Raw genomic sequence first — 144179 nt, forward strand, 5'->3', positions numbered from 1 at the left:
CATCTAAGAAGTCACACAGGGGAGAAGCCATTTTTGTGCTCAGAATCTGGGAAATGTTTCGCCAAAAAGTTTAATCTTGATAGACATAAGGGAACTCACAAATTAGAGAAACCATCGTAACCTCTCCGTGGCCATCATTAAGGGGCCTTAATCCTCAGCGCTGATTTTTATGCTAGAAACTAGTGTCCCGAAAGGGCCGAAAATGCAGCGGGCATGAGCTGTATATTATCGTTGACCCCCTGCTGCACCAGTCACCATCGGTTTTAGCACCAATCGTGTCCGTTTAGTTCACCAGATTCTGTTGCAATCACCACCGTGATATCTAGATGGTTAACAAAGAAAGAGGCCTTTTCTTTTTAACCCTATCAGGTTCCCACGATTGTGGATCCCAGTGGTTGTAATGGCAACCCAAGGTGGAGTAATGGCCTCTGGGTAAGGTGGCAGTGTGAAACAGGCTGTGTCATTGTAAAACGGACAGGTCTCAAGCACTGCAATTCAGAAGTACTGCAAAGTATTAGACATTTAATTTGAAAAATATTCAAGTCGTGAAGTGGTGCTATTTAGTAATGTAAAAACAAGTTTTAATAACATTTTTAAAAAAATGCAAGAAAGTAAAAGAAAATATTAAACACTTTCACCTCAAATAACACCACTGTTATGTAAAAACATAAACAGAAAGACATAAAAACAATTGGTATCACTACACCTAATTATCAAAATTAGAAAAATTCTTACACTGTTAGATTATCTAACAAACGTCATAAAAAAAATAAAAACTCTCCAAAAATGTAACTTTTTTACTATACCGATGTAGAGAGACACAAAGGAAGATACTAGAAACATGAAATGGGGGGTTGCACAACTTCTGAATAGTTAGTGTCACTCTGATTGGTTCATTCCAACTTCATTTCCAACTTCACTTCCATATATGGTATTCAGTCCAGTGTCCAATGTCCAGTGACTTCTTCACATTCCAAAAATTCCTTCCAGTGTGCTGCTGATCAGGAAATAGACTCCATCTTGCTACACCATATCTGAACTGACTTATATAAGGTTTAATAATTGATTTCATTAGCCATTTTCTCCTTCACACCGACACAAGAAAAAAGAAATAAGAAGCTTTTGTATGTTAAAAGAACATCTGTAAAACGCAGGCTTCCTGTGGCTCTTTAAGCAATAAAATAAAAAGTTACAGTTCTCAGAATATGGAGATTATAGTTTGTAAAATATTGTTTTTCGCGTGCAAAAGTAACAAAGGAGAAAAAAACCTATATGTGTGATATCGGTGTAATCGTACAGACCTGAATAATAAAGCTGTCTTACCACAGTTAGTGCACAATGACCGCCATAAAAAAGATCTGGACTTTGTTTTGATTCCAAAAAATTAAAAATGTAAATATAATATTACGTCCCCCAAAATTTTATGGATAAAAACTAGCGATGAGCGAATATACTCGGTACACGAGATTTATGCTGGCTAACACATGTAAATCATTCAGCTGTGGCACTAAAAACTAATTCTCCGAGTACTTACAAATACTCGGAGGACACCCGAGTGTGCTCGGGAAATCTCGAGTACCGAGTATATTCGATCATCACTAATAAAAACTTCATCTTGTCCTGCAAAAACAAAAACTAAGCCCTTATTCAATTATGTCAGGCAAAAAAAAAGTTACAGCTCTTAGAATAGGGCAACAAAAAAAATATTTTTTTTTACTAAAATTTGGTTTAGTATGCAAAAGTAGCAATACATAAAATAAAACCTTACAGAAATCTGTCATCGCTGTAATGGCGCTGACCTGAAGAGTGAAGCCGTCATCAGTCACTTATACCACACGGTGAATGGAGGTAAATAGTTTTTTCCCAAATATCAGAATAAGGCTCGGTTCACATTCTGAGCACTTACCTTAAAGTTTCTGCCTAAAGCCCCCCAAAATGCAACTCAGATTCATTATAACGAGGCAACAGTGGAGTGACTTTGTCTACTCTCTGTTTAATTGGCGTTCATCAACACGACGGACAAAAGTGTGAGCAACCATAGTGTACATGACTAAGAGGAAGGGAAATCACTGGAACAGAAGACAAACGGGAGTCCAAGTGATTCACTCTTCCCTCATTATAGTGAATGGTTGCATCGGGAGTTTAGTTTAGATCACGTTTTTTGGGGACTTGGAATGAAAACCCCGACATAAGGGCTCAGCATAGAGCACAGGATAAATGTGATTCTAAAGAGATCAAAACATGTTTTACACCCCAAAATAGTATCAGCTCATTCCACAAAAAAACAATCCCTCACTCAGGTGCTTCATCTTTCAAAAGTAAAGAGCGGATTGTATCATAAGACTCTGGAAATGTGGCATGGCTCCCCCCCCAAAAAAAATGCGCTAGTGAATCCAAATGCCCCCATCCTTCTGTAACCCAGTGTGCCAAAACCACAGCTACCTTCCATGTTTGTATTACTGTAGCAGGAAGCACTTTACTAAGGCTAGGTTCACATTGCGTTAACAGCTGCCCGTTCAACACATGTGTTAACTGTCTGCTGTTAACGCAAGTGCCGATATGTTGTCGCGCTAGCAGTGACGGACCCGAAAATGCTGCAGCCCGCGTCCTAGGGTCCGTCACTCAATGACCGCACGCCGAAGCTGAACTTTTTGTTGTTTGTTCCTGAGTGGGTGATTCCCCGCAGCAACACGGACTGTGCCATGCATTATGTTTTTGTTTTCCTGTTAGCCCAGGAAGGCCGTGTTTGTTTTGCTAACGCAGCACTGGTTTATGTAGTACCTTTATTAAACCAGTGGAAGATTTAACCCCTAAGTGACCGAGCAAAAGTTTTTTAAATCTGACCAGTGTCACCGTATGTGGTAATGACTCTGGAACGCTTCAACATATCTCATTGATTTTGAGACTGTTTTTTCATGACTTATTGTACTTTATAATAATGGTAAATTGATGTTAATATTTTCTGCGTTTATTTATAAAAAATATCAGAAATGTTACAAAAATTAAAAAAAAAAATCAGGAACTTCTTTTTCTGGCATGAAGCATCTCATTAACTCATAACTTCAAGGCGGCTTTCTCCAACCCAGGTATCATTTTAACAGCGCCAACCTGACAATGTTGACTCTGACGGGATGATGTGGAATATTAGGGGTAGTAGTCCGGTGACTCTGAAGGGATGATGAGGGATATTAGGGGTAGTAGTCCGGTGACTCTGAAGGGATGATGAGGGATATTAGGGGTAGTAGTCCGGTAGCTCTGGCTGAAGGGATGATGTGGGATATTCTGGGTAGTAGTCCGGTGGCTTTGGCTGATGGAATGATGTGGGATATTAGGGGTAGTAGTCCGGTGGCTCTGGTTGACGGGATGATGTGGGATATTAGAGTGAGTGTGGCTATGTGGCATGGGTGGGGCTATACACTCAGCTTTATATATATATATATATATATATATATATATATATATACTGTATATATAATCTTTATAATTTGTTTTATCTAACCACAGTTAATTTACTATGCCCGGGCAACTCCGGGCTCTTCAGCTAGTAATAAATAATAATAATCCATCATCTGCTGTAAGCACTACAAACTGCTATCTAGAAACTGTTCTAAAATCTACATTCTGGTTCTACCGTTTAACTCATCGCCTGCTCTCCAGTGTATGCTACAGCCTTGGTTCTGTGGCTTCCGGTGTGTTCTACTCTGCATGGTTTATTGACATCCTGCATGACCCGTTGTCCTGGTCGTCATTGATGTGCTGTTGCCCTTGGTCCGTGTGTTTAACCTGGCCGGTGGCTTAGCCCTGTAACGACCAGGGGTATTTCAGTTTTTCCGTTTTCGTATATTGCTCCCCTTCTTGCCAGACCCATAACTTTTTGATTTTTCGGTCAATATGGTCATGTGAGGGCTTGTTTCTTGCAGGACAAGTTATACGTTTGAACAACACCATTGGCTTTAACATATCATGTATTGGAAAACGGGGAAAAAATCAAAGTGTGGTGAAATTGCAAAAAAAGTGCAATTCCACAGTTGTTATTTTTTTACCATGTTCACTAAATGCTAAAGAGTGACCCGCTGTTATGATTCTCCAGGTTATTACTAGTTCATAGACACCAAACATGTCTAGGTTCTTTTTTATCTAAGGCCTCTTTCACACTTGCGTCATTTGGCATCCGTAGCAATCCATCGTTTTGGGAAAAAAAAACGATCCTGCAAATGTGCTCACAGGATGCGTTTTTTTCCCATAGACTTGTATTAGCGACGGATGGACGGCCACACGTCGCGTCCGTCGTGCAACGGATCTGTCGTGTTTTGGCGGACCGTCGGCACAAAAAAAAGTTCAAGTGAATGTTTTTTTGTCCGTCGCGTCTGCCATTATCTACCGCTCTTGTGCGGCCGAAACTCCGCCCCCTCCTCCCCGGACTTCAGAATGGGCAGCGGATGCGTTGAAAAACTGCATCCGCTGCCCACGTCGTGCACAAATTTCACAACGTGCATCAGTACGTCGGCCCAACGCATAGCGACAGACCCGTACCGACACAAGTGTGAAAGTAGCCTAAATGGTGAAAACAATTTCAAAGTTTGTTAAAAAAAATAAAAATTGCGCTATTTTTGATACCTGTAGCGTCTCCATTTTTCGTGATATTGTGATCAGATCGCCTGTATGTAGCAGAGTTCCCACTTGGTATGAGCGCCGACCACCGGGCGGCACTCATAACAATCCGGTAGTGACAACCATGGAGGTCTACTGGAGACCTCTGCTTGTCATGCCAATCCATCAACAACCCACAGTCATATGACACGGGCACCGATGGAAGGGATTTCCGGTGCACTTGCCAGAAAACCCATGTTAAATACTTTTGTCAGTGCTTGACTGCAGCATTTAACTAGTTAACAGCTGTGGGTGGATTGCGATTCTACTCACGGCTGTTAGAGGCATATGTCAGCTGTTCAAAACAGCTGACATGTGCCAGAAAAGATGTGGGCCCTGCTCCGGAGCCCACATCAACAGGAGGGATTCTGACGTGGACGTACTATTACGTCCGATGTCGGTAAGGGGATAATGACAAATGTCATGGATCTGCCATCAATGTCTATAGTTGGAAGAAAATCATAGCTGTGTAATATTCATACAGATCAGTATATACATTAATTTATAAGGCGTATACTGCATATAGAGAGCAAGAAACCTGCGAATTACAGCTGGGCACAAGCTTAGGTCAAATACATGAAAGTAATATAACACTATAATACTGCACCCCTGTATATACCCCCCGGTGTTCCTCACCTCCTATACTAAATATTCTGTGATTATACATAATAGACTCAGATACGCCGCTGAGACCCACGGCTCAGATACATGGCTGTGATACACGGGTCAGACATACGACACAAATACATAGCTGCTAGATATTAATTGAATTCTTTATTGGCTTCATACAAGATATCACATGTAGACATTCCCACCATGATGATGATGATGATGATGGGTCCTGGACTCACAGAGAGTCGTCCGTCAATGCTCAGGAGAGGAAAAACCCCCAGTGGAGGAAACCTCTAGGGAACCATGCATGACGTGCCCTTCCCTAGGGCGGTGCTGGATCATAGACTCTACATGCCGTTTATAGACATGGAGTCACTTCTGGGCCTTTTTGGGAAATCCGCTGATCCTGCCGTTCTGCAGGCAGGATATTAGATGAGTCCTCATCTTCTGATGCTGGAACTCAGCTGTGGGTTCACCACCATCTGCCATAAGTTCGTAGGCAAATGCTATAGCATATAAGCCACAGTCGTAGCTGTTCTTCTGCTGAGCCACATTGATAAACCTCAGATTTTCAAGGGGATTGTTGACCACTGCACTGTACATGTTGATAATCTGCTGACTGATGGATGGAGACAGATTCCTGGACTTCGAGCTGTCGGCCACAAAGATTTGGCCATTTTTATAGCAGGTTGTCAGCCAGTGCTCCCTCTCCTGATCATAGTGGATTTGTACAGCATTCTGCAGTATGCCGTACCCTGGTACCATAAGAGCGCAGGGGGGCTGCAGGCCATCAAAACCCACAAACTGACTCTGCAGCAGGTCCTGGGCCATGATGATGATATCGTCACTCAGGTAGCCTTTCTTCCCTTTGCTCTGCAGGATGGTTAAGAGCTGTGGAGACAGGTTGTTCATCTCTGGGGTTACTTCTCTAAGTTAATCAATAAATCCAAGAAATGTGATGTCACTAGTAGTGCTACAGAATTCAGCTGGGATCTTAGTAATCGACAGGGATCTTCTTGTCAAGACTTCAGCTCTGTAGTCGTTTATCAACCCTAAAATGAGCAATAGATCGGTCAGATTTTATTCTTTTATTTTTAGGCAGGAAATGTTTGTTATAACCTCAGAATACTTACAGTAATATCTGGTGAATTCCCGATGGAAATGAGATTTCTAATCCAAACAAACTTTATACTTGAAGTTTTCAACGCTCCACAAGTAAAACTTTGAGAACCTTCCAGCAGCAGAGAATTATTCCACCTGTAATATAAGGAACAGATGAGTTTTACCATTTTATTTCTCAGTTCTGTGTGTAGAGCCCGGGTCGGACTGGCCATGGGCGTGGGGAGCAGTGAATATTCATTTCTCTTTAGCCGCAGCAGTTGGCTCCGTCCTCCTGTCACCTGCTGCTCCACCTCTGCTGCCACCCAGCGTGCACCGCTTTCAACTGTATCGGCATCATAGGTGCAATAATAGAGGAGAGGGCGTCAGTTGACGCTCCCTGCCTCATCATTCCCCTCTGCCTCTGACACAGCCGGAGCGCGATGACATCACTTCGTACTGTGTGCCGGGCAGATGGCAGTGCAGCTGCTGAGACTGGAGCAGAGTCTGGAACTGCGGGGGAATGAGGAGGAGAGGTGAAGATTATATATATATATACTAGACTGTGGCCCAATTCTAATGCATCGGGTATTCTAGAATATGCATTTCCCCGTAGTATATGGACAATGATGATTCCAGAATTCGCGGCAGACTGTGCCCGTCGCTGATTGGTCGAGGCAACCTTTATGACATAATCGTCGCCATGGCAACCATTATGACATCTACGTTGATAGGGGGGCTTCATTATACCCTATGAGGGGACTGCATTAAACCCTACAAAGGGGGCTACATTACATTCTAAGGGGACTGCATTATACTCCGAGGGGGCTACATTATACTTTACGCGGAGGCTACATTATATTCTATGCAGGGGCTGCATTATATTATATGAGGGGGCTACATTATATTCTATGGGAGTTTGCATTATACACTGTGAGGGGGCTGCAGTATATTCTATGGGGGGCTGCATTATAGTATTTGAGGGGGCTACATTATATTCTATGAGGGGACTGCATTATCCCCTATGAAGGGGCTGCATTATACTCTATGAGGGGCTGCATTATACTATATGAGGGCTGAATTATATTCTATGAGGGGGCTACATTATATTATATGAGGGGGCTACATTATACTCTATGAGAGGGATGTATTATACTCTATGAGGGAGCTGCATTATATTCTATGAGGGGGCTGCATTATATTCTATGAGAGGGCTACCCCAACCCCTGCTATATCATTAACACATCTACCTTATATTATACCCTGATACAAGTGTGTTCTTGTATTTATTTCTATGTAGTGACATAGTGGGCCCCAAGAATGATTTTCTGTTCTGGGCTCAAGGTGCTCCAGTCCGACGCTGTGTGCAGCGATCGTCCATTCGGTCACCACAAACCTATTAATTCACACAAGTTTTATTTCAGATCTAAACCAAATAATTTTCAGCTTTAGGCCACGTTCACATGCTCAGTATTTGGTCAGTATTTTCCAGCAGTAAGAAATGCTTTAATGGCCATCAGACACCCGACAATCAGCCAACAAGTAGCCGAATGATAGTGGTTAAATTCGGGAGGTTGTCAGGTGCAATTCTGGCCTAACTCAGTGGTCAGTGCCGACAGCCGTGGTCCGGCCTCCTCCACTTATCTAATTAGTGTAAGAAGATGGACCCTGGAGGTGGCAGCTCCTCTGCCATTATACTCACTCTACAGATGTCCGGCTCTGCGGGGTCCTGTGCACGCTGATGTTCTCTTCTCAGCTTATGTAGGTGGTGACTGACGTCCCCTCTGTGGTCCTGGACCAGACAGCCAGGAGCTGACGTCCCCTCTGTGGTCCTGGACCAGACAGCCAGGAGCTGACGTCCCCTCTGTGGTCCTGGACCAGACAGCCAGGAGCTGACGTCCCCTCTGTGGTCCTGGACCAGACAGCCAGGAGCTGACGTCCCCTCTGTGGTCCTGGACCAGACAGAGTCAGGAGGGAGATCTGAAAGGGAGGAGAAAACATTGGAGCCATATTACACAGTGCTATAATCCCTGGTGCAGCCCCCCTGCCCCATACAGGTAGAGCGCTGGCTGCCATTATTATTACTACTATTTATTAATAAAGGAAATCTCCCCTCGTCCCCCTGTAAATTGCTGGACACTGATATTTGCTCCCTGGTTTTCTCGCGGCGATTCCTACTCTTATATCCGGCCACTGAGGACTGGATTTGTTTCATGAATTGTAAATAAAAATATTCACGAAAATGTTTTTTCTGTTGTATTGTGCCGTGATTTGTGCCGGACGAGTTACTCATCAAAACATCGCATGTTCCCCATCATGGTATCAGTAAAAACGACAGCTCAGGGTGCAAAAAATAATCCTTCACCCAACCCCAAATCACGAAAAAAGAAACCGCTACGGGTGCCAGAAAATGGCAACAAACGCAAAAAGTGTTTTCATACAAAATTCAAGAATACATGAAAAAATAATAATAAGAAAGCTTCTAGTTAGAACCTGAAGACCCACCTCTTCCGACAAGCCTACAACCTGCAGTAACCACCGATCGACCAAACCGCTGCATGACCAGCTCTATCCTCACCTACTGTATCCTCACCCATCCCTTGTAGATTGTGAGCCCTCGCGGGCAGGGTCCTCTCTCCTCCTGTACCAGTTGTGACTTGTATTGTTCAAGACTATTGCACTTGTTTTTATTATGTATACCCCTCCTCACATGTAAAACGCCATGGAAAAAATGGCGCTATAACAATAAATAATAATAGTTTCATAAATAACAACACAAAATAGACTTACCTCCAGATGTAGAAGTCCTCAGTCAGTAATCTTCAGGAAAATCCAGAAGTATCCTCTAATACAGTTTCGCTATTCCACAAGTAAATCGCTAATCTCACAAGGAGAAGATCTAGGTACAGTGTTGTCAGGAGACAGACATATACCAAGTCTGAGCCAGTGAGATGGAACCGAGGGTTTTTAAGGTTCCGCTCTATTGTGACATCATCACTCACCTGTGTGACATCACTGCCCGCTTCCATATAAGGTAAGAGATGATGTCACAATGCAGCGGAATAACCAATACTTTTTCTCTCACTATCGGCCTCTTATAAAGCAGCTGATAATGATGGAGGCACAAATAGGGATGAATGAAATAACATCCTGGTGGTTTCCAGGTGTTCGATTACAGCCGGTGGTTACAGAGGTTTGGCTGAGCGTTTCCCATTTCCAGTTCTCATCATATGACATTATAACATATTTACTCTTTTCTGACAGTTTCTTTTATCTTCTCATTCTCTCTATAAAGATACATTGAACTATATAATCTGATGCTCAGGATAAAGTCTTCAAGCATTTGGTGTCATTATTGGATTTTCTCACATTTCCACTGATAGGGGGCAGTGTTCTGGGAATTGTCATCATGTGATTCCAGGCCAACCATCACCAGGACCTCATGTCCTCATACAGTCTATTGGATGGATGATAACATTAGTCAAAGGGGCATTTCCATGATAGAAGTGATGACAGGACATGTGCTAATATGTTTGTAAAACGATCGACAAACACAAATTCGGCACAAATGTGGCACATTCGGATTTGTGATCGGTAATAATTGTGTTGCCACTAAAGTATTTTAAAGTAGATGATAAATAGATAGATAGATAAAAAGCCGGCAATTCATGTGCTGCATACAGTAAAATCACAGAGTGACAGGTTAGAATAGATATACAGTATACACATAGATATATAGATGTCAGTGACACACACAGATATATGTATAAATATTATATAGATAAAAGAAAAGCCGGTAATTCAGCAGCCACGTACTCTAAAATGACACCGGGACCCGACAGTCTAGAAGAGATGGATTACACACATAGATACAGATATATGGGTTATACACACAGCGCGGTGGCGCAGTGGATAGCACAGCAGCCTTGCAGCGCTGGAGTCCTGGGTTCAAGCCCCACTAAGGACAACATCTGCAAAGAGTTTGTATGTTCTCTCCGTGTTTGCATGGGTTTCCTCCGGGTACTCCAGTTTCCTCCCACATTCCAAAGACATACTGATAAGGAATTTAGATTGTAACAGGGACAGTGACGATAATGTGTGCAAACCTGTAAAGCGCTGCGGAATATGTTAGCGCTATATAAAGATATAAAAATATATTTATAAAAAATAAAGATTATTTATTACACAGAATAGATAGATATATAGATGTCAGTGACATATACAATTAGTACAGTGTGTGTGCAGCTTTCTGTACATGTTGTGAGGGGTTGACACACTCCGCTGCTTTCCCAGGTAGACAGAGGAAACGTTCTGGTAGATGATCACCTGCTGGTTTATTGTGGATAGCATAAACCTTGGCGGGTTCAGCAAAATAAACCGAGCCTTGCTGGCATAAAGGTAAAACAAAGAAAACAGCCCATATGAGTCCTTTCCCTGCAGGATTCCCCTGCAGTTGACCCGCACAGTTGGAGTTCCTGCTTCTCCTAAGAGACACTGCCTGATTCTCGTTACCAGGTATATAACATCCCATGTGAGTTCGTCCATGCGGGACATTGGGTACGCGTCAACACTGGACACCTCATTGAGCCTGCAGTAGTCATTACAAAATCGCTACTCGCCATTGGGCTTCGATACGAGGACGATGGGACTTGACCAGCTACTTCTTGATTCCTCTATCACCCCGAGGTCCAGCATTCTCTTCACCTCCTTGCAGATTATCTCCTGGTGTGGTTCGGGGATTCTGTAGGGTTTGAGGTTTACCCTTACATGTGGGTTTACCATTACATTACTGTAATAATTGTATATGTCACTGACATCTCCGGTACCGTTTTTTTCAGGTACCGGAAATATTAGGACTAGTGATGAGCGAGCAGAAAATGCTCGGGTGCTTGTTGCTCGTGTCGAGCAGATTGGAATGCTTGGGTGCTCAACATGAGCAACGAGCCCAATATAAGCCTAGAAAACCTGAGTTTTTTTGCCGTGACACCCCCCCTCCCCCCGGAGGTCTTTTCCAGGAATCAGAAATCTATGGGAACAGTTCTCAAATTACACGGGAACATAATGGGGAAGACCTCTAGAAGCATTTCTGACTCCCAGGTCACTGTTGTGAACAATGTTGTCAGAGTCTTACGCCACTTTTACAGGCGCACATTAAAACATACAAAAATGAAACCAAAATGGATTTTCCTGGGAAATATGTTGAGGTACATCCTTTCCAGGGTAACGACTTGTATATTAGGCAAAATAAATAACCCAAAACAAAAATGTTCCTCCACCACTTGAGCTATGTTCACACGCAGCGTTTTTGATGATTTTTTCATTTTTGCATTCACTGGGAAATGTTATTGTCTCCATAGACAATATGGAGAGGAGTCTGTTGTGAATTCCGCTCTTGGGCTCCCTCTGGTGGCTGTAAGTGGCACTTTTGTGAGTTCTGCTCTTGGGCTCCCTCCGGTGGTTTTGAGTGGAACTGCTGCTCCTTGGATTTAGCAGTCAGCAGCTGCTTCCACTGATCGTCTTTCTGGCTCGGCTATTTATCCTGGCTCTATCCTTCAGCCTGGGCCAGTTGTCAATGGTTCCTGGTTAGATCCACATCTCTGCTTGGATTTCCCTGATATTCTTACCAGTTCAGCAAAGATAAGTCCTTGCTTGTTCTTTTGCTGTCCACATATTGTGGACTTAATCATTCAGCTCTTTCTATGTTTTTTCTTGTCCAGCTTGTCAGTATGGATTTATTCAGTTAAGCTGGAAGCTCTGGAAAGCAGATTTACCCTCCACACCTTTAGTCAGGTGTGGAGATTTTTGTAAACTCTGTGGTGGATTTTATTTCGGATCTTCCTGTTTCCCAGAAGATGTCTGTTATCTGGGTGGGCCAGTTGTACAACCACCGGAGGGAGCCCAAGAGCAGAACTCACAAAAGTGCCACTTACAACCACCGGAGGGAGCCCAAGAGCGGAATTCACAACAGGAGTCTTCTGCTCACTGAGCAGACGCTCAATGGGATAGATGAGGTGGGAATGGTAGGATGGAGCTGCAGGACAGTGAAGTAGCAAGCTGGGTGACAGGAAGCGGGGTAGAGGGAAGAGTGTCAGGGAGGCTAGTCCTGATCTGGCACACCCCAATAAGTTTGCTAAGTTGGCAGATGAGGGGGGTGCCAGTACAGTGGTAGCACTGCTGCAGCCAGGCATGTCATCTGAAAGCCGGAGGAGTGACTGCTCCAGTAAGGGGGGAAATAGGAGAGCAGGGCAGGCCAGACAGGTACTGGTAGTGGGGGACTCAATTATTAGGGGAACAGATAGGGCAATCTGTCACAAAGACAGGGATCGTTGGACGGTATGCTGCCTACCTGGCGCTCGAGTCCGACACATCGCTGATCGGGTGGACAGATTACTGGGAGAGGCTGGTGAGGACCCAGCGGTCATGGTGCACATTGGCACAAATGACAAAGTTAGAGGTAAGTGGAAGGTCATTAAAGACGATTTCAGGGAATTAGGCTGCAAGCTTAAAGCACGGACCTCCAGCGTGGTATTTTCCAAAGTACTGCCTGTACCACGTGCCACGCCAGAGAGGCAACGGGAGATTAGGGAGGTTAATAAGTGGCTCAAGGATTGGTGTAGGAAGGGGGGGTTTGGGTTCCTACAGAACTGGGCCGACTTCTCAGTTGGCTACAGGCTCTACGCTAGGGACGGGCTGCACCTCACTGGGGAAGGTGCAGCTGTGCTGGGGGAGAAAATGGCTAGAAGGTTGGAGGAGTATTTAAACTAGGGATTGGGGGAGGGTGTTCATTTTATAGGAGGGGAAGATAGTGCAGATAGAGACCTGGGCACAAATAAGGAAGTTGGGGGTGGCATGGAAGGTGGGGTTAGAACAGTTAATAATTTAAGAAAGAATAGAGGTACAGAGAGGAACATCAAGTGCATGTATACTAATGCCAGAAGCTTTGCCAACAACATGGAGAAAGTAGAACTAATGTTGTTGGAGCATAATTATGACATGGTGGGGATATCTGAGACGTGGCTGGATGAGAGCCATGACTGGGCTGTTAAGTTGCAGGGCTATAGTCTGTTCAGAAATGACCGTACATATAAGCGATGGGGTGGGGTGTGTCTGTATGTAAAATTGTCCTTAAAACCCATCCGGCGTGATAATATAGGTGAATCTAATGAAAATGTAGAGTCTCAGTGGGTGGAGATAAGGGGAGGGGGAAAAAATAATAAATTACTGATAGGGGTTTGTTATAAATCTCCAAAAATAATGGAAGCAATGGAGAATATCCTCGTAAAGCAAATAGATGAAGCTGCGACTCAAGGAGAAGTCATTATTATGGGGGACTTCAACTACCCTGAAATAGATTGGGGAACAGAAACCTGCAGTTCCAGTAAAGGTGATCGGGGTCTGACAACTATGAGAGACAATTACCTTTCACAACTGGTTCAGGACCCAACAAGAAGGGGGGCACTGCTAGACCTAATATTAACCAACAGGCCAGACCGCATATCAAATATAAGGGTTGGGGGTCACTTGGGGAATAGTGATCACAAAATAATAAGTTTTCATGTATCCTTTAATAAGATTGGTAGTAGGGGGGTGACAAGGACACTAAACTTCAGGAGGGCAAATTTCCAACGGATAAGAGAGGATCTTGGTGCAATTAACTGTGATGATATCCTGAGTAGTGTTGAGCATTCCGATACCGCAAGTATCGAGTATCGGCCGATATTTGCTGTATCGGAATTCCGATACCGAGATACGATACTTTTGTGGTATTGGGAATCGGAAGTTCCCAGTGTATGGTTCCTAGGGTCTGAAGGAGAGGAAACTCTCCTTCAGGCCCTGGGATCCATATCCATGTAAAAAATAAAGAATTAAAATAAAAAATAGGGATATACTCACCCTCTGACGCGCCCTGGTAGTAACCGGCAGGCTGCTTTGCTTAAAATGAGCGCGTTCAGCACCTTCCATGACGTCACGGCTTGTGATTGGTCGCCTGGCGGTCACATGAGCGGCACGCGACCAATCAGAAGCCGTGACGTCATGGAAGGTGCTGAACGCGCTCATTTTAAGCAAAGAAGGCTGCCGGTTACCAGCGGTGATGTCCAGGGGCCTCCGGACAGGTGAGTATATCAATATTTTTTATTTTAATTCTTTATTTTACACAGTAATATGGATCCCAGGGCCTGAAGGAGAGTTTCCTCTCCTTCAGACCCTGGGAACCATCAGGATACTGTCCGATACTTGGTGTCCCATTGACTTGCATGGGTATCGGAATCGGCGAGATCCGATACTTTGCCGGTATCGGCCGATACTTTCCGATACCGATACTTTCAAGTATCGGACGGTATCGCTCAACACTAATCCTGAGACATAAAAATACACAAAGAAAATGGGAGACGTTTATTAGCATCCTGGATAGGACCTGTGCACAGTATATACCGTATGGGAATAAACATACTAGAAATAGGAGGAAACCAATATGGCTAAATAGAGCTGTAAGGGGCGCAATAAGGGACAAAAAGAAAGCATTTAGAGAATTAAAGGAAGTAGGTAGTGAGGAGGCATTAAATAAATACAGAAAATTAAATAAATTCTGTAAAAAGCAAATCAAGGCAGCAAAGATTGAGACAGAGAGACTCATTGCCAGAGAGAGTAAAAATAATCCCAAAATATTCTTTAACTACATAAATAGTAAGAAACTAAAAAATGAAAGTGTTGGCCCCCTTAAAAATAGTCTGGGGGAAATGGTGGATGAGGATGAGGAAAAAGCCAATATGCTAAATGACTTTTTTCATCAGTATTAACACAAGAAAATCCCATGGCGACAATATGATCAGTGATAACAAAAATTCCCCATTAAATGTCACCTGCTTAACCCAGCAGGAAGTACGGCGGCGTCTAAAAATCACTAAAATGGACAAATCTCCGGGCCCAGATGGGATCCACCCCTGAGTACTGCAGGAACTAAGTACTCTCATTGATAGACCATTATTTTTAATCTTTAAAGACTCCACAATAACAGGGTCTGTACCACAGGACTGGCGTATAGCAAATGTGGTGCCAATATTCAAAAAGGGGACAAAAACTGAACTCGGAAATTATAGGCCAGTAAGCTTCACCTCTACTGTGGGTAAAATCCTGGAGGGCATTCTAAGGCTATGTGCACACTTTGCGGTGTGCTCTGCGGGTTCTCCCACAGCGGAATCGATAAATCTGCAGGGCAAACCCGCTGCGGTTATCCCTGCAGATTTATCGCGGTTTGTTCCGCGGTTTCCGCTGCGGGTTTCCGCCTATACTATTGATGCTGCATGTGCAGCAATATGCAGCATCAATAGTATAATGTTAAAATAAAAAAATTGGCTATACTCACCCTCTCTGACGTCCCGATCTCCTCGGCGCTGCACTCGGCGGTCCGCTTCCAAAGATGCTGTGCCGAGAAGGACCCTTCGTGACGTCACGGTCATGTGACCGCGGCGTCATCACGGTCATGTGACCGCGACGTCACCGCAGGTCCTGTTCGCACATCAACCCAGACCGGACGCCGCGGGCAGCGCTGAGAGGTGAGTATAGCATTATTTTTTATTTTAATTCTTTTTTTTACACCCAAATATGGTTCCCAGGGCCTGGAGGAGAGTCTCCTCTCCTCCACCCTGGGTACCACCCGCACATTATCCGCTTACTTCCTGCAACGTGGGCACAGCCCCATGCGGGAAGTAAGCGGTTCAATGCTTTCCTATGGGTGCAGAATCGCAGCGATTCTGCACAAAGAAGTGACATGCTGCGGGTTGTAAACCGCTGCGTTTCTGCGCGGTTTTTCCCGCAGCATGTGCACTGCGGTTTGCGGTTTCCATAGGGTTTACATGTTAATGTAAACGCTATGGAAACTGCTGCGGACCCGCAGCATCAAAATCGCGGCGGTTCCGTGGTAAAAACCGCAAAGTGTGAACATGGCCTAAGGGATGCTATACTGGAGTATCTGAAGAGGAATAGCCTCATGACCCAGTATCAGCACGGGTTTACTAGGGACCGTTCCTGTCAGACTAATCTGATCAGCTTCTATGAAGAGGTAAGTTCCGGACTGGACCAAGGGAACCCAGTAGATGTAGTGTATATGGACTTTTCAAAAGCTTTTAAAACGGTGCCACACAAAAGGTTGATACATAAAATGAGAATAATGGGGATAGGGGAAAATATGTGTAAGTGGGTTGAGAGCTGGCTCAGGGATAGGAAACAAAGGGTGGTTATTAATGGAGCACACTCGGACTGGGTCGCGGTTAGCAGTGGGGTACCAAAGGGGTCAGTATTGGGCCCTCTTCTTTTTAACATATTTATTAATGACCTTGTAGGGGGCATTCAGAGTAGAATTTCAATATTCGCAGATGACACTAAACTCTGCAGGGTAATCAATACAGGGGAGGACAATTTTATATTACAGGATGATTTATGTAAACTAGAAGCTTGGGATGATAAATGGCAAATGAGCTTTAATGGGGATAAATGTAAGGTCATGCACTTGGGTAGAAGTAATAAGATGTATAACTATGTGCTTAATTCTAAAACTCTGGGCAAAACCGTCAATGAAAAAGACCTGGGTGGATGGGTGGATGACAAACTCATATTCAGTGGCCAGTGTCAGGCAGCTGCTACAAAGGCAAATAAAATAATGGGATGCATTAAAAGAGGCATAGATGCTCATGAGGAGAACATAATTTTACCTCTATACAAGTCACTAGTTCGACCACACTTAGAATACTGTGCACAGTTCTGGTCTCCGGTGTATAAGAAATGCATAGCTGAACTAGAGCGGGTGCAGAGAAGAGCAACCAAGGTTATTAGAGGACTGGGGGGTCTGCAATACCAAGATAGGTTATTACACTTGGGGCTGTTTAGTTTGGAAAAACGAAGACTAAGGGGTGATCTTATGTTAATGTATAAATATATGAGGGGACAGTACAGAGACCTTTCTGATGATCTTTTTAATCATAGACCTGAGACAGGGACAAGGGGGCATCCTCTACGTCTGGAGGAAAGAAGGTTTAAGCATAATAACAGACGCGGATTCTTCCTCTGGATCAACATGTTAGAGCATGTTAGGTTAGGCTATGGGTTGGACTAGATGGACTTAAAGGGAACCTATCACCCCGTTTTTTCGGCATGAGATAAAAATACTGTTAAATAGGGCCTGAGCTGTGCATTACAATAGTGTAGTTTGTGGACCCCGATTCCCCACCTATGCTGCCGAAATACGTTACCAAAGTAGTCGTTTTCGCCTGTCAATCAGGCTGGTCAGGTCGGATGGGCGTGGTGTCTTCCCCCAGATATTGCGTAGTTTTCTGTTGGTGGCGTAGTGGTGTGCGCATGTCCAAGGTCCTGAATCCTGCACAGGGGTGTGAAAATAGCAGCGATGTCCGTTATTCCATTGGTGGTCGGTGGGCGCGGCCATCTTCCTTTGGCCGCGCGTGCGCAGAAGCGGCGCTCTGCTGGCCGCGGCTTCAGGAAAATGGCCACCGCGATATCCATCTGTGCACGCACGGCTTCAGGAAAATGGCCGCGGGATGCCGCGCGTGCGCAGATGGATATCGCGGCGGCCATTTTCCTGAAGCCGCGGCCAGTAGAGCGCCGCGGCCAGCAGAGCGCCGCTTCTGCGCACGTGCGGCCAAAGGAAGATGGCCGCGCCCACCGACCACCAATGGAATAACGGACATCGCTGCTATTTTCACACCCCTGTGCAGGATTCGGGACCTTGGACATGCGCACACCACTACGCCACCAACGGAAAACTACGCAATATCTGGGGGAAGACACCACGCCCATCCGACCTGACCAGCCTGATTGACAGGCGAAAACGACTACTTTGGTAACGTATTTCGGCAGCATAGGTGGGGAATCGGGGTCCACAAACTACACTATTGTAATGCACAGCTCAGGCCCTATTTAACAGTATTTTTATCTCATACCGAAAAAACGGGGTGATAGGTGCCCTTTAAAGTCTTCATTCAACCTTAATAACTATGTAACTATGTAACCTTAGCTGGCCATGTGGTGTGTGACACATCATCAGACACATCCCGTTTCAGTTATGAAGGAGGGACTGTTAAAGGAGGAGGGCCATTAGGCGGACTTTAATCTTCTTAAAGGGACAGCAGTTTGTCCTCCCTATTCTTAGAGAGCCATCAGCTGGCTGGGCTTGGTTGTTCCCATTATTAAACAGTGTGTCTCCTGTACTATTATTGACTGTGCATTGAATGCAAGGCATGACTCAAATTTAGGCGCACCTCAATAGCCCATTGAACAGACGTCCTGGATGGCCAAATGAAACCAAAGTTCCCATTCTTATTTATTTGGTACTGCCATACTGCTTGCCCATGCATTGAATGCAAGGCCTGGTCTGCCCCAAAGTTTATCGCACCCCAAAAACAGTTTGAAGAGACATGGTGGATGGCCACATGAAACCAAAGTTCCCATTATTAGATTTTTTTTACTTTCCTACAGTTTGCCCATGAATTGAATGCAAGGCCTGCTCCAAATTGGGACGCACCCCAGTATCCCAAAAAACAGACGTCCTGGAAGGCCCCATGAAACCAACGTTCCCATTATTAGAAAGTTGGTACTCTCATGCTGTTTGCCTATGCAGTGAATTGCAGTGTTGAGCCTGAAGAACCTGCATTGGAGAATGTCAGTGTAGAGGCTGAAGAACTGGCAGTGGAGAATTGCATTGTTGAAGCTGACAACCAACAAAGTTCACATTATTAGGAAGTGGGTCTCCCATTCTGTTTGCCAATGCATTTAATCCAAGGTCTGGCCTGCACCAAAGTTACAGGAACCACCAAAACAATTTGAAGAGACGTGGTGCATGGCCACATGAAACCAAAGTTCCCATTATTATGATTTCTCTAGTCCCGTACAATTTGCCCATGAAGTGAATGCAAAGCCTGCTCCAAATTTGGATGCACCCCAATAACCCAAAAAACTGACGTCCTGGAAGGCCACATGAAACCAAAGTTCCCATTTTTCTTAATTTGCTACTCCCATAATGTTAGCCTATGCATTGAATGCAAGGCCTGCCCTGCCCCAAAGTTACATGCACCCCAATAACCCTTTGAACCGACGCAGTGGATGGCCACATGACACCAAAGTTCCCATTATTAGGAAGCTGGTACTCCCATACTGTTTGACTATGCAGTGAATTGCAGTGTTAAGCCTGAAGAACCTGCATTGGAGAATTGCAGAGTTGAGGATGAAGACCCAAAAGTGGAGAATTGCATTGTTGAAGCAGCGTAACAAACCCCTGCAGTTCCCATTATTAGGAACTGGGTCTCTCATACTGTTTGGCTATGCAGTGAATGCCAGACCTGCTCCAAATTTGCATGCACCCCAATCCCCCTAGGATGAAACGTGGAGGAGGGCTTCATAAAAAATAATGTGCCCCTGGGGGGTACACATCAACATGCTGTGTAAATATATTTGTTACGGGCATCATAAACACCCTTTAACACAATGTCCAATGAGAAAAAGTATCGTGCCCACACTGCTGCCTTATGCGATCATCTTACGGTGTGCCTTGTAAAGCTGCTCCAGTATAACTACCCACTCATCCATGCAAGGGCACTCCGGGTGCACAGCCAAAAAAGTACATAACAATCCAATGAAAAAAGAAAAGAAAAACTGTGTAAACATTTTTTTTATGGGCATCAAAAACACCCTTTAACACAATAACGTGGCTGTTCCATGACAGACTACGATCACCATGGTGATATAGTGGTGGTGGGTAGGGTTGAGCGAAATGGGTCAGGCATTTTCTGAAGTCGCCGAATTTTGGCAAAGTCGGGTTTCATGAAACCCGACCCGACCCCTGTGTGGGGTCAGCCATGAGGTCGGCGATCTTCTGAATCTGGTATCGGAACTCCGATACCGAGTTCCGATATGTTTGCGATATCGGAAATCGGTATCGGAATCCACATTTAAGTGTAAAATAAAGAATTAAAATAAAAAATATTGATATACTCACCTCTCCGACGCAGCCTGGACCTTACAGCTGGTAACCGGCAGCCTTCTTTGCTTAAAATGAGCGCGTTCAGGGCCTTAGATGACGTCACGGCTTGTGATTGGTCGCTTGGCGTTTACATGGGCGGCCGCGACCAATCACAAGCCGTGACGTCATCTAAGGCCCTGAACGCGCTCATTTTAAACAAAGAAGGCTGCCGGTTACCAGTGGTAAGGTCCAGGCTGCGTCGGAGAGGTGAGTATATCAATATTTTTTATTTTAATTCTTTATTTTACACATTAATATGGATCCCAGGGCCTGAAGGAGAGTTTCCTCTCCTTCAGACTCTGGGAACCATAGTATCCCATTGCACTGCATTGGGTTTCGTGTTTCGGCTGACCCCAACATTTTTATAGGATCGGCCGATTTCACTCGACCCGACTTTTGAGAAAGTCGGGTTTCGTGAAACCCGACCCGATCCTATAAAAATAAAAGTCGCTCAACCCTAGTGGTGGGTGATGAGGATGAAGAGAAGGAGAATGACAACAGAAAAAAAGTTGAAATCACGAAGTGTACTGTATACCCATGTTTGGGTGTAAAGAGGTGCATGGTAATAGCGTTAACAAAAAAAGACACTGTATTGGAGGTTATGTTTGGCTGATATCGCTCAGTGGTGTACAGAAGTCTGGCACAATCCATCCCTTGTTCATTTTTATAAGAGCCTGTCAGCATTTTCAGTTGACAGGTGGACGCGCTTATCAGTTATAATTCCCCCAGCGGCACTTAATACCCACTCTGACAAAATGCTAGCGGCAGGGCAGGCCAGGACCTCCAAGGCATTCAGAGCCAGTTCATGCCACGTGTCCAGCCTGGATACCCAATAATTATAAGGCATGGAGGTATCACGGAGGACTTTGGTTTGGCCAGCAAGGTACTCCCTCAGCATCTTCCAAAACTTTGCACTTCTTGTGAGAGTACCCCGTGCCTCAGGGCCTATACGATGTGGGGTCTGAGAAAACTCCCAGAGCTTGAGCTGGATTGGAGTTGTCTCTTTCGCCTGTCGTCCTTGGTTGTGCAACGAACTGTGATGTCTGCTGCCAGCGTTTTCAGATGGGAATTTTTTAAATAATTCCGCAACAAGAGCCCTCTGGTCCTGCACCATTTTAGTACAGCTGTCTGACTCTGGAATATGAGATAGAAAGTTTTCTTTGTAGTGTGGGTCTAGAAGTGTCACCAACCAGTAATGACTGTCACCCAAACTTTTGAGAAAGCAAGGGTCACGTGAATGGCAACGTAACATAAACTCAGCCATGTGTGCAAGACTGCTAACAGGCAAGACTTCCGTGTCCTCACCAAGAGGATGACTGAAAATTCTGTCCTCCTCCTTCCTGTCCTCAGGCCATCCATGCTGAACAGACGGTATGACAGCTGTGCTAGTAGTACTATCTATTGCATGAAAGTAGCTCCTGTTCTTCCTCCGCCTCCTCCTCTTCCTCATTGTCACCCTATCCACGTTGAGATGAGATGTGGGTGGGCTGTGTGTATTCACCATGTATGGTTCCTTGCTCCATCTCATCAATCTCCGACTGCAACGCATCTTCTTTGATAGTGAGCAGAGAGCATTTCAGAGCAGAGAGAAGTGGGATGGTGATGCTAATTATTGTATCATCGCCACTCACCATCTTGGTGGAGTCCTCAAAGTTTTGGAGGATGGTACATATGTCTGACATCCATGTCCACTCCTGAGGTCTTATGTGTGGAGTCAAACAAACTGTCAGGTCCATTTCTTACTATTAGCCCGTATAAAAATTTAAAACTTGGGGCTGAAACAACATTTTAGTGGTAAAAATGTAATTAGTCTTTCTTCACTGCCCAAAGTTATTTTAATTCTGTGAGGCACATGTGGTGTCAATATGATCACTGCACCCCTAGATGCATTCATCAAGTGTGTAGTTTGGAAACTTAAATGACTTCATTGGGGTTTCTGCTGTTCTGGCACCTCAGGGGCTCTGCCAATGTGACATGGCACCTGCAAACCATTCTAGTAAGATCTAAACTCCAATATGGCGCTTCTTCCCTTCAGAACTTTGCATTGTGCCGGAAAAGTAGTTTTTGACCACATATGGGGTATCGGCGTACTCAGGACGAGTAACACAACAAATTCCACCATTCATTTTCTCCTATTATTCCTTTTGAAAATTAAAAACTTGTACCAAAAGAAAATTTTAGTGGAAAAAATGTTAACTTTCCATTTACTCAGCCTAATGTTATTCAATTCTGTGAATCAACTGAAGGATAAAAATGCTCACTACACCCCTAGATGAATTCCTCAAGAGTGTTAGTTTCCAAAATGGAGTCACTTGTGGGGTTTCTGCTGTTTTAACCTGTCAGGGGCTCGTCAAATGTGACATGGCAACCGCAATCTATTCCAGCCTAAATTGAGCTCCAGAATTCAGTTGGTGCTCCTTCCTTCCGAGACCTGGCGTGCGCCCAAACAGTAGTTTTCCAACACATACTGGGTATCAGTGTGCTCAGAATAAACTGCACCACAAATTGTATGGTCCATCTTATCCTGTTACCTTTGTGAAAATGAACAATTTGGGGCAAAACCAACACTTTTATGGCATAAGTTAATTTTTTTTCAATTTCGAGCCTCAACATTAGAAAATTCTATGAAGCCCCTCTGGGTTCAAGGTGCTCACACCTCTAAATATGTTCCTTGAGGGGTATAGTTTACAAAATAAGCTGACTTATCGGGAGTTTCCACAGTTTATGCACATAAGGGGCTCTGCAAACACTCTTGATTCCAGCCAATTTTCTGTTCAAAACGTTAAACGGTGCTCCTTCCGTTCCAACCTTTGCCGTGCACCCAAACAGCAGTTTTCCACTACATATGGGGTATTGGCGTACTCAGGAGAAATGATACAGCAAATTCTGGGGTCCATTTTCTCCTGTTGCCCTTGTATAAAAGTAATTTGGGTCAAAACCAACAATTTTATAAAGAAGAATAAAATGTTAATTTTTTTCCTTCTACATTGCTTTAATTCCTGTAAAGCACCTACAGGGTTAATAAACTTCTTGAACGTGATTTTGAGCACTTTGAGTGGTGCAGTTATTAGAACGGTGTCACTTTTGGGCATTTTCTGTCACATAGGCCCCTCAAATTCAATTAAAAATGTGAGGTGGTCCAAGAAAAAGGGCTTTTGTACATTTTGATGGAAAAATGAGAAATCGCTGATCAACCCCTTCTAACTTCCCAACAAAAAAATATGTTTCATAAATGATGCAGATGTAAAATAGACATGTGGGAAATGTTAGTTATTAACTATTTTGTGTGACATATCTCTATGGCTTAAGGGAATAAAACTTGAAAATTGCGAAAAGCTTAGAAACAAATAAAACCTTATACTTTCGCAAAAAAACGTATGCTAAACCTAAACAAAATATAGGCAACGGCCATGGCAGGGAGATAGAAAAAATAACAATATCTGGCAGTGCTGTTAGAAACCTTCAGTATTACCAAACACTAGTCACATTTGGCCTCTTTTACAAATTCTGGCAGTCAGGTTAGCGAGGAGAACGTGAAGGATGTTATGGCGTATGTGTGCTATTGCTCATCTTAAGCACAGCAGGATAATGTAGCCTCTGACAGCGACATCATCAGCTGGAGTCAGCGTTTCTGCCGGGTTTACCTCCTCAGCCATCACATCGTTTAATGTTGTGCAGAGCAAAATGTCCAATCTGTTAATGATACCTGTTTCTTTTCTGTCCCAAAGTCCCCTAGCCAACAGCACCCTGGAGGTTGAGGAACATAATACACCAAAAAAATGTTCTTCTAGTTGAGATTTTGGAAGACATGATCAGTCAGCCTTTATTAGCAAATAGATCAATGGCTGCACTCAACTGTACTTAAGCAAGGAAATGTGCGATACATGAAATGTGAATAGCTTAATGGCTTGTGAAATCTATGAAAAAACACATGAGATGCTTAGCACAAGATTTGGCCAAAAAATGTGAGCCCATCCACCAAACATCAAGGTAATCTCAGATCGGATGGGTACCTGACCTGACTGCCTAGTGTGAACACTTACCTATGGCTAATTACATGGTAAAGCCTGCATTTATAGGAAGGTCAGAACCAACTGTGTTTGGATGTAGTTAAAATCACAGCATGGTGAATGCCCCGCCATAGGTAAGTGTTCACACTAGGCAGTCAAGTCAGGTACCCATCCGATCTGAGATTACCTTGATGTTTGGTGGATGGGCTCACATTTTTTGGCCAAATCTTGTGCTAAGCATCTCATGTGTTTTTCATAGATTTCACAAGCCATTAAGCTATTCACATTTCATGTATCGCACATTTCCTTGCTTAAGTACAGTTGAGTGCAGCCATTGATCTATTTGCTATGTAAGACTTTTTTGGTTATGCACCAGTTCAGACTAGATTGCTGTTCAGTCAGTCAGCCTTTATTGTCAGAAAATGATATGGAGGAGATGGGCATGACAATTTTAATGCCAATCTGTGTTGAAGTGGTAGGGACACTGTCAGTGGTAGTCACACATGGACTCAGGGAGCACCTCCTAGTAGGAACGAGTTGGGAGGGGGGGCGCTGGCCATTTCACACACACATATTCTTCCTCTCCTCTTGATCATCTTTCTCGTAACCAGTCTGCTCCACACACTCCTTCCTCTATCACCAGTGCATTGTCAGTTCTCATTTTATGTGCCCAAGAAACATGCGCTCAATCGTTCAGTTACATGGAAATGGTACTCCCATATGTCCAAGTTCACTACAGTTGGTGCCAGGCCTCCTCTTGAGAAAGAATTGTGTGAACTCAGGCTCTATGGAAGATACATACCCGCCATCATTTATTGATTCCGAGCTTTCATTCACCCCCCACATTCGATCACTGGCTCGCTCTTCTTATTTGCATCTCAAAAACATTTCTAGAATTCGCCCTTTTCTTACTTTCGACTCTGCAAAAACTCTTACTGTTTCTCTTATTCACTCCCGTCTGGACTATTGTAACTCTCTACTAATCGGCCTCCCTCTTACCAAACTCTCCCCGCTCCAATCTGTCCTGAATGCTGCTGCCAGGATCATATTCCTCACCAACCGTTACACCGATGCCTCTACCTTGTGCCAGTCATTACACTGGCTACCCATCCACTCCAGAATCCAGTACAAAACTACTACCCTCATCCACAAAGCACTCCATGGCTCAGCACCACCCTACATCTCCTCTCTTGTCTCAGTCTATCACCCTACCCGTGCCCTCCGCTCCACTAATGACCTCCGGTTAGCATCCTCAATAATCAGAACCTCCCACTCCCGTCTCCAAGACTTTACACGTGCTGCGCCGATTCTTTGGAATGCACTACCTAGGTTAATACGATTAATCCCCAATCCCCACAGTTTTAAGCGTGCCCTAAAAACGCATTTGTTCAGACTAGCCTACCGCCTCAACGCATTAACCTAACTATCCCTGTGTTGCCTATTAAAAATAGAAAAAAAAACAAAACACATAATCAGGTTCCTTGCATCGTGTTCTCATACACTTTATGCAGTTAATAGCCCTCTGTGTCTGTACTGCTACATACTTAGGCAGTTAACTGGTTCATGCAGCTTTACATGAACACCCGAGCCTTACACTATGGCTGGTCCAAATAACTAAAGCAATTGTTACCATCCACCTCTCGTGTCTCCCCTTTTTCCTCATAGTTTGTAAGCTTGCGAGCAGCAGGGCCCTCATTCCTCCTGGTATCTGTTTTGAACTGTGATTTCTGTTATGCTGTAATGTCTATTGTCTGTACAAGTCCCCTCTATAAGTTGTAAAGCGCTGCGGAATATGTTGGCGCTATATAAATAAAAATTATTATTATTATTATATTGTACCAAAAAGCCTTCCCCACCAGGTTTGAGCACAAACAATTTTTTAGCCCAAATTTATTGTATTTTGTGGAGATAATGTTTTGATACAGCAAACTCATATTTAACCCCTTCCTGACATCAGACGTACTATCCCGTCGAGGTGGGGTGGGCCCCCATGACCGCCGACGGGATAGAACGTCATACGCGATCGGCCGCGCTCCCCCCGTGACCCGGGGGGAGCGCGGCCGATCGCGGCCGGGTGTCAGCTGCATATCGCAGCTGACATCCGGCACTATGTGCCAGGAGCGGTCACGGACCGCCCCCGGCACATTAACCCCCGGCACACCGCGATCAAACATGATCGCGATGTGCCGGCGGTGCAGGGAAGCATCGCGCAGGGAGGGGGCTCCCTGCGGGCTTCCCTGAGACCCCCGGAGCAACGCGATGTGATCGCGTTGCTGCGAGGGTCTTACCTCCCTCCCTGCCTGCTCCAGACCCGGATCCAAGATGGCCGCGGATCCGGGTCCTGCAGGGAGGGAGGTGGCTTCACAGAAGCCTGCTCAGAGCAGGCACTGTGAAGCAGCCTGCACTTCTCGCAGATCGGTGATCTGTCAGAGTGCTATGCAAACTGGCAGATCACCGATCTGTATTGTCCCCCCCTGGGGCAAACTAAAAAAGTAAAAAAAAAAAATTTCCAAATGTGTAAAAAAAAATAAAAAAAAATATTCCAAAATAATGAAAAAAAATATATATATATTTTTCCCATAAATACATTTCTTTATCTAAATATATAAAAAAAAACAATAAAAGTACACATATTTAGTATCGCCGCGTCCGTAACGACCCGACCTATAAAACTGGCCCACTAGTTAACCCCTTCAGTAAACACCATAAGAAAAAAAAAAAAAAACGAGGCAAAAAACAACGCTTTATTATCATACCGCCGAACAAAAAGTGGAATAACACGCGATCAAAAAGACTGATATAAATAACCATGGTACCGCTGAAAGCGTCATCTTGTCCCGCAAATAACGAGTCGCCATACAGCATGATCAGCAAAAAAATAAAAAAGTTATAGTCCTGAGAATAAAGCGATGCAAAAATAATTATTTTTTCAATAAAATAGTTTTTATCGTATAAAAGCGCCAAAACATAAAAAAAGAGATAAATGCGGTATCGCTGTAACGTACTGACCCTAAGAATAAAACTGCTTTATCAATTTTACCAAACGCGGAACGGTATAAACGCCTCCCCCAAAAGAAATTCATGAATAGCTGGTTTTTGGTCATTCTGCCTCACAAAAATCGGAATAAAAAGCGATCAAAAAATGTGACGTGCCCAAAAATGTTACCAATAAAAACGTCAACTCGTCCCGCAAAAAACAAGACCTCACATGACTGTGGACCAAAATATGGAAAATTTATAGCTCTCAAAATGTGGTAACGCAAAAAATATTTTTTGCAATAAAAAGCGTCTTTCAGTGTGTGACGGCTGCCAATCATAAAAATCCGCTAAAAAACCCGCTATAAAAGTAAATCAAACACCCCTTCATCACCCCCTTAGTTAGGGAAAAATAAAAAAAAAAGTATTTATTTCCATTTTCCCATTAGGGCTAGGGTTGGGGCAAGGGTTGGGGCTAGGGTTAAGGCTACAGTTAGGGTTAAGGCTACAGTTAGGGTTGGGGCTAAAGTTAGGGTTAGGGTTTGGATTACATTTACGGTTGGGAATAGGGTTGGGATTAGGGTTAGGGGTGTGTCAGGGTTAGAGGTGTGGTTAGGGTTACTGTTGGGATTAGGGTTAGGGGTGTGTTTGGATTAGGGTTTCAGTTATAATTGGGGGGGTTTCCACTGTTTCGGCACATCAGGGGCTCTCCAAACGCAACATGGCGTCCGATCTCAATTCCAGCCAATTCTGCGTTGAAAAAGTAAAACAGTGCTCCTTCCCTTCCGAGCTCTCCCGTGTGCCCAAACAGGGGTTTACCCCAACATATGGGGTATCAGCGTACTCAGGACAAATAGGACAACAACCTTTGGGGTCCAATTTCTCCTGTTACCCCTGGGAAAGTACAAAACTGGGGGCTAAAAAATAATTTTTGTGGGAAAAACAAAGATTTTTTATTTTCACGGCTCTGCGTTATAAACTGTAGTGAAACACTTGGGGGTTCAAAGTTCTTACAACACATCTAGATAAGTTCCTTGGGGGGTCTAGTTTCCAAAATGGGGTCACTTGTGTGGGGCTTCTACTGTTTAAGTACATTAGGGGCTCTGCAAACGCAATGTGACGCCTGCAGACCATTCCATCTAAGTCTGCATTCCAAATGGCGCTCCTTCCCTTCCGAGCCCTCCCATGCATCCAAACGGTGGTTCCCCCCACATATGGGGTATCAGCGCACTCAGGACAAATTGGACAACAACTTTTGGGGTCCAATTTCTCCTGTTACCCTTGGGAAAATACAAAACCGGGGGCTGAAAAATATTTTATGTGGGAAAAATTTTTAGTTTTATTTTTACGGCTCTGCATTATAAACTTCTGTGAAGCCCTTGGTGGGTCAAAGCGCTCACCAAACATCTAGATAAGTTCCTTAGGCGGTCTACCTTCCAACATGGTGTCACTTGTGGGGGGTTTCTACTGTTTAGATACATTAGGGGCTCTGCAAACGCAATGTGACGCCTGCAGACCATTCCATCTAAGTCTGCATTCCAAATGGCGCTCCTTCACTTCCGAGCCCTTCCATGCGTCCAAACGGTGGTTCCCCCCCCACATATGGGGTATCAGCGCACTCAGGACAAATTGGACAACAACATTTGGGGTCCAATTTCTCCTGTTACCCTCGGGAAAATACGAAACTGGGGGCTAAAAAATAATTTTTGTGGGAAAAAAATTTTGTTTTATTTTTATGGCTCTGCATTATAAACTTCTGTGAAGCCCTTGGTGGGTCAAAGTTCTCACCACACATCTAGATAAGTTCCTTAGGGGGTCTACTTTCCAACATGGTGTCACTTGTGGGGGGTTTCTACTGTTTAGGTACATTAGGGGCTCTGCAAACGCAATGTGACGCCTGCAGACCATTCCATCTAAGTCTGCATTCCAAATGGCGCTCCTTCCTTTCCGAGCCCTTCCATGCGCCCAAACAGTGGTTCTCCCCACATATGGTGTATCATCGCACTCAGGACAACTTGGACAACAAATTTTGGGGTCCAATTTCTCCTGCTACCCTCGGGAAAATACAAAACTGGGGGCTAAAAAAATAATTTTTGTGGGAAAAAATTTGTTTTATTTTTACGGCTCTGCATTATTAACTTCTGTGAAGCCCTTGGTGGGTCAAAGCGCTCAAAACACATCTAGATAAGTTCCTTAGGGGGTCTACTTTCCAAAATGGTGTCACTTGTGGGGGGTTTCAATGTTTAGGCACATCAGTGGCTCTCCAAACGCAACATGGCGTCCCATCTCAATTCCTGTCAATTTTGCATTGAAAAGTCAAACGGTGCTACTTCCTTTCCGAGCTCTCCCATGCGCCAAAACAGTGGTTTATCCCCACATATGGGGTATCAGCGTACTCAGGACAAATTGTACAACAACTTTTGGGGTCCAATTTCTCCTGCTACCCTTGGAAAAATACAAAACTGGGGGCCAAAAAATAAGTTTTGTGGGAAAAAAAGGATTTTTTATTTTCACGGCTCTGCGTTGTAAACTGTAGTGAAACACTTGGGGGTTTAAAGTTCTCACAACACATCTAGATAAGTTCCTTGGGGGGTCTAGTTTCCGATATGGGGTCACTTGTGGGGGGTTTGTACTATTTGGGTACATCAGGGGCTCTGCAAATGCAACGTGACGCCTGCAGACCAATCCATTTAAGTCTGCATTCCAAATGGCGCTCCTTCCCTTCCGAGCTCTGTCATGCGCCCAAACAGTGGTTCCCCCCCACATATGGGGTATCAGCATACTCAGGACAAATTGGACAACAACTTTTGGGGTCCAATTTATCCTGATACCCTTGTAAAAATACAAAACTGGGGGCTAAAAAATCATTTTTGTGAAAAAAAAAAAGAATTTTTATTTTCACGGCTCTGCGTTATAAACTGTAGTGAAACACTTGGGGGTTCAAAGTTCTCACAACACATCTAGATAAGTTCCTTGGGGGGTCTAGTTTCCAATATGGGGTCACTTGTGGGGGGTTTGTACTGTTTGGGTACATCAGGGGCTCTGCAAATGCAACGTGACGCCTGCAGACCAATCCATTTAAGTCTGCATTCCAAATGGCGCTCCTTCCCTTCTGAGCTCTGTCATGCGCCCAAACAGTGGTTCCCCCCCACATATGGGGTATCAGCATACTCAGGACAAATTGGACAACAACTTTTGAGTTCCAATTTATCCTGATACCCTTGTGAAAATACAAAACTGGGGGCTAAAAAATCATTGTTGTGAAAAAAAAGAATTTTTATTTTTACGGCTCTGCATTATAAACTTCTGTGAAGCACTTGTTGGGTCAAAGTGCTCACCACACATCTAGATAAGTTCCTTAGGGGGTCTACTTTCCAAAATGGTGTCACTTGTGGGGGGTTTCAATGTTTCGGCACATCAGGGGCTCTGCAAACGCAACATGGCATCCCATCTTAATTCCAGTCAATTTTGCATTGAAAAGTCAAATGGCGCTCCTTCCCTTCCGAGCTCTGCCCTGCGCCCAAACAATGGTTTACACCCACATATGGGGTATCAGCGTACTCAGGACAAATTGCACAACAATTTTTGAGGTCCAATTTCTTCTCTTACCCTTGGGAAAATAAAAAATTGGGGGCGAAAAGATCATTTTTGTGAAAAAATATGATTTTTTATTTTTACCGCTCTGCATTATAAACTTCTGTGAAGCACTTGTTGGGTCAAAGTGCTCACCACACATCTAGATAAGTTCCTTAGGGGGTCTACTTTCCAAAATGGTGTCACTTGTGGGGGGTTTCAATGTTTAGGCACATCAGGGGCTCTCCAAATGCAACTTGGCGTCCCATCTCAATTCCAGTCAATTTTGCATTGAAAAGTCAAATGGCGCTCCTTTCCTTCCGAGCTCTGCCATGCGCCCAAACAGTGGATTACCCCCACATATGGGGTATCAGCGTACTCAGGACAAATTGTACAACAAATTTTGGGGTCTATTTTCTCCTGTTACCCTTGGTAAAATAAAACAAATTGGATCTGAAATAAATTTTGTGTGAAAAAAAGTTAAATGTTCATTTTTATTTAAACATTCCAAAAATTCCTGTGAAACACCTGAAGGGTTAATAAACTTCTTGAAAGTGGTTTTGATTACCTTGAGGGGTGCAGTTTTTAGAATGGTGTCACACTTGGGTATTTTCTATCATATAGACCCCTCAAAATGACTTCAAATGAGATGTGGTCCCTAAAAAAAAATGGTGTTGTAAAAATGAGAAATTGCTGGTCAACTTTTAACCCTTATAACTCCGTCACAAAAAAAAATTTTGGTTCCAAAATTGTGCTGATGTAAAGTAGACATGTGGGAAATGTTACTTATTAAGTATTTTGCATGACATATGTCTGTGATTTAAGGGCATAAAAATTAAAAGTTGGAAAATTGCAAAATTTTCAAAATTTTCGCCAAATATTCGTTTTTTTCACAAATAAACTCAAGTTATATCGAAGAAATTTTACCACTATCATGAAATACAATATGTCACGAGAAAACAATGTCAGAATCGCCAAGATCCGTTGAAGCGTTCCAGAGTTATAACCTCATAAAGGGACAGTGGTCAGAATTGTAAAAATTGGCCCGGTCATTAACGTGCAAACCACCCTTGGGGGTGAAGGGGTTAAAAAAAACCATTGGGGTGAAATTAAATGTTATGGTGACTGCGTCTGAGTTGAATTTTCATGCCACTTGGTGTGACCTCACACTGTTGGACTTGGAGTTCTCCTCTAATCTCTTTCAAAGTTCTGGGTTTTGTGGTTCCCCTTTGTATTATCCATCTCTTCAATTTGTGACCTTATTCCTCGTGTGGCTGCCTCCAGGGAAGACGGCTACAGCCCCAGAGACTTCACACTTCTGGATATGTGCAGCTGTAGTAACAGGAACATCCGGCTGTAGGAGACATCATATAGCCTTCACCTGAGACTTGTTTGTCTATAATGTTTTCCTAATCTCCTGAGACCACTCTCTTCTTAGCTTTCTTTGCCCCATGTTCTGTGTGGTAAACGCCATGACAACAAACAGCACAGTGACTACTTTTTACCCTGTAAATAGGCGACTGACTGATTACAAGTCTGCAGACACTTGTGATAACTACAGGACGCTGTGTAGTTTCACTTCTCCACATGGTCAAATTAATTTCAATCTTTTCTAGAGGAACCATCATTTTATTCCAGGTCATTTTTAATAGTTTTGTTTTCTTGAAAAGAGGCCTTTCATCAGTTTTTTATGTTGAATTGGACAAGCCATGTAATATGCGGAGCATATTTCTTTATAATTTTTATTTCGTCTCTCTGTTGTGAAGATACCAGCTATGAAATATTTGGCACCTAATGAGTTAACTTTAGTTAAATCCAAGTGAGTGTTATCAGACAGTTTTCACTAGGCGCAGTTACTTCTTCTCCCTGTGTAACGCTGACCAATCATATGCAGTTAGTAACATAGAACTGCAGGACGCGTGATGATGCCTGCATACGATTGATCAGTGTCATACTAGGAAAAGAAGTAAACGCACCACTGAAAACTATCTGAAAAAAAAAATTTGGTTTAACAGCGTGGTTGTTGAATCCTGGATCCCAACTCAAGCAGGTTTCTCCCAGCAGGTCATTTCCACCATGATCAGTGCTCGCAAGATGTCTTCCGCTCGCATCTTCCACAGCACCTGGAAAGCCTTCTTCTCTTGGTGCAGACTCCGCGGTCGTTCCCCTCTCGTTTTCTCCATTCCCTTCATTCTGGAATTTCTCCAGTCCGGCTTGGATTCCGGCCTGGCCCTCAGTTCCCTCAAGGGCCAGATTTCAGCGCTGTCGGTGTTGTTCCAGCATAAGATTGCTACTAACTCGCAAGTCAGGACCTTCATTCAAGGGGTCTCCCACGTGGTTCCCCCCTACAGAATGCCACTAGAGACCTGCGATCTCAACTTGGTCCTAAGCGTCCTTCAGGAACCTCCGTTTGAACCTCTGCAAGACGTCCCACTATCTCTTGGAAGGTGGCCTTCCTTGTGGCGATAACGTCTATCAGGTGCGTCTCGGAGTTGGCCGCACTTTCCTGCCGGGCGCCCTTCCTTTCCTTCCACCAGGACAAAGTAGTCTTACGCTCATCTCCCGCTTTTCTCCCTAAAGTGGTGTCATCTTTTCACCTCAATGAAGATATTATTCTTCCCTCCTTTTGCCCACAGCCAAAACATAGGGTCGAAAAGGCCCTTCACACTTTGGACGTGGTACGGGCTCTCAGGAGGTACGTCTCTACGACTGCCTCTTTCCGTAAATCGGATTCCCTCTTTATCCTCCATGAGGGTCACAGGAAGGGTTCAGCCACGTCTAAGGCTACGATAGCCAGATGGATCCGATCGGCTATCCAAAGAAGCTTATCGGGTCAGGGGCAGGCCCATCCCGGCGGGGGTTAGAGCTCACTCTACTCGGTCAGTTGGTGCTTCCTGGGCCATTCGGCACCAGGCGTCGGCGGAGCAGGTTTGCAAGGCCGCAACATGGTCTAGCCTGCATACTTTCACAAAGCACTACAACGTCCACACTCATTCTTCCGCGGATGCGGCCCTTGGCAGACGTATTCTGCAGGCGGCCGTTGTGCATTTATAGGTCAGATGGTACACAGTTATTTGGTTGTATTGTTACCCACCCAGGGACTGCTTTAGGACGTCCCATGGTCCTGTGTCCCCCAATGTGGCGAAGGAGAAATAGGGATTTTTGTGTGTACTCGCCGTAAAATCCTTTTCTCCGAGCCACTCATTGGGGGACACAGCACCCACCCCGTTAGCCTTACGGCTCGTTACCTTTTTGGTTCTTGAATTTTTCTCACATGTTATACTCTAATGTTATGTAGTATATTGATATTAATCTCCTCCTGCTTTTGCACTGAACTGGGTCTCTGGAAGCCAGAGGGTGTATATTGCAGGGGAGGAGCTAACCTTTTTTGTCTCAACTTAGTGTCAGCCTCCTAGTGACAGCAGCATAACACCCATGGTCCTGTGTCCCCCAATGAGTGGCTCGGAGAAAAGGATTTTACGGTGAGTACACAAAAATCCCTATTTTTTTATTGATAGATCGGGCGACTCTGAATGTGGCGACACCAAATGTGTGTAGATTTGATTTATTTTTTTTTAATTGATGTATTTTGAATGGGGCGAAAGGGGGCGATTTAATATATATATATATATATATATATATATATATATATATATATATGTATATATTTTTATTTTTTTCATATATTTTTTTAACTTTCTTTTTACTTTTGCCATGCTTCAATAGCCTCCATGGGAGGCTAGAAGCAGGCACAGCGCGATCGCCTCTGCTACATAGCAGCGATCTGCTGTTCGCTGCGATGTAGCAGAAAATCAGGTATGCTGTGAGCGCCGACCACAGGGTGGTGCTCACAGCTGCTGGGGATCAGTAACCATAGAGGTCTCAAGGACCTCTGGTTACCATTCTGCAGCATTGCCGACCTCCGATCATGTGACGGGGGTCGGCGATGCCATCATTTCCGGCCGCCCGGCCGGATGTGGTAGTTAAATGCCGCTGTCTGCGTTTGACAGCGGCATTTAACTAGTTAATAGGTGCGGGCAGATCGCAATTCTGCCCGCGCCTATTACGGGCACATGTCAGCTGTTCAAAACAGCTGACATGTCCCGGCTTTGATGCGGGCTAACCGCTGGTGCCCGCATCAAAGCGGGGCTTCTGACCTCGGACGTACTATCCCGCCGAGGTCAGAAAGGGGTTAAAAACGTCAGCTCGGCACACAAAAAATAAGCCTTCAGCCAACCTGAGATAACGAAAAATGGAGACGCTACGGGTATCGGAAAATGGCGCAATTTTTTATTTTTTTATTAAAGTTTTGAATTTTTTTTTACACCACTTAGATAAAAAATAACCTAGACATGTTAGGTGTCTATGAACTCGTAATGACCTGGAGAATCATAATAGCAGGTTAGTTTTAGCATTTAGTGTAGCTAGCAAAAAAGCCAATCAAAAAACCAAGTGTAAGATTGCACTTTTTTTTGCAATTTCACCGCACTTGGAATTTTTTTTCCCGTCTTCTAGTACAAGACATGGTAAAACCAATAGTGTCGTTCAAAAGTACAACTCGTCCCGCAAAAAAATAAGCCCTCACATGACCATATTGATGGAAAAATAAAAGTTGGCTCTGGGAAGGAGGGGAGCGAAAAACGAAAAAGGGCCGCGGCGGGAAGGGGTTAATCTTCAGGTCGGTCCTGGCCTTTTAATGCCATCCCAATGTTGTCAGATGTGGGTGTACGGAGCGGCCTCAGTAGCTGCGCCTGCTCCATACCCGGCAGATGCTGGTTATACAGCGGGGACTGGAGTCGGATCTGATCGCTGTTTAACACCGTACATGCTGCAGACAATCGCTGACCAGCATTTGAGCTGCACGTTCCTGACTGGGGGCGTCCAGGTGCAGAGCGGCCCCTCCGTGACACGGCTGCAGGGAGGCACTAGACGCCGTGTCCGCACCTCTGGGCTTTATAGGGGGCCGTGACGTTTGCTCTATACGGCAATACTGACAAGTTCTGGTCTCCGATGAAGAATATTAAGCAAAAAGCCACAATAGAAATCTACATTAAAAAAACATAAAATCTCTAACCTTCTGATCTGACCGCCTTTCCCGTCATTAACGATGAACACTAAAAAAATCCTATTTGTTATCGCCACATCCAGGAAAGTCCGATCTGTGAAAATCTAAAGTGATTAATTTCCTGCGTTAAAGTCTGTAAAGCAAAAAGAAGAAAAATCCAGAATTAATTGTCGTCTGTTCCCCAAAATGATAAACCCTCAGTCACATCTTCCAGTGGTTCCCACATCCCCTCGCCCACTGCTGGGATCACACACGTCCTCCACCTGCAGAGCTGACAGCGCCTGTTCTCTCCCCCCAGACTCCTGAAGATCATGGACATGAAGCAGATAGGACGCAACTACTACAACCCGAGCGACGCCACCGAAGTCCGAGCCCACCGGTAACCAGCAGAGCAGGGTTTACATGGGACTGACCATGCTGTACCCATGGGAGCATGTAATGTATGTACACAGTGACTGCACCAGCAGAATAGTGAGTGCAGCTCTGGGGTATAATACAGGATGTAACTCAGGATCAGTGATGTAATGTATGTACACAGTGACTACAGCAGAATAGTGAGGGCAGCTCTGGTGTATGTATGTACACAGTGACTGCACCAGCAGAATAGTGAGTGCAGCTCTGGGGTATAATACAGGAGGTAACTCAGGATCAGTAATGTAATGTATGTACACAGTGACTGCACCAGCAGAATAGTGAGTGTAGCTCTGGGGTATAATACAGGATGTAACTCGGGATCAGTAATGTAATGTATGTACACGGTGACTGCACCAGCAGAATAGTGAGTGCAGCTCTGGAGGATACGTAATGTATGTAGGCACAGAATCCTCCTGCTCTTTGCTGGCTCCCTGCTGTTGCCTGTAGGTGTCTGTACACACTGATGCTGTTACTTTTCTCCTCCATCTTCACCCTCCGTCCTGTCTCCTCTCCCATCAGACTCTCCATCTGGCCGGGGTTTTCCACCTCCATCCTCCAGTATGAGTCCAGCATCATGTTGAGCATTGATGTCAGCCATAAAGTCCTCAGGAACGAGACTGTGCACGACATCATGAGCAGCCTGTACTCCTCGTGTGGCCCTCAGAGGTTCCAGGACGCCTGCTGCAAGGAGCTGATCGGACAGATCGTCCTCACCAAGTAAGGCCTCTTTCACACTTCCGTCTTTTCTCTCCCGTCGAAATCCGTTGATTTTTGAAAAAATACAGGATCCAGCAAATTTTTCTACTGGATCCTGTTTTTTCCCATAGATTTGTATTAGCGACGAATTGTGATGGATGGCCATCCGTTTCATCCGTCGTGCACTCGATCCGTCGGTAAATCGTTGTCCGTTGAGCGGAGAAAACATTCAGAGGAACGTTTTTTCTGCACGTCGTAATATCAGGTCCTGCACTGTCCGGCGTTGGCTATAATGGAAGCCTATGGGTGCAGGATCCGTCACTGACTGTGAAAAGCAGGAATCCAGCGACGGTGCCGTCTTTTGAAACTGAGCATGCGCGGAAGAATTTCCAGTCAGGGAAATTCTCTCTCTCTCTCTCTCGTTCGCTCTCTTTCTTTTTATTATTGATGCTGCCTATGCAGAGGTCATTGCACGCAAGGCATTATTGGGAACGCCAGCTGCCGGGAGCATCGCAAGCATCCTTAACGCTGCGTGGGATGCCGGAAGGTGAGAATATTACGATTTTTTTTTTCCCCCAATTTATTTTTAATTATTTTTAACCTAGGTTTTGTTTATGCGTTTTTTGCAGCGGAAAACCGCTGCGAAGACGCATACACAACAAGTGCGCATAGCCTCGACTGGTCCGTCAGGAAAAACAGGCCCAGTGCACCCGTTATATACAATCTGCACAGGATCCGTCATTTCAACATATTGACGGATCCTGTGCAGATTGCAAAAACGGAAGCATGAAAGAAGCCTAAGAGCCGCCATGTGCCTCGTACTCGGCCGCTCAGTTGGCACCGGCGCCTCTAGAAGGAAATGGATCACCTGGGTACATTCTATTCCTTCACTTTTGGAACCAAATTTATGTAATTGACTCTTAATGATCAGCAGTTTTCATTTGTGTTTAATTTTTCTTCTCAAAGATCCATAACTTTTTATTTTTTTATTTTTTTTACTTTCACTATCGCCATATTACATCTTGTTGTTTTGCGGGACGAGTTGTAGTTTTTAATTACACCATTAATTTTACACTATAATATGCTGAAAAACAAAGTGTCATGACTTTAAAAAAAAAAAAATTCTGCGTTTTTTTTTTTCTTATTGATGGTGTTCGTCGTATTAAAAAAATGACCCAATAACATTCTCCTTATTTGTACAGCTACAGCAATGCTAAACTTGTCTTTTTTAAGTAGGTAAAAAAAATATTTGAACTTTGTTTAAAAAAATAAAATTAAATTGACCATTTTCTGAGTCCTTTAATTTTTTTTTTCTTCTATCCATGGAGCGGTGTGAGTCTTTGATTTTTGTGTGGCGAGCTGTAGTTTTTGTCGATGCCACTTTGAGGTACATACAATGGTTTCTTCACATATTGTATTTTTAGGAAACTTGGATCTACTAAAAATCAGCAGTTCTGCCATTATTTTCTTTTACTTTACAGCGTTAAATCATTTTATTTTTTTTATTCCTTCTTTTGTTACTGGTGATGATACTGAATATGATCTTATTTTATTTTTTAAAATTCTGTATTTTTGACCTAAGAAAACGTGATCATATTAGATTTTTTTTTTTAAGAATATTTTTAATATATATATATATATATATTATTTTTAATTTCTGCTAAAGAGCGTGAAATTGCGATTTGTTTGATGACTTATTCTTTACTGAATTCTTAATTTCACTGATCAACGCTGCTTTTTGTGCAGGTACAACAATAAAACCTACCGTATAGACGAGATCGCCTGGAACATGACTCCAGCGTCCACCTTCAAGAAGGCAGACGGAAGCGAGATCAGCTTTGTGGACTACTATAAGAACGTAAGACCTGCTGGGAATAATGAGAACTGGGAGCCTTGAGTGCGAAACCTCAGGAAACCTGTTTTGGTTTTTTTTCTTTTTTAATTTCGTTGTTAAATATAATTGAGAAAAAAATTCTTTAAAAAAACCCTTGGATTGTCCACCACTCGTATTGCTGATTTATCCTTGGAGTTGGTGGACACCTGACACCAACAACGATTTGCTGTTTTCAGCTCCTGTTGCGACTGTGTACAAAGAAAGATTTTGGATACTTGTCGTAAAATCTGTTTCTTGGAACCTTCTTTTGGGGACACAGGAAACCATGAGTGTAAGCTGCTGACACTGTGCAGAATAAAGCTTACTCCTCCCCAGCAGTATATACCCACCATCTGGGAGAGAACCAACCAGTTTGGGAGAAAACTGGGGAAAGGGGTTAAAGTAGATTACCCTAAATGTAACCCACAATGGCTCAAACAGGGAGCGGGTGTCGTGTCCCCCAATGAAGGCTCAGAGAAAAAGATTTTACGGAAAGTACCCAAAATCTTCTTTTCTCTATTGCGTCATTGGGGGACACTGTAAACCATAGGATATCATAAAGCAGTCCTTAGTGTGGGAAGAGAGACAGGTACTCAAAAATGTAAGGTTGGTCCACTGCTGCAGGAGGGACGTCCCTAATCCAGATTGGTGATCGCTAAAGAATAGACGAGAACCGTGTAGCACTAGGAGAAGGTGTGGACTGAAGACGAAGAAGCGATCTAACAGCCCGTGAAACTCCCACTGTTGTGATCCTAAGTGGAATAGGTCTTTACCTCACTCTGTTCCTGGCAAGATCCTGATTGAAAATAGACGATGGGAGGAAAAAAGTATGAAATGCCTAGAGAAGGAAGGGAGGTAACGGCTTTACAAGGAAGGAGTGCAACCAGGCTCAGGACCCTTTGCAACCAGACATATAATAATAATTTTATTTTAATATAGCGCTAACATATTCCGCAGCGCTTTACAGTTTACACACCGTTTCATCGCTGTCCCCGATGGGGCTCACAATCTAAATTCCCTATCAGTATGTCTTTGGAATGTGGGAGGAAACCAGAGAACCCGGAGGAAACCCACGCAAACAGGGAGAGAACATACAAACTCCTTGCAGATGTTGTCCTTGGTGGGATTGAATCCAGAACCCCAGTGCTGCAAGGCTGCAGTGCTAACCACTGACCCACCGTGCTGCTCTGGCGGGAAAACGGTGGACGCCTTGCTATGATTTAGTTAAACACCCTGGTTGGAGAGACCCAGCGGCCTTATAGTCTGCTGCCTCTGTGTCCTGATGCAAACTAAGGGGCTGAGAAATCTGGAGGATGAAGAAGGGCCCATGAGATGAGCAGGACTGAGAAAAGGAACATTGAGTTCAGTTGAAAGAACACCAGATTGTCTTGTTTAGTGTTCCGCTCTGGATATAAGTCACGGCTCATGCGGATAAGGTGGACCCTGAACTTCGAAGGGTTGGTCGAAGGGAAGATTCTTGGTCTTTAAAAGTGTCCCTGGGCTGTAAGCTCCTCGTATACAGCTCTGCAAGCTGAGTAAAAGTATCCATGGACACAGCCTACCACCAATAGGCAAAGTGATTGGCTCCTCCCGGTCAGATTTGCTTCACCCAAGGGAGTAGAAAGTAAGGTACGATCTGGGGACGGCCCATCGTGTTCCTTACAATGAAAGGCAAGAGTTGTTTCAATGTCAACTGAATTTGGTGAACACGCTGAAGAAGAGGGGAAGAGGCAGGGAGATGGACACCGAAGAGGCAATATCACTAGAAGGACCGAAGACTCTTCTCCATGGGCGCCAAGGTCTTTCCATGGTAAAATTCCACACACAGGTGAAATAGGCGTGATAACGTCTACAAGGGAGCAGTAACGACCGCTCATCTGAAGGGAAGGCTCTGAAGAGAAGATCCTTCCCTGTCTCTGGAGATGGAAACTACTGGTCACGTTGTAAGCAGAAAAGAACCAGCTTAAGGACGAGCTCTCACGTCCTGATAGGCAAAGTTCTCTCACCGAATGAGATTCATCAAGAGACACAGCCTTAATGAGGTCCTTGCCTAGTATGGTGGGCCCAGGCTGCGGCATCAGATGCTTCATCTTGAAGCATATGGAAACAGTCGGTCCGTCACAGTACGAGATAGGTGACGGCCCTGGAAGGATGGAAAAAGGCGAATACCTGAATGCAGGAATGTGAAACCAGAGATACAGTTGTGCTCAGAAGTTTACACACCCAGCAGAATTTTTGATTTATTAGCCTTTTTACAGAGAATATGAATGATAACACCACAACATTTCCTCCACTCATGGCTCGTGGTTGGTGAAGCCATTTATTGTCAGACTACTGTGTTTTCTCTTTTTAAATCATAATGACAACACAAAACATCCACATGACCCTGATCAAAAGTTCACATACCCCATTTCTTATTACTGTGTGTTGTCCCCTCTAACATCAATGACAGCTTGAAGTCTTTTGTGGTAGTTGTGGATGAGGTTCTTTATTTTCTCAGATGGTAAAGCTGCTCACTCTTCTTGGCAAAAAGCCTCCAGTTCCTGTAAATGGATGATGAGGGAGCAGAGGGGATCCAGACGTGGAGCTGGATTGTGCTCGCTTCCTGGACCTATGTGAGGTCTGTCATGACTGCTTGCTTCTGAAACATGTAGGGAAATGATCAGAGCTGCAGGGACGGAGGATTAATCAGTCAGATGTGTGGAGACCTCTGCCAACGACTAAGATGCCTTGGTCAGGTCTCTACTACGAGAGATCGGGAGGAAACCTACTTGGAGGAGGGGGTACGCTTTTATCCCTGGCAGTGGGGGGTTCCTGAGAGACTTTCATGTTTGGGTTCCTGCAGTCAATGCAAGGACCAATTCCATAAAGACACTAATAGGCCGGCGTCACACTAGCGAGTTTTACAGACGTATGAGAGGTGCAGAAAATACGGATTGCATACGGTACAATGATTCTCTATGGCCCAGCTCCTATCTGCCGTATTTTACTGATCCGTATTATACGGTCTTGTACGGCCGTAGAAAATCGCAGCATGCTGCGTTTGTCACCGTATTGCGCGAAAAAATCGCCAATGAAAATCTATGGGGGCGAGAAAATTACTGATTACACACGGACCATGCATGTGACTTGCGAGAAATACGCAGCGATGTTCTATAGAAAAGCCGGTAATTCAGTGCAGTGTACAGTACAATCACACTGACAGAATAGAATAGGTAGAATAAATGTGTACACATAGAATAGGTGTGTGTGTGTGTGTGTGTGTATATGTATATGTGTATATATATATATATATATATATATTAGATTGTGGCCCGATTCTAACGCATCGGGTATTCTAGAATATGCATGTCCCCTTAGTATATGGACAATGATGATTCCAGAATTCGCGGCAGACTGTGCCCGTCGCTGATTGGTCGAGGAAACCTTTGACATCGTCGCCATGGCAACCATTATGACATCTACGTCAATACTGTGCCCGTCGCTGATTGGTCGAGGCAAATTCGCGGCAGACTGTGCCCCTTGCTGATTGGTCGAGGCAACCTTTATGACATCATCGTCGCCATGCTGTGCCCGTCGCTGATTGGTCGAGGCCTGGCTAATCAGAGACGCGGGATTTCCAGGACAGACGGAAAAACCCTTAGACAAAAAAAAAATATATATAAAAATATATTATAATATATATATATATATATATATATATATATATATATATATATATATATATATATTTTTATATATATATTTTTTTTTTTACTTCAGCGCTAGATAGCATAAAAGCCGGTAATTCAATTGTCGGCTTTTGCTATCTCCTTCCCAAACCCGACAGGATATGAGACGTGGTTTACATACAGTATACCATCTCATATCCCTTATTTTATTACATATTCCTCATTAGCAATGTTCCAAGTGTCCGTGTGTACAATTTGGTGTGTCTAGCTATTAAATTAGAGTGTTAAATCGTGGAAAAAATTGGAATAGGCTCCCGCGCAATTTTCTCCGCCAGAGTGGTAAAGCCAGTGACTGAGGGCAGATATTAATAGCCTAGAGAAAGTCCATGGTTATTGCCCCCCCCGGCTACAAACATCTGCCCCCAGCCACCCCAGAAAAGGCACATCTGGAAGATGCTCCTATTCTGGCACTTGGCCTCTCTTCCCACTCCCCTGTAGCGATGGGATATGGGGTAATGAAGGGTTAATGTCACCTTGCTATTAAGACAGATTAATATTGGAGAGGCGTCAATTATGACACCTATCCTTTATTAATCCAATAGTATGAAATGGTTAATAAAACACACACATTATTACCAAGTCCTTTAATGAAATAAAGACACAGGGTGTTGTAATATTTTATTAGACTCTTAATCCACCTGAAGACCCTCGTTCTGTAACCCTGTCACTGGCTTTACCACTCTGGCGGAGAAAATTGCGCGGGAGCCCACGCCAATGTTTTCCGTGATTTAACCCTTTATTTTACCAGCTACAGCGCCCAAATTTTGCACATACACACTACTAACAGTAGTAGTGTGGAATATCCCCCAAAAAAGGATATGAGATGGTTTACTGTATGTAAACCATCTCTCATATCATGTCGGGTTTGTGAAGGAGAAAGGAAAAGCCGGCAATTGTGTGTGCGTGCGTGCACACACACACACACACACACACACACACACACACACACACACATATACACATATATATTGCCCAGTGACGTAGTATACAGCACAGAGCCGCGTAGTATATTGCCCAGCTACGTAGTATATTGCCCAGCCACGTATGTCACAGGTTAACAAATAAACATATACTCACCTTCCGATCCGAGGGCCCCTTGTAGTTCTAACATACTCACCATACTTGCAGTTCTGTCGTCTGTGCGCGGTACAGGCGGCAGCTTCCGGTCCCAGAGTGTGAAGACGTCGCGGACACATGTCCGTGACGTCATGGCAGGTCCTTCTGGCATACGATCCCTGCTACCGGAACCTGCCGCTTGCACACAGCGGTTACCGGAGGGTGGCGAGGAACGGGAAAGGCGGCGGAAGGGGAGTATACAATGATTTTTTTTTTTTATTTTATTTTTTTTTAATTTTTAACATTAGATCCTTTTATTATTGACGCTGCATAGGCTGCGTCAATAGTAAAAACGTGGTCACACAGGGTTTATAGCGGCAGTAACGGAGGGAGTTACCTGCGGCATAACGCGGTCCGTTACCGCTGGCATTAACCCTGTGTGAGCCGCGACTGCGGGGAGTATGGAGCGGGCGCCGGGCACTGACTGCAGGGGAGTAGGGAGGGACTAATTGGACTGTGCCCGTCGCTGATTGGTCGCGGCAGCCATGACAGGCAGCTGGCGAGACCAATCAGCTAATGAATAACCGTGACGGAAGTTGAGGACAGACAGACAGAAGTACCCCTTAGACAATTATATATATATATATATATATATATATATATATATATATATATATATATATATATATATATATATATATATATATATATAGTACAGACCAAAAGTTTGGACACACCTTCTCATTTAAAGATTTTTCTATATTTTCATGACTGAAAATTGTACATTCACACTGAAGGCATCAAAACTATGAATTATCACATGTGGAATTATATACTTAACAAAAAGTGTGAAACAACTGAAATTGTCTTATATTCTAGGTTCTTCAAAGTAGCCACCTTTTGCTTTGATGACTGCTTTGCACACTCTTGGCATTCTCTTGATGAGCTTCAAGAGGTAGTCACCAGGAATGGTTTTCACATCACAGGTGTGCTCTGTCAGGTTTAATAAGTGGGATTTCTTGCCTCATAAATGGGGTTGGGACCATCAGTTGTGTTGTGCAGAAGTCTGGTGGATACACAGCTGATAGTCCTACTGAATAGACTGTTAGAATTTGGCAAGAAAAAAGCAGCTAAGTAAAGAAAAACGAGTGGCCATCATTACTTTAAGAAATGAAGGTCAGTCAGTCTGAAAAATTGGGAAAACTTTGAACGTGTCCCCAAGTGCAGTGGCAAAAACCATCAAGCGCTACAAAGAAACTGGCTCACATGAGGACCGCCCCAGGAAAGGAAGACCGAGAGTCACCTCTGCTTCTGAGGATAAGTTTATCCGAGTCACCAGCCTCAGAAATCGCAGGTTAACAACAGCTCAGATTAGAGACCAGGTCAATGCCACACAGAGTTCTAGCAGCAAACACATATCTACAACAACTGTTAAGAGGAGACTTTGTGCAGCAGGCCTTCATGGTAAAATAGCTGCTAGGAAACCACTGGTAGGGACAGGCAACAAGCAGAAGAGACTTGTTTGGGCTAAAGAACACAAGGAATGGACATTAGACCAGTGGAAATCTGTGCTTTGGTCTGATGAGTCCAAATTTGAGATCTTTGGTTCCAACCACCGTGTCTTTGTGTGATGCAGAAAAGGTGAACGGATGGACTCTACATGCCTGGTTCCCACCGTGAAGCATGGAGGAGGAGGTGTGATGGTGTGGGGGGGCTTTGCTGGTGACACTGTTGGGGATTTATTCAAAATTGAAGGCATACTGAACCAGCATGGCTACCACAGCATCTTGCAGCGGCATGCTATTCCATCCGGTTTGCGTTTAGTTGGACCATCATTTATTTTTCAACAGGACAATGACCCAAAACACACCTCCAGGATGTGTAAGGGCTATTTGACCAAGAAGGAGAGTGGTGGGGTGCTACGCCAGATGACCTGGCCTTCAGTCGCCAGACCTGAACCCAATGGTTTGGGGTCAGCTGGACCACAGAGTGAAGGCAAAAGGGCCAACAAGTGCTAAGCATCTCTGGGAACTCCTTCAAGATTGTTGGAAGACCATTTCCGGTGACAACCTCCTTAAGCTCATCAAGAGAATGCCAAAAGTGTGCAAATCAGTCATCAAAGCAAAAGGTGGCTACTTTGAAGAACCTAGAATTTAAGACACATTTTCAGTTGTTTCACACTTTAATTCCACACGTGTTAACTCATAGTTTTGATGCCTTCAATGTGAATTTACAATTTTCATAGTCATGAAAATACAGAAAAATCTTTAAGTGAGAAGATGTGTCCAAACTTTTGGTCTGTAATGTATGTGTGTGTGTATATATGTATATATATGTATATATATATATCTATATGTGTATGTATATGTATGTATGTTTTAATGAACATTTGAGCCCATAAATCCATTAGATGTCGGTTTTGCAAGCCTGCAAGAAAATATCGCAGTACGGATGCCATACGGATTACATACGGAGGATGCCATGCGCAAAATACACTGCCACACCCTGCCTACGGATGACATACGGATCACTATTTTTGGAACATTTCTGCGTATTACGGCCTTAAAAAACGGACCGTATCTTCATACGCTGAGTGTGACGCTGGCCATAGTCTTAGTGTGAGGGGAGACATAAACTTAACCCATAAACTCCCTGGGGAGACATGTCCTGTAGTCTCTATGGTATGGGAATGATATGTCCATTAACTCTATGGTGTTGGAAAGAGATGTTTTGTGGCCATTGTCGTGAGTCCGCGCTGGAGAGACAGTGAAAACTTCCGTGATTAGCTGGAAAAAAAAAGACACGAGGAAGTTTCCGCCACTCTGGCTAACGTGTGTGCCCTAATCGTAGAATGGAACTAGTCTGAAGCTGGGGCCTAAATGTGGAAATTGCTTTGTCGGACAAAAATAAACGGGGCGCTATCTTGAAGGGAAAAAAAAAGGCCGAGAAGGGACGGTAATAAACTGGGGCGCTATCCAGCAGTAGGGCACCTGTGCCACATCTTTTATCAACATTTTCCTTTGATCCTGTGGAGCCCTCGCCGCCATGAAGTGACTGGAAGGGAGAGGTAACTGGTTCCAGATGTGGTCCCGACTCCTACTTCATAGTTTTGAAGACTGCATCAGGAATTCCTGGGTGAGGGGGTCGCTGGAATGGGTACGTCTTCCCTCCCACACAGTCATGGTCCCAGAAGGTGCCAACCATGGATGATGGGAGGGACGCTAGGGGGGGACACTGGGGCCGAAAGGCAGGACACTCCACCACGAGCCGCCCCGAGACACTTGTGAAGTGTTACAGGGAATAGGGTCTCGCCTCTCAGACTAGAGCGGGGACGATGTGGATGCCGCCACACTGTTCTATCTGTCCCTTAGTTGGGAAAACTGTGAGAATTTACACACTGTTACAAGGTGTATCTGAAAGAAAAAGGGAAACTGTTAGTAAAACAAAAGATGGTAGAGACTGGTCTGAACATGGACCCGTGTCTGACTTCCTTGGACACTAACCAAAACTGGTTAGTTCTCTGGGTGGGTGTAGCCTGATGGGGAGGAGTTGGCCTTTTTTCTGCCTAGTGGCAGCAGCATACACCCATGCTTTCCTGTGTCTCCCAATAAAGGAGTCACGACCCAACATTTTATCTTAATTAACCAGACCTTTATTTCTCCTTCACCTCATTGGGGGACACAGACCATGGGTGTTATGCTGCTGCCACTATGAGGACACTAAGTTGAAACAAAGAGTTCTCTCCTCCCCTGCAGTATACACCCTCCTGCTGGCTCCCAGAGAACCAGTTCTTGCTTAGTGTCTGTAGGAGGCACTTGGGTCTGGTTCAGACCCCAACGTTCTTATTTAATTTTTACTTTTCTGTAACCTTTTATTTTTGAATTAACGGAGTGAAGGGGGTAACGGTTCCTTTCAAGGCTCCGATCTCCCCCGAATCAACAGGCGAGAATGCGGAGAGTTCCTCCCCGTACCCTCTCCTGCGACGTGGGGTGCCTGAGCTCACTGCAGAGGTGACGGTTCCTTCACGGTCCTGATCTCCCCACACAAGCAAAAGGCTAGCACATAGTGTCGCCTCTATCTATCCTCTCCTGGAGCCAGGCCTAATGCCGGACATTCTGCCCTGTTCCATGGACAACAGAGGGCCCACTATGGCATCCGTGCAGCCCCCACTGCATCACCACTGATTGAAAGCGGATGATGCAAGGAGGCAGAAAGTCCCTCTCCACCCCCCTGACTATGGGGGGTGGGGGGGGGATCCAAAGACCAGCCACAATGCAACAGGTCTGCACCAGCTCTGCTACATCACCTCAAAATGTGAGAATGACTGCGGCTGGCACCATCTGGTCGCAGAGACGGGGTCCTGGTCCCTGGGGGAGCGGTGTCACGGCGTCCAGCGGCGTTTTACACCACTTTATTCATCTGTTTGCGCCGTGGGCAGCGTTCATTTCTGGCAGGCTTCACAAATTTAGTCCCCAGCTTCTAGTTGGCCTAGGCCGTGTTTTTCATGGCTCCGCCCACCGCAGCCGGCGCTACCCACACTTCTGACGCTTCTCGTCCTAAACGTGAGGCGCCCCTCCTGCTCTCGGCGGCCATCTTTCTACACCTCAGGAACGGAGCCGGCCTTCTGACAGCGGTGACAGTAACAGCAGAGCTGACAGAAGCGCTGCGAGCCGTGAGGACACCGACACCTTCCCTGGGGACACAAGAGCAGGTCCCGGGTAAGCTGAATCCTCCGGAACTGACAGCTTAACACCTGAGGTAACGCGCCGTCGCAAAAATTTAGTCCCCGGCTTCGTCCGAGGTGTAAGTCCCTCTCTACCTCCCTATTAAAAGGATGGTGGATTGAGGGTGACCCCTTTCTCCCTGTACCATGGTCCTAGACCAGCAGCGGCACTGGACAGGCGGTCTGCGGCGACGCTGGCAGGGGGGGGGGGCTTACTCTGGCAGCGAGGACGCATTTCTGGGGCCGACTGACAGGGGCGACAGTTTGGCGTCCGTGAGGTCTGTTTCTCGCTCTCCCTCACTAGTGATTTGCAGAACAAGACTCTGAGTTTGAGTTGGATGTTTTCCCGGATCTGCACTCACCAGAGTTCCAGAAAATGAGGGACTCTCTTATTGAGCCCGTCAATCAGACTCTAAAGGTTGACGAGGATTGCGGTTCTGTCCCAGAACACACAATGCCCTTCAAGAGGACTAATCGCTCTCATAACAGCGTTTACCATTCACCCGGAGGTCTGGGTTATACTTAACCAGCGCTGAGAGCAACGTGTTAAACATCTGAAGGGTCAGCACCCTCTTGAGGCGTGGTACGCCCCTGTTTTGATCTGTGGAAAGATTGAGCTGAATCTCCTGCGGTGAACCCACTAGTATTCGTTTCGGTATTCAGAATCCTATCCTGGCCGGATGGATCATCACCCACAGACTGTCAGAGACTGACTCGCTCCGTCTTTAAGACCTCTGGTTCAGCACTATCCATCGTATGCCGCGGCAGGGGTAGCTAAAGCCATGGTATCCTGGTCGCCTTTTTGGAGGCAGTGCAGCGCAGCTAGCCATCAGCGGCGGATGCCATCACGTTCAGAAGGTGTTTCTTTTTTTATGGCTCATTGAATAGAAAACGGACTCTGTGTGCAAAAAAAAATCCTTTTTCGGACACCATAGATTTACGAGGGGCTCAAGGTGTTCTACTCTAATCTGTTTGACGTTCACTCAGTACTTTGGCTGCATGGGGTCCTGGGATCAAAATCCCACCTTAGTTTATCGGACCTGCAGCACCATTGGGCAACAGCCCTGGGTAAGTGCTCTAACCCTGAGGCACGGTTTTTTTTTTTCCTGCAAAGGATTCATGAGATTAACAGGTCATGAGGTATTCTGTCTTACAGCCTCATTTTACTGAGGCTGGGATCTAGACTACACTATACCTCCCCCTCCCCCAGTGTGGTCTTTGTCGCTGACGCAGCCCATGGCATCACTGACCAGCGATACAGTCCCTTCATTATCCTTCCTCTATCAGTCAGGGTCTTCACCAGCCTGACTGGGATAATTCATCCATCTCTAATGCAGCACGTTGTTTCAGTGGTTAGTACTACAGCCTTGCAATCTGGAGTCTTGGCATCAGATCCTACCAAAGGATCATGGTCACTCGTCGATAAGAGGGACGCTTCTAACATCCATCGACAACGGGATGTTTTTTTCTACATATTCGAATTTCCCCTCTCTAAACAATCCTGTGCTTTGCCATCCCCTAACAGCATTTTCAGTTCACATCGTGCTCTCGAAGGTCATGACGGCTGTCATGTCCATCTTGCACTCTCGAGGCGTGATCTTTCTGCCCTACTCAGACGACCTTCTCATCAGGGGTCTTTGCATCTCTGGCGATACTCTTCCTCCCCTGAGCTCGTGGATAAATGTATACAGGCTCCCCTCGTTCCAGCCCAATGGATATCCTTTTAAGGAATGACCCTGGATGCCTCCGAGGGTTAGTGATTCCCCCTCAACACAAGGTCCGAGTCTTTTCTAACACGGAGCCCACGCACTTAACCACTCACTCGATCATTCTATCTGGTTTGCTGTGACGGCACTGGGGCAAAATGGTGACCGCAATCGAAATGATCGTTCTTTTTCATTCAGCTGACTCTGTCCCCTGCAGCATGAACCCGTTTTCTTCCTTGATCGCCGATGCTGCATGCTCCGGCGGATCAGGCAGCCTCTCAGGTGATGAACATTGAGGCCTTCTCTCTTCCAGTGGAAATATTTTCTCCCGGTTTAATGGCTAGTAGTGTCTACCGATGTCAGTCTCCTTGACTGGGGAGTAGTCTTGGGCACCTCATGGCTCAGGGGCGCTGATCAACTCGGGAGTCGAGCCTTCCGATTAATGTCTGGGAAATCTGAGCAATCAGGATAGCCCTGCAACAGTTCCATTATCTCCTGCCGAGTCACCCCATCAGAATTCTATCGGATAAAGCCACAGCTGTTGCATGTATCAATCATTAAAGGGGGTAACCACAGCAGGGTGGCCATGCATGAGGTAGCCCATATTGCCCAATGGGCAGATAGGAACCACTCAGTATTTTCAGCAGTCCATATCCCAGGCGGCAGTTTTTTTGTAGCCGTCAAGGTCTCGCCTTGGGACAATGGAAGGCCTTTCGACAGAAATGTATTCATCTAAGGACTCCGGGCGTGGATCGGATGGCTTCAAGATTGAGCGCCAAGGTATTCCACTTCAGAGCTCGGTCTTGGGATCTATAGACCATCAAGGAGCATACACGAGTCTCTCCGCGGCTTCATCTTCAGCACCTGCTTTTTTTCCCCGCTTAATTTACTTCCGAGAGTCTTCAGGTAGACCTGAGCAGAGGGGATTCCAGTAATCCTTATCGCCCAGGTTAGGACACACTTGGTGTGATATGCAGATTGAGTGCAGATAGTCGTCGATGTCCTATGGCGACTGCCGGATCATCCAAATCTGCTCTGCCAGCGTCCGTTTTTTTGTCAGGACGTCCTCATGTCTTCTCTGTTCCCTCCAATTTGGGAAATTCTCCAAACTGGTCTGGAATCAGATTTGGCGCTCAGCTTTTCTTTTTTTTCTTTTTTTTTTTTTTTTCTCTCTCTCTCTCCCTCTCTCAAATTCCAGATCTTGGCCTTATCTGTTTTATTCCAGCTCAGAAGTACTTCCATTCCTTAAGTGAGCATTTTCTTTCAGGGGGTCTCCCATGTGGTATCCTCCTATATCTTGCATTCAGAGCCCTGCAACCTTTATATGGTCCCGGGTGCGCTTTAAAGGGAACCTGTCATCCCCCCCCCCCCCCCAGGCGTTATAAACTAAAAGAGCCACCTTGTGCAGCAGTAATGCTGCATTCTGACAAGGTGGCTCTTTTAGTTCTGGGTGCTGTAACTACCGAATAATCAGTTTTATTGTCCGAAATGCCTGCTCCTCAGTCAAGTGGGTCGGTGTTTCCCCCCTGCTTCAGACAGCACACAGCTGTCACTCACATCTTCTTGGCGCCGGGCGCTGCCTACTCCTCACCGCTGTTTTCAAAAGTACCCGGCGCCTGCGCTCTTATCCCCTGCCTGGTGCAGGCGCAGTGAGTGCTGGCCGTCTTTCCTCATATGCAGCCCAGCTGACTGCGCATGCGCCGCCTCCCTTCTTGGGAATCCCAGCCCCGCAATGTGAATAAATCATAAGTCACTGCGGGGCTGGGATTCACAAGCAGGGCGGCGGCGCATGCGCAGTCAGCTGGGCTGCATATGAGGAAAGACAGCCAGCACTCACTGCGCCTGCACCAGGCAGGGGATAAAAGCGCAGGCGCCGGGTACTTTTGAAAACAGCGGTGAGGGGGAGGCGGCGCCCGGCGCCAAGAAAATGTGAGTGACAGCTGTGTGCTGTCTGAAGCAGGGGGGAAATGCCGGCCCACTTGACTAAGGAGCAGGTATTTCGGACAAATAATAAAACTGATTATTTCGGAAGTTACAGCACCCATAACTAAAAGAGCCACCTTGTCAGAATGCAGCATTACTGCTGCACAAGGTGGCTCTTTTAGTTTATAACGCCTGGGGGGGTGACAGGTTCCCTTTAACAGATGCCTTTCGAACCGTTGCAGGATGTCTCTGAAGTCGTCTGTTTCTTCTCGCTGCGCTATCAACCAAGTTTCAGAGCTACCACTCTTTTTGGTCGAGTTCCGTTCCTTTCCTGATTTTCCCCCAGGACAAGGCTGTCATCGAATCATCTATGGTCTCCGTTTTTTCCCAAGGTGGTTTTTCCCTTTCCACCTTAACAAGGACTTTGTCCTTCTCTCTTTTCTTGTCCAGCTCCAGTACATCCGGTGGAATGAGCCTTTCACACCTGGACATAATAAAGGCTTTCCGAAGGTGCATCTAGAAGACGGCGCCCTTCAGTAGGTCGGACGACCTATCTGTGCTTCCTGAGGGTCTCGGGCACCGTTTAGCCATTTCAGGGCTACGATACCAAATGGTCTCACTTGTCTTTTCAGATGTCTTACTGTGTCAGGAAACAAGCCTATCCCAATGGGGATTACGGCACACTCTACTCAGTCGGTAGACATTCTTTTTTGTGCCTTTTGGCATCAGGTGTCGGCACAAGAGGTCTGCAAGGCTGTAACTTGATACAGCTTACGCTCTCAGACTTCTGCACAAACGGTCCCTCGCAGATGTATTTTGCAAGCGGCGGTAGCGCAACTGTAGTCAGTTGGTACATGGGGTTAGATCTGTGATGTGACTCCCCACCCAAGGACTGCTTTGGGACGTCCCATGGTCTGTGTCCCCCAATGAGGCGTAGGGGAAATAGGGATTTTTGTGTACTAACTGTAAAATCCTTTTCTCTAAGCCAATCATTGGGGGACACAGCACCCACCCTGTTAATTTTTTGGCTTGCGCTTGGTTTATGTTTATGGTTTATGATCTCCTACTGCTTTTGCACCGAACTGGTTCTCTGGGAGCCAGCAGGAGGGTGTATACTGCAGAGGAGGAGCTAACTTTTTGTTTCAACTTGGTGTCCTCCTAGTGGCAGCAGCATAACACCCATGGTCTGTGTCCCCCAATGATTGGCTCGGAGAAAAGGATTTTACGGTGAGTACACAAAAATCCCTATTTTCAGTTAGCCAGGAGTCACTAACTGTTATCTACATGTTGACTTTTGAATTTTTCTTTTTGGTTCGTCAAGAAAACAGACTTTTGGTAACATTATCCTGTAATACTGACTTGTAAGTTGAAATTTGATGTAACGCATTGTGCTGTTATCCTGGGCAACTAGAGGCGCATAATTGAACAATGTTTGCTGAAATGTTGATTACACATTGTCCAGGCCAGCTGGCTTGTTGACTTGCAAAACAGGAGGAAAAACTATGCAAATAAATACAATAATTAAACAATGTGAGTTGACCTTGTCACCATTCTTCCGCTTTACCTCTGGATGTTTGAAGGACAGTTGTTAACTATAAAAAGAGGACATAAGCGCCTCTATAACCTATACCTTCGTAAACCGATATACATCCAGACAGCCAAGAGATCCGAAGAACCAGAAACTCTACAGGACAGCAGCCAGGACATCATGGCTCCATCACGAGGGACACAGATTTGACATTCTTCAGGATGTCAGCTTAGAGGACCACAGCCCTGGCTTAAAGAATGCAGATCTCCATTCACTATCGCTGAACCATGGATACGTTTGGGATAGTCAGGATTTGGACCCACCGGTCACCTGAGCTCCATGGATACGTTTATGAAAGCAAGTAATGGGACCCACCAGTCACCTGGCTCCATGGAGTTTTTCGGAGAAGCCAGGTTGTGACCCTCTGGTCAACTGGCCTTCTGCCTCAATGGACTGACATCTTCCTAAGCTTGTCAGTACCTCCTTTCTGTGCGTGCCACAGGTGGGGGTAGTCTGTCCTGGAAGCTGGAAGTCCCAGCTGCTTTAATCTTAATCCCGGTGAATTGGCAGAAAGGTGAGACTCTGTCATTTGCACCATCTTGGGTATTCATGTGTTTTGGTTAGCGCATCAGGGTGTCGGGGTCGTAACGACAATATACCCTCATTCACCAGTCATTTCAAATTAAACTATAAGCATGTGGTACCGGGTAAGAATGAGTCAGACAGGTAGCTGGTTCAATCTCAGTGCATGCTCATGTGACTATGTGTCAGCCACAGTCATACCAACTGAACTTTATTTTCCAAATACACGGTACTAAAAAGGAATGCAATAGGCGGGGTTTAAGCAGTATACGTCTAGTGCTCAGTCCTTCTGATTCGTCGGATGTCTCCTGGTGGATTCCTCCTCTTCTTTCTATTTCCAAGTTTCGATTTCAGAAGAAATGAAACTTTAACCTTTCAGATTCTAAACTGAAGTGAAGAATGAACACTGGCAGCCATCTTTAATACAGTTACATTTGCATTAGCAAGGGAAAACTTATTGTTTCACAGTATAAAATATATAAAAGTACAAAAGGTATATAAGAAAATATATTTTCACCTTGACAATCCCCCCTAAACACTAAGTTTTTCCCTTACAGAAAGATCCTTTGAGACTGTCCATGTGATGGGAAAAGGGGAGGTGGATTTCTTCATCCAGACACCTCAGAAACTCTCCCCTAGCGAGAGGCCTCCAGGCAGCTGAACCCTTCACTAACCTCACATGGAGTTCTCCCACTGTCCCTAAACTAAATCTCTTAGCATCATCTGAGAATGGGGGGTTTTGTCTATTCTCTTGAGAGGAATGTACTTAGGGATCTCCCCTGACTCAGTACCATCGTACTCTGGTGGATCTATTTCTTGATTGAGGAAGGTGCCAGTCGGAGTTGCCTTGGCAATAACCTTTTTATACAAGGGAATAACACAACAGAGGATTACACTGGTCAACAGCATTTTTGGTGCCAAAGATATTTCATCGAATTTAGGGTATTTTTGGGCTGCTGATTCTGAATATGTCATCAGTTTTGCCAGATTGGCTCAAGTTTTTGAGATTTTTGGTATCTTATTTATAGCACTTGTTGGTAAATGCGACGCATCATCTCATTAATTTCTTTGGATTAGTACTTGAACTGAGCAGTTCTCAATATAGTTTTGTGTTAATTAGTGTTCTAAAAGTTTGTTCATAGCTTGATTTTTGCACTAACTTTATGTTGTCTGTTTTCCAGTGAAAAGCATGAACTCATCAAGAAGAAGTTGTCTTAACGATCCAGACTCATTCTGTTACATTTGTGGTGAATACACACTGCCAAAACATAGAAGAAACATAAACAGACTTCGTAAAAAAAGTGTATTTTGCCTATTTTGGGGTTATGCTTGGGGACCAAGACAAGTTTTGGGCACCACACATAGTGTGCAAAGCATGTATCGAATTATTACGAAAATGGAGCAAAGGACAAAGAAAAAGCTTCAAATTTGGTGTTCCAATGGTGTGGAGAGAGCCAAAAAATCATCACGATGACTGTTATTTATGGTAAACACAGGTACAGGCACATCTTCACAATGAGGGACAGACCCTCTTGCAGATTCCATGTTACTCCCATTTTCGTTTCTTATGCTTATTGAATCCTTGCACTTGCACTGCACAGAAATAACAGTCATCATGATGATTTTTTGGCTCTCTCCACACCATTGGAACACCAAATTTGAAGCTTTTTCTTTGTCCTTTGCTCCATTTTCGTAATAATTCGATACATGCTTTGCACACTGTGTGGTGCCCAAAACTTGTCTTGGTCCCCAAGCATAACCCCAAAATAGGCAAAATACACTTTTTTTACGAAGTCTGTTATGTTTCTTCTATGTTTTGGCAGTGTGTATTCACCACAAATGTAACAGAATGAGTCTGGATCGTTAAGACAACTTCTTCTTGATGAGTTCACGCTTTTCACTGGAAAACAGACAACAACATAAAGTTAGTGCAAAAATCAAGCTATAAACAAACTTTTAGAACACTAATTAACACAAAACTATATTGAGAACTGCTCAGTTCAAGTACTAATCCAAAGAAATTAATGAGATGATGCGTCGCATTTACCAACAAGTGCTATAAATAAGATACCAAAAATGTCAAAAACTTGAGCCAATCTGGCAAAACTGATGACATATTCAGAATCAGCACCCCAAAAATACCCCAAATTCATTAAAATATTTTGGACACCAGAAAAAAAAATTTTTTTTGTTGACCTGTGTTATCGATCCAACTATAAGGAGGGCAATTAGTACCAAACAAACTTATTGAAGGAATCCCTTGATCCCACCTAACCAACTGGAGAAGAAAGATATATCTGCTCCAGCATACATGACACATCATCTTATTGTCCTAATTTGTTCAACTTCTTTTTGCAACCTTCAGGTCTTTCGGATCTACATTTCGCCATTCAGGTCTGGCTGTCTATATTTCGTCTCGTAAGTCTTTGGTCATACCGTCAATGAATGTATTTACCTATACTCTAACATAAAGTGGATTTATGGGGCTGTACTCCATGCCTTCCCATTTCAGCTGTAACCGTCCAAAGTATAGCTCTACACTCTCCTTTTGTCACATTTGTAGAAAATCTTAATTGTGTCCTAGCAAGTCACCTGCTTTTGTGCTCACTAACTACCTAGGCCTGCCTAGGTGCACTTATACGTCCAACATATGGTCATTATTTGTCTGTAGAATGAGAAAGGTTGGTTCTCAGGGTCAGCCAATTGCTTTTGCGTAGCTAGCTAGTCAGAGGGCCTCCAGGGATAATACTCCTGTATCTGTCTTACCCTACCTGATATGGTTGGTTCTCTGGTGGTGGGGAGTGACATGACATGCTGGTCTACAGCTCCTTCCCAAAAGGATTACTGTCAGCCTACTCCTAAAAGTTAATGTCCCCACTATCCACCAACCACATCCTGTGTCAGCTTCTTATATCACTACATGTGATCTTGTCTGGACAGGATTCAGTGTAATTCTTTTAGGTCGGGTTGCAGCACGGGTCATACAAGCGTTAGGGCCCAAGTCCTCAACTATATCCTGAAAGGCATCACAGCTATGATTAACGAATCTTTGTTCTCTGTAATATACCGTATATACTCGAGTATAAGCCGAGATTTTCAGCCCAAATTTTTGGGCTGAAAGTGCCCCTCTCGGCTTATACTCGAGTCATGATCGGTGGTGGGGTCGGCGGGTGAGCACTGTCATATACTTACCTGCTTCCGGCGTTCCTGTCGCTCCCCCTGCCCGTCCCACTGTCTCCGGGTGCCGCAGCCTCTTCCCCTGAGCGGTCACGTGGGACCGCTCATTAGAGAAATGAATAGGCTGCTCCACCTCCCATAGGGGCGGAGCCGCCTATTCATTTCTCTAATGAAGCTGTGCCGGTGACCGCTGATAGAGGAAGAGGCTGCGGCACCGAAGACCAGCTGTCCGGGGGAAGGAGCGGGATGCCGGGAGCAGGTAAGTATCGCATATTCACCTGTCCTCGTTCCACACGTCGGGCGTCGCGCCATCTTCCCGGCGTCTCTCCTCACTGACTGTGCAGGCAGAGGGCGCAATGACGCATATAGTGTGCGCGCCGCCCTCTGCCTGATCAGTCAGTGCGGAGAGACGCCGGGAAGATGGCGCCGAGGAGCTGCAAGCAAGACAGGTGAGTATGTGTGTTTTTTTTTTTTTTTTTAATTGCAGCAGCAGCACAGATTTATGTGGAGCATCTATGGGGCAATGGTGCTATGGCAGAGCCATGGGGCAACAGTGCAGAGCACTATATGGCACAGCTATGGGGCAACGGTGCAGAGCACTATATGGCAGAGCTATGGGGCAACGGTGCAGAGCACTATATGGCACAGCTATGGGGCAACGGTGCAGAGCACTATATGGCACAGCTATGGGGCAACAGTGCAGAGCACTATATGGCACAGCTATGGGGCAACGGTGCAGAGCACTATATGGCACAGCTATGGGGCAACGGTGCAGAGCACTATATGGCACAGCTATGGGGCAACGGTGCAGAGCACTATATGGCACAGCTATGGGGCAACGGTGCAGAGCACTATATGGCACAGCTATGGGGCAACAGTGCAGAGCACTATATGGCACAGCTATGGGGCAACAGTGCAGAGCACTATATGGCACAGCTATGGGGCAACGGTGCAGAGCATTATATATATGGCACAGCTGTCTATGGGGCAACGGTGCAGAGCATTGTATATATGGCACAGCTTTATGTGGAGTATCTATGGGGCAACGGTGCAGAGCATTGTATATATGGCACAGCTTTATGTGGAGCATCTATGGGGCCATAATGAATGGTGCAGAGCATTATATATGGCACAGCTTTATGTGGAGCATCTATGGGGCCATAATGAATGGTATGGAGTATCTATTTCTAATTTTGAAATTCACCGGTACCTGCTGCATTTTTCACCCTAGGCTTATACTCGAGTCAATAAGTTTTCCCAGTTTTTTGTGGCAAAATTAGGGGGGTCGGCTTATACTCGGGTCGGCTTATACTCGAGTATATACGGTATATATATATTTGATCCATTCAACATTTTTATTAATCTGCACCTGTGGGATTATAGAAGCAATGTCGGCATAAATCTGGTTCTGGGCTTTAAACTGGTCAGGCACCCCCCTTGGCACTCCAATGGCATTAATATATATCAGTGGATCTTCTTCATAACTCATGTGGAGCTGATTGAGACTTCTCCTCTTTCTGGTAGGTTCGTCAGGTGTCTTTGGATCCCAAGGTAAAATCTTGAACTGCATGGCTAGTTTAACAAGGGTGCATTGGCCTATCCAGGCATTAGGCAACCTAGGACGGAGCTTGCCATTTCCACATAACCAATAAATATCGTACATATATTGTGTATAAGAGAAAAGGAGTAAAACGGAGAAAGCAAATACTGCAAATAATTTATTAAGTCATACAGAAGTTAATACATACAAGTATAATAGCACAGTGAAAAAGGGGATGGTAAGAATAGGGTGAGTCCCCACCGGTATAAGCCAGCACCCAAGTAAAGATATACCTAATCTACTAGTAGTATAGAGGCAGCCGCCCATGGGCATAAAGTGAGCCCTATGGAGACACAAAATCACGCCCCACACTAGAAATAATGGCAACCAGACAGGCGCTTACCGACAGGGTGCGGAGATGGAGTGTACCGGGTGGGATTCAGTCCAGCAGGACCCCCGACGCGCGTTTCGCTAGCGCGAATGCTTGAGCTTTATCCCCTTGACTGTGCTATTATACTTGTATGTATTAACTTCTGTATGACTTAATAAATTATTTGCAGTATTTGCTTTCTCCGTTTTACTCCTTTTCTCTTATGCTTCTTATGGAGTTGCTCTGTCCTTGGGACTCTGGGTTTTTCTGGCACGATTCTGTGCTCTAAATTTCCCAGATAACATGTTGCCTAGTTTTGTTCTAATATATTGTGTATGTTTGATTAGCAAGTCAGTATCTAGAGGACTGTTCTCTTTGCAGAAACCTATCTCGGAGATCTCTACTGGTGTACCTGTGGTGTCGTGGGAATTATAGCAGGTGTAATTGTCAGCTAATACGGTTACTTCTCCTGGGACCTTTAGTCTGGGTTCCTTATGAATTAGTGGGACGTAATCTGGGCAATCAGTGGGCTTCAAACCTTTCAACAGATTCATGACACAGGCAGTGGTGTTGTCATCAGGGAAAAGCAATGCATGTGTGTATAGGTGTGTATTCGCAGCAGCACAAGCAATACATCCTACAGAGATATTCTGGACTCTTACATTGTATCTCACCCATTCTAACCATAGGTTTTTCCTTGGGGCTGTTTGTGTTTCTATGGAGAAAACCTCTTGCCAACTGAGACCTGGAATGGGGATCACTTCATTAACTACATTTTGCAAACGCTCACCTGGGCCTGTTTTAGGTGTACTGGTAACAGGGGCCTTGGTTGGTCTAGAGCTAATATCCTGGAGCTGTATATGGCCTAAATACCCATAGGGTCCAGCACTAAATATATAATTATAATGCCTTCCCAGTACGAACGTCTGCAGATCAGCAGATTGGGGGCTTTCAAGATTTAGGAGGAGGGGGTGACAACTTTTACCCCATTTACAGCCTCTAGGTGGTTGCAGAAGGGCTGTTAGATGCATTCTCTCACAAAGACTCCTACCCGTCCCATCCTTGGGGAACATGGCTTCGCTAGGTTTATATCCCCAATCATCCCCTGTATTCCAGGCAGCATCTGTCCAATAATGGCAATTATTGTTGTATTGTCTGGTAACACACATATAAAACTGGATGATCCCCTCTACCACCCGTTCAGTCTCAAGGCCCTTGACTACATCACAGAAATCAAATCGCCAGATATTCACCAGGGCTGTCAGATTTACCCAGAGAATAGTGGGACCTTAGTATTTTCATTTACATTAGGGGCCGAAGAGGTAGGGGCGAGGATGGCCCCTAGTCCCAAGGTCAAAAACAACAGCAACATTTCCCTTCAGTCACTACTGTGACTAAACACTGGTTCGGTCTCTTTTACAATATGAGGCGTGGATCCAGGTGCTCTTTCCTTCAAGTTTTACTGCAGTGGGGGGTGACCAGGATCACCGTGTGGGGTCCTTCAAATCTTGTCTGGAGACAATCTCTGCGCACAAACTTTTTCACATACACCAGGTCTCCTGGCACAAAGGGATGGTGTCCAAGAACCTTGTCTGGGTCTGGAAGAGAACTGAAGACAGTTAAATGCACTTTGGCAAGGTGTCCATGTAAGGCCTGCACATAGCTAGTCAAGTCCTGGTACTTGAGTTGCAACTGTTGTGGAAAGAAACATCCAAGATTGGGGCCCCTGCCAAACAGAATCTCATACGGTGACAGTCCTGTCTTCCTGTTTGGGGTATATCTTACTGAAAACAAAGCTAGAGGAAGGCATTCTGTCCATGGTTTACCAGTCTCTGTCATTGCCTTCTGGATTTTAAGCTTAAGAGTTCCATTTAGTCTCTCCACTTTTCCACTGTTCTGCGGATGGAGTATGCAATGCTTGACTTACCCCCAGTGCTGCCATTACCTCTGACATGATCTCTCCAGTAAAATGGGAACTCCGATCGCTTTCAATGACTTCAGGAACTCCATACCTGCATATGATCTCAGCCATCAGTTTCTTCGCCGTTGTCTTAGCCGTAGCTTTGGCAACTGGGTAGGCTTGTGGCCAACCTGAAAATAAATCAATGCAGACCAACACATACTCATACGTCCCTACCCTGGGTAACTGAATATAATCATTCTGCAGTCTCTGGAATTGGTTAAAGGGCTGGGGAGTGTGATTGGATTGGGTTTTCACTGTCCTACCCTGATTATGTGTGGCACATATCATGCAGCTCTGTACCTGCCCTTCTGCGCAGGTGGAAAACCCCGGGGGCAATTCATTGTTTCTGTAGGGTGTCACACATGGCCGTCTTCGAGTGGTGCACATTCCTGTGCAGAACCTGTGCCATCATTGGGTACAGTACCTGTGGTAGGCAGACCTTTTCACCCCTCCCCCATAGTCCAGTGACGGTATCAGAGCAAGCCCCTATCTTTTGCCACCTATTTTTCTCCTCCTTACTTGCCTGTTCTTGTAACCGGGCTAAGATGTCTTTCAACACAAGTGGAGATGGTGGGGTGTCCAGGTGATGTACTTGAGAGGCTACAGGAGTGCTTGCTGCTTTCTTTGCAGCCTGGTCTGCCAGTGCGTTACCCTTTGTCCGTCCATCAGTGCCTTTGGTATGTGCCTTTACCTTTATGATGCCTGCTTGGGTGGGAAACTGTAGTGCATTCATATGTTGCTGGACTGCCTCAGCATGTTTAAAGGGGTGGCCATTTGCTGTCAGGAAAGCTCTGGCTCTCCAGATAGGCCCATAATCGTGTGCAATGCCAAAAGCATACCTGGAATCAGTGTAGATATTTACAGTCTTACCTTCTGCTAGTTTGCACGCTTCTGTAAGCGCCTTGAGCTCTGCTTCTTGTGCAGACATATGAGCTGGCATTGACTCTGCCTTGATTACCTCATGTTCTGAGACCACAGCATATCTGGTACAGTAGCGTTCTTGGTCATCTTGGTGACGGGATCCATCTACAAAAAGCTCAAAATCAGCATTAGAATAGGCACACTAGAGACCAGCCGTTTCCTGAGACATTAATTCTAGACAATCATGTGGTTTGGAAACCTAATCTTGTTCCTCTGGATCCATTCTAGAAAGAAAAAGAGTGTCCTTGCTCATGTCACCTACTCCTCCCCCCTTTGGATCCAGGGGAACTAGGAGAAGAGTAGCGGGGTTCAGGACAGTGCACCTTTTCAAAGTAACATTAGTAGGCATGAGAATAGCACACCAAAGTCGCAGCTGTCCAGCCATGGACATGTGGCTAGGTTGTACCTGGTTAAGGATACTATATACATCGTGTGGGGTGTGGACCATCAGTGGGTAATACAACACAGTCCAAACACAGGAGGAACTTCCTCTTGCCACCGTATCCAGGCGGCCACTGTAATAAGCAACAGGTCTCTGTTTGTCTCCATAAAACTGAATCAGCACACCTGTAGCATGTCCTGCATAGGTGAGCTCTGTCTGCAAGGCAGTCTGCAATACTGTACGGCAGTGCTCGGGTGTCTTGTAATCATATACGGGGCCTGCAGTGTGTAACACTATATCACAGGGCAAATTCCCTCTTTGGGTGGACATAGCGTCTCCTGGATGCAAGGGGCCATAAACGACAAGGTAGGCCTGACACTCTTGGGCTATGGCTGGGCTTCCCTTTTCTAGCTATCTGTTGGGCCAAACAACCTCTATGTGACAGGGTAGAGTTAGCTGGGTTCACTATGGCTCCTACCTGGTGGGTAATTATGTCCCCATACCCTACTGAGAAAAGAACCTGGGATTCCTGAGGTGTGATGTAGTAGCGTGAATGACAGGGGAACCAAACTTCAGATTCCTGGAAAGTCTGGCCTTGTAAGTGTGAAGGTTTCACGGGAAGAGGAGATGTAGGGGCCTTTCCGGGCTGGGGGGTCTGCCATTTACACCGATTAAAACAAACTCTTAATCTGAAAATTGACATAACGAAGCTAGGGAGGGACCATATTATCCAACAGGGAGCCCCCCTGTTGATCTTCAATTTGCTATATATAAGCAGGTAAATCTTTTACCAATCTTTCAATTACTTACAAGTTTTTCTCTAAGACTAAGCACAGGTCTATTTCACTTCCAATTTCATACAGTACTTATTGCTTTAAACATAAATCTCTCAGCGTGTACTAAACCAAGGACAGAGAAAACTTAGAATGCAATACATGGCCCTCCTTCCCTCTAGCCCACAGCACCGAGGGGAGAAATTTCAAGCAGGTCGCGCAGGGATTCACTCACCCCCTCCCATCTAGTAACACGGAGATAAGAAAAATCACTGCATTCCACAGCGCACAAGGGAGAATACAAAAGCCCAGCTCTTTGCCCCCCTTTCTCTAAGTTCGTAGCACAGATGAGGAAAGAGGAGAAATCTCACAGCGGTCCGCTCCCTCCTCCCCTCTCCTACACAGCACTGATACAAGGCTCCGTATCTTCTACACAGTCACAAATTGCAGCAGTTTTCAGACTTAATTTCTACAAAACTTTCCTATGATCCTCCGTGGTCTGGGCGGAGCCCCAAGGACGGCCCGTACACGCACACGCGGCAGGTCTCCACCCAGGTTGGATTCTGCACAACACAAACGGGACACACCTACGCTTCTGGAGAACTCGTCCCGTCGCCATCACAGGGCGGTGGCTGGGACTGCATTTTCATCACCAGTGGCACGGCGGCCATTTTACAATCTGTGGGATCACAGTTCAAAGGCATTTTATAACCAAACACGGGTTCTACATTCTCTGATCCTCCCTCTCCATCAACCACTTTTTATCCTTTGTTCTTTAAGCCTCGCGCAACTCGCAGATAAGCTTCTTGACTGCCTCTTGCCCTCCCGTGACTCTACTATTGTCTTGACTTCAACAGCATCCTCATCTAACTTGTGGGGCACTGACTTCTGCTTTAAGATACGCAACATGACTCACAGAATACTATGGTTTTCTGCAGTAAACCACTAGCAGCGATATCAACACTGTGTTCTATATATATATATAGTACGGAGCCTCACGTTCGACGTACTAGGAAAAGAGCCTCACGCTTAATGTTTCCTGTCTGTCCCTAACCTGAACAACAGTGATTACAGACTATCCTGCCACGATATTCTAAACAGTCGGGAGGCGGTCTCCTAGTGAGAGCCCTCCACAAAAAATATAGGTGGTCCCCTCACGGAACGCCTTAGTTACCTGTCAGCACAGGTGGTCCCCTCTCGGAACGTCTTAGTTACCTGTTGTGTATCCGCTTTTTGGGCTCCCCTGGTGGTTGCTGGTGGTACTGGTGACTTGTTTGCACTTTGCTGCTTCTTTTCACCTGCTTCCATCAGCGTTTGGGAGTTTCCTATTTAGCCTTGCTCTCCAGTCATTTCCTTGCCGGTCATCATTGTAACCAGAGCCTTCGGTTGCATGTTCCTGCTACTAGTCTGCTGATCAGCTAAGTGGACTTTGTCCTTTTGTTTTGTACCTTTTGTCCAGTTTGCAGTTTTTGTAATTCTCTGTAGCTGGAAGCTCTTGCGGGCTGAAATTGCCACTCCTGTGTCATGAGTTGACACAGGAGTCTTAAAGTAATTTCAGGATGGTTTTTGAAAGGGTTTTCAGTTGACCGTGAAGTCCTCTTTTGTATCCTTCTGCTATGTAGTAAGTGGACCTCTCTTTGCTAAATCTACTTTCATACTGTGTATGTCTTTTCCTCTTAATTCACCGTTATTACATGTGGGGGGCTGCTATCATCTTTTGGGGTATTTCCCTAGAGGTAAGCCAGGTCTGTTTCTTCCTCTACCAGGCGTAGTTAGTCCTCCGGCTGGCGCGTGGCATATAGGAAGCCGTAGGTATGCTCCCTGGCTACTGTTAGTTGTGTGGTAGATTTAGCTCACGGTCAACTCGAGTTTCCATCACCCGAGAGCTCGTTCGTTATTTATATGTTTCTTACGTTCCCTTGCCATTGGGAACCATGACAGTTACCTATCTGGACAGGTGGTCCCCTCTCGGAACGCCTTAGTTACCTGTCAGCACAATATCACAGAGGCTGCGTCTCCTATCCCTTTCTCTAAGCTGCCCCACAATCTACAACTAGCTCAATTTATCACTCCACTTCACTACTAGACAATAGTCACGGGTAGGGTGGTTGAACGGAGTACAATGACCGGTGGAGGAGGTGTGGTGTACATGAGGACGCGCCGGATGCGACGTCTCTCAGTTGCTGGTTCAGAGCGTGGCACAGGATCGCATTCGATCTCACCACTCGACCGGTCACTCCCCAGACCCAAGGAGACCACAGACAAACCAATAACGGCTGAAACACTAGCAAGTGTGACACATACAGTGTATATGATCGCCACTTACCGTGTTCAGAGGGTGATCAGTCCTCGACGTCAGCCACTACGGGTATCATCCACAGACATCCAGGCATGGGTCCAGAGGGTCTCGGATCGCTGGCCACGCCCCACGTTGGTCGCGCCAAATTGTCAGGGTCGTAACGACAATATACCGTCATTCACCAGTCATTCCAAATTAAACTATAAGCATGTGGTACCGGGTAAGAATGAGTCAGACAGGTAGCTGGTTCAGTCTCAGTGCATGCTCATGTGACTATATGTGTCAGCCACAGTCATACCAACTGACCTTTATTTTCCAAATACACGGTACTAAAAAGGAATGCAATAGGCGGGGTGTTGTGAATTCGGTGTTTGTGGGCTCCCCCGGTGGTCTGTTGTGGTAGTGCCTCTTATGTGCCTTCCTCCATCTCTGATTACTTGTCGCCACCCTTTAGGGGAGTTTCCTATTTAAGGCTGCTTGGCTGTTAGTCATATGCCGGCCAACAATGTATCAGTAGCATTCTGTTGCATTCTCCTGCCTCAAGTTCCAGTTCAGCTAAGTTGAATTTCGTTTCTCGTTTATGCTATTTTTGTCCAGCTATCTGCAATGTGACTCTTCAGTGCTGGAAGCTCTTGTGGACGGAAATCACCACTCCAGTGGCATGAGTTGTCACTGGAGTTTAAAGTGATTTCTGGATGGTGTTTTTTGAGTAGTGTTTTTTTTAAGTTGACCGTGAAGTAACTCTTTCCTGTCCTTCTGCTATCTAGTAAGCGGACCTCACTGTGCTAAATCTGCTGTTCATCCTACGTATGTCATTTCCTCTGAACTCACCGTCAATATCTGTGGGGGGCTACTATCACCTTTTGGGGTTCATCACTGGAGGTAAGGCAGGCCTGTGTATTCCTCTTATAGGGGTAGTTAGATCTCCGGCTGGCGCGTGGTGTCTAGGGCATCGTAGGTACATCCCCTGGCTACTTCCAGTGTTGTGTCAGGTTCAGGTCACGGTCAACTTTAGTTTCCATCACCCGAGAGCTAGTCCGTTTGTTATTTTTTCCCCCTGCCATTGGGGTATCATAACAGATTGGCCGGCCGGTAAAAAATCTATGTGTAAAATATGCACTAAAGCAGGAAGGAGGAGAAAAGGTTTTTTTTTTTTCTGTGTTTGAAAGTGCACCCTGGTTGCTCATTGTATTCCTTGCTTAAACTGCAGTCTTCAGCCTTTTTTTTTTCTCCTCTCCTCTTAACCTCTGAATGGCTTGGGTTACACCCATTTGAATCATGGATCCACAGAGTTTAGTTGCAGGTTTGAATAGCCTTGCGACAAAGGTACAGAACTTACAAGATTTTGTTATACGTGCTCCAATATCTGAACCGAAGATTCCTCTGCCTGAATACTTTACCGGAGACAGATCCCGGTTTTTGAGTTTCAGAGAAAATTGTAAATTGTTTTTGTCTCTGAGATCTCACTCTGCTGGTGATCATATACAACAAGTTAAAATTGTTATTTCTCTACTGCGCGGTGACCCACAAAGTTGGGCTTTTGCATTATCGCCAGGGGATCCTGCGTTGTTAAATGTAGATGCGTTTTTCCAGGCTTTGGGGTTGCTTTATGAAGAACCTAATTTGGAGAGTTTGGCTGAGAAAGCCTTGATGGCTCTTTCCCAAGGGCAAGATGAAGCTGAGATATACTGCCAGAAATTCCGTAAATGGTCGGTGCTTACTAGATGGAATGAGTGCGCTTTGGCAGCTAATTTCAGAGAGGGTCTCTCTGATGCCGTGAAGGATGTCATGGTGGGGTTCCCTGTGCCTACAGGTCTGAATGATGCCATGAAATTGGCTATCCAGATTGATCGGCGTTTACGGGAGCGCAAATCTGTGCACCATATGGCGGTGTCTTCTGAGGAAAAATCGGTGCACCATATGGCGGTGTCTTCTGAGGAAAAATCGGTGCACCATATGGCGGTATCTTCTGAGCAAAAACCTGTGCACCATATGGCGGTGTCTTCTGAGAAAAAACCTGTGCACCATTTGGCGGTGACCGCTGAAAAGGCACTAGAGCATATGCAATGCGATCGTGTTTTGTCTAGAGGCGAACGTCAGAATTACAGGCGCAAAAATGGGTTGTGCTTCTACTGTGGAGATCCAGCTCATGTTATATCAGCATGCTCTAAACGTATAAATAAGGTTGATAAAAAGGTTGATAAATCTTTTTCTACAGGTACCTTGCAGTCAAAATTTCTTTTGTCCGTGACATTGATTTGTACCTTATCATCTGTTACTGTGAATGCTTATGTGGATTCTGGCGCCGCTCTGAGTCTCATGGATTGGTCCTTTGCCAAGCGTTGTGGGTTTGATTTGGAGCCGTTGGAAGTTTCTATTCCCCTGAAGGGTATTGATTCTACACCTTTGGCTAGCAATAAACCACAATATTGGACACAAGTGACTATGCGTCTTACCCCAGACCATCAGGAGATTATTCGTTTCCTTGTGTTATACAACCTACATGATGTCTTAGTGCTTGGATTACCATGGTTACAGATTCATAATCCCGTCTTGGACTGGAAATCTATGTCTGTGTTGAGCTGGGGATGTCGGGGTATTCATGGGGATACACCTTTGGTTCCCATTTCTTCATCTACTCCCTCTGAGATCCCAGCATTTCTGTCAGATTTTCATGATGTCTTTCAAGAGCCTAAAATTGATTCTCTCCCTCCTCACAGAGAGTGTGACTGCGCTATTGAATTGATCCCCGGTAGTAAATTTCCTAAGGGTCGCTTGTTTAATTTGTCTGTACCTGAACATACTGCTATGCGGGAGTATATTAGAGAATCTTTGGAAAAGGGTCATATTCGCCCCTCGTTGTCTCCACTAGGGGCAGGATTTTTCTTTGTAGGTAAAAAGGATGGTTCATTGAGACCTTGTATCGACTATCGACTTTTGAATAAGATTACAGTTAAATACCAGTACCCGTTACCTTTACTGACTGATCTGTTTGCTCGCATAAAGGGGGCTAAGTGGTTCACTAAGATCGATCTACGTGGTGCGTATAATTTGGTGCGGATTAAGCAGGGGGATGAGTGGAAGACCGCATTTAATACGCCTGAAGGCCATTTCGAGTATTTGGTAATGCCTTTCGGTCTCGCGAATGCTCCTTCCGTTTTTCAGTCCTTTATGCACGATATTTTCCGTGAATATCTGGATAAGTTTATGATTGTGTATTTGGATGATATTCTTGTTTTTTCGAAGGACTGGGAATCTCATGTTCAACAAGTCAGGAGAGTTTTTCAGGTTTTGCGAGCTAATTCTCTTTTTGTAAAGGGCTCAAAGTGTAGTTTTGGAGTTCAGAGAATTTCCTTTCTGGGATATATTTTTTCCCCTTCATCTATGGAGATGGACCCTGTCAAGGTTCAGGCTATTTGTGATTGGATACAACCTACTTCTTTGAAGAGTCTGCAGAAGTTCTTGGGTTTTGCTAATTTCTATCGCCGATTTATAGCGGGTTTTTCTGCCATTGCTAAACCTTTGACTGACTTGACCAAAAAGGGTGCTGATGTTGCTAATTGGTCCTCTGCGGCTGTGGAGGCCTTTCAGGAGCTTAAGCGCCGCTTTTCTTCCGCTCCTGTGTTGCGCCAGCCTGATGTGTTGCTTCCGTTCCAGGTTGAAGTAGATGCTTCGGAGATCGGAGCAGGTGCAGTTTTGTCGCAGAAAGATCCTGACTGCTCAGTGATGAGACCATGTGCGTTTTTCTCCCGAAAGTTTTCGCCCGCTGAGCGAAATTATGATGTGGGAAATCGGGAACTTCTGGCCATGAAGTGGGCGTTTGAGGAGTGGCGTCATTGGCTTGAGGGTGCTAGACACCAGGTGGTGGTCCTCACTGACCACAAGAATCTAATTTATCTTGAGTCGGCCAGGCGTCTGAATCCTAGACAGGCGCGCTGGTCGTTGTTTTTCTCCCGATTTAACTTTGTGGTATCATATCTGCCTGGGTCTAAGAATGTGAAGGCGGATGCCCTCTCTAGGAGTTTTGAGCCTGACTCGCCGGGTGATTCCGAAACTACCGGCATCCTGAAGGATGGGGTGATATTGTCAGCTGTCTCCCCAGACCTGCGGCGTTCTTTGCAGGAGTTTCAGGTGGATAGGCCTGATCGCTGTCCGCCTGGTAGACTGTTTGTCCCTGATGATTGGACCAGTAGAGTTATCTCGGAGGTTCATTCTTCCGCGTTGACAGGTCATCCTGGAATTTTTGGCACCAGGGATTTGGTGTCTAGGTCCTTCTGGTGGCCTTCTTTGTCTCGAGATGTGCGCATGTTTGTGCAGTCTTGTGATGTTTGTGCTCGGGCCAAGCCCTGCTGTTCTAGGGCTAGTGGGTTGTTGTTGCCCTTGCCTATTCCTAAGAGGCCTTGGACGCACATCTCTATGGACTTTATTTCTGACCTTCCGGTTTCTCGTAGGATGTCTGTCATCTGGGTGATTTGTGACCGTTTTTCCAAAATGGTTCATTTGGTACCTTTGCCCAAATTGCCCTCCTCCTCTGAGTTGGTTCCTCTATTTTTTCAGAATGTGGTGCGTTTGCATGGTATTCCTGAGAATATAGTGTCTGACAGGGGTACTCAGTTTGTGTCTAGATTTTGGCGGACGTTCTGTGCCAGGATGGGCATCGACTTGTCTTTTTCGTCTGCATTCCATCCTCAGACTAATGGCCAGACTGAGCGTACTAATCAGACCTTGGAGACTTACTTGAGGTGTTTTGTGTCCGCTGATCAGGATGATTGGCTTGACTTTTTGCCATTGGCAGAGTTTGCCCTTAACAATCGGGCCAGTTCTGCCACTTTGGTTTCTCCATTTTTTTGTAATTCAGGGTTTCACCCTCGGTTTTCGTCCGGTCAATTGGAGTCTTCGGATTGTCCTGGAGTGGATGCTGTGGTTGATAGGATGCATCGGATTTGGGGACAGGTTGTGGACAATCTGAAGTTGTCCCAGGAGAAGACTCAACAGTTCACTAATCGTCATCGGCGTATTGGTCCTCGTCTCTGTGTTGGGGACCTGGTGTGGCTGTCTTCTCGATTTATTCCTATGAAGGTCTCGTCTCCTAAGTTTAAGCCTCGGTTTATCGGCCCTTATAGGATTCTGGAGGTTCTTAATCCTGTGTCCTTTCGTTTGGACCTCCCAGCATCTTTTACTATCCATAATGTTTTCCATCGGTCATTATTGCGGAGGTATGAGGTACCGGTTGTTCCTTCTGCTGATCCACCTGCTCCTGTGTTGGTTGAGGGTGAATTGGAGTATGTGGTGGAAAAGATCTTGGACTCCCGTGTTTCCAGACGGAAACTTCAGTATCTGGTTAAGTGGAAAGGTTATGGCCAGGAGGATAATTCTTGGGTGACAGCATCCGATGTTCATGCTCCCGATTTGGTTCGTGCATTTCATAGTGCTCATCCAGATCGCCCTGGTGGTTCTGGTGAGGGTTCGGTGCCCCCTCCTTAAGGAGGGGGTACTGTTGTGAATTCGGTGTTTGTGGGCTCCCCCGGTGGTCTGTTGTGGTAGTGCCTCTTATGTGCCTTCCTCCATCTCTGATTACTTGTTGCCACCCTTTAGGGGAGTTTCCTATTTAAGGCTGCTTGGCTGTTAGTCATATGCCGGCCAACAATGTATCAGTAGCATTCTGTTGCATTCTCCTGCCTCAAGTTCCAGTTCAGCTAAGTTGAATTTCGTTTCTTGTTTATGCTATTTTTGTCCAGCTATCTGCAATGTGACTCTTCAGTGCTGGAAGCTCTTGTGGACGGAAATCACCACTCCAGTGGCATGAGTTGTCACTGGAGTTTAAAGTGATTTCTGGATGGTGTTTTTTGAGTAGTGTTTTTTTAAGTTGACCGTGAAGTAACTCTTTCCTGTCCTTCTGCTATCTAGTAAGCGGACCTCACTGTGCTAAATCTGCTGTTCATCCTACGTATGTCATTTCCTCTGAACTCACCGTCAATATCTGTGGGGGGCTACTATCACCTTTTGGGGTTCATCACTGGAGGTAAGGCAGGCCTGTGTATTCCTCTTATAGGGGTAGTTAGATCTCCGGCTGGCGCGTGGTGTCTAGGGCATCGTAGGTACATCCCCTGGCTACTTCCAGTGTTGTGTCAGGTTCAGGTCACGGTCAACTTTAGTTTCCATCACCCGAGAGCTAGTCCGTTTGTTATTTTTTCCCCCTGCCATTGGGGTATCATAACAGCGGGGTTTAAGCAGTATACGTCTAGTGCTCAGTCCTTCTGATTCGTCGGACGTCTCCTGGTGGATTCCTCCTCTTGTTTCGATTTCAGAAGAAATGAAACTTTAACCTTTCAGATTCTAAACTGAAGTGAAGAATGAACACTGGCAGCCATCTTTAATACAGTTACATTTGCATTAGCAAGGGAAAACTTATTGTTTCACAGTATAAAATATATAAAAGTACAAAAGGTATATAAGAAAATATATTTTCACCTTGACAAGGGCACCTGCTGACCTCCCATTCCCACCCCTCCTCCCCCTGTCTCCACAGAAGGCTCAGAAATATTTTCCGGTAAACGCCCAAAATCATCTTCTCTTTGATTCGGCTCAAATATCCCCACTACATCTTGCAAGGAGCTGTGCTGTCCTGGCTGGGTGCACAGTTGCAACAGGAGCTGAAAATGAAGCGATAGAGCGAGTTTTTTAATTTTTTTTTTTTTTTTTTAAAGAATTTTGCTTATGGGTGATCTCCTTTTATTATTTGCTGGTAACTTGGACAAAGCTCTGATAACTGAGACGTTCATCATCCTGCTGTTTATTTTGCATCGCCCTCAGCAATACAATGAACAAGTGGAGGACATGAGCCAGCCGCTAATCGTGAACATCCCCCGGAGGCCCAAGCCGGGAGCCGAAAACGGAGCCATCGTACTGGTGCCAGAGTTATGTAACCTAACAGGTGAGCGCAGTCCCCGGCGGGTTACTAGCAGAGCTCGCTGACTACGCCACAGTTATCTCTGTGATTGTAAATGGTGGCTAAATAGCTATAGGGCTGGATTTGTGTCCAACATTCTTGGTCCAAGTGCTGACTGTTCTGTCTGCACTGGCCGTGGGCTTCCGGTCTTGGCCTCAGCTGAACGTAGACACATATAAGGTCTGGACATCGCAGGGTGTGCACCGACCAATAGTGTCATAGGTGTGAGAACAGCCTAAAGTAAAGCTCAAGAAGGTGATGGGAACGGTCGCAAATGCAATATTAATGCCTTCCCACAAATAGACGTCCTGGGAAGGGTCTTCACATGAGGAGGCAATGAGGAGCTGTGCTAGATTATATAGCCAGCATCTGTCTCTGACAGTCGTGGCCGTCCTGTTTGAGTTCCTGTTGTTGCTGTTAACCATTTAAATGCTGCTGTCAATCTCCGATAGCAGCATTAAACGGTGCGCATGCTCGTCCTCGATCCCTTTAGGTTCCTGCCGTGGAATTTTCACAATATGCTGCAGTACTGTGGTGTAGCACAAATGATTGGATGTTGAAGTCCCCGAATAAACTTCAAAATAATGTAGAAAATTAAAGGAAATAATAGAAATATATAAAGAATAAAAAATATTTTACCGTTTAAAAAAAAAAAAAAATTGATCTGCCCTGTCTGCTGTATGGCTGGTGTCTTGCAGATCGCTAGGGATCCCCTTCTGAAATGCGCCGGTCCCAGTAATGCCCCCCATGGCTCCTCACCAGGAGGCAGCTGCTCGTATTCTCATCTCTTACCGTTTCATCTTTATAACACAGGTCTGACCGACAGAATGAGAAACGACTTCAACGTCATGAAAGACCTGGCCGTTCACACTCGCTTACCACCAGACCAGAGGGAGCGACAAGTTGGGAAGTTCCTGAATTACATACACAAGTAAGTAGCCACGGTGGCTGGTAAGGGCCGTCTGCCTCTGACATGGGCCTTCTTTTGGGCAAGGTGAGTTTGGTTAGAAGCCATGTCTTGAGTTTGCTGTGATTTCAAAACTGGTTCCCCATCGAGGCTGTGAGTGCCTCAGTCATACCGAACAGTACGGAGGCTCCTGATAGCGGCCTCAGCTGTCAGTATGATTGGCGCATGACCGAACAGCTCACATAAGCTGGAATTTCTGAGATGTTGACCCTTCAGCCTGATTACAGCAGTAGATCGGAGACATTCCTCTATTGCTTTGCTCGCTACTTGACTACAAACACGAGGGATACCTTGCGTGATGAGATAAAAATAAGACCGCATAACAAGAGATGTCTGACCTCAGTTTGATGCTTACGTAACCCAATACACGTTTCGCCGTTGCTTCTTCCGGGGAACCACACCTCCAGAAGAAGCAGCGGCGAAACACATTCTGAGATGGTAAAGCCGTATACTGAGGTAAGGCAGCTCTTGTGGTCCCTATAGCTGCTGGATAGTCTCATCTGGATCCAATAGACGTAATGGCCACTTCTCCATTCCTGACAGTGGGGTCCTGTTCTAAAGATAGACACAGTGCCAATAGAGCACCAGCAAGACATTTATTGGGCTCCTTCCTTTCACCACCCAGTAGTGATGAATCCGGGGATTGTATATTTTTCTCCTGTCTTTAGGGACGAGAGCGTTCAGAAAGAGCTACGTGACTGGGGGCTGAATTTCGATACCGAACTCCTACAGTTCGAAGGGAGAATCGCACCTCCGGAAAAAATCCTGCAAAAAGACAGATCTGTGAGTATTTAGGTTGAGAGTGAACGCACCACAACACCTTCACATTCCCCCTAAACTATTTATTTATTTACCATATATTTTTTTTATTTTATTTTCATTTTCATAGGAGGGCTTGTATTTTGCAGGATGAGATGTAGTTTTGAAGGATAAAAATTAAATTACACTGAACGTGAATACAAGGAAAAAGGGTATAATTTCTACAGTGTCCGCAGTGTTATACAATGGCCTGGAAACAATTCTGCAGGTCCGTTCTTGTAAGGAAAATATAACACTAAGTGGTTTGGGGTTTGTTTGTTTTTTTAGACTTTTTCACCTTTTCTATTTTGTCTTTTATATTGATCCGAGTGATGACTTGATTTTTTTTTTTGCCCAATTAGCTGTGATATAAAATGCACGTTACATTTCAGGAGGCCTTTGTTTGAAATATTCAGTAGTTTTTTTGGGGGGTTTGGATAATATTCCAGGGCCCAATAGTGCTTTGTGGGGTCTTCTTGAGCTGCAGCCTGGATTCTTTCCTTCTTTTGACTCATTTTGCTCCTCTTTCAGAGGCTGTTTGGGAGTCCGACACAGACTGCCCCTGGCCATGCCTTCCCCACCAGCTTTCTTGTCTCAAAGCCAGGTTGACTCTTGGTTGCCCACTACTTTGCACAGACCTGGCATGTAACTCAGGCTGCTGAGAATCCGGGTGACAACATCCCGGAGATCCTGCACTGAGATGTAATTTGTGATTTCGGATTATTTGCAGGCAGAATATAATCCACAGTTTGCTGACTGGTCGCGAGAGTTGAGGGGTGCCGTCCTGATCAGCCCCCGAGATCTGAATAATTGGCTGCTCTTTTACACCCGGAGAAATTACGATGCGGCGAACGCTCTTCTGCAGAACTTGTTCAAGATCACACAGCAAATGCGCATCAAGATGAACCGGGCGGTTCTGTGAGGCTCGGGGGGGCTCTGCCGGGGGGGGGCTCAGCCGAGGGGCTCGCACAGTGCGGGTCTTACACCATACGTTTTGTTTGTCTTTTCTAAAGGGTTGAAGTCGAGGACACGGTGGGAGGATATTTACAGGCCTTCCAGCAGAACATTACAGACCACACCGAGATGGTGGGTAGCTATTGGACTGGGTGGAAACGTGACCAGCAAGAATGTCTGAAATGTCGCCATGATCTGTCTCTGCTCTCCAGGTGGTCTGTATCCTGTCCAGCATTAATAAGATGAAGTACGACGCCATCAAGAAGCACCTGTGCGTGGACTTCCCCATCCCCAGCCAGTGCGTCGTTGCCAGGACCTTGAGCAAACCCCAGACTGTCCTCTCCGTCTGCACCAAAATCGCCTGTTGTGAATTTGGATTCTGGGCTCCCCCGGTGGCTACTGGTGGAATTGAACTTGTGTCATCATCTGCTCTGTTCACCTGTTCCCATCATGATGTGGGAGTCGCTATATAACCATGCTTCTCTGTTAGTCTGATGCCGGTCAACAATGTTATCAGAAGCCTTCTGTGCATGTTCTTGCTCCTAGACAACTCCTAGATAAGTTGGACTTTCGTCCATGTTTGTTTTTGTATTTTTGGTTCCAGTTCACAGCTGTAGTTTCGTTACTGTGTCTGGAAAGCTCTTGTGATACAGAAATTGCCACTCTGGTGTTATGAGTTAATGCCAGAGTCTTAAAGGAATTTCTGGATGGTATTTTGATAGGGTTTTTCAGCTGACCATGAAAGTGTCCCTTCTGTCCTTCAACTATCTAGTAAGCGGACCTCAAATTTGCTAAACCTATTTTCATGCTACGTTTGTTGTTTCATCTTGATTCACCGCCAATATATGTGGGGGTCTTCTGTCTGCCTGTCGGGGAATTTCTCTAGAGGTGAGCAAGGACTGTATTTTCCTCTGCTTAGACTATTTAGTTCTCCGGCTGGCGCTGGGCATCTAGCGATCAACGTAGGCATGCTACCTGGCCACTTCTAGTTGTGTGATAGGTTTAGTTCATGGTCAGTTTAGTTCCCATCATCCAAGAGCTAGTTCTGATATATGCTGGGCTATGTCTCTTGCCATTGAGACCATGACAGTTTGACCGGCCCACTAAAGGGTTAAATCCTTGGCTGAGAAAGGAGAGAAAAGAGAAGCTGCTGAAATTTTTTTTTTTTTTTTTTTTCCTCTAGCTCTGAGTGTGCTCATAATTGAACCACCTGCCAGTCTGTCTATACTACAGCTTTCCTTTCTTTCTCTCCTTCTAAACCTTGAATGGCTCTGTGTTCATTTGTGTAAAATGGATCTTCAGGGTGTAGCTGCAGGTTTGAGTAATCTCGCCACGAAGGTACAAAATTTGCAAGATTTTGTTATTCATGCACCTATGTCTGAGCCGAGAGTTCCTTTGCCGGAATTTTTCTCGGGAAATAGATCTGGTTTTCAGAATTTTAGAAATAATTGCAAATTGTTTTTGTCCCTGAAGTCTCGCTCTGCCGGAGACCCTGCTCAGCAGGTCAGGATTGTTATTTCCTTGCTCCGGGGCGACCCTCAAGATTGGGCTTTTTCATTGAAGCCAGGGGATCCTGCGTTGCTCAATGTGGATGCGTTTTTTCTGGCCTTGGGGTTGCTTTATGAGGAACCTCATTTGGAGCTTCAGGCAGAAAAAACTTTGATGTCCCTGTTTCAGGGGCAAGATGAAGCAGAAATATACTGCCAAAGATTCCGTAAATGGTCTGTGCTTACTCAGTGGAATGAGTGCGCCCTGGCGGCGACTTTCAGAGAGGGCCTCTCTGATGCCATTAAGGATGTTATGGTGGGGTTCCCTGTGCCTGCGGGTCTGAATGAGTCCATGACAATGGCTATTCAGATCGATAGGCGTCTACGGGAGCGCAAACCTGTGCACCATTTGGCGGTGTCCACTGAGAAGACGTCAGAAAGTATGCAGTGTGATAGAATTCTGTCCAGAAGCGAGCGGCAGAATTTTAGACGGAAAAATGGGTTGTGTTTCTATTGTGGTGATTCTACTCATGTTATATCAGCATGCTCTAAGCGCACTAAGAAGCTTGACAAGTCTGTTTCCATTGGCACTTTACAGTCTAAGTTCATTCTATCTGTGACCCTGATTTGCTCTTTGTCATCCATGACAGCGGACGCCTATGTCGACTCTGGCGCCGCTTTGAGTCTTATGGATTGGTCCTTTGCCAAACGCTGTGGGTATGATTTAGAGCCTTTGGAAACTCCTATTCCTCTGAAGGGGATTGACTCCACCCCATTGGCTAGTAATAAACCACAATACTGGACACAAGTAACTATGCGGATTAATCCGGATCATCAGGAGATTATTCGCTTTCTGGTGCTGTATAATCTACATGATGTTTTGGTGCTGGGATTGCCATGGCTGCAATCTCATAACCCAGTCCTCGACTGGAGAGCTATGTCTGTAAAAAGCTGGGGATGTAAGGGGACTCATGGGGACGCACCTTTGGTTTCCATTTCATCATCTATTCCCTCTGAAATTCCTGAGTTCTTGTCTGACTATCCTGACGTCTTTGAAGAACCCAAGCTGGGTTCATTACCTCCGCACCGCGAGTGCGATTGTGCTATAGATTTAATCCCGGGTAGTAAATACCCTAAGGGTCGGTTATTTAATCTGTCTGTGCCTGAACATGCTGCTATGCGAGAATATATAAAGGAGTCCTTGGAAAAGGGACATATTCGTCCGTCGTCATCTCCCTTGGGAGCCGGGTTTTTCTTTGTGTCTAAAAAAGATGGTTCTTTGAGGCCATGTATTGATTATCGGCTTTTGAATAAAATCACGGTCAAATATCAATACCCGTTGCCGCTGCTGACTGATTTGTTTGCTCGCATAAAGGGGGCCAAGTGGTTCTCTAAGATTGATCTCCGTGGGGCGTATAATTTGGTGCGAATTAAGCAGGGGGATGAGTGGAAAACCGCATTTAATACGCCCGAGGGCCACTTTGAGTATTTGGTGATGCCTTTTGGTCTTTCTAATGCCCCTTCAGTCTTCCAATCCTTTATGCATGACATTTTCCGCAATTATTTGGATAAATTTATGATTGTGTATCTGGATGATATTCTGATTTTTTCGGATGACTGGGACTCTCATGTCCAGCAGGTCAGGAGGGTTTTTCAGGTTTTGCGGTCTAATTCTTTGTGTGTGAAGGGTTCTAAGTGCCTTTTTGGGGTTCAAAAGATTTCCTTCTTGGGATATATTTTTTCCCCCTCTTCCATTGAGATGGATCCTGTCAAGGTTCAGGCTATTTGTGATTGGACGCAGCCCTCTTCTCTTAAGAGTCTTCAGAAATTTTTGGGCTTTGCTAACTTTTATCGCCGATTTATTGCTGGTTTTTCGGATGTTGTTAAGCCATTGACCGATTTGACTAAGAAGGGTGCTGATGTTGCTGATTGGTCCCCTGATGCTGTGGAGGCCTTTCAGGAGCTTAAGCGCCGTTTTTCTTCTGCCCCTGTGTTGCGTCAGCCTGATGTTGCTCTGCCTTTTCAGGTTGAGGTTGACGCTTCTGAGATCGGAGCTGGGGCAGTGTTGTCGCAGAAAAGTTCCGACTGCTCCGTGATGAGGCCTTGTGCTTTTTTCTCCCGTAAATTTTCGCCCGCTGAGCGGAATTATGATGTTGGTAATCGGGAGCTTTTGGCCATGAAGTGGGCTTTTGAAGAGTGGCGCCACTGGCTTGAGGGGGCTAGACATCAAGTGGTGGTATTGACTGACCACAAAAATCTAATTTATCTTGAATCCGCCAGGCGCCTGAATCCTAGACAGGCGCGCTGGTCGTTGTTTTTCTCTCGGTTTGATTTTGTGGTGTCATACCTACCGGGCTCTAAGAATGTTAAAGCGGATGCCCTTTCTAGGAGTTTTGAGCCTGACTCGCCTGGTGACTCTGAGCCCACAGGTATCCTTAAAGATGGAGTGATTTTGTCAGCCGTTTCTCCAGACCTGCGGCGGGCCTTGCAGGAGTTTCAGGCGGATAGACCGGATCGTTGCCCACCTGGTAGACTGTTTGTTCCTGATGATTGGACCAGCAGAGTCATCTCTGAGGTTCATTCTTCTGCGTTGGCAGGTCATCCTGGAATCTTTGGTACCAGGGATTTGGTGGCAAGGTCCTTCTGGTGGCCTTCCCTGTCACGAGATGTGCGAGGCTTTGTGCAGTCTTGTGACGTTTGTGCTCGGGCCAAGCCTTGTTGTTCTCGGGCTAGTGGTTTGTTATTGCCCTTGCCTATTCCTAAGAGGCCTTGGACGCACATCTCGATGGATTTTATCTCGGATCTGCCTGTTTCTCAGAAGATGTCTGTCATCTGGGTAGTGTGTGACCGTTTCTCTAAGATGGTCCATTTGGTTCCCTTGCCCAAGTTGCCTTCTTCTTCCGAGTTGGTTCCTCTGTTTTTTCAAAATGTTGTTCGTTTACATGGTATTCCTGAGAATATCGTTTCTGACAGAGGAACCCAATTTGTGTCTAGATTTTGGCGGGCATTCTGTGCTAGGATGGGCATAGATTTGTCTTTTTCGTCTGCTTTCCATCCTCAGACTAATGGCCAGACCGAGCGGACTAATCAGACCCTGGAGACATATCTGAGATGTTTTGTGTCTGCGGATCAGGATGATTGGGTTGCTTTTTTGCCTTTGGCGGAGTTCGCCCTCAATAATCGGGCCAGCTCTGCCACTTTGGTGTCCCCGTTTTTCTGCAATTCGGGGTTTCATCCGCGATTTTCCTCCGGTCAGGTGGAATCTTCGGATTGTCCTGGTGTGGATGCTGTGGTGGAGAGATTGCATCAGATTTGGGGGCAGGTGATGGACAATTTGAAGTTGTCCCAGGAGAAGACTCAGCTTTTTGCCAACCGCCGTCGTCGTGTTGGTCCTCGGCTTGGTGTTGGGGATTTGGTGTGGTTGTCTTCTCGTTTTGTCCCTATGAGGGTCTCTTCTCCTAAGTTTAAGCCTCGGTTTATCGGCCCGTACAAGATATTGGAGATTCTTAACCCTGTGTCCTTCCGTTTGGACCTCCCTGCATCTTTTTCTATTCATAATGTTTTTCATCGGTCATTATTGCGCAGGTATGAGGTACCTATTGTGCCTTCCGTTGAGCCTCCTGCTCCGGTGTTGGTTGAGGGTGAGTTGGAGTACGTTGTGGAAAAAATCTTGGACTCCCGTGTTTCCAGACGGAGACTCCAGTATCTGGTCAAGTGGAAGGGATACGGCCAGGAGGATAATTCTTGGGTGACTGCCTCTGATGTTCATGCCTCTGATCTTGTTCGTGCCTTTCATAGGGCTCATCCTGATCGCCCTGGTGGGTCTGGTGAGGGTTCGGTGCCCCCTCCTTGAGGGGGGGGTACTGTTGTGAATTTGGATTCTGGGCTCCCCCGGTGGCTACTGGTGGAATTGAACTTGTGTCATCATCTGCTCTGTTCACCTGTTCCCATCATGATGTGGGAGTCGCTATATAACCATGCTTCTCTGTTAGTCTGATGCCGGTCAACAATGTTATCAGAAGCCTTCTGTGCATGTTCCTGCTCCTAGACAACTCCTAGATAAGTTGGACTTTCGTCCATGTTTGTTTTTGTATTTTTGGTTCCAGTTCACAGCTGTAGTTTCGTTACTGTGTCTGGAAAGCTCTTGTGATACAGAAATTGCCACTCTGGTGTTATGAGTTAATGCCAGAGTCTTAAAGGAATTTCTGGATGGTATTTTGATAGGGTTTTTCAGCTGACCATGAAAGTGTCCCTTCTGTCCTTCAACTATCTAGTAAGCGGACCTCAAATTTGCTAAACCTATTTTCATGCTACGTTTGTTGTTTCATCTTGATTCACCGCCAATATATGTGGGGGTCTTCTGTCTGCCTGTCGGGGAATTTCTCTAGAGGTGAGCAAGGACTGTATTTTCCTCTGCTTAGACTATTTAGTTCTCCGGCTGGCGCTGGGCATCTAGCGATCAATGTAGGCATGCTACCTGGCCACTTCTAGTTGTGTGATAGGTTTAGTTCATGGTCAGTTTAGTTCCCATCATCCAAGAGCTAGTTCTGATATATGCTGGGCTATGTCTCTTGCCATTGAGACCATGACAATCGCCTTACAGATGAACTGCAAGTTAGGAGGAGAGCTGTGGACAGTGGAGATGCCGGTACGTGTGTCCTTACACCTATACATGGCGAGAGGCTCGTCTCTCCCCCATGTGGCGAGGAGCAGTGAAACTTGACCCCTCCATGTGGCAATACCCATAATCCATGCACAGTAAAATCCAGTTGTCACCTATCCCTTCTCCGTGGTGTTGTTGAGGGAGGATCTGGAGTGACCCTTCATGGTTGACTCAGTGATTTTCAAATTGATCCACAGGGTGTTGCCGGCAACTGAGAATGACCAGATGGAGACATGTCTCTGTTTGGGGGGATCAATGTCAAATCCCAAGTTATACTTCAACCAATCAACATAAGAACACGCTCACAGTTTTCTTAACCTATAACGCTTCTTTCACACTAGCGTCGGTACTGGTCTGTCGCTAAGCGTCGGCGCGACGTACCGACGCACATTGTGAAAATTTGTCACGACGTGGGCAGCGGATGCAGTTTTTCAACGCATCCGCTGCCTATTCTAAAGTCTGGGGAGGAGGGGGCGGAGTTCCGGCTGCGCATGCGCGGTAGGAAATGGCGGATCCGACGTAAGAAAAAATGTTACATTGAACATTTTTTTCGTGCCGACGATCCGCCAAAACACGACGCATCCAGTGTGCGACGGATGGCCAGCCGTCGGCAATACAAGTCTATGGGCAAAAAATGCATCCTGCGGGCACATTTGCAGGATCCGTTTTTTCCCCAAAACGACGCATTGCGAAGGACGTCACACAACGCAAGCGTGAAAGTAGCCTAAGAATGCAGGAACAGCCTGTACGTCAAGGTCTCGTAGAAGAATACACCTTCACTCTCGTGCTCTTGTTCAAACTAGAACAATCAAGGTCTCATAACAACTATGAACTTTAGCCTAGTAACAGAATTTATCTCAAAACAGCAAAATGGAGTCGAAAAGCACAAAATGAAGCCTGCTTTAATTTTGATCTTGGTTTAACCCTTCACATTCCCCCCCCCCCCCTAGATAAATTTTGTTAACTAATATGCAGCATCAGAGGTACTATCCCAACCTATAAGCTTGAGGGGTACGGTCTTCACATGACCGGTGCCATGTTACCAGCCATGGCTGTTGCGGCGCACCCGTCCCCCCTGTATGCTACAATTTACGGATAACAATTTTTGATGACGGTGGAGGAGGTCTTTTGAAGATAGCCATACGCTTGGCTTCAGCATCTTCATCAGGTAACTTTGTGAAATTGGTGTAGAGAAGAGCAGGGGTGGCAACGCTTTTGGTATCATTAGTTGTTCTAGTGCAGAATTTCCTAATACATACAGAAATACACCAAAGAACAAAGCTTAGTATTACATACATAACAAGGATAAAGGCAGCGGTGTGTAACAAACTTTGCAAGATTCCAGCTATCCAGCCCCTAAGTCCCTTAAACCAATTGGCTGGATTAAGAAAGGAGAAGGTGTCTGCCCACCAACTGTCCTTATTACGGTCATTGTCTTTATCATATTGATCTCTGAGTCTTTGAATGTCTTCTAACTTTAACTTCATAGTGCTATTGGGATCTGTATGATGACCGCAAGCGGGTCCAATAACCAGACACATACCACCCTGTGCTGCTGTTAAGTAATCCAGTACTACAGTATGTTGATTAGTGACTATGATGAGTTGGTTTTGGACAGCAACAGTAGTATTAAGTATTATGCCCTTTATCTGCCACTAGTCTGTTTGACCAGCTTGCAGTGCGATGCATGGATCCACGTCGGTCTCCCTTCCAGCTTTACTGACATAGGAGTAATGAGGAGGACTTGGTAGGGACCGTCATACAAGGGTTCCAGTCCGTGTTTTCTGACATGCCTTTTCACGACCACAAAATCACCAGGCTTCAAGTTATAACAAATATCGGTTTCTGCTGAATCTGGAAGGGAAGAAGAAACTAGAGCATGGGTGTTAGCAAGATTTTTACTAAGCTGAATAACATATTGAACAGTACGGTCAGTTTCTTCTGATAACTGCTGAGACTGGAAATTTGCAACAGAGGACCTAGCACCAAACAGTATCTCATATGGGGACAGGCCATGTTTTGCCTTAGGGGTAGTACGAATGTGGTACAGTACAATGGGTTGGAGCTCTGGCCATGGAGCCGTAGTCTCCTGCATCATTTTGGTCAATTGTCCCTCCAGTGTGCCGTTCAGCCTCTCAACTTTCCCACTGGATTGTGGATGGTGCGGAGTATGGAGGGCTTCAGTGGATCCAAGCATTGTCAGAACCTCCTGATACACATGAGAAGAAAAGGCCGGGCCTTGGTCACTTTCAACGACTTCTTGAACACTATATCTGTATATAACTTCCATCACCAGTTTCTTTGCTGTAGTTTTTGCAGTCATGTTGGTAACGGAATGCTTCCGGCCAACTGGAGAACATGTAGACAACCACCAGACAATATTCATACCTTCCAGACTTAGACAACGTGATGTGGTCCACCTGGAGCCTTTGGAAAGGATAGTCGGGCTTAGCAAGATGCTTCGGGGGTACACGTTGAAGTTGACCAGGATTGCAGGTCTCACAGATATTACATACACGGTTGAGTGCTGTCAGGACTGTAGAAATACAGTTGTGGCCAAAAGTATTGACACCCCTGCAATTCTGTCAGATAATACTCAATTTATTCCTGAAAATGATTGCAATCACAAATTCTTTGGTATTATTATCTTCCTCTAATTTGTCTTAAATGAAAAAACACAAAAGAGAATGAAGCAAAAAGCAAAACATTGATCATTTCACACAAAACTCCAAAAATGGGCCAGACAAAAGTATTGGCACCCTCAGCCTAATACTTGGTTGCACAACCTTTAGCCAAAATAACTGCAACCAACCGCTTCCGGTAACTATCAATGAGTTTCTTACAATGCTCTGCTGGAATTTTAGACCGTTCTTCTTTGGCAAACTGCTCCAGGTCCCTGATATTTGAAGGGCGCCTTCTCCAAACTGCCATTTTTAGATCTCTCCACAGGTGTCCTATGGTATTCAGGTCTGGACTCATTGCTGGCCACCTTAGAAGTCTCCAGTGCTTTCTCTCAAACCATTTTCTAGTGCTTTTTGAAGTGTGTTTTGGGTCATTGTCCTGCTGGAAGACCCATGACCTCTGAGGATACCCAGCTTTCTCACACTGGGCCCTACATTATGCTGCAAAATTTGTTGGTAGTCTTCAGACTTCATAATGCCATGCACACGGTCAAGCAGTCCAGAGGCAGCAAAGCAACCCCAAAACATCAGGGAACCTCTGCCATGTTTGACTGTAGGGACCGTGTTCTTTTCTTTGAATGCCTCTTTTTCTCCTGTAAACTCTCCTGTAAAAAGCTCTACTTTTGTCTCATCTGACCAGAGAACATTCTTCCAAAACGTTTTAGGCTTTTTCAGGTAAGTTTTGGCCAACTCCAGCCTGGCTTTTTTATGTCTCGGGGTAAGAAGTGGGGTCTTCCTGGGTCTCCTACCATACAGTCCTTTTCATTCAGACGCCGACGGATAGTACGGGTTGACACTGTTGTACCCTCGGACTGCAGGGCAGCTTGAACTTGTTTGGATGTTAGTCGAGGTTCTTTATCCAACATCCGCACAATCTTGCGTTGAAATCTCTTGTCAATTTTTCTTTTCTGTCCACGTCTAGGGAGGTTAGCCACAGTGCCATGGGCTTTAAACTTCTTGATGACACTGCGCACGGTAGACACAGGAACATTCAGGTCTTTGGAGATGGACTTGTAGCCTTGAGATTGCTCATGTTTCCTCACAATTTGGTTTCTCAAGTCCTCAGACAGTTCTTTGGTCTTTCTTTTCTCCATGCTCAATGTGGTGCACACAAGGACACAGGACAGAGGTTGAGTCAACTTTAATCCATGTCAACTGGCTGCAAGTGTGATTTAGTTATTGCCAACACCTGTTAGGTGCCACAGGTAATTTACAGGTGCTGTTAATTACACTAATTAGAGAAGCATCACATGATTTTTGGAACAGTGCCAATACTTTTGTCCACCCCCTTTTTATGTTTGGTGTGGAATTATATCCAATTTGGCTTTAGGACAATTCTTGGTGTTTTTTCATTTAAGACAAATTAAATGAAGATAATAACAAAGAATTTGTGTTTGCAATCATTTTCAGGAAGAAACTGAGTATTATCTGACAGAACTGCAGGGGTGTCAGTATTTTTGGCCACAACTGTACCAGGGCTAGGGCCTGGTTTTTTCCTCAATGTGTGGGCCCATGTGCCCACGTGGCAATAGCAGGATACATCCGCTTAGTGGGACACACAAGTTGGTCCTTTTTCCAGAGACCATGTCCATACATGCTCCATCAGCCTTCCACTGCTTCACTTCTTCCTTTGGGGACATTCTCTGCATCGTCATTAAGCGGTCTTGTGGGGTCCGACAGAAAACCTCCATCTGTCATCGATCATCAGGTTCCTGTAGAGTCAGTGTTTCTTGTAACTGTTTACGCTGAGAGCATGTGGTCACCATAGTTGGTATGGTCGGTTCAACGGGTAGGAGAGCAGCAGCTTTTGCTTGCATATCCGCAAAGGCGTTGCCAACAGTCTGTGGACTGTTCCTAGGACCGTGCGCCTTAACTTTGATAATGGCTACCTGGGTAGGTAATTTGAATGAGTACATGAGGGTTTTAACAGCTTCAGCATTCTTCACTGGAGTCCTGGCGGTGGTAATAAACCCACGATTGGCCCATAGAGCTCCGAAATCATGAGCAATACCAAATACATACTGTGAGTCCGTGTATATATTAGCCCGCCTGTCTTTGGCCAGAACACATGCAGTAGACAGAGCCTGAAGTTCTGCTTCTTGTGCTGACTGTGAGGGAGGGAGTGCAGCTCCGTGCGCTACAGTGTCTTCCGTAGTAACAGCGTATCCGGTGTGGAATCTGCCAAACTCTTCAGCATATCTTGAACCATCCGTTTATAACACCAGATCAGGATTTGGAAGTGGATTTTGGAAGCTATCTCTTCAGTCAGGAGTTGGGAACAGTCATGTTGGAGGTAATCCTCATCACTGCCATCCTTCTTGGGGACCGGCAGTAAAGTAGCGGGGTTGATTGTAGTCAGGCAAAAGGAGTGAACACTGCAGCCGCAAGTGTCGTCGTACAGTCAAATGTTTTGGCTGTTGGAGTGTCAGTATTGCCGCAATATCATGTGGGGCAAAAATGTGCGTCTCATGTCCAAGAATTATGTCTGCAGTCTTGTCAAGCAACGAGTGAGTGGCGTGAACTGCCCTCATGCAACTTGGTGATGCACGGGCCACGGGGTCGAGGCGGGCTGAATAATAGCCCACAGGCCGTTGTCTATTGCCATGCGACTGTGTGAGTACCCCTGCTGCGTGTCCTTCATTCTCAGACACATACAAATGGAACGGTCGAGTATAGTCCGGGATGCCCAAGGCAGGGGCGGAAGCAATAAGCCGCTTTAATTCAGAGAAGGCACGATAAAGGCTTTCCATACAAACCGTTGATCTTTCCTTATAGTTCATATACCGTCTTTCAGGGCATTGTAGAAAGGTTGCATTATGCGGGATGCGTCCGGTATCCACTGACGACAATAAGTACATAGTCCAAGAAAATGCTGGAGTTCAGTCTCATCTTTTGGAAAAAGGAAGGGAGCTGACGGCTATTTTTCTTTCTTTTGTGAGGTGTCTGACACCCTGAAGGAGACAGTTACCCAAAAATATCACATGACCAAGGCAGAACTGAAGTTTCGAGGCCGAAACCCGACAGTTCAGATCTGCCAGATACTTGAGGAGGGGAACAGTGGCAGCAATGGCTTCCTGCTCTGTTCGTGCACACAACAAAACCTCATCCACATACTGGAGCAGCGTGACATAGCGATGGTCTAACTGCCAGGGTAAAAAACACTCGCCCATATTTTTTGCAAACTGATTGGGACTGTTTTGGGCCCCTTGTGGCATAACTGTCCACGTCAATTGTCGTCCCTGATAAGTGAATGCAAACAAACTGGCAGTCTGGGTGTAATGGAATGCTGAAGAAGGCATTGGCAAGGTCGATGACTGTGAACCAAGCAGCATTCTGAGGTATCTGGGACACAAGAGTATGTGGATTAGGCACCACCGGTGTTTACAGAACAGTAGCTGCATTAACTGCCCGTAGATCTTGTACCAGCCGGTACACATGGGGTTGGCCGGGTGGGGTCTTTTTCTTAACGGGAAACAAGGGTGTGTTACATGGGGAAACACAGGGTATCAGGGCACCATTATCGAGTAATGTTTGTATTTGCCCCTTGAGGCCCCGCTCCTGGTCATGTTTCAAAGGGTATTGATGGACTTTCGGAAAAGGGGCACCAGGTTTGAGAAACCCTTTTACTGTTTCTACAGACATTATTGGGGGTGATCTGGGCCTATCAGGGCCATCATTACCATGGGAAGGGCATGTAGGATACAGATCTCATTGTGTTCATCTGCATAAGGGTTATGTAACGTAAGAACCATCTGACCATCATCTTGGAATTGTATTCTGGAGCGGAACTGTGATAATAAATCTGCCCCCAGTAAATTTACCAGACATGTGGGAGAGATTATGAACTGGGCCGTGACCTCAGGGAAAGGTCCCACAGGGATGGGTTTTGTAATAGTATGTTTATTGGGTCTGCCATCTCTTCAGTATGGTCGATTATCAGGATTTTGAGGCTATCTGATTCTGAGTATCCCCCAGAGTTCCCAGTATTCAGGTTACGGGTGGAAGGGGGAACCTGAAGGTAGCAACTGTCAGCATGGGTATGACAATCTCTCTGAAAGTGACCAGGCCGGCCACAGCGCCAGGACTTCAAGCGAAAATTGGCACGGCGGGGCTGGGGAGTGAGATTCCCAGACATAGGGTTAAAAGGGAAATTGGAGTAGGGAACTGAATTTGTGTAGGGGAGGAGGGCAGGAGCTGGAGTCTGTTGTGTGGGCCACTGATAAGGAACAGCTGCGTCCTTGTAGCTGGGGTGGGGGCTGAGGTTGGAGCAGGAATCGCTGTGGCTACTGGTTTAACCTTTGATTTCCCTGCTGATGCAGAGCGGGCTAAATTCTTCTGAAAACTTTTTACTATTTTCAATGCATCATCCGGAGTGGAAGGCTCGATACCAGGTCTGACTGACATTATTGCCTCTTTCAATTCAGATTTGAGGCCGGACATTAAAGCTGCCACAAAAAGGTGTGAATGGGCTTTATTATACAGTGAGAATCCCAAATCTTTAAACACTACCATAAGACGCCCATAAAACTTCTCGGCAGTCTCCTCCTTGTCCTGTGTGACATCTGTGAGGGAGGTAGCTTGGTCCGCTAATCTATCTTGTGCCCAAACTTTTAAAGCATTGCAGATATCAACACCACTCATATGTTCCCCGTCTAAATTCACATTATAGAATTATTAGGCAAGTTGTATTTTAGAGGATTATTTTTATTATTGATCAACACCTATGTTCTCAATCAGCCCAAAAGACTCGAATATCAAAGCTTAATATTTTTGGAAGTTGGAGTGGGGCTTTTATAGTTTTAGCTATCTTAGGAGGATATCTGTTTGTGCAGGTAACTATTACTGTGCAGAATTATTAGGCAACTTAATAAAAACCAAATATATCCCCATCTCACTTGTTTATTTTCACCAGAAAAAACAATATCACTGCACAAAATTTAGAAATAAACATTTCTAACATGCAAAAACAAAACCTCTAAAAATGAGTGACCAATATAGCCCCCTTTCTTTATGATGACACTCAGCAGCCTTCCATCCATAGATTCTGTCAGTTGCTTGATCTGTTTACGACCAACATTGCGTGCAGCAGCCACCACAGCCTCCAGACACTGCTCTGAGAGGTGGACTGTTTTACCTCCCTGTAGATCTCACATTTTATGAGGGACCACAGGTTCTCTATGGGGTTCAGATCAGGTGAACAAGGGGGCCATGTCATTGTTTTTTCTTCTTTGAGACCTTTACTGGCCAGCTACGCTGTGGAGTAGTTGGAGGCATGTGATGGAGCATTGTCCTGCATGAAAATCATGTTTTTATTGAACGATACCAACTTCTTCCTGTACCACTGCTTGAAGAAGTTGTCTTCCAGAAACTGGCAGTAGGTCTGCGAGTTGAGCTTCACTCCATCCTCAACCTGAAAAGATCCCACAAGTTCATCTTTGATGATACCAGCCCATACCAGTACCCCACCTCCACCTTGCTGGCGTCTGAGTAAGGAATGGAGCTCTCTGCTCTTTACTGATCCAGCCTCTGGCCCATCAAGAGTCACTCTCATTTCATCAGTCCATAAAACCTTTGAAAAGTCGGTCTTAAGATATTTCTTGGCCCAGTCTTGACATTTCTTTTTTCTTGTTCAAAGGTGGTCGTTTTTCAGCCTTCCTTACCTTGGCCATGTCCCTGACTATTGCACACCTTGTACTTTTTGTTACTCCAGTAACGTTGCAGCTCTGAAATATGGCAAAACTGGTGGCAAATGGCATCTTGGCAGCTTCAAGCTTGATTTTCCTCAATTCATGGGCAGTTGTTTTGCACCTTTTTTGCCCAGCACGCTTCTTGCGACGCTGTTGGCTATTTGCCATGAAACGCTTGATTGTTCAGTGATCACGCTTCAAAAGTTTGGCAATTTCAAGACCGCTGCATACCTCTACAAGACATCTCACAATTTCGGACTTTTCAGAGCCCGTCAAATCTCTCTTCTGACCCATTTTGCCAAATAATTAAGCACACCTTATATAGGGTTTTGATGTCATTAGACAACACCCCTCCTCATTACAGAGATGCACGTCACCTGATTTACTTAATTTGTAGTTGGCTCTCAAGCCTGAACAGCTTGGAGTAGGACAACATGTATAAAAAGTATCATGTGATCAAAATACAACTTGCCTAATAGTTCTGCACCCAGTGTATATATTCCTGAGGTACGTATCCTACCCAATCTTCCATCACCTCACCACACCTGATTCTAAGGGTACTGTCACACAGTGGCACTTTTGTCGCTACGACGGTACGATCCGTGACGTTCCAGCGATATCCATACGATATCGCTGTGTCTGACACGCAGCAGCGATCAGGGACCCTGCTGAGAATCGTACGTCGTAGCAGATCGTTTGGAACTTTCTTTCGCCACTGGATCTCCCGCTGTCATCGCTGGATCGTTGTGTGTGACACCGATCCAACGATGCATTCGCTTGTAACCAGGGTAAACATCGGGCTACTAAGCGCAGGGCCGCGCTTAGTAACCCGATGTTTACCCTGGTTGCCATCGTAAAAGTAAAAAAAAAACAAACCGTACATACTCACATACCGGTGTCCTTCAGGTCCCTTGCAGTCTGCTTCCCGCTCTGACTGACTGCCGGCCGGAATGTAAGAGCAGAGCACAGCGGTGACGTCACCACTGTGCTGTGCTTTCACTTTACGGCGGCACTCAGTCAGAGCGGGAAGCAGACGGCAAGGGACCTGACGGACATTGGTATGTGAGTATGTACGTTTTTTTTTTTTTTACTTTTACGATGGTAACCAGGGTAAACATCGGGTTACTAAGCGTGGCCCTGCGCTTAGTAACCCTATGTTTACCCTGGTTACCCGGGGCCTTCGACATCGTTGGTCGCTGGAGAGCGGTCTGTGTGACAGCTCTCCAGCGACCACACAACGACTTTCCAACGATCACGGCCAGGTCGTATCGCTGGTCGTGATCGTTGGAAAGTTGCAGAGTGTGACAGTACCCTAACAGTGATCAAGATTTCAGGATATTTTGACTAAAAATAGAGTTACGATCACTGGTCAATCCGGAGTGTCCGTCCCTTATGAGGTACGGTTCGAACACTGGGCCCCCAACGGAACTACACCTCTATATGATTCCACCCAAGAATCACCCCACCATCGGGGACAACCTCACATCCTCTTTGCAGCAACAAACACAGGAAAACCACACCAGATGGTCAGTCTGAACAGTGTAACTGCCAACTTACCGTGGTTGTTGTGGGGGATGATCAGTCCCAATTTTCCAGTGCCTGTGTCTGGTCCGAGGGTCCTTTGTCTTATTCTCCTCCGGGGGGCAGAGGCGTCCCTGTTTGGGGACCCCACTTTTGGGCGCCAAGCTGTTGAGGGAGGATCTGGAGTTACCCTTCATGGTTGAGTCAGTGATTTTCAAATTGTCAAGGTCTCATAACAACAATGAACTTTAGCCTAGTAACAGAATTTATCTCAAAACAGCAAAATGGAGTCAAAAAGCACAAAATGAAGCCTGCTTTAATTTTTCTTAGTTTAACCCTTCACAGTGTAACTAATTTGTCACGTGCCCGCTCTCAGCACGTGACTTGGGCTGTGCCTGCAAGGGTTAATCTGTCTCCCCACTCTCAGTCCAGCATTCAACCTCTGTCCTATGCTCTAATGGGAGCATAAATCACACACAGACCCAGGCCACACACCCGCTCATACACGCTGCCACCACTCATCGAGCACACGGGCGATGAGTCTCGGAAATATTAATACTACCACTCATAAGGCTCACACACCTTAGGCTATGGATTCTTTTAGAACATTCAAGGTTCAACTTGTTAAAGTTTTATACTTTAATACAAAAAAGGTTCAGTGCTTACAGTAAGAAAAGGTATAAAAATATGATAATAAAGACATACAACTTATGCTAAACAGTATAAAAATAAACAGGAGAAAACTTACAGAAATCATCTAACTGGTAGTTTGCTTTGTGCTCCCTGAGGAAGGGGGGGGTGAATGGAGTTGGTGGAACACATGAGCGTCTCAGGCTGCCCTCACATGTGAACACGTTTTTTAGGTATACAGGTCTAATTTATAGCTTTGGTCTGGAGGTCAGGTTTCTAGACCAGCCCCTCAGGTTAATATAATAATTGCTTGTATTTTGATTGGTCCACGGCCGCGCCCCCCCAATCAATATATTCTTTTCTCTTGAGATCCTTTGTGTAACAGCGGTCACAGAGATACTATCAGGCCGTAATTAACATCTCTCTTTCAAGAGCTAGGAGATGTCAAATGTTACCTTTCTGCTTGGCTTCCAGCAGGACCCCCTGGTGAGGTTAGAGACAGAAGTCTACTTGTCTCAGGAAAATACACATTAACACCTGGGTGCGACCTGCAACTTTTCAAGACAGTTACATTAACTAATGTTACATTATTGCCATTATATAATGTATCTAGATGTGTGTGTGTGTGTGTATGTATATATATATACACAGCAGCACATGTACAAGAATCATGTACATGTGCTGCTGTGATTTTTTTATCTATATGATGCAGTTTGCAGCTTCACTCTCTCTCTCTCTCTCTCTCTCTCTCTCGAGAGAGAGAGAGAGAGAGAGAGAGATACACACACTAGATGGTGGCCCGATTCAAACGCATTGGGTATTCTAGAATATGTATGTAGTTTATTTATGAAGTTTTCAGAATAATGCAATTTATACACAGGATTCGGCCAGGCGCGACCAATTAGCGAAGCGTGGTACAAATTCCGCCCCAATTCGCGGGCGGCCGGGCGTGACCAATCAGTGAAGCCAGGGCCGGCTCCAGGTTTTTGAGAGCCCCGGGCGAAAGAGTCTGTGGGCCCCCCTCTTTAACACATACCACGATTCATGATGCACAAATACAGCAGAGAAATACACCACAGCCAAGTAGTATATAGCAATGTGGGCACCACATCCCTGTTTAAAAAAAAAAAAAAAAAGAATTAAAATAAAAAATAGTTATATACTCACCTTCCGGCGGCCCCCGGATCCAGGCCAGGCGTTTAGCGATGCTCCTCGCGACCCTCCAGTCCCAAGAATGCATTGTGGTCTCGCGAGATGATGACGTAGCGGTCTCACGAGACGGCTACGTCATCATCTCGCGAGAGCGCAGTGCATGGCCCGGAGCGTCGTGAGGAGCGGCAAAGGCGCCAGAAGGTGAGTATATAATTTTTTTTATTATTTTCAAGATTAGATCTTTTTACTATTGAAGCTGCATAGGCACACAGGGTTAATAGCAGTGTTAATGGACTGCGTTACACAGCGGCATAACACGGTGTAATGCAGCCATTAACCCTGTGTGAGCGCTGACTGGAGGGGAGTATGGAGGGGCGAATTCACGGCCGGACTGTGCCCGTCGCTGACCAATCAGCTGGTCGCTGACCAATATATTTTCAAAATAAAAGTTCAATTTCTTCAATGTAAATGTGGAAGGTTTAATCAACCCACTGTTCTGGGCGACGTTTCGGCTCCATCTGAGCCTTTCTCAAGATTATATATATATATATATATATATATATATATATATATATATAATATATATTACACATATTTCACCACACCAGTGAATGTGGCTTTTTTTTTTTTTTTCTCAGCTGGATAAAGCAATAATTATTGGGATTGATTGCTACCACGACACCCTGCAGGGGAGGAGATCTATTGCTGGCTTTGTCGCGAGCACGAACAAGCAAATGACTCGGTAATGTATCTGCCACGTCCGGGTTCCTCATAGATTGCTGGCTCTTCACTCCGGCTAATGCAGAGAACTGGAGCAAGGACCCTGAGCGCCCCCTCCAGATACAGCCCCCATTGTACTGCAGCCCCAAGAAAAAACTAATTGCCCCTACGGTCTACAGCCACCATTGTACGCAGCCCCCAGAATAAACTGACTGCCCCTCCGGATACAGCCACCAGAACAAACTGATTGCCCCTCTGGATACAGCCACCATTGTACCACAGCCCCCAGAATAAACTAAATGCCCCTCCGGATACAGCCACCATTGTACGCAGCCCCCAGAATAAACTGATTGCCCCCACGGTCTACAGCCTCCGCGCCCCTCAGCCCCGCACCCCAGAGTGGGCCGGCACTGATGCCATTGTGCCCCTGATGTCTTGTAGGCCCATAGCAGCCTATGAGATTGCGGCCTTATTCTGAATGAGCCCTAAGTAACCTCTGACCTTTCTATTTTAGCTGGTTTTCCCGATGCGTCGTCCAGGATCAGAGACAAGAGATTGTCGATGGCCTAAAAGTTTGTATGCAAGGTAAAAAATATAATAAAAAGTTCCAAATGTGCAGAACAAACATCTGGATGGATTTTCACTGTATAGAAGGGGAGTCTGGTGTAGGAGACCTCGGCGTAGATTTGTGCTACAATTTCTGCCATGTTTTAGTAAATCTGCCTGCTCCCCCAGCTTCTCCGAGAAGTGCCATGGCTGATAAAATAGTGGGGGACAAATCTCCCCTTTGTTTATAGCCGACACCAGGTAACTGTGCTGAGATTTGTGTGTCATAGACTGGTGCAGGTTCTGTTCGCAGCTGTATCCGTACACCATGTAGTGGCCATTCTTGGTACTGCAGCTGTATGAAATGTGATCGGAGCTGCAGTACTGAGAGCGGCCACTACACGGTGTACGGCGCTGCACACATCTGATGCAGGGGTGTCTGATCCCCACCGATCCGATGTCTGTGGCCTATAGCAGAATTTCAGTGCGCCTGTGGGCGGCCTTATTTACTGGTGTCACGATGTCATGATGACTTTTTTCTGTCTTTTCTTTATGTCCTTTCTCTTTCTCTAGCGGCGCTGCACGCATGGACCAAGACTAACGAAGGAAACCTGCCGCAGCGCATCATCATCTACAGAGACGGAGTAGGCGACGGGCAGCTCAAGACCTTAGTGAACTACGAGATCCCACAGTTCATTGATTGCATCAAGTCTGCTAAACAGAATTACAGGTGCGGCAGAGGTGGCCCCAAACCCTTATGGTTCCTGACACAATTTTAATTTTTGTACTTTTAGTATTAAAAAAACAAACAAAACCCTTTTTTTAATTTCTCCATCAATATATCCGTACGAGGACTTGTTCATTGCGGGATGAGTTGTAGTGTTGAATGACGCCATTCATTTTACCATAAAATGTACTGATGAATCGGAAAATAATTCCTAGTGGGGGGGGAAATGGTGGGAAAAAAAAAATTCTGCCATAGTTTTGTAGGTTTCATTTTTTGTTTGTTTGTTTGTTTTACAAAGTACCGTGTGCAGTCAAATGGCCTGACAATAAGATTCTCCGGACGATTACAGCGGCACCAAATTTCCCTACTGTTTTTTTTTGTTTGTTTTTTTTTTAAAAAGGAAGGAGAGCGTTGTTCCATCATCCTTCTATAGTCTAAATAATCAGAAGGAAGAGAAACTTCAAACTCCAGATGTTAAAAGATGTATAGTTAGAAGATATCTAAAGAAAAAACAGAGGAAAAAAAACCCAATCAAAAAGTCCACAGTAGTTAATATAAAATCATGAAAATTTTATTAAGTAATAATACATCAGATTTATAACCTGTATAGAGCAAATGCAATAGAAAATAATATTTAAAATGTATAAAGGGCGCACCTAACCATTAGAAATTCTATATTTAGTAGTTGCCACATATAACGTGCAAAAGACGTGGTAAAAAATTGTAAAAAAAAATATAAATGCATAAAAAATGTGATAACCACTAATGGGCACCGCTGACACAGTGATCTCATGCGGAAAATGCTAGTGTGCAAACAGTGTGCAAGCCAAAGTACATATGCAAGAGAGTTGAAATAGTAATTAGGCTGAACTGTACAAAAATACCACTAGGTGTCGCTGTTGATAACAGCAAGTGTTGGCACACGGGAAAAGAGATTGATAGTAATAAGAAAACATAATGCGGTCATGATAGACATGTACTTACTATGCTCTTAAGATCCCGGTTTCCTGGATGGCGCCTGACGAAGGCAGCGTGCCGAAACGCGCGTTGGGGAGGGCGCCATCCAGGAAACCGGGCTCTTAAGAGCATAGTAAGTACTAGGGTTGAGCGAAACGGGTCGGCCATTTTCAGAAGTCGCCGACTTTTGGCAAAGTCGGGTTTCATGAAACCCGACCCGACCCCTGTGTGGGGTCGGCCATGAGGTCGGCGATCTTCTGAATCTGGTATCAGAATTCCGATACCGAGTTCCGATATGTTTGCGATATCGGAAATCAGTATCGGAATCCACATTTATGTGTAAAATAAAGAATTAAAATAAAAAATATTGATATACTCACCTCTCCGACGCAGCCTGGACCTTACCGCTGGTAACCGGCAGCCTTCTTTGCTTAAAATGAGCGCATGAATGGCCTTAGATGACGTCACGGCTTCTGATTGGTCGCGGCCGCCCATGTGACCGCCACGCGACCAATCACAAGCCGTGACGTAATTCTCAGGTCCTAAATTCCTACCAATCACAAGCCGTGACGTAATTCTCAGGTCCTAAATTCCTAGAATTAGGAATTTAGGACCTGAGAATTACGTCACGGCTTGTGATTGGTCGCGTGGCGGTCACATGGGCGGCCGTGACCAATCAGAAGCCGTGACGTCATCTAAGGCCATTCACGCGCGCATTTTAAGCAAAGAAGGCTGCTGGTTCCCTCGGTAAGGTGCAGGCTGCGTCGGAGAGGTGAGTATATCAATATTTTTTATTTTAATTCTTTATTTTACACATTAATATGGATCCCAGGGCCTGAAGGAGAGTTTCCTCTCCTTCAGACCCTGGGAACCATAGTATCCCATTGCACTGCATTGGGTTTCGTGTTTCGGGCCGACCCCGACTTTTTTATATGATCGGCTGATTTCACTCGTCGGGTTTCGTGAAACCCGACCCGATCCTATAAAAATAAAAGTCGCTCAACCCTAGTAAGTACATGTCTATCATGACCGCATTATGTTTTCTTATCGATCTCTTTTCCCGTGTGCCAACACTTTCTGTTATCAACAGCGACACCTAGTGGTATTTTTGTACAGTTCAGCCTAATTACTATTTCAACTCTCTTGCATATGCACTTTGGCTTGCACACTGTTTGCACACTGGGGTCTAAGGGGTAACGTTTCTCCTTATGGAGAGTGACATACCAGCTGGCTTGTCAAGGTAAGGAGGCTTATTCGCCGTGCAATGCTCCTCTGGGAATTTATATATGCAAATTGCCTCTGCTGAAAAAAAGAGGACGAGGGCCAACAGCCCGAAACACCGTGTCTGCGAATTGAGATACTGATTTGGCTTTTATCCTAAGTCATATTGCACGACTCGTTAAAGGGTTGATTGTGACTTGTAGGATCGCTACGTCCAATAGGTGGCGCTATAGAGTTAAGTCGTGTTTTTTTCAGCAGAGGCAATTTGCATGTTTGCACACTAGCATTTTCTGCATGAGATCACTGTCAGCGGTGCCCATTAGTGGTTATTAAATTATTTTTTATGCATTTATATTTTTTTTACTATTTTTTACCACGTCTTTTGCACTTTATATGTGGCAACTACTAAATATAGAATTTCTAATGGTTAGGTGCGCCCTTTATACATTTTAAATATTATTTTCTATTGCATTTGCTCTATTCATGTTATAAATGTGATGTATTATTACTTAATAAAATTTTCATGATTTTATATTAACTACTCTGGTTTTTTTCTTTGTTTTTTTCTTTGGCTAATTTTCCCAATTAATAGTGAAGGGCAGTCTTGCTCCCTTAACAGATACTATCACACTACATAGCGGTACTACTAGTATTATTATTATTATCATCACCACTATTACTATCATATTCCATGCTATGTAGCCGTATTTGTTAGTTCTATATGAAAAATTATTTTCTCGATCTAGGGTGGCACCCTCGTTCTGGTATTTTTTAGAAGATAACTGTCTGTTACAGAGGCCTGGAGGAAAGACCGTTCCTTGTGTCCTTACAGGGACCCAGGAAGGGGCTTAAAGTGCCGCTGGTGATGGAATCCGTCTTGTGGTTGTTGTGGAATCTTCATTTTCAGTTTTGAGTGAATGATCTGCTCGTGCCCAGGGGTGGTCTGTGGGGGCTTCATGTGGTGCTCTGATTAGGTATTCATAATGCAGACTGCTGACAGATCACTGATCCCTCAAAAAAAAATCCATTTTGAAATGGCACCTGCGCAGTAGCATCTATTTGTGTCTGTAGAGGAGATCCGATAGCTGCCACTGCACATGCACAGATGGCACCATCTTGGAGGAGGATTTTTTTTTTTTCTCGGGCTAGCAGGGGCAGCACACAATCTAGAAATGTACAAGCGTCTAGGAAATTGATCCGCAGTACGTCTCGCGTACACTCACGTGCCATGGCGTCTCTGAGCTCCATTTCTCGTTCTCCCTCAACAGATGTTGGTAGTGAACTCTATTCTGAGTATGAATTGGACGTCTCCTTAGATCCCGTTTCGCCAGACTTTCAGAGGACTGTTGATTCTCTGAGGCCGTCAACCAAAATCTGGAGGTTGATGAAGACTCCAGCTCTGTGCCGGATCACGCTGTGTGCTTCAAATAAGCTAAGCGTCCTCATAGACCATTAACCATTCACCCGGAGTTTCGGGATATAGTTAATCTACACAGGGAGGGACCGGATAAGTGCTTTACAAGACAAAAACCGCTTGAGGCGAAGTACCCTTTCTCAGCAGATCTCAGAAAGGATTGGGCCGAGTCCCCTGCAGTAGACCTGCCAGTCTCTCACCTGGCATCCAAAACCCTTCTATCCCTGCCGGACGGATCATCTATTAAAAATCCCACAGACTACCAGGTAGAAAATTTGGCTCGATCTGTCTTCGATGTCTCAGGTGCGGCTCTATATCCTTCCTTCGCTGCCGTGTGGGTAGGTAAAGCAATGGTTTCTTTGTCGGAGACCTTGGCTAATTCTATTCAGAGCAGTAATCTTCCTCCAGGAGCAGCGCAGCTGGCTAGCCATATTTCTCAGGCAGGAAATTACATGGTACACGCTTCTTTGGATGTGGCCAACTGTGCGACTCTATCGGCGGCAAATGCCATCATGATCAGAATATCTTTATGGCTCAGAGAATGGAAGGCAGATTCTGCATCAAAAAAGTCTGACATCTCTTCCTTACTAGTGTGGGTGTTTGTTTGGAAAGAAACTGGATCAGCTTATCTCTGATGGTACCGGAGGAAAGAGCAAATTTCTTCCCCAGCAGAGGCTTAGGCGTCCTTTTCGGCGTCAACAACAAATCCTTTTCCGATCCTTTCTTGCCAATCCAGATTGGTCCAATCCCACTACCTCTTCAGGATCAGGACGCTCTCCTCACACAGAGGACCCCAGGCATCCAATCAGCAATGGAAGGGCCAGACCAAACAGTCTGGATTTAAGGGAACTAGGTCCCACAGATTTTCCTCCCAATGACTCATGGGTTTATCCAGTCGACACCAGCAAGGTAAGCGGTCACCTACTTCTGTTTCACCAGGTTTGGCTCTGTCGTTCACGACGAATGGGTCACAGACCTGGTGTGTTCCGGATACAAAATAGATTTTTCTTCGAATCCCCCGACTCGTTTCTTTCCTTCCCAACTTCCAGCAACAAGGGCAAAGACTCTTTCCCGAGCCATAGACTCTTTGCGCCGCAATGGCGTCATTGTTCCGGTGCCGGAAAACAAAAGGTTTGAGGGATTCTACTCCAACCTATTACCGTATATACTCAAGTATAAGCCGACCCGAGTATGAGCCGACCCCCCTAATTTTGCCACAAAAAAATGGGAAAACTTATTGACTCGAGTATAAGCCTAGGGTGGAAAATACAGCAGCTACCGGTGAATTTCAAAAATAAAAATAGATGCTCCATACCGTTCATTATTGCCCCAAAGGAGGTTCCATATAAAGCTGTGCCATATATAATGCTCCATACCGTTGATTATTGCCCCATAGATGCTCCATATATAGCTGTGCCATATAGAATGCTCTGCACTGTTCATTATGGCCCCATAGATGCTCCATATAAAGCTGTGCCATATGCAATGCTCTGCACCATTCATTATGGCCCCATAGATGCTCCATATAAAGCTGTGCCATATACAATGCTCTGCACTGTTCATTATGGCCCCATAGATGTTCCTTATAAAGCTGTGCCATATATGCTCTATAGCGTTCATTATGGCCCCATAGATGCTCCTTATAAAGCTGTGCCTTATATGCTCTGCACTGTTCATTATTGCCCCATAGATGCTCCTTATAAAGCTGTGCCTTATATGCTCTGCACTGTTCATTATTGCCCCATAGATGCTCCTTATAAAGCTGTGCCATATATGCTCTGCACTGTTCATTATTGCCCCATAGATGCTCCTTATTAGGCTGTGCCCTATATGCTCTGCACTGTTCATTATTGCCCCATAGATGCTCCTTATAAAGCTGTGCCATATATAATGCTCTGCACTGTTCATTATGGCCCCACAGATGCACCTAATAAAGCTGTGCCTTATATGCTCTGCACTGTTCATTATTGCCCCATAGATGCTCATTATAAAGCTGTGCCATATATGCTCTGCACTGTTCATTGTTGCCCCATAGATGTGCCATATAAATCTGTGCCATATATAACGCTGCTGCTGCAATAAAAAAAAAAAAAAACACATACTCACCTCTCTTGCTTGCAGCTCCTCAGCGTCCCGTCCCGGCGTCTCTCTGCACTGACTGTTCAGGCAGAGGGCGGCGCACACACTATATGCGTCATCGCGCCCTCTGACCTGAACAGTCAGAGCCAGAGGACGGGAAGACAGAGCGGCGCCCGGCGGTTGGAACGTGGACAGGTGAATATAAAATACTCACCTAGTCCCGGCGCTCCTGACGCTGTCCCTGCCTGTCACACTGTCTTCGGGTGCCGCAGCCTCTTCCTCTGTCAGCGGTCACTGGCACCGCTGATTAGAGAAATGAATATGCGGCTCCAACCCTATGGGAGTGGAGTCCATATTCATAACTTTAATGAGCGGTCCCACGTGACTGCTGAACAGGGGAAGAGCTGCGGCACCCGACGACAGTGTGACACGCAGGGACAGCGTCAGGAGCACCGGGACTAGGTGAGTATGCGACAATCCTCTCTCCCCCTCACCCGCTGACCGTGACTCGAGTATAAGCCGAGAGGGGCACTTTCAGCCCAAAAATTTGGGCTGAAAATCTCGGCTTATACTCGAGTATATACGGTAGTTGTCCCAAGAAAGGACGGAAAAGTGAGACCCATAGTAGACCTCAAACTTCTAAACAAGTTTGTCAAGGTCCATCATTTCCACATGGAGTCTCTTCGTTCGGTCATAACCTCAAGTGAAAAAGGGGAGTTTCTAGCATCCATCAATTATTCGATATGCTTATCTGGACATCCCGATTCCCCCACCCCCAAAAGTTCCTGCGTTTCACCATTCGCGAACTGCATTTTCAATTCACAGCCTTGCCCTTCGGCCTCGCTACTACTCCCAGGGTTTTCACAGGGCGGCTGTCATGTCCATTCTGCACTCTCGGGGCCTGGTCGTCCTGCCCTGTCTGGACGAACTCTTGGTCAAGGGTCCGTCTTTCCACGACTGCACGGAGTCCGTTCGTATCACTTGAGATACTCTTTCTCGTCTAGGTTGGCTGATAAACTTAGCCAAGTCTTCCCCCGTTCCAGCTCAGCAGATATCCCCTTTTTAGGCATGATCCTGGACACCTCGCGAGGGTTGGTGATTCTCCCTCAAGACAAGGTCCTAGCCCTTCAGCAAGGAGCCCCCACACTTTTTCAGTTATCCCCTCTGTCATGATCTCTGCGGCCAGAGAACATGGCAAGCCTATAGAGGGACGAGCTCTTGGAAGATGGAACTATACTGACCATGAACTAAACCTACCGCACAACTAGAAATAGCCAGGTAGCATTTCCTATTTATCGCTAGATGCCCAGCTCTGGCCTAAGACCTAAATAGCTAGCAGAGGGAAATATAAGACCTGGCTCACCTCTAGAGGAATATTCAAAAGGAGATAGTAGCCCCCACATATAATGACGGTGATTTCAGATGAAACAACAAACGCAGCAGGAAAATAGTTTTAGCAAATTTGAGGTCCGCTTACTAGATAGCAGAAGACAGATAGAATACTTTCATGGTCAGCAGAAAACCCTAACAAAACACCATCCAGAGATTACCTTAAACTCTGGCATTAACTCATAACGCCAGAGTAGTAATCCCTGATCACAAGAGCTATCCAGACACAGTAACAAAACTGCAGCTGTGAACTGGAACAAATAGGCAAAAACAAAACATGGACAAAAGTCCAACTTATCTAGTAGTTGTCTAGAAGCAGGAACAAGCACTGAGAGGCATCAGATAACATTGTTGACCGGCAAGGAACTACAGAGAAGTGAGCTTAAATAGCGACACCCACAACTAATGGAAACAGGTGAACAGGAAAGAGGATGACAAGTCCAATTCCACAAGTAGCCACCGGGGGAGCCCAGAATCCAAATTCACAACAGTACCCCCCCCTCAAGGAGGGGGCACCGAACCCTCACCAGAACCACCAGGGCGATCAGGATGAGCCCTATGAAAGGCACGAACAAGATCGGAAGCATGAACATCAGATGCATTGACCCAAGAATTATCCTCCTGGCCGTAACCCTTCCAGTTGACCAGATACTGGAGTCTCCGTCTGGAAACACGAGAGTCCAAAATTTTCTCCACAACGTACTCTAACTCACCCTCAACCAACACCGGAGCAGGAGGCTCAACAGAAGGCACAACAGGTACCTCATACCTGCGCAATAACGACCGATGAAAAACGTTATGAATGGAAAAGGATGCAGGGAGGTCCAAACGGAAAGAAACAGGGTTAAGAATCTCCAATATTTTATAAGGGCCGATGAACCGAGGCTTAAACTTAGGAGAAGAGACCCTCATAGGGACAAAACGAGAAGACAACCACACCAAATCTCCAACACAAAGCCGAGAACCAACACGACGGTGACGGTTGGCAAAAAGCTGAGTCTTATCTTGGGACAACTTCAAATTGTCCATAACCTGCCCCCAAATATGATGCAATCTCTCCACCACTGCATCCACTCCAGGACAATCCGAGGATTCCACCTGACCGGAGGAAAATCGAGGGTGAAACCCCGAATTACAGAAAAACGGGGACACCAAGGTGGCAGAACTGGCCCGATTATTGAGGGCGAACTCCGCCAATGGCAAAAAAGCAACCCAATCATCCTGATCAGCAGAGACAAAGCACCTCAAATATGTCTCCAGAGTCTGATTAGTCCGCTCGGTCTGGCCATTAGTCTGAGGGTGGAAAGCAGATGAAAAAGACAAATCTATGCCCATCCTAGCACAGAATGCCCGCCAAAATCTAGACACAAATTGGGTACCTCTGTCAGAAACGATATTCTCAGGAATACCGTGCAAACGGACAACATTCTGAAAAAACAGAGGAACCAACTCAGAAGAAGAAGGCAATTTGGGCAGGGGAACCAAATGGACCATTTTAGAGAAACGGTCACACACCACCCAGATGACAGACATCTTCTGGGAAACAGGCAGATCTGAAATAAAATCCATCGAGATGTGTGTCCAAGGCCTCTTAGGAATAGGCAAGGGCAACAGCAGTCCACTAGCCCGAGAACTACAAGACTTGGCCCGAGCACAAATATCACAAGACTGCACAAAGACTCGCACATCTCGTGACAGGGAAGGCCACCAGAAGGATCTTGCCACCAAATCCCTGGTACCAAAAATTCCAGGATGACCTGCCAATGCAGAAGAATGTACCTCAGAGATGACTCTACTGGTCCAATCATCAGGAACAAACAGTCTATCAGGCGGACAACGATCTGGTCTATCCGCCTGAAACTCTTGCAAGGACAGCCGCAGATCAGGGGAAACGGCCGACAAAATCACTCCATCCCTAAGGATACCTGTGGGTTCAGAATTGCCAGGAGAGTCCGGCTCAAAACTCCTAGAAAGGGCATCTGCCTTAACATTCTTAGAACCCGGTAGGTATGACACCACAAAATTAAAGCGAGAAAAAAATAATGACCAGCGCGCCTGTCTAGGATTCAGGCGCCTGGCGGTCTCAAGATAAATCAAATTTTTATGGTCAGTCAATACCACCACCTGATGCCTAGCCCCCTCGAGCCAATGGCGCCACTCCTCAAACGCCCACTTCATGGCCAAAAGCTCCCGATTCCCAACATCATAATTACGCTCCGCGGGCGAAAATTTGCGAGAAAAAAAAGCACAAGGCCTCATGACGGAGCAGTCGGAGCTTTTCTGCGACAACACTGCCCCAGCTCCAATCTCAGAAGCGTCAACCTCAACCTGAAAAGGAAGATTCACATCAGGCTGACGCAACACAGGAGCAGAAGCAAAACGGTGCTTAAGCTCCTGAAAGGCCTCCACAGCATGAGGGGACCAATTAGCAACATCAGCACCTTGTCTGGTCAAATCAGTCAATGGTTTAACGACATCCGAAAAACCAGCAATAAATCGACGGTAAAAGTTGGCAAAGCCCAAAAATCTCTGAAGACCCCTAAGAGAAGAGGGCTGCGTCCAGTCACAAATAGCTTGCACCTTGACAGGATCCATCTCAATGGAAGAGGGAGAAAAAATATATCCCAAAAAGGAAATTTTCTGGACCCCAAAAACGCACTTAGACCCCTTCACACACAGAGAATTAGACCGCAAAACCTGAAAAACCCTCCTGACATGCTGGACATGAGAGTCCCAGTCATCAGAAAAAATCAGAATATCATCCAGATATACTATCATAAATTTATCCAAAAAATCGCGGAAAATATCATGCATAAAGGACTGGAAAACTGAAGGGGCATTAGAAAGACCAAAAGGCATCACCAAATACTCAAAGTGGCCCTCGGGCGTATTAAATGCGGTTTTCCACTCATCCCCCTGCCTAATCCGCACCAAATTATACGCCCCACGAAGATCAATCTTTGAGAACCACTTGGCCCCCTCTATACGAGCAAACAAGTCAGTAAGCAATGGCAATGGGTATTGATATTTAACAGTGATTTTATTCAGAAGCCGATAATCAATACATGGTCTCAAAGAGCCGTCTTTTTTTGAGACAAAGAAAAATCCGGCTCCCAAGGGAGATGAAGATGGACGAATATGTCCTTTTTCCAAAGACTCCTTTATATATTCCCGCATAGCAGCATGTTCCGGCACAGACAGATTAAACAAACGACCCTTTGGGTATTTACAACCCGGTATTAAATCTATGGCACAATCGCACTCACGATGCGGAGGTAACGACCCAAGCTTGGGTTCGTCAAAGACGTCACGATAATCAGAGAGGAACTCAGGGACTTCAGAGGGAATGGACGATGAAATGGGAACCAGAGGTATGTCCCCATGAATACCCTTACATCCCCAGCTCAACACAGACATAGCTCTCCAGTCAAGGACTGGATTGTGAGGCTGCAACCATGGCAATCCCAGCACCAAATCGTCATGTAGATTATACAGCACCAGAAAACGAATAATCTCCTGGTGATCCGGATTAATCCGCATGGTTACTTGTGTCCAGTATTGTGGTTTATTATTAGCCAATGGGGTGGAGTCAATCCCCTTCAGAGGAATAAGAGTCTCCAAAGGCTCTAAATCAAAACCACAACGATTGGCAAAGGACCAATCCATGAGACTCAAAGCGGCGCCAGAGTCGACATAGGCGTCCGTGGCAATGGATGACAAAGAGCAAATCAGGGTCACAGACAAAATAAATTTAGACTGCAAAGTGCTAATGGAAACAGACTTATCAAGCTTCTTTGCACGCTTAGAGCATGCTGATATAACATGAGTAGGATCCCCACAATAGAAACACAATCCATTCTTCCGTCTAAAATTCTGTCGCTCGCTCCTGGAGAGAATTCTATCACACTGCATACTTTCTGGCGTCTTTTCAATGGACACCGCCAGATGGTGCACTGGTTTGCGCTCCCGCAGACGCCTATCAATCTGAATAGCCATTGTCATGGACTCATTCAGACCTGCAGGCACAGGGAACCCCACCATAATATCCTTAACGGCATCAGAGAGACCTTCTCTGAAATTAGCCGCCAAGGCGCACTCATTCCACTGAGTAAGCACAGACCATTTACGGAATTTTTGGCAGTAAACTTCAGCTTCATCCTGCCCCTGAGATAGGGCCATCAAAGTTTTTTCTGCCTGAAGTTCCAAATGAGGTTCCTCATAGAGCAACCCCAAGGCCAGAAAAAACGCATCCACATCGCGCAACGCAGGATCCCCTGCTGGTAATGAGAAGGCCCAATCTTGAGGGTCACCCCTGAGCAAAGAAATCACAATCCTAACCTGCTGAGCAGGGTCTCCAGCAGAACGAGATTTCAGGGACAAATATAGCTTACAATTATTTCTGAAATTCTGAAAGCTAGATCTATTCCCTGAGAAGAACTCCGGCAAAGGAATTCTCGGCTCAGATACCGGAGCATGAACCACAAAATCTTGTAAATTTTGTACTTTCGTGATGAGATTATTCAAACCTGCCGTTACACTCTGAAGATCCATTATTAACAGGTGCACGCAGAGCCATACAGAGATTAGAAGGAGAGAGAGAAAAAAGACTGCAGCAAGGCAGACTGGAAGTGAACCAATCAAGCAAACACACAACTAGAGGAAAAAAAAAAAAAAAAAATTCTCAGCAGACTTCTTATTACTCTCCTTTCTCAACCTTGGTCTTTAACACTTTATTGGCCGGTCAAACTGTCATGATCTCTGCGGCCAGAGAACATGGCAAGCCTATAGAGGGACGAGCTCTTGGAAGATGGAACTATACTGACCATGAACTAAACCTACCGCACAACTAGAAATAGCCAGGTAGCATTTCCTATTTATCGCTAGATGCCCAGCTCTGGCCTAAGACCTAAATAGCTAGCAGAGGGAAATATAAGACCTGGCTCACCTCTAGAGGAATATTCAAAAGGAGATAGTAGCCCCCACATATAATGACGGTGATTTCAGATGAAACAACAAACGCAGCAGGAAAATAGTTTTAGCAAATTTGAGGTCCGCTTACTAGATAGCAGAAGACAGATAGAATACTTTCATGGTCAGCAGAAAACCCTAACAAAACACCATCCAGAGATTACCTTAAACTCTGGCATTAACTCATAACGCCAGAGTAGTAATCCCTGATCACAAGAGCTATCCAGACACAGTAACAAAACTGCAGCTGTGAACTGGAACAAATAGGCAAAAACAAAACATGGACAAAAGTCCAACTTATCTAGTAGTTGTCTAGAAGCAGGAACAAGCACTGAGAGGCATCAGATAACATTGTTGACCGGCAAGGAACTACAGAGAAGTGAGCTTAAATAGCGACACCCACAACTAATGGAAACAGGTGAACAGGAAAGAGGATGACAAGTCCAATTCCACAAGTAGCCACCGGGGGAGCCCAGAATCCAAATTCACAACACCCCTCATTCCATCCCCTTTGCGATGAGGGTACTCTAGAAAATGGTGGCAGCATTGGAAGCGGTTCCTTTCGCACAGATGCACCTCCGGCCCCTACAGCATGCTCTTCTAGCCGCTTGGGACAGGAACCCTTTCTTCCTCGACTTCCGGTGCCGCCTATCCCCGCGGGTCAGGCAAACTCTCAGATGGTGGACATTGAGTTCTTCCCTCAACCAGGGAAAGTCCTTTTTGCCGGTCCAATGGCTAGTGGTGACTACTGATGCCAGTCTTCTGGGCTGGGGAGCAGTTTTTTTGTCACCACATCGCTCAGGTCCGCTGGTCATCTCAGTAATCGAAACTGCCAATCAATGTCTTGGAAATCCGAGCGATATGGCTAGCGCTACTGCAGTTTCATTATCTCCTAGCTGGTCACCCAATCCGAATTCGATCGGACAACACCACGGCTGTGGCATACATCAAGCATCAAGGGGATACCCGCAGCAGGGAGGCCATGTGTGTAGTAACTTGCATTCTCAGCAGTGCACACACCAGGCTTGGAAAACTGGGCGGCAGACTTCCTCAGCCGCCAGGGTCTCGCCTCGGGGGAGTGGGAACTTCCAACATATCTGTCTTTTTTGGGGGACCCCGGATGTGGATCTGATGGCGTCCAGACTGAACGTCAAAGTCTCCAGGTTTTTAGCTCTGTCTTGAGTTCCAAGAGCCATAGGAGCGGGTGCTCTGGTTCTTTTGTGGTGCCAGTTCCGTTTTCTGTACGTTTTTCCCCCGCTGCCGCTTCTTCCGAGAGTCATCTGGAAGTTCAAGGCGGAAGGGGTTCCAGTGATCCTGGTCGCTTCGGATTGGCCATGCCGGTTGTGTTTCGCAGATTTGGTGTGCCTAGTCGCCGATGTACCCTGGCAACTGCTGGTTCGTTCAGATCTGCTCTCCCAGGGACTGATTTACCACCAGAACATGGCGGCCCTGTGTTTAACGACTTGGCCGATGAATCCTGGATTCTAGCCCAGGCTGGTTTTTCACAACGGGTCACGTCCACAATGATCAGTGCTTGTAAGCCTGCGTCGGTACACATTTATCACCGTACCTGGAAGACATGTTTTGCTTGGTGCAAGGCTCATGGACGTCTTCCCCCTCATCTTCTCTATTCCCACCATTTTGGAGCTCCTACAGACCAGCCTGGACTCAGGCCTGGCGCTCGGCTCGCTCAAGGGCAAGATATCCGCCTTATCGGTCTTATTCCAACGAAGGATTGCAACAATACCTCAGGTGAAGACGTTCATTTAGGGGGTTACACATGTGCTTCCCCCCCCCCTATCGCATGCCTTTAGACCTTTGGGACCTTAACTTTGTCCTTTTAGTCTTACAGGAAGCTCCTTTTGAACCGCTTCAGGACATTTTGCTCACCTTGCTATCCTGGAAGTTGTTTTTCTTGTTTCAATCACATCAGTAAGGCGGGTTTCGGAGCTGGCTGCTCTGTCCTGTCGGGCGCCTTTCCTTATTTTCCATCTGGACAAGGTTGTCCTCAGGCCGTCCCCATCCTTTTTGCCCAAGGTTGTCTCATCCTTTCAACTTAATGAGGACGCTGTTCTTCTTTCATTTTGTCCGACTCCAGTCCACATGGTGGAAAAGGCTTTCCATACTCTGGATGTAGTCAGAGCTCTGAGAAGGTATATCTCGAGGATGGTGTCCTTCCAAAGGTCGGATTTCTTGTTCGTGTTCCTGAGGGTCACAGGAAGGGTCTAGCCGTTTCGAAGGCCATGATGGCTACATGGATACGTTCCACCATTCAGGAGTCCTACAGCATCAGAGATAAGCCTATCCCAACGGGCATCAGAGCACACTCCGCTCGGTCAGTGGGTGCTTCTTGGGCCATTCGGCATTGGTGGAGCAGGTCTGTAAAGCCGCAACTTGATCCAGCTTACATACTTTCTCGAAGCACTATAATGGTCATACTCAAACTTTGGCTGATTTGCTTAATTATTGTATTGTTAATGTTGTTACTTATGACTGTTGTGTTTGAAACTGTTAAGCTGTAAAGCGCTGCAGAATATGTTGGCGCTATATAAAGATTATTACTAGTATGCGGGGAAAAATTCTGCAGGCTGTGGTGGCACACATCTAGACAGTTGTTACGTGAAGCCTGATGTTTTCGGTTGTTGTTTCCCACCCAGTGACTGCTTTGGGACGTTCCATGGTCCTGTATCCCCCAACTAGGCTAAGGAGAAACAGAGGTTTTTGTGTACTCACCATAAAATCCTTTTCCCCGAGCCACTCATTGGGGGACACAGCACCCAACCTGTTAGCCTAATGGCTTGTGCTTGTTCCTTTTTTTGACATGTTGTTGTACTCTTATGTATTATTAATGTTCTCCTACTGCTTTTGCACTGAACTGGTTCTCTGGGAGCCAGCACGAGGGTGTATACTGCAGGGGAGAAGCTAACTTTCTTTGTATTAACTTGGTGTCGGCCTCCTAGTGGCAGAAGCATACACCCATGGTCTGTGTCCCCCAATGATTGGCTCGGAGAAAAGGATTTTACGGTGAGTACACAAAAATACCCAGTTTTTAACCACTAAAGTATACATAAAAAACCTTACAAGTTTGCTATCACCATAATTGTACTGACCTGAAGAATCATGTTGAACAGCAACAAAACAAAATCCAATGATGGAATTCCTCTTTAAGAAGCCGGTTTGTAGTTGCCATCGTTCCCATTAGATCAGTTTTAGGAGGACGTCCATTATCACATTGGCAAGTTAATGGGAGCCGCTCTGCTCACTTCTGCTGTGTTTTTGGTTTTTGTAGATGCTTCTCATCAATCAAAGAAATTTTTTTTTGTTTTGTTTTTTTAGCCCAAGACTAACCGTGGTGGTGGTGAAGAAAAGAATAAATGCCAGATTCTTTGCCAATATGGGCGGCCGGCTCCAGAATCCACCACCGGGAACAATCGTTGATAGTGAAGTCACCAGACCTGAATGGTTAGTACATATGTGCCCAGAATAAGTATGGAGGGAGGACTAGTAATGTCTGAAGTGTGACTCCTGGGAGACCCCCACCTTACTTCAGACCCCACACTGGGAGATGTCTGGCAGTCAAGTAAATGAGGATGAGCTGCAATACCAGACACTGCCACATAAAAAGAGTAGCGCTGGTTTCTGATTTCAGACACCCCCTTTAATCCAGATCAAGGGAAAGTGGACACTAGGAGGTATTTTACTGTAAACCCCCCGACGTTTTAAATATTTCCATAGATCTCTGTTCCTATGGGCTCCTTGGTCGGGAGGCTCAAACATAGTGTGCTCAGTATCTTAAAGGGGTTGTCTATTACATGTAAAAAAAAATTAGCCAATGGGGGGGTCTTAAATGAAAAAAAGCCCCCTACCGGACCCCTGACATTCCTCTGTGATACAGATCAATCCTCTTCCTGCTGAGACAGAATGTGATCGCTGAAGGGCATCAGTCATCACTAACTGGCTGCAGCGGTCACTTTGTGTTCCTTGCTGGAAGAAGTGCGGAGACTCTCAGGGATGGGAGGACACAGGCAGCGTTACAAAGAAGTGGTGGGGCTCTTGTATCTTTTTGAACTTTAAGACACCTTTGGGCCCAATCTTAATATAACATATACTGGACATCCCCTTTAATAAAGTGACCAGCAGCGATCTGACCGATGCTCTCAGCAATTAATCCATACTTCTTCTGTAAAGTCTCCGGAACAGAACTTGCTCAGAGGAGGCATGGACTTTAGGGCAACCACAAAAAGCTTAGCCAAATCCATTGTTCACGGACTTTCCTGAGTTTCCATAGTTGTCAGGTTAAACTGAAAGAAATGGAGTACAAGTCAGTATGTATGGAAGCTAGGAGCATGTTCACACGGGCCATCAATACAGAACAAAGACAGAAAATATCCTGCTGTAAGTAGAAGCAATCGTGCATATGGATAACACTGGGTATTTAATAAACACTGATTTTATAAAAGAAAAGTGAAAGCCATCCCAGCAACGTCAGTGTGCCCGAGTTCGGGATGGTGTTGACGAAGCACCCGATGTTCTCTATATCCACTACGCCTTTTACTTACAGAAGGTATTTATTGTGTTTGTTTTGGGACTTAGAGTTGCCAGGTTGCTCTCGATAGATTAGTGATGGCTGACACCATCGTCTATAAACCATTAACGCCCGTGTTGTCTGCTTCCGCCAAGGTATGACTTCTTCATCATCAGCCAGTCTGTGAGACAAGGGACCGTCTCCCCCACACATTACAACGTGGTGTACGACACCGGAGGCCTGAAGCCCGACCACATGCAGCGCCTGACCTACAAGCTCTGCCACCAGTACTATAACTGGCCTGTACGTAGTTACTGGGAGATTACTGGAGAAGGGACTTCAGGAGTCCTGCCTGTTCACTGTTTTTTTTTTTCCTCTTAGGGTGTCATCAGAGTTCCAGCACCGTGTCAGTACGCCCACAAGCTGGCCTTCCTGGTCGGGCAAAGCATCCACAGAGAGCCCCACAATTCTCTGTCCAGTCTCCTGTACTACCTGTAGAAATTGTGCAGGGCTGGGGATTGTTCAAGTGTCTGGTTTGAATTTAAGTTTTTACTACCTGTAGAAATTGTGCAGGGCTGAGGATTGTTCAAGTGTCTGGTTTGAATTGAAGTTTTTGAAAAAATTGGCAGAGTTGGAAAAGCCAAAAGTAGCAGCAACCAAATTGTAGCTGTCATATATATTTATTTTCTTTACTTTTATTTTATTAATTGGAAATTATATTGGTTAATGTTGACAAAAGGTTTAATAAAATAGTTATGTTCTGGCTTCTCAATCATCCGATGTTTATTAGACTTGAGATTTTTCTGCTAATTTTGCAGAGGAGCTAGGTTGTTCCAATAAAATCTTCCATCTTTCAGCCAAAGAGAAATCATCCATCCTTCGGTATCGGAAGAGCCAGGGTGCACAATACTTGCCTTTTTGTAAGAGCAAAGTGGCTTCTTTAGAGCTGAACCAACATTTCTAGGCATCCATTCAAAATCAGACTTTCTCCTTCGCCTCATTGGGGGACACAGCCCGTGGGTGTATGCTGCTGCCAGTAGGAGGCTGACACTAAGTGATACACAGAAAGTTCGCTCCTCCCCTGCAGTATACACCCTCCTGCTGGCTCTCAGCTCCTCCCCTGCAGTATACACCCTCCTGCTGGCTCTCAGCTCCTCCCCTGCAGTATACACCCTCCTGCTGGCTCTCCGCTCCTCCCCTGCAGTATACACCCTCCTGCTGGCTCTCAGCTCCTCCCCTGCAGTATACACCCTCCTGCTGGCTCTCGGCTCCTCCCCTGCAGTATACACCCTCCTGCTGGCTCTCAGCTCCTCCCCTGCAGTATACACCCTCCTGCTGGCTCTCAGCTCCTCCCCTGCAGTATACACCCTCCTGCTGGCTCTCAGCTCCTCCCCTGCAGTATACACCCTCCTGCTGGCTCTCAGCTCCTCCCCTGCAGTATACACCCTCCTGCTGGCTCCCAGCTAACCAGTTCTTGCTTAGTGTCCGTAGGAGGCAGATGGGTCTGGTTCAGACCCTAACGTTTTTATTTTATTTTTTACTTTTCTGTACATTTTTATTTTTTAAAGGGCCACTGTCGCCCCCCTCCAGCCGTTATAAACTAAAAGAGCCACCTTGTGCAGCAGTAATGCTGCAGTCTAACAAGGTGGCTCTTTTAGTTTATGACTCAGTTATTCCCTCAATAAAGCGTTTTAAAGTTTGTACAAAATAACCTGTCCTCAGACCTGGAGGCGGTCCGAAGCTTCCTCGGTGAATCTCCCAACGGCCGTCACTCATCTCTTCTGGGGATGTGGTCGCCGCCCCCTGCGCGCTGTTTCTTCTTAAATCCGGCGCCTGCGCTGTGCGTGCCTGCCTGGGGCAGGCGCAGTCTTCATTGTCCGTCATAGGTCAGATGCAGGGTGCCTGACTGCGCCTGTGCGGGCAGTGCGGCCACCCTGTTGCTGAATCCCTGCCCCGCACAGTGTTATTCATAATGCACAGTGCGGGGCTGGGGATCCTGGGCATGCGCACTGCGCTGTTCAGACGCTCCCCCAGCTCAGACGCTCCCCCAGCTCCCCCGCCTTCCAGCGTTATTTGCGGCTGCTTCATTCCAAACGCTGGCAAGGAAACCTGTATATTACGGCACCGCTGGAAGGCGGGGGAGCGTCTGAACAGCGCAGTGCGCATGCCCAGGAACCCCAGCCCCGCACTGTGCATAATGAATAACACAGTGCGGGGCGGGGATTCAGCAACAGGGTGGCCGCACTGCCCGCACAGGTGCAGTCAGGCACCCTGCATCTGAGCGATGAAGGACAATGAAGACTGCGCCTGCCCCAGGCACGCACAGCACAGGCGCCGGATTTAAGAAGAAACAGCGCTCGGGGCGGCGACCACATCCCCAGAAGAGATGAGTGACGGCCGTTGGGAGATTCACCGAGGAAGCTTCGGACCGCCTCCAGGTCTGAGGACAGGTTATTTTGTACAAACTTTAAAACGCTTTATTGAGGGAATAACTGAATCATAAACTAAAAGAGCCACCTTGTTAGACTGCAGCATTACTGCTGCACAAGGTGGCTCTTTTAGTTTATAACGGCTGGAGGGGGGCGACAGTGGCCCTTTAAGTAACAGAGTGAAGGGGGCGACGGATCCTTTCAAGGTTCCGATCTCCCCCAAATCATCAGGTGAGCACGGCGAGTATACCTACCCGTACCCTCTCCTGTGACGTGGAGAGCCATGCCTGAGCTCACTTCAGGGGCGACGGTTCCTTCACAGTCCCGATCTTCCGACACCAGCAGCAGTCGACCACATGGAGTGTCGCCTCCATGTATCCTCTCCTGGAGCCAGGCCTAATGCCAGACAACTGGCGCTGTCCACCCGGGGACTGAACTCTGTGGATGTACAGAGGCCCCCCTCTATGGCGTCCAAGCAGCCACCACTGTTAAAGCGGATGGTACAAGGAGGCGGACGGTTCCTCTCCACCTCCCTAACAAAGGGATGATGGATTAAAGTTTACCCCTCTATCCCTGCACCGTCCACGCTGCAATACCCGACCTGCAGTCATCTGCGGCGGCTCCATGCCGGGATCCTGTGGATCCTGTCAGCGGTGGGCCTCTGCAGCGGGATATTCACATGCTCACAGGCAGTCTCAGGTTTCCCTGTGGCCCACCTCCCTGAGGCAACGTTCCAGCCGGCTGCAAAAATTTAACCCCCCGGCTTCGGCCGTTGTGTAGGCCGCACCCCGGAAGCGCACTATGGTGCCCTAAGGTGGCTCTGCCCGCTTTTCTGGCATTTCTCGCCTGACACGGAAGCGCTCAGTTTTCTCGGCCACTACAACGTCCGTCACTTCAACCGCTGGTTTCGCTCCCGCCGGCTGCAGAAATTTAGGCCCCGGCTTGGGCCCTATTCATGAAAGTCTCGAGGCTCCGCCCTCGTGCCTGTGGCTCTGCCCCCGAATCGGTGCTTCTCGCTCTCTGCGAGATTTTATCACCTCTGCAACTCCCGGTGGCCATCTTGGTCCACCCGGCCGGCTCACACAGGGGCGACGACTTTGCATTAAAGGGGCACAATGACTCTGCAACATGGTATGACCAGTGTTCCCTGGTCTTAAAGGCACAAGACCAGTGTTCCCTGGTCTTAAAGGCACATGACCAGTATTACCTGGTCCTAAAAGCGCATGTCCAGTATTCCCTGGTCTTAGAGGCACAAGACCAGTGTTCCCTGGTCTTAAAGGCACATGACCAGTGTTCCCTGGTCTTAGAGGCACACGACCAGTATTCCCTGGTCTTAAAGGCGCATGACCAATCCGAAGCTGGTCACCCTAAATGAGCTCAGGAGCCCTCCGTAGCTGATCCCATTTTATCCCAGAGTACCTAGTTCCCTCAGTGGACTTTGTCACTGCCGCAACCCATTGCTTCTCTGACCAACAGATTGAATCCCTCCTTGATCCCTCTGTGGCTCGGAGTGATCGCAGGACTGATATACATGGTCCCTCCTACATGGGAGCCGTCGGCTAGCAGGGGCCGCAAGTATTCTGGGAAACGGAAGTTTTCATTTCATGATCTCCCCAAGGATTTGCTCAAAACAAGACTCTGAATATGGATCGGATATTGCCTTGGACCTGGACTTGCCAGAGCTTCAGTAAAGGATGAACTCGCCTGTTACGTGTTACGGAACCTGTTGTGAATTCCGCTCTTGGGCTCCCTCCGGTGGTTATAAGTAGCATTTTTGTGAGTTCTGCTCTTGGGCTCCCTCCTGTGGTTTTGAGTGGTATGGCTGCTTCTTGGATTTAGCATCAGCAGCTGTTCTCACTGATCGTCTTTCTGGCTCGGCTATATTAGTCTGGCCTTTTCCCTAATTCAATGCCAGTTGTCAATTGTTGAGCTTGGAGTCATGGCTCTCTGAGGATTCCCCTGTCACTCTGACCATTTCAGCAAAGCTAAGTCCTTGCTTGTCTTTTTGCAGTTCACTTGTTGTGGACTTTGTTGTTTAGCACTTTCTATGTTTTGCTCATTTGTCCAGCTTATCAGTATGTATCTAGTCAGCTAAGCTGGAAGCTCTGGGCGGCAGAGTTTGCCCTCCACACCTTTATTCAGGTGTGGAGATTTTTGCATTTCTCTGCGGTGGACTTTTTCTAGTTTTTATTACTGACCGCACAGTGTTCTGTCCTGTACTAATTCTTTCTAGCTAGTAGTGGCCTCCATTGCTAAATCTTGTTTCATACTACGTATGTCATTTCCTTCTCCTCTCACAGTCATTATTTGTGGGGGGCTGTCCTATCCTTTGGGGATTTTCTCTGAGGCAAAATAGCTTTCCTGCTTCTACCTTTAGGGGTAGCTAGATCTCCGGCTGTGACGAGGTGTCCAGGGAGTGACAGGAACATCCCACGGCTACTGCTAGTGTCTGTTAAGATCAGGAACTGCGGTCAGTATAGTTACCACCTGCTCAGAGCTAGTCGCATGTCGCTCCTTAATCACCAGACCATAACAGTACAACTGGCCAAAAATGAGCTGAATGCATCTCAAAAGAAGGAAAAGAAAAAGAGTTCTGAGACATTTTTTTTTCTTTAGTCTGTTTTGTCTTTTTCCTTCATCTTAATCTCTGGGTGATTCAGGATTTGGATGCGGGCATGGATGTTCAGGGGTTGTTTTCTCGTGTGGATCAGCTTGCTGCAAGAGTACAGAGTATTCAAGATTATGTTGTTCAGACTCCGGCCTTAGAGCCTAGAATTCCTACTCCAGATTTGTTTTACGGGGATAGATCTAAGTTTTTGAACTTTAAAAATAACCGCAAATTGTTTTTTGCTCTGAAACCCCGTTCCTCTGGTGACCCCACTCAGCAAGTTAAAATAGTTATTTCTCTGCTGTGTGGTGACCCTCAGGACTGGGCATTCTCCCTTGAGTCAGGGGATCCGGCATTGCTTAATGTAGATGCATTTTTTCAATCGCTTGGATTATTGTATGACGAACCTAACTCTGTAGAGCATGCTGAGAAAACACTGTTGGCCCTGTGTCAGGGTCAGGAAGCGGCAGAATTATACTGCCAGAAATTTAGAAAATGGTCTGTGCTCACTAAATGGAATGAGGACGCTCTGGCAGCAATTTTCAGAAAGGGTCTTTCTGAAGCCCTTAAAGATGTTATGGTGGGGTTCCCCACGCCTGTTGGTCTGAGCGAATCTATCTCTCTAGCCATTCAGATCGATCGGTGCCTGCGTGAGCGCAAAGTGGTGCACCATATGGCAGCATCCTCTGAACAGAGTCCTGAGCCTATGCAATAGGATTCTGACTAGAGCGGAACAGAGGGGATACAGACGTCAGAATGGGCTGTGTTTTTACTGTGGGGATTCTGCTCATGCTATCTCTGATTGCACTAAGCGTATTAAGAGGGTCGCTAGATCTGTTACCATTAGTACTGTACAGCCTAAGTTTCTCCTGTCTGTGACCCTGATTTGCTCATTGTCATCTTTTTCTGTCATGGCATTTGTGGATTCAGGCGCTGCCCTGAACTTAATGGACTTACCGTATTTTCCGGCGTATAAGACGACTGGGCGTATAAGACGACCCCCCAACTTTTCCAGTTAAAATGTAAAATCTTCTTAAAAGTCGGGGGTCTTCTTATAAACCGTGTCGTCTTATAGGGCCGGTGACTTTTGTGCCTTTTGGGGGGGGGGGGGGGAGTGGGCCTGATGACGACGAGGGGGCGTCTCACAGGAAAGTGAGTATCCCCCATTACCTCATTGTATCGCTGCAGCGTGGGGTCTCTGCTGGGAGCGGCGACTGCTGCTCCTCATTGTGGCGCGTGGGTGCTGTGGGGCGGCGGCTCCTCTTCTTCAGTGCGGGGCCTCTGTGCTGTTGTGGGCCGGCGGCTCCTCTTCTTCAGTGTGGGGCCTCTGTGCTGCTGGGCGGCGGCTTATCTTCAGGCAGTCGGCGCTCCTCCGGTATCTCCTTAAAGCCCGGAGGCCCTGCCGGCAACTCCATCGGTGCAATGCAGTGGCCTCCGGGAACATGGCCGCTGCTCAGATTCAGATCTCGTCCCGAGATCTCGGGAGACGAGATCTGAATCTGAGCAGCGGCCATTTTCCCGGAGACAGCTCCATTGCTGCTATGCAGTGGCCTCCGGGAAAATGGCCGCTGGGGGCGGCGCATGCTCAGATTCAGATCTCTGAATCTAAGCAGCGGCCATGTTCCCGGAGGCCACTGCATTGCACCGATGGAGTTGCCGGCAGGGCCTCCGGGCTTTAAGGAGATACCGGAGGAGCCCCGACTGCCTGAAGATAAGCCGCCGCCGCTGCCCAGCAGCACAGAGGCCCCACACTGAAGAAGAGGAGCCGCCGGCCCACAGCACAGCCACCGCCGCTCCCAGCAGAGACCCCACGCTGCAGTGATACATGTCATGATCTCCATGGCCAGAGAACATAGCATAAGCCTATATAGGAACAAGCTCTTGGAAGATGGGAACTGTACTGACCATGAACTAAACCTACCGCACAACTAGAAGTAGCCAGGTAGCATGTCCTACTTTTTATCCCTATATGCCCAGCGCCGGCCGGAGAACTAAATAATGCTAGCAGAGGGAAATATAAGACCTGGCTCACCTCTAGAGAAATGCCCGGAAAGGAGACAGAGGCCCCCCACATATATTGGCGGTGATTTTAGATGAAATAACAAACGCAGCAGGAAAATAGTTTTAGCAAATTTGAGGTCCGCTTTCTAGATAGCAGAAGACAGAAAGAACACTTTCATGGTCAGCAGAAAACCCTAACAAAACACCATCCAGAAATTACTTTAGGACTCTGGCATTAACTCATAATACCAGAGTGGCAATTCCTGATCACAAGAGCTTTCCAGACACAGTAACGAAACTGCAGCTGTGAACTGGAACCAAAAAGCAAAAACAAACATGGACGAAAGTCCAACTTATCTAGTTGATGTCTGGGAGCAGGAACAAGCACAGAGAGGCTTCTGATAACATTGATGACCGGCAAGCAACTAACAGAGAAGCCAGGTTATATAGCGACACCCAGATCTGATGAGAACAGGTGAACAGGGAAGATGATGACACAAGTTCAATTCCACCAGTAGCCACCGGGGGAGCCCAGAATCCAAATTCACAACAGTACCCCCCCCTCAAGGAGGGGGCACCGAACCCTCACCAGAACCACCAGGGCGATCAGGATGGGCCCTATGAAAGGCACGAACCAGATCGGAGGCATGAACATCAGATGCAGTGACCCAAGAATTATCCTCCTGGCCGTATCCCTTCCACTTGACCAGATACTGGAGTCTCCGTCTGGAAACACGGGAGTCTAGGATTTTCTCCACAACGTACTCCAACTCACCCTCAACCAACACCGGAGCAGGAGGCTCAACGGAAGGCACAACCGGTACCTCATACCTGCGCAATAACGACCGATGAAAAACGTTATGAATAGAAAAGGATGCAGGGAGGTCTAAACGGAAGGAAACAGGGTTAAGAATCTCCAATATTTTATACGGACCGATGAACCGAGGCTTAAACTTAGGAGAAGAGACCCTCATAGGGACAAAACGAGAAGACAACCACACCAAATCTCCAACACAAAGCCGAGGACCAACACGACGGTGACGGTTGGCAAAAAGCTGAGTCTTCTCCTGGGACAACTTCAAATTGTCCATCACCTGCCCCCAGATATGATGCAATCTCTCCACCACCGCATCCACTCCAGGACAATCCGAGGATTCCACCTGACCGGAGGAAAATCGAGGATGGAACCCCGAATTACAGAAAAACGGGGACACCAAGGTGGCAGAGCTGGCCCGATTATTGAGGGCGAACTCCGCCAATGGCAAAAAAGCAACCCAATCATCCTGGTCAGCAGACACAAAACACCTCAGATATGTCTCCAGGGTCTGATTAGTCCGCTCGGTCTGGCCATTAGTCTGAGGGTGAAAAGCAGACGAAAAAGATAAATCTATGCCCATCTTAGCACAGAATGCCCGCCAAAATCTAGACACAAATTGGGTTCCTCTGTCAGAAACGATATTCTCAGGAATACCATGCAAACGAACAACATTTTGAAAAAACAGGGGAACCAACTCGGAAGAAGAAGGCAACTTGGGCAGGGGAACCAAATGGACCATCTTAGAAAAACGGTCACACACCACCCAGATGACAGACATCTTCTGAGAAACAGGCAGATCTGAAATAAAATCCATCGAGATGTGCGTCCAAGGCCTCTTAGGAATAGGCAAGGGCAACAATAATCCACTAGCCCGAGAACAACAAGGCTTGGCCCGAGCACAAACGTCACAAGACTGCACAAAGCCTCGCACATCTCGTGACAGGGAAGGCCACCAGAAGGATCTTGCCACCAAATCCCTGGTACCAAAAATTCCAGGATGACCTGCCAATGCAGAAGAATGCACCTCAGAGATGACTCTACTGGTCCAATCATCAGGAACAAACAGTCTATCAGGCGGACAACGATCCGGTCTATCCGCCTGAAACTCCTGCAAGGCCCGCCGCAGGTCTGGAGAAACGGCTGACAATATAACTCCATCCCTAAGGATACCTGTGGGCTCAGAGTTGCCAGGTGAGTCAGGCTCAAAACTCCTAGAAAGGGCATCCGCCTTAACATTCTTAGAACCCGGTAGGTATGACACCACAAAATTAAACCGAGAAAAAAATAATGACCAGCGCGCCTGTCTAGGATTCAGGCGCCTGGCGGTCTCAAGATAAATCAAATTTTTGTGGTCAGTCAATACCACCACCTGATGTCTGGCCCCCTCAAGCCAATGGCGCCACTCCTCAAACGCCCACTTCATGGCCAAAAGCTCTCGATTCCCAACATCATAATTCCGCTCAGCGGGCGAAAATTTACGGGAGAAGAAGGCACAAGGCCTCATCACGGAGCAGTCAGAACTTTTCTGCGACAACACTGCCCCAGCTCCGATCTCAGAAGCGTCGACCTCAACCTGAAAAGGAAGAGCCACATCAGGCTGACGCAACACAGGGGCAGAAGAAAAACGGCGCTTAAGCTCCCGAAAGGCCTCCACAGCATCAGGGGACCAATTAGCAACATCAGCACCCTGTCTAGTCAAATCGGTCAATGGCTTAACGACATCCGAAAAACCAGCAATAAATCGACGATAAAAGTTGGCAAAGCCCAAAAATTTCTGAAGACTTTTAAGAGAAGAGGGCTGCGTCCAATCACAAATAGCTTGAACCTTGACAGGATCCATCTCAATGGAAGAGGGAGAAAAAATATATCCCAAAAAGGAAATTCTCTGAACCCCAAAAACGCACTTAGAACCCTTCACACACAAAGAATTAGACCGCAAAACCTGAAAAACCCTCCTGACTTGCTGGACATGAGAGTCCCAGTCATCCGAAAAAATCAGAATATCATCCAGATACACTATCATAAATTTATCCAAAAAATCGCGGAAAATATCATGCATAAAGGACTGGAAGACTGAAGGGGCATTAGAAAGACCAAAAGGCATCACCAAATACTCAAAGTGGCCCTCGGGCGTATTAAATGCGGTTTTCCACTCATCCCCCTGCCTGATCCGCACCAAATTATACGCCCCACGGAGATCAATCTTAGAGAACCACTTGGCCCCCTTTATGCGAGCAAACAAATCAGTCAGCAACGGCAATGGGTATTGATATTTAACCGTGATTTTATTCAAAAGCCGATAATCAATACATGGTCTCAAAGAGCCGTCTTTTTTTGACACAAAGAAAAAACCGGCTCCTAAGGGAGATGACGATGGACGAATATGTCCCTTTTCCAAGGACTCCTTTATATATTCTCGCATAGCAGCATGTTCAGGCACAGACAGATTAAATAAACGACCCTTTGGGTATTTACTACCTGGGATTAAATCTATAGCACAATCGCACTCGCGGTGAGGAGGTAGTGAACCCAGCTTGGGTTCTTCAAAGACGTCACGACATAATCAGAAACATAATCAGACAGGAACTCAGGGATTTCAGAGGGAATAGATGATGAAATGGAAACCAAAGGTACGTCCCCATGAGTCCCCTTACATCCCCAGCTCAACACAGACATAGCTCTCCAGTCAAGGACTGGGTTGTGAGACTGCAGCCATGGCAATCCTAGCACCAAATCATCATGTAGATTATACAGCACCAGAAAACGAATAATCTCCTGGTGATCCGGATTAATACGCATAGTTACTTGTGTCCAGTATTGTGGTTTATTATTAGCCAATGGGGTGGAGTCAATCCCCTTCAGAGGAATAAGAGTCTCCAAAGGCTCTAAATCATACCCACAACGATTGGCAAAGGACCAATCCATAAGACTCAAAGCGGCGCCAGAGTCGATATAGGCGTCCGTGGTAATAGATGACAAAGAGCAAATCAGGGTCACAGACAAAATAAATTTAGACTGTAAAGTGCCAATGGAAACAGATTTATCAAGCTTTTTAGTACGCTTAGAGCATGCTGATATAACATGAGTAGAATCCCCACAATAGAAACACAACCCATTTTTCCGTCTAAAATTCTGCCGCTCGCTTCTGGACAGAATTCTATCACACTGCATACTTTCTGGCGTCTTCTCAGTGGACACCGCCAGATGGTGCACTGGTTTGCGCTCCCGCAGACGCCTATCGATCTGAATAGCCATTGTCATGGACTCATTCAGACCCGCAGGCACAGGGAACCCCACCATAACATCCTTAATGGCATCAGAGAGACCCTCTCTGAAAGTAGCCGCCAGGGCACACTCATTCCACTGAGTAAGCACAGACCATTTACGGAATCTTTGGCAGTAAATTTCAGCTTCATCTTGCCCCTGAGATAGGGACATCAAAGTTTTTTCTGCCTGAAGTTCCAAATGAGGTTCCTCATAAAGCAACCCCAAGGCCAGAAAAAACGCATCCACATTGCGCAACGCAGGATCCCCTGGTGCCAATGAAAAAGCCCAGTCTTGAGGGTCGCCCCGGAGCAAGGAAATCACAATCCCAACCTGCTGTGCAGGGTCTCCGGCAGAACGAGATTTCAGGGACAAAAATAACTTGCAATTATTTCTAAAATTCTGAAAACCAGATCTATTCCCCGAGAAAAATTCCGGCAAAGGAATTCTCGGCTCAGATACCGGAGCATGAACAATAAAATCTTGCAAATTTTGTACTTTCGTGGTGAGATTATTCAAACCTGCAGTTACACTCTGAAGATCCATTATAAACAGGTGAACACAGAGCCATTCAAAGATTAGAAGGAGAGAGAAAAAAAAAGAAAGACTGCAGCATAGACAGACTGGCAAGTGATCCAATTAAGAGCACACTCAAACTAGAGGAAAAAAAAAAAAAAAAATCTCAGCAGACTTCTTATTTCTCTCCTTTCTCAGCCAAGGATTTTAACCCTTTAGTGGGCCGGTCAAACTGTCATGATCTCCATGGCCAGAGAACATAGCATAAGCCTATATAGGAACAAGCTCTTGGAAGATGGGAACTGTACTGACCATGAACTAAACCTACCGCACAACTAGAAGTAGCCAGGTAGCATGTCCTACTTTTTATCCCTATATGCCCAGCGCCGGCCGGAGAACTAAATAATGCTAGCAGAGGGAAATATAAGACCTGGCTCACCTCTAGAGAAATGCCCGGAAAGGAGACAGAGGCCCCCCACATATATTGGCGGTGATTTTAGATGAAATAACAAACGCAGCAGGAAAATAGTTTTAGCAAATTTGAGGTCCGCTTTCTAGATAGCAGAAGACAGAAAGAACACTTTCATGGTCAGCAGAAAACCCTAACAAAACACCATCCAGAAATTACTTTAGGACTCTGGCATTAACTCATAATACCAGAGTGGCAATTCCTGATCACAAGAGCTTTCCAGACACAGTAACGAAACTGCAGCTGTGAACTGGAACCAAAAAGCAAAAACAAACATGGACGAAAGTCCAACTTATCTAGTTGATGTCTGGGAGCAGGAACAAGCACAGAGAGGCTTCTGATAACATTGATGACCGGCAAGCAACTAACAGAGAAGCCAGGTTATATAGCGACACCCAGATCTGATGAGAACAGGTGAACAGGGAAGATGATGACACAAGTTCAATTCCACCAGTAGCCACCGGGGGAGCCCAGAATCCAAATTCACAACAGATACAATGAGGTAATGGGGGATACTCACTTTCCTGTGAGACGCCCCCTCGTCGTCATCAGGCCCACTCCCCCCCCACCCACCATATACACCCGGCAAGGCGATACCCGGCGTATAAGACGACCCCCGACTTTTAAGAAGATTTTCAGGGGTTAAAAAGTCGTCTTATACGCCGGAAAATACGGTAGAATTCGCTAGGCGCTGTGGTTTTTCTTTGCAGCCTTTGCAGAGTCCCATACCCTTAAGGGGGATTGATGCTACACCGTTGGCCAAGAATAAACCTCAGTATTGGACTCAGCTGACTATGTGCATGGCTCCAGCACATCAGGAAGATTGCCGTTTTCTGGTGTTGCATAATTTACATGATGTTGTTGTACTGGGTTTTCCATGGTTACAAGTACACAATCCAGTGCTGGATTGGAAATCGATGTCTGTGACTAGTTGGGGTTGTCAAGGGGTACATAGTGACGTTCCTTTAATGTCAATTTCCTCTTCCCCCTCTTCTGATGTTCCTGAATTTTTGTCAGATTTCCAGGATGTATTTGATGAACCCAAGTCCAGGTCCCTTCCTCCACATAGGGACTGTGATTGTGCTATTGACTTGATTCCTGGCTGTAAGTTCCCTAAGGGCCGACTTTTCAACCTGTCTGTGCCTGAACATACCGCCATGCGGAGCTATGTAAAGGAGTCTTTAGAGAAGGGGCATATTCGGCCGTCTTCGTCACCATTGGGAGCGGGATTCTTTTTTGTTGCCAAGAAGGATGGCTCCTTGAGACCCTGTATTGATTATCGCCTTCTTAATAAGATCACGGTCAAATTCCAATACCCTTTACCTTTGCTCTCTGATTTGTTTGCTCGGATTAAGGAGGCTAGTTGGTTTACCAAGATTGACCTAAGAGGGGCATATAATCTTGTTCGTATTAAACAGGGTGACGAATGGAAAACGGCATTTAATACGCCCGAAGGCCATTTTGAATACCTGGTGATGCCTTTCGGGCTTTCTAATGCTCCTTCTGTATTTCAGTCCTTTATGCATGATATTTTCCGCAATTATCTTATCTTGACAAATTCTTGATTGTGTATTTGGATGATATTTTGATTTTTTCCAATGATTGGGAGTCTCATGTGAAGCAGGTCAGGATGGTATTCCAGATCCTTAGAGCATTATCACGATTTGTGAAGGGGTCTAAGTGCCTATTTGGAGTTCAGAAGGTCTCTTTTTTGGGGTTTATTTTTTCTCCTTCGTCTATAGAAATGGATCCTGTTAAGGTCCAAGTCATTCATGACTGGATTCAACCCACATCTGTGAAGAGCCTTCAGAAATTTTTGGGCTTTGCTAATTTTTATCGCCGTTTCATTGCCAACTTCTCTAGTGTGGTTAAACCCCTGACCGATTTGACGAAGAAAGGCGCTGATGTGACTAATTGGTCCTCTGAGGCTGTTGAGGCCTTTCAGGAGCTTAAACGCCGATTTACTTCTGCCCCTGTCTTGCGTCAGCCGGATGTTTCTCTTCCTTTTCAGGTTGAGGTTGACGCTTCTGAGATTGGGGCAGGGGCCGTTTTGTCACAGAGGAATTCTGATGGTTCCTTGATGAAGCCATGTGCCTTCTTTTCCCGAAAGTTTTCGCCTGCGGAACGCAATCATGATGTCGGCAATCGGGAGTTGTTGGCTATGAAGTGGTCATTTGAGGAGTGGCGACATTGGCTTGAGGGAGCCAAGCACCGCATTGTGGTCTTGACCGATCATAATAATCTGATTTACCTCGAGTCGGCCAAGCGGCTGAACCCTAGACAGGCTCGGTGGTCCCTGTTTTTCTCCCGTTTTGATTTTGTAGTCTCATATCTTCCAGGATCTAAGAATGTTAAAGCGGATGCCCTCTCTAGGAGTTTTTTGCCTGATTCTCCTAGAGTCCTTGAGCCGGTTGGCATTCTTAGGGAAGGGGTGATTCTGTCTGCCATCTCCCCTGATTTGCGGCAGGCGCTTCAGGAATTTCAGGTTGATAAACCTGACCGCTGTCCTGTGGGGAAGCTGTTTGTTCCTGATAGATGGACAAGTAAGGTAATTTCTGAGGTCCATTGTTCTGTGTTGGCCGGTCATCCTGGGATTTTTGGTACCAGAGATTTGGTTGCTAGGTCCTTTTGGTGGCCTTCCTTGTCGCGGGATGTGCGTTCTTTTGTGCAGTCCTGTGGGAATTGTGCCCGGGCTAAGCCTTGCTGTTCCCGCGCTAGTGGGTTGCTTTTGCCTTTGCCTGTCCCGGAGAGGCCTTGGACGCATATTTCCATGGATTTTATTTCGGATCTATCTGTGTCCCAGAGGATGTCTGTTATCTGGGTGGTTTGTGACCGGTTTTCTAAAATGGTCCATTTGGTACCTTTGCCTAAATTGCCTTCCTCCTCTGATTTGGTTCCATTATTTTTTCAGCATGTGGTTCGTTTGCATGGCATTCCAGAGAATATTGTGTCTGACAGAGGTTCCCAGTTTGTTTCCAGGTTTTGGCGGGCCTTTTGTGCTAAGATGGGCATTAATTTGTCTTTTTCTTCGGCGTTCCATCCTCAGACAAATGGCCAAACTAAGCGAACTAACCAAACCTTGGAAACCTATTTGAGATGCTTTGTGTCTGCTGATCAGGATGATTGGGTGGCTTTCTTGCCGTTGGCCGAGTTTGCCCTCAATAATCGGGCCAGTTCGGCTACTTTGGTTTCGCCTTTCTTTTGTAATTTTGGTTTCCATCCTCGTTTTTCTTCAGGGCAGGTTGAGCCTTCTGATTGTCCTGTTGTGGATTCTGTGATGGACAGGTTGCAGCAGATTTGGACTCATGTGGTAGACAATTTGACGTTGTCTCAGGAAAAGGCTCAGCGTTTTGCTAACCGCCGTCGCTGTGTTGGTCCCCGGCTTCGGGTGGGGGATTTAGTCTGGTTATCTTCTCGTCATGTTCCTATGAAGGTTTCCTCCCCTAAGTTCAAGCCTCGGTTTATTGGTCCTTATAAGATTTCTGAGATTATCAATCCGGTGTCTTTTCGTTTAGCCCTTCCAGCCTCTTTTGCCATCCACAATGTTTTCCATAGATCTTTGGTGCGGAGATATGTGGTACCCGTTGATCCTCCTGCCCCGGTGTTGGTTGAGGGGGAGTTGGAATATGTGGTTGAGAAAATTTTGGATTCTCGTTTTTCGAGGCGGAGGCTTCAGTATCTTGTCAAGTGGAAGGGTTATGGCCAGGAGGATAATTCTTGGGTTGTTGCCTCCGATGTCCATGCCGCCGATTTGGTTCGTGCTTTTCACTTGGCTCGTCCTGATCGACCCGGGGGCTCTGGTGTGGGTTCGGTGTTCCCTCCTTAAGGGGGTGGTACTGCTGTGAATTCCGCTCTTGGGCTCCCTCCGGTGGTTGTAAGTAGCACTTTTGTGAATTCTGCTCTTGGGCTCCCTCCGGTGGTTTTAAGTGGTACTGCTGCTCCTTGGATTTAGCAGTCAGCAGCTGCTTCCACTGATTGTTTTTCTGGCTCGGCTATTTAACCTGGTTCTATCCTTCAGCCTGTGCCACTTGTCAATGGTTCCTGCTTGGATTCACATCTCTGCTTGGATTTCCCTGATATTCTGACCTGTTCAGCAAAGATAAGTTCTTGCTTTGTTCTTTTGCAGTTCACTTGTTGTGGACTTAATCGTTCTGCACTTTCTATGTTTTTTCTTGTCCAGCTTGTCAGTATGGATTTATTCAAGTAAGCTGGAAGCTCTGGGAAGCAGATTTACCCTCCACACCTTTAGTCAGGTGTGGAGATTTTTGTAAACTCTGTTATGGATTTTTCTAGTTTTTAATACTGACCGCACAGTATTCCGTCCTCTTCTATCTAGCTAGACTGGCCTCCTTTGCTACATCCTGGTTTCATTCTGCGTATGTCATTTCCCTTTCCACTCACAGTCAATATTTGTGGGGGGCTGCTTATCCTTTGGGAATTTTCTCTGAGGCAAGATAGCTTTCCTGTTTCTGTCTCTAGGGGTAGTTAGTCCTCCGGCTGTGACGAGGTGTCTAGGGAGTGACAGGAACATCCCACGGCTACTTCTAGTGTTGTGTTAAGCTCAGGAACTGCGGTCAGTACAGGTACCACCTCCTCCAGAGCACGTCCCATGTTGCTCCTAAACCACCAGTTCATAACAGGCTTCTAATACTGGACCACGCTGGTATCTGAGCTCTGCACTACCGGACGCTCTGTCACATGGTAGCAAGAGCATCTGAACCTGAGGTACTGAACTGCTGTGAATCAGACATGAAGAGATTTTTTCTTTGCAATTCAGGTCCTTCCACAACATCTGTAAAGGAACAAGTTTTTGTTCTCATTTTTTCCCGTATAGACGTGTTCTTCAGATTATTGTCTTGCTCCTCAATAACACTTCATGTTCACTTATGGCCAGAAGACTAGATGTTTTCCCGAACACTGTTCATGGTTCCTCCGATACCAGCTATCCATCCACGTGGTGAGACAGCAGAGCCCCCTTTCATGTCTGACTGTTGTATGAGGGTCTCACAGGACGCCGTGCATCATCATCATTGCCTGATGATAATTGGCTTATCCTAGGGCAGCACGATCTGTAAAAACTGCCCTGCCACCATTGCCATAAACTTCAGAAATGACATTCTGTACCGAAGCTAAATACCAATACCATAAAACATACTGTCCTACGCTTAATACTACCATAGTGTAAGGTGCCTGGGGCGAGCTGCTGCTTCTTCACACCTTGGCACCTCACAAATAAACAGTGTCCCAGTCCATCGATGTTGTGCAGTGCACTCACTTTCCAGCTGGAGGCCTCCACTGCATCCATGTCCTTAGGTCCAGGATCACCTGCACACATCAGAGGACACCTGGGTCATTATAAATTCAACTTTATTGGACAGGTCAGATACAAAGTCTTTATCATGCAGTATCGGGCACAGCAACCTCAGATTACCAATCCGGCCCCACAGCCATCAAGAGATCCACTACGCTTCCCTCATGTGGTTCTCCGACTGGCTCCCTCCTTATGGAAGGGATGAAGGCACACTCCTCAGTGCCTAGGTCAGGCTGTAAATAAGAATATAGCTGTCTAGATGGAGCGCTGATGACAGAGGCCACCGGAGCACAGATTTATGGGTTTAAAATCTTTAATCACTGATAAAAGATTTTAAACCGCTAAATCTGTGCTCCGGTGGCCTCTGTCATCAGCGCTCCATCTAGACCGCTATATTCTTTTTATTTGTATTGCTGCTTCCTCCTTGAGGGACCGCGGTGGGAGCTGCAGTTGACAAGCCAAATCACCCTTCACTGCTCCAGGACCTTCCACCACGTGACCGGAAGGTCATTGATCATGTGGGACGCAGTACTCGGAGTCTCCTGCACACCGGCACATCTCCGGACTTCAGTCGTCCATCATTGCCCTGCGTCTTCCGTGTTGAGGTCTGGGAGCTGTCGTTCATCTGTCGTACAGGACTAGGAATCCTTCTGAGCCATTCCACATTGTTATGCTTGTCCAGCATAACTGTCTTCGGTGAGTAGGTCTATGACCTTTCTGCATTCTTTTCCCGGCTGATACCATTCATGTGCGCTCCCCTCTCTCTTTGTTTCTAGGTCAGGCTGTAAACCCAGGATGTTACAGGAAGATCCATAGGAAAATAGGAAATTTCGTGCGACCTCATGCTGCTAGAATGACATGTACTTCACGTGGCTCCAGCCCACTGCAGCTTGAACCTGGACTTCACACAAACCTCTCACTTAGGTCACATTCACACATTCAGTATTTGGTCAGTATTTTATATCAGCTTTTGTAAGCCAAAATCAGGAGTGGAATAATCAGAGAAAAAGTATAATAGAAACATGTCACAACTGTGCCATACACAATGACTGTGAAAGTGTTTATATACATAGAGACGGGGATGAGTACCTCATACTCAGTGATGGGAAGAGTGTTCCCATATGCAGTAATTATAATAGAGTAACCCTTTAAACCAGTGTTCCCCAACTCCGGTCCTCAAAAGCCACCAACAGGTCATGTTTTCAGGATTTTCTTTATTTTACACAGGTGATACTTGCATCAGCTGAACGACCAAGAATCACATCACCTGTGTAATATAAAGAAAATCCTGAAAACATGACCTGTTGGTGGCTCTCGAGAGCCGGAGTTGGGGAACACTGCTTTGAACAGTGCCTACGAAAGAGCACACCTAATCAAATTATGTCCCCATACACACAGTGCCTGAGAGAGTGCATATAATCAAAGACTATCCTCATTCGCAGCAGCATGCCCGCTGTCTTGGGGTCATATTCGACACTGAACTTTCCTTTACTCCCTATATCCGATCACTCACTCGCTCTTGTCACCTGCATCTTAAAAACATCTCCAGAATCCGACCTTTTCTCACCTTGGAAACTGCTAAGACTCTTACTGTCGCTCTTATTCATTCTCGTCTGGACTACTGCAACTCTCTTCTGATCGGTCTCCCTCTTACCAAACTTTCTCCTCTCCAATCCATCTTGAATGCTGCAGCCAGAGTCATATTTCTGTCCAGCCGCTTCACCGATGCCTCCATCTTGTGCCAGTCATTACACTGGCTACCAATTCGCTACAGGGTCCAGTGCAAACTCATCTCTCTCACCCACAAAGCTCTCCACAGTTCTGCACCGCCTTATATCTCCTCTCTCATCTCTGTCTATCACCCTACACGTGCCCTCCGTTCTACAAATGACCTAAGATTAACATCCCCTGTAATCCGAACCTCGCACCTCCGTCTCCAAGACTTCTCTCGTGCTGCGCCAGCTCTCTGGAATGCACTTCCCCAGAGGATCAGACTGATGCCTAGCCCTGACCTATTCAAGCACGCTCTAAAAACCCATCTCTTCAAACAAGCCTACCGCATCAACTACTCAGTAAACTAACTTTGTTCCCTCCTTCCAAATATTCTGAATCCGCACCCTACTATTCATCTGTCTCCACACCCTCCATGCACACGATAACTGCACTTGATACTTGACTATTGCACTTAAACACACGGGCTGATGACCGGATCATGCAGCTTTATATGAAAATCCCTATTTATTATAATTGCCAGAAATAACAAGCACTTTTCACCTATTGTGTCCCCCCATTTCCTTGTAGATTGTAAGCTTGCGAGCAGGGACCTCACTCCTAATGTCACTGTTTAAATTATCTTAACTTGTACCGAATTTATTGTTTGTACATGTCTCTGCTTAATTGTAAAGTGCTGCGGAATATGTTGGTGCTATATAAATAAAAAGTATTATTATTATTATTCGCAGTGCCTGAGAGAGAGCATATCCAAACAGAGGCTATCCTCATACACAGTGCCTGAGAGAGAGCATATCCAAGCAGAGACTAGCCTCATACACAGTGCCTGAGAGAGAGTGCATCCAATCAGAGGCTATCCTCATACACAGTGCCTGAGAGTGAGTGCACCCAATCAGAGGCTATCCTCACAACAGTGCCTGAGAGAGAGCACATCCAATCAGAGGCTATCCTAATACACAGTGCAGGATTGAGCGCATCTAATCAGAGGCTATCCTCATTCACAATGCCTGAGAGCGTATCAAATCAGAGGCTATCCTTATTCACAGTGCCTGAGAAAGCACACCCAATCAGAGGCTATCCTCATACACAGTGCCTGAGAGTGAGCGCACCCAATCAGAGGCTATCCTCATCATAATCTATGAGAGTGAGTGCATCTAATCAGTAGCTATCCTCATTCACAGTGCCTGAGAGAGTGAGTGACCACATCCAATCAGAGGGTACCCCTATACACAGTGCCTGAGAGTGAACGTATCTAATCAGAAGCTATCCTCATACACAGTGCCTGAGAGAGAGAGCGCACCCAATCAGAGGATATCATCATACACAGTGCCTGAGAGCAAGCGCACCCAATCAGGGGCTATCCTCATACACAATGCCTGAAGAGAGTGCATCCAATCAGAGGCTATCCTCATACACAGTGCCTGAGAGTTAGCGTATCCAATCAGAGGCTATCCTCATACACACTGCCTGAGAGTTAGCGTATCCAATCAGAGGCTACCCTCATAGACAGTGATGAGAGAGAGCGCATCCAATCAGAGGCTATCCTCATACACAGTGCCTGAGAGAGAGCGCACTCAATCAGAGGCTATCCTCATACACGGTTCCTGTAAAATAGTGCCTGACACACAAAACCCACATACACAATGCTATAGTCAAAAAAAAAAAAAACCCACACAGATATGTTAGTGCACATCAAGTTTTTGCTCACAGTTACCTCAATTTCCGGTGTTAAATATTATCGATAAAGATCAGGGCTGGGAAGATGTTATGTTTGGCAGAAATTACACTGATGTAGTCATGTACGTGCCATTCTAAGGGTATGTTTCCACGGTCAGGAAACGCTGCTTTTTTGACGCTGCGCAGAGCTGCAGCGTCAAAAAAGCCGCGTCCAGATGTTCCAGCATAGTGGAGGGGATTTTATGAAATCCCGTCTCCACTATGCGTGGAAACCCGCACGCGGCGGCCCTGCGACTCCGGACATGCTGCGCGTCTTTTCAGATCGCAGCATGTCCGTACACCTTGCGGGGACGCAGCGTCCCCGCAAGGCATATCACAGGGCCCTATGGGAGCGAGCGATCATCCCGGATGTGAAGAGTTAACACATCCGGCATGATCGCGTCCCAGAAAGGGGGCGGGGCTTAGCGCCGAGCGGCTTCGCCGCTGCGGCGATCCCGCCGGCCATCCTGAAAGTGGAGACATAGCCTAAGGTTCTTAAAAATCCCCCTCATTTCCTCACCATCATGAAAGGAAAAAATGGGTACGGCAAGAATTAAGAAATTACAACTGGTGGTCCATGACTCCACTGTCCTCCATTCAGTAGAGTCTCAACTTTCATAAGTGTTTGGAAGAATAGGACAGAAGATTTGGGAACTGTGTTTCCTCTTCCTTCTTACCTAACGTCTAAATCCCATAGCTTGAAAGAAAAATGATCAACTTGAGCCCAACATTAGCAGTAGAGTCTTCTTCTATAGCAGGGTAGGACTTGCCTAGAACCTGACTTTCAAGATCATTTTTATATTTTTAGGTCATGATAGAAAGGACTTTTCTCCGATTTTCCTCTAGACTTCAGGTTTCACAGTGATGCTGAATTGAACATATTATGATGTGATGCCTGAGACGCTCAGCTCGGACGTTGTGTACTTGACTTGACTTGACCTTAGTAATTCTGCTTCTAGTCTCGTTTATAATTTTTTTTCTGCTTCATGGTCATCATGTTGAGCGTGTATTTCACCACCTCCCAAAGTCACCAGGAGCCCCGTTATATCCTTTTTGACCACATGCTGATCAGTGACACCATTCACATCGTCATGGGACTCTTTGTCTTTGTCACCACAACATATCTAGTCGTCTTCTTCTTTCGTCCTTGAAACATTGCACTGGTCAACGCAATTTTTCTGGCAAAATGTTTTAAAACATATTTTAAGTCAATTTTGGCTGCTGATTACAAATATGAACTCCGTTCTTGGCTGTCACATCAGGATTTCGAGATTTTAAATTTTTGATGAAAATTACTCCCATCTAATGTTTTATGATAAAAACACATGATTTTCGATACTACATTGTATATTTTTAATCAAGGAATAACAAAGATTACAAAGTCTATGTACAGCAAGTCAAATATACTTACAAAATTAAACTGCAAAATATAAAAACACATATATATGGCACACAGATGAATGACAAATGGCAGTTATTTGAACTTTCTTTTCTTGGCTGATCTGCGATGTACAGCTTCTGGGTTGTCTCTCATCAAGCTCCAGCTATAGTCAGCCATCATATGTGAGTCCCACCGGCCTTGATACCGTTCTTCCATTGTTTTAATGTCCTGATGAAAATGCTCCCCTTGTTCCTCGCTCACATCCCCAAGGTTTTCTGGAAAAAAGTCCAATTGGCTGTGTAAATAGTGAATCTTGATACTCATTCTACATCCAAGATTTCGCAGACTCATTAGTAGCTCTTCCACAATCTCTTCATAGTTGTCGGCTTTCTTATTCCCTAGAAAATTCTGCACCACATTACAAAATGCATTCCAAGCTCTTTCTTCTGTCTCATTCATTGATGTGATAACATTTCGGTCTCTCATAAGTAGGGTTGAGCGAAACGGATCGGTCAATTTCATAAATCGCCGACTTTCGGTAAAGTCGGGTTTCGTGAAACCCGAGCCAATCCCAGTGTGGGATCGGCCATGCGGTCGGCGATCTTTGCGCCAAAGTCGCGTTTCATATGACGCATTCAGTGCCATTTCTCAGCCAATGAAGGTGGACGCAGAGTGTGGGCAGCGTGATGACATAGGTCTCGGTCCCCACCATCTTAGAGAAGGGCATGGCAGTGATTGGCTTGCTTTCTGCGGCGTCACAGGGTCTATAAAGGGGCATGCACGCCGACCGCCATCTTACTGCTGCCGATCTGAGCATAGGGAGAGGTTGCTGTAGCTTCGTCTGAAGCAGGGATATTGTTAGGGAGGAAAGATTAACCCCCAAACCGCTTGTGCTGTAGCGATTTCCACTGTCCAACACCACCTTTTCTTTGCAGGGACATTTTTTTTTTGGTGCATTCTAAGGCTCCCTGATAGCTGCATTGCTGTTTGTACGCCGCTGTGCAAACCAACTGCTTTTTTCAAAGCAAAAATCCTGTTGCTTCTTTCTGCACAGTTCTCTTGTTTCTTTGTCCACACTCTTGTGTGCAGCAGTCCTTTTTATTGCTGCCATACTTGTCCTTTGATCATTGTAGGGAGATTGAAATTCTACTACAGCCCTTGTATTTTTTTATATATCTGCCAGCCACTTTCTGCCAATCAAACTGTGTAGTGTAATACAGTGGGCCTGATTTTTTCCTGCATTCTCTCACACATAAAAAGGGAGTTTTATATTGCCACTGAGTGCATCTGCATCAGTCCTGTTTGTGGCGTATATCTGCCAGCCACTTTCTGACACTGAAACTGTGTAGTGTAATACAGTGGGCCTGATTTTTCTGCTGTCTCCCACACATAAAAAAGGGAGTTTTATATTGCCACTGAGTACATCTGTGTCAGTCCTGTTTGTGGCATATCTGCCAGCCACTTTCTGCCAATCAAACTGTGTAGTGTAATACAGTGGGCCTGATTTTTTCCTGCATTCTCCCACACATAAAAAAGGGAGTTTTATATTGCCACTGAGTGCATCTGTGTCAGTCCTGTTTGTGGCATATCTGTCAGCCACTTTCTGCCACTGAAACTGTGTAGTGTAATACAGTGGGCCTGATTTTTCTGCTGTCTCCCACACATAAAAAAGGGAGTTTTATATTGCCACTGAGTGCATCTGCATCAGTCCTGTTTGTGGCATATCTGCCAGCCACTTTCTGACACTGAAACAGGACACTGAAACAGTGTAGTGTAATACAGTGGGCCTGATTTTTCTGCATTCTCCCACACATAAAAAAGGGAGTTTTATATTGCCACTGAGTGCATCTTTGTCAGTCCTGTTTGTGGCATATCTGTCAGCCACTTTCTGCCACTGAAACTGTGTAGTGTAATACAGTGGGCCTGATTTTTCTGCTGTCTCCCACACATAAAAAAGGGAGTTTTATATTGCCACTGAGTGCATCTGCGTCAGTCCTGTTTGTGGCCTATCTGCCAGCCACTTTCTGACACTGAAACTGTGTAGTCTAATACAGTGGGCCTGATTTTCCTGCATTCTCCAACACATAAAAAAGGGAGTTTTATATTGCCACTGAGTACATCTGCGTCAGTCCTGTTTGTGGCATATCTGTCAGCCACTTTCTGCCACTCAAACTGTGTAGTGTAGTACAGTGGGCCTGATTTTTTCCTGCATTCTCCAACACATAAAAAAGGGAGATTTATATTGCCACTGAGTGCATCTGCGTCAGTCCTGTTAGTGGCATATCTGTCAGCTACTTTCTGACACTGAAACTGTGTAGTCTAATACAGTGGGCCTGATTTTTCTGCTGTCTCCCACACATAAAAAAGGGAGTTTTATATTGCCACTGAGTGCATCTGCGTCAGTCCTGTTTGTGGCATATCTGTCAGCCACTTTCTGCCACTCAAACTGTGTAGTGTAATACAGTGGGCCTGATTTTTTCCGGCATTTTCCAACACATAAAAAAGGAGATTTATATTGCCACTGAGTGCATCTGTGTCAGTCCTGTTAGTGGCATATCTGTCAGCCACTTTCTGACACTGAAACTGTGTAGTGTAATACAGTGGGCCTGATTTTCCCAGCAGTCTCCCACACCTATAAAGGGAAATTTAAATTCACAACAAGTTTACGTACACCTTCTACCTGGTTTTACAGTACCATATAACGGTTGTTAGTTTGGTTACATTTTTCCAAGAATGAGGAAGTCTGGTGGAAGAGGTCGTGGCCGTGGGCGGTCATTGCCAGCTGGTAATGATGGTAGTGGTGGTGGTCGTGGAGCATCAGGTGGTCGTGGGAAAAGCAATATAGCACCTAAGTCTCAAGTTGTTGAGCCAGCATCTTCGTCTGGCTACACAAGGCCTCGAAGACTCCCTTTTCTGGGAGTAGGAAAACCACTTTTAAAGCCGGAGCAGCAGGAAAAAGTTTCGGCTTTCCTTGCTGACTCTGCCTCTAGCTATTTCGACTCCTCTTCGGAAAGTGCAAAATTTAAAAGCAGCGCGTCGTCAGTGGATGCTCCCGGTCAGGAACAAGTCGCTTCCTTGTGTCCTTCACCCAGAACAACAGTGAAGGATGCGTCAGGCGACACAACAGGTTACTCCATGGAGCTCTTTACACATACCATGCCTGGGTTAGAAAGGGAAATTGTTAACAGGCCATGCCCATTACAGGATGAATCGGACATGGAGTGCACAGATGCACAGCCACAGCCAGATTATTATGCAGTTCCATTGACTCAGATCACAACATTGCCCTTGCAGTGTACTGAGCCAGAATCTGACCCTGATGAGACTATGGTGCCCCATCCCGAACGCTATAGCACCGGCTTACACGGTGACCGAGAGGAAGGTGCACAGGACATAGAAGAGGATGTGATAGATGACCCAGGTGTTGACCCCGATTGGCAGCCATTGGGGGAACAGGGTGCCGCTGGCAGTAGCTCTGAAGCGGAGGAGGAGGAGCCGCAGCAGGTATCAACATCGCAACAGCTTTCATCTGGCAGGCCCGTATCTGGCCAAAAACGTGTGTCAAAACCAAAAACAGTTGTAGGACAGCGTGGCCATCCGGTTAAAGTAGTACAGTGTGCAATGCCTGGAAAGGTATTCGATAGTAGGAAGAGTGCAATCTGGCAATTTTTTAACCAAGATCCGAATGATCAGTGCAAAGTGATCTGTAAGAAATGCTCAAGTACCTTTAGCAGAGGTCAGAATGTCAAAAATTTAAATACAACTTGCATGTGTAGACATTTAACCACCATGCACTTGCAAGCCTGGACTAACTACCAAACGTCCCGTAACGTTTTTGCACCCGCTCACAATGAAGCTAGTCAGCAACGCTACATTCCTTCCCTCACTGTAAGCCCACCATTTATGACACCACCTGCAGCAAATGTGGAGGTATCGTTGCAAGGCCAAAGCAGTCAGGGAATCACCAGGTTCTTGGTAGGAAACACTGTATGTAGGTCAACAGCAAGAATACCATCACCAACCCTCTCTCAGTCTGCATGTCCACCACCACCATTCCCGCTAGTTCCACCAAATGCAGCTCTCCAGTCAACTCACCCTACAAGAGACTCTCGTTAGGAAAAGAAAGTACTCATCCTCTCATCTGTGTACACAGGGTTTGAATGCCCACATTGCTAGACTAATCTCGTTAGAGATGATGCCCTACCGGTTGGTTGAAAGCGAAGCTTTCAAAACCCTGATGGCCTACGCAGTGCCACGCTATGACCTACTCAGTCTACACTTCTTTGCGAGAAAAGCCATCCCAGCTCTCCACCAGCATGTCAAAGACCGTATTGTCCATGCACTCAGGCAATCTGTCAGTAGAAAGGTGCACCTCACAACAGATGCATGGACCAGTAGGCATGGCCAGGGACGTTACGTGTCCATCACGGCACACTGGGTTAATGTGGTGGATGCAGGGTCCACAGGGGACAGTAATATTGGGACAGTTCTGCCTAGCCCACGGTCTAGGAAACAGTTGGCTGTAGGCGTTCGCCACCCCTCCTCCTCCTCATCCTCCAGCAGAAGCGAGAGCTCGTCCACAGACCGCAGTCGCACGACCACTCCATCCGCAGCTGCCAGTGTTGCACACGAGGTGTCCCATTATGGAACAGCTAGTGGTAAGCGTCAGCAGGCTGTGTTGGAAATGAAGTGTTTGGGCAACAACAGACACACCGCGGAAGTTCTGTCCGAGTTCTTGCAGCAAGAAACTCAGTCATGGCTGGGCAGTGTACATCTTGAGGCAGGCAAGGTAGTCAGTGATAACGGAAGGAATTTTATGGCTGCCATAGCCCTTTCACAACTGAAACACATTCCTTGCCTGGCTCACAGCTTGAACCTGGTGGTGCAGTGCTTCCTGAAAAGTTATCCAGGGTTACTCGCCCTGCTCCTGAAGGTGCGAAGACTTTGCTCGCACATCCGCCGTTCGCCCGTACACTCCAGCCGTATGCAGAACGATCAGCGATCTTTGAAGCTTCCCCAGCACCGCCTAATAATCGATGTTGCAACAAGGTGGAACTCCACACTGCACATGCTTCATAGACTGTGTGAACAGAGGCGTGCTGTTATGTATTTGTGGGAGGATACACATACACGGGCAGGCAGTTGGATGGCAGACATGGAGTTGTCAGGTGTGCAGTGGTCGAAGCTACAAGACCTGTGTCAAGTCCTTCAGTGTTTTGAGGAATGCACACGCCTGGTTAGTGCAGACGATGCCATCATAAGCATGAGCATCCCCCTAATGCGTCTGCTGATGCAAAGTTTGATGCACATAAAGGAGCAGGCGTCTGCAGCCGAGGAAGAGGGAAGCCTTGATGACAGTCAGCCATTGTCTACTCAGGGAAGTCTCCTGGACGAGGTGGCGGACGAAGAGGAGGAGGACGAGGAGGATGATGGGGATGAATATTTATGGGAAGAGGAAGCTTCTCAGGGGGCAATAGAAAATGATGGCATTGCAAGGTCAGGTACAGGGTTTTTGAGGGAGATAAGTGATGTTGATTTGCCAGAAAGTGCTCCTCAACCCAGCACAAGCAGTGAATTGACACCTGGAACATTGGGCCACATGGCGGATTGTGCCTTGCGTATCCTAAAAAGGGACCCCCGCATTATCAAAATGATGACCGGTGACGATTACTGGTTGGCCTGCCTCCTGGATCCATGCTATAAAGGGAAATTGCAAAATATCATGCCACATGAGAACCTTGAGCAAATATTGGCTACCAAACAAGCAACTCTTGTAGACCGCTTGTTTCAGGCATTCCCAGCACACAGCGGAAGTGATGGTTCTCACACGAGCTGCAGGGGGCAACATGGCAGAGGTGTTAGAGGTGCACAAATCAGAAGTGGCGTTGGACAGAGGGGTTTTATGACCAGGTTGTGGAGTGATTTCGCAATGACCGCAGACACGACAGGTACTGCAGTATCAATTCAAAGTGACAGGAGACAACATTTGTCCAGTATGGTTACTAACTATTTTTCCTCCCTTATCGATGTTCTCCCTCTCACGTCATTCCCATTTGAATACTGGGCAACCAAAATAGACACCTGGCCTGAATTGGCAGAATATGCATTACAGGAGCTTGCTTGCCCAGCTGCTAGTGTGCTATCAGAAAGAGTATTCAGTGCTGCTGGTTCAATACTGACCGAAAAAAGGACTCGTCTGGCTACCCAAAATGTTGATGATCTAACCTTCATTAAAATGAACCAATCATGGATTTCTAATTATTTCGCCCCACCATTCCCTGCTGATACCTAGCTTTCCTGTAAAAAGGTCTTGCTTTTGGACTCGTCTTACTGACTGCTCCAATTTCTCCATTTGCAGCTGCTGTATGTCCACCATAGGCCATTTTTACACTTCCCTAAATGGGCTGACTCCCCCCACGGGGCCGTGGTCACCACTTGGCGCAAGCACCCATGCGAGTGCCGTTTGGCTGAACAGGTGGGTGTGCCCACTTTTGGGCGACGGCACTGGCACAGGGTCCCTCATAGTACAATGAAGTGTCTCTGGCGGTGGTGGTGCACACCCAACGTCAGACACACCGTCGTAACATGAGGGGCCATGGGCCAGTACCGCCGCCCACGAGAGAGTGTTCCCCCCCAGCACAAACAGTGCTCTACCACTTGCAAAATTACCTCTCACTACTCCACCACTGTTTAGTCTGTGCTGTTAAATCCTTCAATGGCACTGCCAATACCAATTTGTTGACATGATTGATGCTAGTAAAAATATTCTGGGGCCCTGTCCTCCATTTACACCAGTTAATACTTTGCGCCAACTACCACTGTCTGCAAGTCAGCAGAGGAGCCCACCCCTGTACCTAGGTATGCCACCTGTTTATTTGTGAAATTTTTTTTTGGCCAGACATTAACCTCACTTTATTATTTTGGCCTACTAACAGTGTCAGACACTCCTTGCAGTTGTCCTCCACTGAACAAAGCTAGGCCGCCTGCGTACTCCTGTAACCTATTTTTAACTGCATTTTGCCTATTACTTTTTTGGCCCTACTAACTGTGTCACTGTCTGCCCCTCGGTGCAATCGTCCTCCGCTGACCACACCAATGCTGCCTGTGTACCCCTGTAACCTATGTAAAACTGCATAGAGCCTACTTTTTTATTTTAGGCCTAGTAAGTCTGTCTGTGGTCCCTCCTTGCAATTGTCCTCTGCTGACCACACCAATGCTGCCTGTGTACCCCTGTAACCTATGTAAACCTGCATAGAGCCTACTTTTTTATTTTAGGCCTAGTAAGTCTGTCTGCGGTCCCTCCTTGCAATCGTACTCTGCTGACCACACCAATGCTGCCTGTGTACCCCTGTAACCTATGTAAACCTGCATAGAGCCTACTTTTTATTTTAGGCCTAGTAAGTCTGTCTGCGGTCCCTCCTTGCAATCCTCCTCCGCTGACCACACCAATGCTGCCTGTGTACCCCTGTAACCTATTTAAACCTGCATAGAGCCTACTTTTTTATTTTAGGCCTAGTAAGTCTGTCTGCGGTTCCTCCTTGCAATCGTCCTCCGCTGACCACACCAATGCTGCCTGTGTACCCCTGTAACCTATTTAAACCTGCATAGAGCCTACTTTTTTTTATTTTAGGCCTAGTAAGTCTGTCTTCGGTCCCTCCTTGCAATCGTCCTCTGCTGACCACACCAATGCTGCCTGTGTACCCCTGTAACCTATTTAAACCTGCATAGAGCCTACTTTTTTATTTTAGGCCTATTTTAGGCCTAGTAAGTCTGTCTGGTTACCCCTGTAACCTATTTAAACCAGCATAGAGCCTACTTTTTTCATTTTAGGCCTAGTAAGTCTGTCTGCGGTCCCTCCTTGCAATCGTCCTCTGCTGACCACACCAATGCTGCCTGTGTACCCCTGTAACCTATTTAAACCTGCATAGAGCCTACTTTTTTTTATTTTAGGCCTAGTAAGTCTGTCTGCGGTCCCTCCTTGCAATCGTCCTCCGCTGACCACACCAATGCTGTCTGTGTACCCCTGTAACCTATTTAAACCTGCATAGAGCCTACTTTTTTATTTTAGGCCTAGTAAGTCTGCTCCACTCCTTCCAATTGTCCTCCGCTGACCACACCAATGCTGCCTGTGTACCCCTGCCACATAATGGAAGCTGCATAGAGCCTATTTTATTATTTTGGGCCTAGGAAGTCTGTCTGCGGTCCCTCCTTGCAATCGTCCTCCGCTGACCACACCAATGCTGACTGTGTACCCCTGTAACCTATTTAAACCTGCATAGAGCCTATTTTTTTTAACTTTAGGCCTAGTAAGTCTGCGCCACTCCTTCCAATTGTCCTCCGCTGACCACACCAATGCTGCCTGTGTACCCCTGTAACCTTTTTTAAACTGCGGAGAGACAACATTTTTGTTTAAGGCCTACTACCTGTGTCTGTCTGCGCCACTCAATACAGCTGTCCTCCTCTGAAAAAAGCTGAGCTTCAATTGTCAGGTTTTCAGCCTATAGGAATTTGAAAACTGCATTGGGGCTACTAGTTTGGTTGGGCCTACTAACGGTGTCTGCCGCTCCTTGGTGTTCTCCAGGTTTTTTTTCCTGAGCTTCAATCTTCAGGCTTTCGGCCTATATTTTAAATATGAAACTGCATTTGGGATACTAGTTTGGTTGGGCCTACTAACGGTGTCTGCCGCTCCTTGGTGTTCTCCTCCACTGTACAAAGCTGAGCTTCAATCTTCAGGCTTTTGGCCTATATCAGAAATTAAACTGCATTTGGCCTAATAGTTTGGTTGGGCCCTACTAACGGTGTCTGCCGCTCCTTGGTGTTCTCCTGTTTTTTTTTCCTGAGCTTCAATCTTCAAGCTTTCGACCTACATTTTTAATATGAAACTGCATTTGGGATACTAGTTTGGTTGGGCCTACTAACAGTGTCTGCCGCTCCTTGGTGTTCTCCAGGTTTTTTTTCCTGAGCTTCAATCTTCAGGCTTTCGACCTACATTTTTAATATGAAACTGCATTTGGGATACTAGTTTGGTTGGGCCTACTAACGGTGTCTGCCGATCCTTGGTGTTCTCCTGGATTTTTTTTCCTGAGCTTCAATCTTCAGGCTTTCAGCCTATATTTTTAATATGAAACTGCATTTGAGATACTAGTTTGGATGGGCCTACTAACGGTGTCTGCCGCTCCTTGGTGTTCTCCTCCACTGTACAAAGCTGAGCTTCAATCTTCAGGCTTTCGGCCTATATCAGAAATTAAACTGCATTTTGCCTAATAGTTTGGTTGGGCCCTACTAACGGTGTCTGCCGCTCCTTGGTGTTCTCCTGGTTTTTTTTCCTGAGCTTCAATCTTCAGGCTTTCGACCTACATTTTTAATATGAAACTGCATTTGGGATACTAGTTTGGTTGGGCCTACTAACGGTGTCTGCCGCTCCTTGGTGTTCTCCTGTTTTTTTTTCCTGAGCTTCAATCTTCAGGCTTTCGGCCTAGATTTTAAATATGAAACTGCATTTGGGATACTAGTTTGGTTGGGCCTACTAACGGTGTCTGCCGCTCCTTGGTGTTCTCCTGTTTTTTTTTCTGAGCTTCAATCTTCAGGCTTTCGGCCTATATTTTAAACATGAAACTGCATTTGGGATACTAGTTTGGTTGGGCCTACTAACGATGTCTGCCGCTCCTTGGTGTTCTCCAGGTTTTTTTTCCTGAGCTTCAATCTTCAGGCTTTCGACCTACATTTTTAATATGAAACTGCATTTGGCCTACTAGTTTGGTTGGGGCCTACTAACAGTGTCTGCCGCTCCTTGGTGTTCTCCTCCACTGTACAAAGCTGAGCTTCAATCTTCAGGCTTTCGGCCTATATCAGATATTAAACTGCATTTGGCCTACTAGTTTGGTTGGGCCCTACTAATGGTGTCTGCCACTCCTTGGTGTTCTCCTCGACTGTACAAAGCTGAGCTTCCATCTTCAGGCTTTCGGCTTATATGAGATATTAAACTGCATTTGGCCTACTAGTTTGGTTGGGCCCTACTAACGGTGTCTGCCACTCCTTGGTGTTCTCCTCCACTGTACAAAGCTGAGCTTCAATCTTCAGGCTTTTGGCCTATATTTACAAATTTTAAACTGCATTTGGCCTACTAGTTTGGTTGGGCCCTACTAACGGTGTCTGCCACTCCTTGGTGTTCTCCTCCACTGTACAAAACTGAGCTTCAATCTTCAGGCTTTCGGCCTATATCGGATATTAAACT

At 46.0% G+C, this 144179-nt stretch overlaps 1 protein-coding gene and 1 long non-coding RNA gene across 2 annotated transcripts; one reads left to right on the top strand and one right to left on the bottom strand.

The window, feature by feature from the left end:
• Positions 1-5585: 5585 nt before the first annotated feature.
• LOC143784922 (uncharacterized) lies at positions 5586-9294 on the bottom strand. The gene is made up of 4 exons (XR_013217912.1): positions 9151-9294; positions 8063-8340; positions 6396-6519; positions 5586-6314 (listed from the first exon to the last, which is right to left on the bottom strand). It is a non-coding gene; the product is annotated as an uncharacterized LOC143784922 (long non-coding RNA).
• A 17-nt stretch (positions 9295-9311) lies between these two features.
• Positions 9312-112474, top strand: LOC143786209 (piwi-like protein 1). The gene is made up of 17 exons (XM_077275498.1): positions 9312-9394; positions 36309-36389; positions 36944-37141; positions 38867-38978; positions 72481-72601; positions 73430-73547; positions 74252-74366; positions 75112-75299; positions 75395-75467; positions 75548-75694; positions 81405-81470; positions 93795-93898; positions 94391-94461; positions 94996-95152; positions 110514-110639; positions 111858-112005; positions 112084-112474. The coding sequence occupies exons 1-17, from the start codon at positions 9312-9314 to the stop codon at positions 112198-112200; spliced, it is 2025 nt and encodes a 674-aa protein (XP_077131613.1). The 3' UTR covers positions 112201-112474.
• The last annotated feature ends 31705 nt before the right edge of the window (positions 112475-144179 follow it).

Source organism: Ranitomeya variabilis, chromosome 7 (genome assembly GCF_051348905.1).
Source record: "Ranitomeya variabilis isolate aRanVar5 chromosome 7, aRanVar5.hap1, whole genome shotgun sequence".
In the NCBI taxonomy this organism is placed as follows: Eukaryota; Metazoa; Chordata; class Amphibia; order Anura; family Dendrobatidae; genus Ranitomeya; species Ranitomeya variabilis.

Excerpts from the sequence above, each read along its gene's own strand:
- LOC143786209 (XM_077275498.1), top strand. The coding sequence starts at position 9,312 with ATGGAACCGAGGGTTTTTAAGGTTCCGCTCTATTGTGACATCATCACT. Across the intron at positions 36,390-36,943 it reads ACCGAAGTCCGAGCCCACCG|ACTCTCCATCTGGCCGGGGT; the intron begins GTAACCAGCAGA and ends CTCTCCCATCAG. Across the intron at positions 74,367-75,111 it reads TCCTGCAAAAAGACAGATCT|GCAGAATATAATCCACAGTT; the intron begins GTGAGTATTTAG and ends GATTATTTGCAG.